Genomic DNA, 144,179 nt, shown 5'->3' on the forward strand with positions numbered 1-144,179 from the left:
TTAAGAACAGTTCCCAAACATCCAAGGCTAGTTAATGTATGCAAAACTGTTAGCTGATTTTATTATACTTGAAACATCGGCCAAAGAAATTGTTGATGATGACAGTGGTCTCGTGAAGAAACAAAAACAAAACCAGCTAGAGAGAGGATAATGAAATCTCTGTGCTTTTGTGAGACAGACGTTGTGGGTACTCAGATCCCGCTGGATCCTGTTACAGCTTCTAGTTGCCCTCCTCAGCTTCTGGGCGCCTGTGACTCTCACAGGAGGCCGCCCTGGAGCTACAGGGGCCACTTGGCCTACTGGTTTACTCTCCCCCTGGGCAGCCCCAGCCCATGGCCAGTGCAGGAAAAGTGTGAAAGCCCAGCTTCCTTGCCATGAGCTGAGACAAACTCCGAGGCAGAACTTCCACTCCAGTGTTCCTGGTGGGATCAGGCAGAAATCACCCTGGGACTTGGCTTCTCTTTCCCTGTCGACTTCCCCTGAGAGCACTTCTGTGATAAACCACTGGCACAGGAATCCCTGATTTGGAATCCGTTTCTATCTCAAATTTCAACTTCTTTAGGGAAAAATATTAGTATAAAATTTTTTTCTGATCCTATCAAGGATGCAGCAGGATTTATTTTTACATACAAGTCAGTTATGACATACATTGGAGTTAAAGACACTTTACATATTTAGCCACTTAATGTTAGTTCACTGAGGAACTACGAGGGACTGGAGGGTTAGTGGGAACTAACAGTATTCAGGTAAGTACACTTTACATCCGTGATATATAAACTGGCAATCTAGATCTGTGGTCTGCAGAAAAAGGGCTATTCCTGGAAGATCGAATTATCGATTAAGTAAAGTGGTGGCTTGGAGAAATGCTGGATGCCAAAGGTCACTGGCTCTGAAGAGGAATTTCACTCAAGCCGTCATGACCGAATAGACCCTTTTGTTCCTCTACAGAAGTATTTATGTCTACAAAGTCTGATCTAGACATCCAGGCTCTTGGAGTACTCCTCTCCCCAGGTGGAACTGGAAAAATACTGACAAACCCTGGGTGTACTGTTTGACCTACTTTACAGATGACAGAATTTACACTTAAAGGCTTGAAGCCACTTTCCCCGAGACAGTTTGTTCAGGAAATGGGAGTGCAGGGGTGTAAACTCAAGCAACCTCTCTCCAGCACCCTCGCCCTCGACTGCTGCCCCAAATGCACAGCATTGTCTCTTGTGTTTATTGTGAGAGGGACAGGCCCAAGACAGACTAAGGAGCTTGCCTAAGGCATCAGAGTGGGTCCCCAAACGTATTTCTTATATTGTAAAACTAGACTATCTGGTCGGCTGTCTGCCTAGTTCTTTCCTTCCTGTTACCCTCTAGATTCAATAAAATCCTCTTTAAATGATTTCTCCTGGTCCCAGCCATACTGCAGAGTATTGAGGGGAGGCCGTGGTGGTGACCTCTAAGAGCCCTACCTAGAAAGTCAAAGGAGTCTTGACCAATCCAGGTACCCAACCCCACTTAAAGCCTGTTCCAAATCTACCAGACCTTGAGATGAACTTCTATTCTACTGAAGAAGGCAGTGGCTTTTCTGACACCTGGTGACATTCATGAAGAGTCATGTGACGAGGACCACCATTGTGAAACAGTGAGAAATCTGTTGCTCAAAGCATTTTCAGAACTTCAGACGTGTTTTAGAAATCACATAAAAATAATCCATGATACTGTGGCATAATTAGACATATTAATTTCTACTGTTACATTGTTCCATCAGGAAAGCTTTTCAGTTGGCAGCTAACAGCTTTCGTGGTGGTTTCTATCTTTGGGGTTGGCCCCTCTTGGTCTTGTCCTCAGCTTTGTTCTTGATCTGACTCTGGGGGCCTCCAGTTCTCCACTGACTGACTATAAGAAGAGAGAAGAAAAAGAACAGAATGGGGCATAGAGGGGCAAAATCTATGAGCAGTCATTATACCAAGAATGAACAAATTAGAGAACTACTAAATTGGGAGGAGGGGCTGAGCATTTAAACATTTTTCATTCTAATCACAATATTATACTAGATGTGTTGACAGCAATGGATTCTAACAGGTCCTCCCCACAGAATCCAACTGGGAGCCAATGGGCTGAATTCTTTAATGTGGATGATCATTTTTTGAATTTTCCTGTCTATCTGATAAGTGAAATTTCCTCGCTTAGTTAATAATCGACCTCTGGAACCTAAATAGTATGTTCATGGTCTCATAGAAAGAAGTTTAGTGATTAGATGACTGATAATTACATTACCCATCAATTACTGTTTCCAAATCAACTAGGACTGCCAGATAATGAACCTCTCTCTAAATGACAATGAGAATTGCAAATAAATGAGTTCAGAGGTTGATAGCATACTAATTAAATTAAATGATTAATCAGTTTCAGAGGGATGGTGAGTTGCCCTTTACCAGGATTTGAGAGCGAGCTGTGAGGTGTGTTTTCTGACTGCTTCATTAAATTTGAGTGCTTTGATGATGAGTTTTAAAGGTACAGGCTTTACTACCTGATACTACCTTTTCAGCAGACTTTTTTTTTTAAGGAAATTGATCAGTGTTTCCTACTAACAGGCTGTATTGTAAGTTTATTTTTCCTATATAAAAATTGTTGAAAACTATATGTATAGGGACTTCTCTGGCGGTGCAGTGGTTAAGAATCCACCTGCCAATGCAGGGGACACGGGTTCAAGCCCTGGTCCGGGAAGATCCCACATGCCACAGAGCAGCTAAGCCTGTGCGCCACAACTACTGAGCCTGCGCTCTAGAGCCCGCGAGCCACAACTACTGACCCCACACACCACAACTACTGGAGCCCGCAGGCCTAGAGCCCATGCTCCGCAACAAGAGAAGCCACCGCAGTGAGAAGCCCGTGCACCGCAATGAAGAGAAGCCACCGCAGTGAGAAGCCCGCGCACCGCAATGAAGAGTAGCCCCCGCTCGCCGCAACTAGAGAAAGCCAGAGCGCAGCAACGGAGACCCAACGCAGCCAAAAATAAATAAATAAATTTATTTATTTTTAAAAACTATATGTATAATGATGATATTCACTGCAGCATGAATAACAAGAGCTAAAATCTATGAACGCTGTAAATGTCCAGCCAACATTCCCAAGGCTGAACTGGAGGCTGGTGGTGGGCTATGGGGAAAGGGTTCCTGGGTAAAAACTTCCACTTTGGTGAGTCTCTGTGGGATCAAGATGTAGCTGGAGGCTGCATGTCACCTCACTCCTGGTGTCAGGCAGCTTGACGCTTCCAGGACAAAAACAAAGAATTGTTTTTTCTCCCAATGATGCGTATTTATAAAACTTGAGTATCCGGCAGTGGAAGCCAGTGGGAAACTAGGTCTTTTTAGACCAAAATCTTTATTGTTAGAAAAGGTGTTGTAGCGGTTCCTTCTTTTTTTATAGTTAGTACTGTTGGGATACAACTCTTGTTAAAAACTTCTAAAAACCCAATACCAACTGGGCAAAGGAAGTGATCATTACACCCTTTAAAAATCTGTAGCAACAAATACTATTCTAATATGAAATCTAAGCTTCAAATACATTGTGTGTGGGAAAACCAGACTTCAGATGCCTCATCTTTATCTACTGAGAAATACCACAAAAAAGGAGAAAAGAATGTCAAGGGTTTACAGTAGCACTGTATAATAGAACTTGCTGTGATCGCCAAAATGTTTTCTGTGCTGTCCAATATGGTAGTCAAAGCAGCCACTGAGCACTTGAAATGCGGCTAGTGTGACCGAAGAACTGACTTCTAAATTATATTTAATTTAGATCTAAATTTAGTCACAGGTGATTAACGGCTACCGTATGGGATAGTGCAATTCTAATGTATTTTTCAGTAAATATGTCTGTGGTTTATAGGAAAGAAGCTGTCACATAACAAAGAGGCAGGTAAATTGGTTGCAGAGTTGTGTGCAGATAATCGAAATCATGGACCATGATAATCGAAATCAAGGACCATGACCAACCATCAATGAACATGTAATTTGTTCAAGAAATAAACCTTTATTATTTTAAGCCACCGAGATTTGGGGGTTGTTTGTTACTGTAGCCTAATCTAGTCTACCTGACTGATGCAGTGTACCTACTAATTTCCCTTAGGAATTTCAGAATTTAGAGATGGAATGAGATCTTAGAATTGAAAGGATAAAATGAAGAGTTGAACTTTCAAGAACTTATTCTACATAAAGTCACCTTTAAGAAGCTTAAGAGAGGGTTTCCCTGGTGGCGCAGTGGTTGGGAGTCCACCTGCCGATGCAGGGCACACAGGTTTGTGCCCCGGTCCGGGAAGATCCCACGTGCCGTGGAGCGGCTGGGCCCGTGAGCCATGGCCGCTGGGCCTGCGCGTCCGGAGCCTGTGCTCCGCAACGGGAGAGGCCACAGCAGTGAGAGGCCCGCGTACCGAAAAAAAAAAGAAGCTTAAGAGCAGGGAAATGATGAAGCATGGCAGCAATAAGGTAGCAGCCACCCTCCAATTCATTTCATATGGCATGGTACTTAAAGGTGCATGGATTTTTGTTTTTATGGGGTTTTTTTATCATTTTAAAAATTTATTTTTATTTTTTGGCTGCATTGGGTCTTTGTTGCGGTGCACGGGCTTCTCACTGCAGTGGCTTCTCTTGCTGTGGAGCACAGGCGCTAGGTGTGCAGGCTCCAGGTGTGCAGGCTCCAGTAGTTGTGGCACATGGGCTCAGTAGTTGTGGCTCGCTGGGCTCTAGAGCGCAGGCTCAGTAGTCATGGCACACGAGCTTAGTTGCTCCGCGGCATGTGGGATCTCCCTGGACCAGGGCTCGAACCTGTGTCCCCTGTATTGGCAAGCGGATTCTTAACCACTCGCTACCAGGGAAGCCCAGATGTATGGATTTTGACAGAAAAATGGACAAAAGATTACAATGGAAGGTCACCGTAAGGCAAACATAAGACTCTTAAATATAAAAAGCATGCTCAAGTTATTGAATTGGTTAGGGTCAAACTAGGCCATGCTACCATAACAACAAATGCACCTAACTCAGTAGCTTAACAAAGTTTTCTCAGTTGTGCAGGCTGATAGGGGTTGAGCAGCTTTTTCTTCCATCTTCTAGCTACGAATCATTAACCTCCATTGGCATACCAACTCTTGATTGCCTTGAAGGAGGTAATGTCACTTCTGCTCCCATTCTGTTAGCAAGAATGTCATTAAGACCCCTACCTAAATGTACGAGGCACCTGGTAAACATAGTTCAGCCGTACGCCTTGGGGGAGAGGGAAGAAGATACAGGGTGTGCGTGTGTGTGTGTGTGTGTGTGGCTTTGCCTCTGCCACACTCAGAAGTGCAAAAATAAAACTAGAGAACAATATTATTCTATCAGGCTGCAGAGCAGAATCTGTCGATACACAACGATTTTTAACTCTGCCATTCTACTTCTAGGAATTTCTCCTACAGATGAACTAAGATATATGTAAAAAACTTTTTGTAAAAGCAAGAGATTGGAAAAAATCTTAAATAATCATCAGCAGGGTCCACATTAAACAAATTTATGGTATAGCCATATGATGGAATACCATGCAGTCATAAAAAAGAATGCGGAAGCTCTTCATGAACTGAGATAGAATAAGCTCTGAGATACATAACCACATGAAAAAAATCAATGTGTATAATATCCTACCATTTGGGTAAAAACGAAAAAAATATGTATGTATTATGTTTGTACATTTATGAAAATCTCTCCTGATGGTCAGGAAGAAACAAACTGATCACATTGCTTGCCTCCAGAAGGGGAACTGGGGGGATAGCGGTGGGCAGGGAGACTTCTATTGTAGTCCCTATTTTATCTTTCGGATTTTTAGCCATGCCTATGTATTACCTAATCAAAATTTTATTTAAAAAAATATATCTGGCTGCACTGGGTCTTAGCTGTGGCATGCATGTGGGATCTAGTTCCCTGACCAGGAACTGAACCCGGGCCCCCTGCATTAGGAGCATGGAGTCTTAACCACCGGACCAGCAGGAAAGCCCCACTAAATTTTAAAATGTTTATATGGAGGATATGAATTCAGACTGCCACTGTGTGACCGTGAGCAAATTGCTTCATCTTTATGTCTGTTCATCGACAAAAGGGGGGTTAGAATCAGTGCCTCCATCTTGTGGGGTTGTAAGAAACCAATTGCTCTACTTCTGAAGAAAATTCTAATAGAATCAATTGGGGTGTGTTTGAACCACCTGCTGATCTAGAAATATTAAAAAGGTACAGCTTGTGAGGCAGTCAGGGAACGCCTAGGGAGTTTTCCCATGATAAAGGCATTAGAGAGTGCTTGGTGCGTCTGAGAAACTGCAAGGAAGGTGGATGAGACGGAATGAGGACAGCACTAGGTACACGAGATCTCAGGGTGGGAGTGGGAAGACCATGGAAGAAGCCATTTGCGGTTTAGTTTCCTGTGATCCCCTAGCTGCTGTGTGTAGACTACCTGTAGGGCAGCAAGCCCTTCTGGGAGATTCGTAAATGCTGACCTTCAGTGTGAATCCTCCCTCCCCTCCCTAAGTCGGCATCCTGCAATAGTTGGGAAAAAACTTCTAAATGAGTTTTTCTAATTCATGCAAGGACCAAAGAACCAAGAGAGAAAAACTCGAGACTAAACATTTTATTTTCCCTGAAATTCTTGACTGTTGCTGCCGTGTTTTGTATCTTTTTGCAGGGTACTGTTTGCTTTAAAGCACATTATTAGTATTAGATCACAAAAGATAACAGGAGGTCCATTTGTTTTAGTTTAATAAGACGTTTATTCTATCATTATATATAGTTGAACCACCTCTACACACAAAGTAATATGGTTTAAGATTTTCTGAGTGGGAAGGAATTTGGGTCTCAGAAGGTTTTGCGAGCCTGCTACATGTTTTCTGGAAATCATTTAAGTGGGCCTTATAAGACCCTTGAAGAAAATACAAGGAAAATTGGTTTGCAAGAAAACCAGCAATTAGATTTCCAAATTAAACTACCTATTAAGATAGCAAACCAAGAACTGGAAAGAACTGGGGCAACTCCTCTTCCATATTTCCTACGCACTCAACTCCACCCTGGGAAACAGAAGCTCAGTCTAGGGGAAGTCATGATGCAAGCAGAATGTGGTGGTACGCCCGACCACAACCGGTGGGTGGCGTGGCACGTTTGTGGAATGTGAGGCTCTTGGGGGTACTTTGAGCAGGGATGAGAAAATAACTGTAGGCCACACATAAAATCGGAAACCAACTGAACTTGTATTGACACCAACTACACGACTCTTCTTAGTAGCCTTATGGGAATGGATAAAGTGGCTTGACCCAAGATAACACTGATTAGACTTAGCAATGTTACTTTTAAATAAAACCAACCCAATTTTCCCCAAGGTGGCTTAGATTTCATAATGGGTCACAAATACTAAAAATAAAACATTTAAAAATTTGATCCAAGCCCCTTCTATCTTCCCACACTTGAAAGGGACCTTATGAACACCAATTTCCCAATCCTAGCATCACTAGCTTACAAACCTTAGGGTTAAAAACTCCCTTCTCATTTACCTAATGTTCAATTTCCATCAGTTTCAATATACACTAGTGTAAATACCATGACTATTTTGCATGAAGTTAAGTGTTCTACAGATCAGAGCCACGGGATTGAACCAGGAGCTCCCACCTTTTATGTGAACTTCAGTGGTACCATGGAGGCCAAGGCAATTTAATTTAGGCTAACCAGGATTTGTTTCAATTTGTAAGAGAAACATCCTGCAACAGGTTTATTAAATTCTCTTAAAAAATGGTGGCAACCCTTTACTTTCTGCCTTTTGGCAGCAGCAGTTACATATATGGAATAGCAGATTAAGTCTAAAAATGTGGGCCCTAGTCAACTTTACTTCTCGGCATAATGAACATGATAAACGATCACGACATCCTTCACATTTCCAAGGAAAACCCAATTTAAAGTTTGTCCTTGCCAAACTCCATAAATTTAAATTGGGAAAACCCAATTTAAAGTTTGTCCTTGCCACTTTAGAGTAAACCAGCAGAGCATTGCCTCACCCCAATAAAGCTGTAGGTTTCATCACATGCACCAACAAATCTACACGGCTAGTTTCTGCGCTCCTCTTTTACAGAATTTTACACCTATTGTTACCAGACAGCATTTTACACATGGACATATCAACTGCCTAATAAAGCAAAAACAAAGGCATTTCCCTTATTAGAAACAAGACACACCATCACTTAAAATCTTCAAACATTATTGCACTTTAACTTTCAGAATTTGACAATGCATTCAATGAAGCAATCTGCAGACAACTAGTTTTAACAGACAGATTAAAAAACACTTTTAAGCAGACGTGGATGTCCTAAACTGTTTATTAGGTAAGAATTTTACAAACATTACTTATATTAGCGGTAGCGGTGGAGCTGGAGAGTATTGCGCCTTCTCCAGGCTGCGCGGCGAGAGCCACCGATCGTGTGGTGGAACTTGTGGCCCTTGCCGAGGCCGCGGCTCTTCCTGCCTGCAGACGTCAGCCCCCGCATCTCCCTGTGCTTGTGGACTGGTTTGGTGATCCACTGGGTGTCAGGGTTTCTTCTGATAGCTTTATGGAAGGGATCAATGAGGATAACCTCAAAAAATTTGTACGTAGAATCTTCACCCACCCAGTAAGAATTCAGGACCCTCAGGGCCCCACAGTGGCGTCCAGCTCTCTCCTAGAACAGGAAACAAAGGTCCAAGGTCAGCATCCCACACATCCTAGTGGCCAATAAGGCAGCAAGAATTCTCCCCAGAGGCAGGGACCATTATGATAAGGTAGATGTACATACTACACAACACACATAAATATCCTTAGACTGATTTGCTCCCCAGAGGCTGGGACCCTAAGTACGATAAGGTAGAGACTTACGATAAAACAAAGCACACAGACATGCTTAGATCTGAAACCCTTCTCTCTTACTTCCTCCTTCCCAAGTAAAACACGAATGCTAGTATCTGGCTAACCAAATCTAGTACTCTGGAACCATGCATTTTTCTAGCACAATAGAAGGGTCAGCAAACTCTTACAGAAAACTGTGAAGGCCACGAGTCTCTTTCGAATGGTCTTCTTTGCCTTTTCTTTGAAACACAAAACCTTTTTAGTTCGTGGAGGGCAACAGGCCCTTGCTGCCAACCTCTACAACAGAGCACAGCTGAACTGACTGGCCAAGAAAGACAGCTTCCTACCGAGCACAGGAAATCAGTGGTGCGAACACACACAGCTTCTCTAACGCCTAGGGAGACGCGCTCTTCAAGACAACGTTCGCTGCCCTTTAAAAGCGCAGGCTCCACGGATGCACGCTGATCATAAAGCACTTTCCTCTACGTCAGCAAAGGCAGGTTCCCAACAAAAAACTGACAAAGTCCGCTACCAACTCCTCGCTGGGATTAGTCAAAAACACACAAAAAATCACCCAACCCCATTTTAAACGCAACAGGGCTCGCCTGGGTCCAAACGAACCACGAGGAAAGGTGCCCAAATCCTCCTCCGGGAGGCGGCCAACGCAAGCGCGACTCGAAACCCACTTACCTCGGCAACAGACTGAAGGCTCCGGGCAAACTTGAGCTGGTTGACGCCATGGTGGACGGGCTTGCCGTAGGTGGCGCCCTTCGGGACCGGGCGTTTGCGGCCACCGCGGCGCACGCGAACGCGATATATCACGTAACCTGTTTAGAGAAAAGGGCCACAGAAGGGCGCGCGGGACTCAGTGCCTTGTCTCTAACGCGCCGACACCGACCGTTATCTCAGGCCAGCAGCCGGGTTCTGCCGAGGCCCTGGGCGAGGGGGACGGCTCCCCGAAGACCGCTTCCCGGCTTTTCCCGGGGGACACCATCTCCTCCCGGCTTGCGCGCAGGGCCCGCTCACCTTGCTTGGCCTTGTAGCCCAGCCTGCGCGCCTTGTCGGGCCGGGTGGGGCGCGGGGCCCGGTGCAGCGCCGAGAGCTGGCGGTACTGCCAGCAGCGCACCCTGAGCAGGAAGCGCATCACGTCCGACTGCTTCTTCCTCCACAGCTCCTGGATGTACTTGTAAGCGCCCATCTCGGCTCACCTTTGACGTAAGCCAGGTATTAGAAACACAACACCCTTTTCACGTGTAACGACAAGCCCTCGTCCGCCCGCCCCAGTCCCTACCGACCACAAGGAAAGCCCCGATGAAGAAGAAACGGCTCTGCACGAACGCGGGGCGCAGCCGGCCCAGCTCGGCGCCCCGCACGCTGCTGCCGGACGAAGGAACCGAGCAGGCCCTGGGCGCCCGGGGGCGGGGGACCGAGGCGGGCGGCGCCCCAGGCCCGGCCTGCAGAGGCCTTGCCGGGACCCCCGAGGGGAAGGTGCCGCCGCCACCGCCAAGGGTTACTCCTCGAAGAAGAGCTCTCCCTCCCCCCAGCCCCCCGGCTGCGCTTTCGGACGCCCCAGGCCCGACCGCCCATCCCTCAGCCCCCACGCCTCCCTCTCCTCCACGCTCTGGCCCCAGCTCGGATTCGCGCCGCCATCACAGCATTCCCCCCAGCCCGCTCGGGGGGCCGCCTCTCCACGCCCGCGCTGCCCCGCATCCCGACCGAACCCGCGCCGCACAGGAGACAGGAGGAGCTCCGAGGTCGCAGGGTCCCCGAGCCTGGATGGCGGAGATGAAGAGAGATCCGCGTCGGATAGAATAGCCAATATCCCACCACAACCTACCTGATGGCTGCCGCCAAACGGAAAGGAACGACCCTTTTTCCCACAATCCCTTCCGCGCTCCTCCCCCTCCTCTGCGAGCCTCCTTCCGGTGGAAAGCGGCGCCCGCGCAGAGCCTCATGGGCCATGTAGTTCCAGCAGAGAGCCCGCTGGGCGGGGTTAGGCCGGCGCAACCTGCCCCCGGGTCCCGTGCCCCGCTCCCCGGGATTCGAGCCTGAGAGGCAGAGGCGAGCCGGCGGCGACCGTCCGCGGCAAGGCCTGGGCTGGAGAGCGTCCCGACATCCCGCCGCCGCGAGGAGGCAAGTTGGGGGCAGGGCTCCCGGGGCCGCAGCCCGCGGTGCTGCTGTGCAGCCCGCGCGCCGCTCCCCTCTGGGCCTGCGGGTCTGTCGGGGCCGTCCGGCGGGGCCGCTTTGCGCTGCGGGCGCCTCACCTGGGGTGGGGGCCGCTGTGGGCTCCCCGCTTTCCCCGGACGCGCGCAGAAACTGGGGGCTCCGGCGGCGCTGCCCCAGCCGGCAGGTGGGGCACTCGAGGTACGGGGGCTTGGCGGTGGGAGCCGCGTCTGTCCCCCCCGGAGCAATTGGGGCTGCAGGCCCCGCTCCGAGGAATTTTGCACCAAAAGGATGGGGGGGATGGGAGGGGTTGTTGCAGGCGGGTCCTCGCCTTCCCAGGTCCGTGCCTTTCCTGCTTGCAGATCTGGTCCCACATTTGCTACGTAAGAACCACGGTCTTTTTAGGAAGGCGAAATATTTATATGCCCAAATCTGGTCGTCAGGTACGAGTGTTTTGGGGAAAAAAGCCGAGAAAATGCAGGCGTTTTTTGTTGCGTTCTTTATTGACAGTTTATTTACTAGCTTTTTTGCATCTCCAGAATATTTTCATTTTAGAAAAGTCATGTGGTTTAATTCTCTTACGAATTCTAAGTTTAAATGTGGCGAAGGTTTAAGAGACTCTTATCTTGTAAATTAGCGGGTTTGGTTATTTTTTTTTTACCCCATTTCCTAATATCCTTTGTTGTTGTTTTTTTAATTGCAGCTTTACCGTTGTAAAAGCCCTCACAGGTGCATTGATTCATTCAACAGATACTTCTGAAGGGCCTCATATGTGCCCAGCTGCTGGGATGGTAGCAGTGGTCGCAGCAATTCTAGCTTCTTGGAAAAGGACAATAGACATAACATGTATATTATGCTCTGTGATAAGTGTTAAGGACAAATATTAAGGGGAGGGGACGGGTAGGGCGTGTTGGGGCAGGGGTGGAAATTTTGGGTGGAATATTCAGGTAAGTGTTGAGAAGTGGCATTTGAGAAAAGACCTTGGAGGTGTGGGGACTGATTTCAGTCAGGGAGAACAGCGCCAGGGCTGGAGCATGCCTGTGTTAATACAGGACCAGCAAGGAGGCAGAGGGGAAACTGGCCCGTGACATCAAAGAGACGAATGTTCTTACGGACTTTGGGTTTTCAAACTTTCTGAGATTGGAAACCATGGGACGATGTTGAGCAGAAGGGTGACTTCATATGACCTACATTTTAAAAGGATCATTTGGGGAATTTCCTGGTGGTCCAGTGGTTAGGACTCAGCTTTCTCTGCCTTGGCCTGGGTTCGATCCCTGGTTGGGGAACTAAGATCCCACAAGCCTGCGCAGCGTGGCCAAAGGAAAAAAAGAAAAAGGATTATTTGAGGCTAAAAGGAAGAAGGGAAAAAGTGTGGACGGTTAGGAGGTTGTATTCATTTTCCTGTTGCTGTTATAACAAATTACAGCAAATTTACTGGCTTAAAAGAGTACAAAGGGACTTCCCTGGCGGTCCAGTGGTTAGGACTCTGCACCTCAAATACAGGGGGCACGGGTTCGATCTCTGGTTGGGGAACTAGGATCCCACATGCCATGTGGCACGGCCAAAAAATTAAACAATAAAAGAATAAAGAGTACACGTTTATCGTCTTATAGGTCTGTAGGTCAGAAATCTCACTAGGCTAATATCGAGTTGTCAGTCGAGCTGTGTTCCTTTTAGGGGTGCTAGGGGAGACTCCATTTTCTTAACTTTTCCAGCTTCTGGAGGCCACCTGCATCCCTTGGTTTCTGGCCTCTTCATCTTCAAAGCCAGCATTATAGCATCTTCAAATCTCTCTCTCTCTCACTTCTGCCACTCTTGTCTCCGCCTTATAAAGACACTTGTGATTACATTGAGTCCACTCAGATAATCCAGGATAATCTCCCCATCTCAAGGTTCTTCATTTAGTCACAACCACAAAGTCTTTTTTTTTTTTACCATGTAAAGTAGAATACTCATGGATTTGGGGGATTATGATGTGGACATCTTTGAGAGATCAGATGAGAGACTATAGTGCCTTGGACTACTTCATGAGTGATGGAGGTGCTAGGTGGTCCAGCCTTGGATGTGTTTGAAAGGTAGAGGGTTTATTGATGGATCAGATGTGGGTTATGAGGAAAATTAGTCAAGAACGATTGACTACAAAGGCGGAATAATCATTTGGAAAGAAGATGCTGGCAATGTGATTAATCACTGCTATTTCTTAATTAGGTTTTGCAGTTTCGTTTGTTGATTTGCAGTTTCTCAATTAGCAATTTTGCAAGATTTGGATTGGTATTTTCAATTGATTTTGAGATTCCTGAGGGCAGGGATCATTTCTGATTTTGCCTCCTAGTTTGTCCCTAATGCCTGGCATTAGGATAATCTCTCAGTAAATATTTAGTGAATGAGTAAAAGAATGGTTACTGGAATCTGTTTATAGTATTTCATTTTGGGCAGTATTGTTTGCAAAACTCTTTTAATATGTGTTTATGTATGTAAAGTGTATTCATCTATGGCTAAGTGAAAGTATTGCACACAATCCATGATGTTTACATAAACAAATACGGAGTGTAGAGGTTTTCTTCCTGTAATGCTTGCATAATAAGATCTATGACATCTCTTTATGACGTTAACAGTGTTGTGGTGATAATATTTTTCAGTTTGCATTAAAAAATTGTGTTTTACTTTAAAACTAGAATGATTTCCTTAGAAGAACAGAGGAAGAACAGAAGTACTGACAATTCTGGGTAGCTCTTTCTGATGGCTTTTCAAAGAGAATACTGACCAAGCTCAGTGTTTTCAGCAGAATGGATCAGATCAATTTTTATTCTCTAGACACATTATTGATTAGCCTGGAAAGCAAAGCAATATGTATTTAGACTGCATTGGATTTTGCCTGTTAAGCACACACTCTTAGTCATTTACATCAGACTGTCAGGGATTAATAGGTCACAGATTGAATTGTATTGTCCAGCAGTTTCTTAGGGTAGGGACTATACAGGTAGCTGTAGCTACCGCTTTTTGTATTAACCTCGTGTTGATGCAGTTTCCGGGTAAGTAGTTTCCGCTCTCATAGCGTTACAGTATTAGAAGTGACCTTAAAGGTCATCCATCTACTCTGGGGCCTTTCAAACTCTGGAAACCTGGGTTTAGTAGGAGGCGTGGCCACTCCCAGGATCTATTCATGTGATTCCCTGCCCTTTCAGGGTGCCGCAGATGACCTCCCTTTATATTTGGAAGGGAATGGTGCCTATTTATTGTGTTTGGGAATTATGAAATATTATAATGCTTATAGAACTAACCTTTTAGTAGGTTTTATTTTGTACATATTAAATATATATGTGTGAGAACAACTTTCTTATATGTAACGTGAGTCCCTGCCATCATGATCATATATGGAAAATAAAGTGTTTTTGTATGTGTATTTAATGTTATTCATGCAAAATCTTACATTAGATATTAATTTTTTTTACAGAACACATACTTTGAAAAAATTAATTTTATGGGGCTTCCCTGGTGGTGCAGTGGTTGAGAGTCCGCCTGCCGATGCAGGGGACACGGGTTCGTGCCCCGGTCCGGGAGGATCCCACATGCCGTGAAACGGCTGGGCCCGTGAGCCATGGCCGCTGAGCCTGCGCATCCGGAGCCTGTGCTCCGCAATGGGAGAGGCCACAGCAGTGAGAGGCCCGCTATACAATGTAGCCTTGTAGCTTATTTATTTTATACACAGTAGTTTATACCTCAAGAATTCTTTTTCTTAAAGATTTTTTGATGTGGACCATTTTTAAAGTCTTTATTGAATTTGTCACAATATTGCTTCTGTTTTTATGTTTTGGTGTTTTGGTTGAGAGACATGTGGGATCTTAGCTCCCTGATCAGGGATTGAACCCTCATCTCCTGCATTATAAGGTGAAGTCTTACCCACTGGACTTCCAGGGAAGTCCCAAGAATTCATATTTTTTAATTGATGGTAAAGCAGGTCACTAATCTTCAGTTTTTACTCTAGTTGCGGCGAGAGCAGGGGCTACTCTTCATTGCAGTGCGTGGGCTTCTCATTACTGTGGCTTCTCGTTGCGGAGCATGAGCTCTAGGCACACGGGCTTCGGTAGTTGTGGTGCGTGGGCTCAGTAGTTGTGGTGCACAGGCTTAGTTGCCCTGCGGCATGTGGCAGCTTCCCGGACCAGGACTCGAACCTGTGTCCCCTGCATTGGCAGGTGGATTCTTAACCACTGCACCACCAGGGAAGTCCTAATCTTCAGGTTTATGTAGTAGTATTGTTTCCCACTTGAAGACAACTAGGAAGCTAGAATGCTTCAGGTGTGCTTTGATTAATCACACTTACCCTCTCATCTTTGTTTCCTTTTTGATGGTATAAAATATTTACCAAGATCTGTTTTATTTCTTTCCTTCTCTCACCATCCTAAAAAACCTTAAAATCGTTACCTAGTGTTTGAGTTACCTCTTTTCAGTTGCTTTTACTGTTTGCCCTTGAAGTCTTCTCTGAAATACTGAAACAAATCCCCCAATTTATCTTATACAAATACAAAATAGTGCATATTTTTAACAGACTTTATCTGCTGATCCTAATATTATTTCAGAGGAAGGGAAATAACAATAGAAAATAACAATAGAAAAATCAGAATTTAGATTCCAACGGCAACCTTTTCTGACAACAGAATTGTTCTGCGTGCCACCATCACTTTCTTATCCTCTTCTCATGTAGTTAGGTGGCAACTTCCTTTAAATTTTAATATTATTAAAAGCCCTTTGGGCCTTTCTCACCTTCTGAGATGACCCACATCCTGTCTGTGTAGTGTGTTTGTCCGAAGGCCTCTCTCGCCTTCTGAGATGGCCCACATTGTCTGTGGAGCATGTTTCTCTCTAAATAAATCCACTTTGAGACTTCCCTCGTGGCGCAGTGGTTAAGAATCCACCTGCCAGTGCAGGGGACACGGGTTTGAGCCCTGGTCCGGGAAGATCCCACATGCCGCGGAGTAACTAAGCCCATATGCCACAACTACTGAGCCTGCGCTCTAGAGCCTGCGCACCACAACTACTGAGCCCCCATGCCGCAACTACGGAAGCTCGCACAGATAGAGCCTGTGCTCCGCAACAAGAGAAGCCGCCGCAATGAGAAGCCCACGCACCACAATGAAGGGCAGCCCCACTGGCTGCAACTGGAGAAAGCCCATGCACAGCAACAAAGACCCAACACAGCCAAAAAAAAAAAAAAATTTTTTTTCATGTCAGGAGATAAGTGTCATGGCTGATCTGGGTCATAAGAAATTATGGACTTTGACAACTAATCTACGACAAAGGAGGCAAGGATATACAATGGAGAAAAGACAGCCTCTTCAGTAAGTTGGTGCTGGGAAAACTGGACAGCTACATGGAAAAGAATGAAATTAGAACCCTCCCTAACACCAAACACAAAAATAAACTCAAAATGGATTAGAGACCTAAAGGTAAGATCAAAAAACATAAAGCTCCCTGAAGAAAACATAGGCAGAACACTCTTTGACATAAATCTTAGAAATACTTTTTTGAATCTGTTTCCTAAGGCAAAGGAAACAGAAGCAAAAATAAACAAATGGTACCTAATTAAACTTAAAAGCTTTTGCACAGCAGAGAAAACCATCAACAAAATGAAGACAACCTACTGAATGGGAGAAAATATTTGCACGTGATATGACTGCTAAGGGCTTAATATCCAAAATACAACTCATACAATTCAATATAAAAAAGACCCCAATTTAAAAATGGGCGGCGGACCTAAATAGACACTTTTTCAAAGACACACTGATGGCCAACAGGCACATGAAAAGATGCTCAGTGTCGTTCATCATTAGAGAAATGCAAATCAAAACCACAATGAGATATCACCTCACACCTGTTAGAGTGGCTATCATCCAAAAGTCTACAAATAACAAACGTAGGCAAGGATGTGGAGGAAAGGGGACCCCCTTGCACTGTTGGTGGCAATGTAAACTGGTGCAGCCACTGTGGAAAACAATATGGAGGTTCTTCAAAAACCTAAACATAGAGCTACCATATGATCGAGCATTTCCACTCCTGGGTATATATCCGAAGAAAACAAACATGCAAATTTGAAAAGATACCTACATCCCAATGTTTGTTGCAGCACTATTTACAGTAGCCAAGATCTGGAAGCAACCTAAGTGTCCATCAACAGAGGAATGGTTAAAGAAGATATCAATATATACAATGGAATACTACTCAGCCATAAAAAAGAGTGAAATTTTGCTATTTGCAACAACGTGGATGGACCTGGAGGGTATTATGCATATTGAAATAAGTCAGAGAAAAGACAAATATTGTATGTTATCATTTATATGTGGAATTAAAAAAATACAACAAACTAGTGGATATAACAAAAAAGAAACAGACTCAGAGATAGAACAAACTAGTGGTTACCAGTGGGGGGAGAGAGGGGAGGGGCAAGTAGGGGTAGGGGATTATACTCCTATGTATAAAATAAATAAGCTACAAGGATATATTGTACAGCACAGAGAAGATAGCCAATATTTTATAATAACTATACATGGAGTATAATCTATAAAATTTTTGACTCTGTTATACACCTGAAACTAACATAACACTGGAAATCAGCTATACCTCGATAAAAAGAATTTACAGACTTTGGGAAAACAGAGTAGAGAAGACTCACAGGAAGTTCATTTGTTAATGTTTTAGGTGTTGATAAAAAAAATAGTGATGTGACACACGTGTGCACACACATACAGAAAGATGCCCACCGTCCCTTTTATTTGAATGCTCATTTGGACCTTCTTGTTGTTTTCTGACTTGAAGGCGTTGTGGCGTGCTTTTTCGTCAGAGCTATTGCATGTTCACACTTCTAGGTAAGAGAACTGGAGGAAAGGAGGCAAAAGACAATGTGGAACTTTAACTTCTCTTCCCAAGTTTTTCTGTTGTATTTAATGAGCCCCCTTTCCCTTTCTGTCTTGTCTGCTGGTACCTTGCCTTCTGGAAAATAAAAACTTTGAGGAAAATTCAAGAAAGTGTTACCCAGTCTTGCTCTTCCATGCGTATGTGAGGAAGCGAGGAGAAATGAGTTTTCCTTTCTTTCAGTTTAAAGTGCCTGAGCAATTTTTCTAGCATGAAGAACTGTGACGCAAAAAGAAGTACGACTAAGACAGCCCCAAATCCAGTTTCTCACTCTCTTGAGAAAAGACTGACGTTTGCATTGATGGTGTTAATACTTCTTTAAAAAATGATGTCTACTCTCTGTCCAAATTTTTATCTTCATGCCTCCTTAAATTTTTACGTAAATGCTTATTTTTCCAGGTAAACATTGACGAGCAGGCAGTCTTTCAAGGATTGCTTCATCTAGGATTCGGTTCGGATTCCTATAGGCTTAATTAGTATTGGACTAGTCTTTGTATAAGATGTGTTTATGCTGTTTGAAAACAAACATATATCTATACATGTATTCTTATGTTTCTCTAGGTCACCTCTGCAGAGATATGTAGGAAACTAGTAACACTGATTAAGGGAGGACGGGAACCAGGAATGGGGTTTGGAACGATGTACCGTATTCTACATTTCTTTTTATACTTGCATTTTCCCCCTGTGTATGTATTACTAATTAAATTTAAACACAGAAAGAAAGAAAAAGGAAAGGTTGATTTTTTTTCTTTTTTTTTTTTAACAGTACACAGTTTTAAAGATCTTCTCTTTTCTTCACAGTGATATCCTCAGGGAAGATGGGAAAGGGCTGTAAGGTTGTGGTTTGTGGCTTGTTATCTGTGGGGAAAACGGCAATTTTGGAGCAGCTCCTTTATGGGAATCATACTATTGGTAAGATTATTTTTCCCTAGTTTCCCTGCAGGTTCTGGGAACTGGTCAGGGTCCTTTGTTGGTCGTGCTAACTTAAAGATGGGCGGTGGTGCACAAAAGTGAGGTGTCATCGAGAGGGGCCAAAAGTGTCATAGAAATCGACAGAGATGAGGAGGGGGGGAAAGTAGGGGCAAGGAGAAAAACATCTTTATGTTGTTGAAATTCCAGAGTGCTTGCACTTAACTCTGTTAGAACAAGAGTTATAACAGGTAAGAAAAATGTTGTCTCTATGTGGTTTCCAGTGTGTTTACATGATGAAGAGTGGTCTTGGAATCACAGACTCACTGACTTCAGAATACATTGAATGATCTCTCATTCTCATTTCAAACATGACTTTCCAGTACTGCTGTATAGGTTTTAAGAATGGAAGAGACAGCTGTTTGCTGCAATATGACCTAATTTTGTGAATCGGATTATCTCATTCATTTATTCATTCATTGAGTTAAATAATTGTTCAGTACTTGCTCTCTGATACAGGCTGTGAGGATTTAGAGGTGGAGAAGCATCTCTAGCTTTAAGGAGGTCACAGTTCGGTAAGGAAGGACAGACATAACACGTTAGAATGAAACAAGGCTTATCTTAGAGATATACGTAGAATCATAGATCTTTGAAGTATTTATCGCTGGCAGGTGGCTTCAAGCACATTTCTGTCTTTTATTAACCATTTTGATGAACTCTGATCCTCTTCCACCTTCCCAGAATAATATTTAACAACTTCAGTTAAATCCATATTTGGTTTTTATTAATAACGACGCCTGTGCCGGAAGGTCTGAAAACCTATCACAGTGCTGCACTGTTGGTTCTGAATTTTTCACCTTCAGATTCTAATTTATGCCAGTGAAAAAGTAAATTATGCCCAAAGGGGGAGAAAAAGAATCCCTTTCCCCTCTTCAAACCCCAACAGATTTTGTTTCTGTAGGCTGTGTCTTAGGATATTTTTATCGTATTAGAGATTAAACCTGAGGAAATTAAAAAAAAACTTATCACGTAAAATAATAACAATAAACTTATTATATGCTAAGGTAACACATTTTAATGAAAAATAGTTATATTTTCAAAAAAATTTAGTGAGAAGATGAGTGTTGATTTACGTTTTTTTTGTGTTTTTTTTTGCGGTATGCGGGCCTCTCACTGCTGTGGCCTCTCCCATTGCGGAGCACAGGCTCCGGACGCGCAGGCTTAGCGGCCACAGCCCACGGGCCCAGCCGCTCCGCGGCATGTGGGATCTTCCCAGACCGGGGCACGAACCCGTGTCCCCTGCATCGGCAGGCAGACTCTCAATCACTGCGGCACCAGGGAAGCCCTGATTTACGTTTTTGAAAATCGAATGTCCAGCCTGATAGAAGGCAGCTGGGTTATCGTATCTGCTTGCCTTTGCATTCAATCTGCTGTTATATGTTTTTTTAGTTGAAATATGTGAAGAAAATATGGCCTCACACAAATATGTGGTCGAAAAAGGTAGGAATATTTTAATAGCTTTGCAGATAATTGTGGACTTTCTTCTTTGGTATTTCACTAAAACTCAATCAGTGACGGTGACTCAAAGGTTATTGCAGTGTGGAGTCTGAAGCCACGTCAGTGAACCTCTCCTGTTCCATTACATTAAAATCTCATTGATTTATCTTGCACTTCAAATGGGTTTTTTACCCATGCATGGCTTCTTAACATTTATGAATTGGTCATTTGGAAAATACTGGTTAACTGAGGTAAGCAGATCTTCCAAATACCATTTATTAATATCATCACCAGTCTCATCGGTATTGGGAAGCTATCAAGTTTCTGCTGATGGATACGATTCTCATTTTTGCTTGAAAGCTCAAATATTATCATTAACAACAGATACTATCAGTTATTTTCCTTGAAATGATAGGCTCTCGTTATTCATCTTTGAGAAAATGTCTGTCAGATACCCTGAATAACCATGGTTTTTTTCTGTTATTCCTTCTTTAAAAAAAAAAAAAAAGAAGTGGGACTTCTCTGGTGGTGCGTTGGTTAAGAATCCTCATGCCAATACAGGGGACACTCGTTCGATCCCTGGTCCGGGAGGATCCCACATGCCGCGGAGCAACTAAGCTCATGTGCCATGACAACTGAACCTGCGCTCTAGAGCCTGCGAGCCACAACTACTGAGCCCACGCGCTGCAACTACTGAAGCCCACGCCTAGAGCCCGTGCTCCGCAACAAGAGAAGCCACTGCAATGAGAAGCCCACACACCGCAACTAGAGAAAGCCTGTGCGCAGCAGGGAAGACCCAACACAGCCAAAAAAAAGAAAAAAAAAAAAGCTATTTCAGCTTGAAACTCAAACGCAAGAGCTTTTCCTCCAGTCAGTTACATTATTCATTAAGCAGAAATACTTCATGTATACTTCTCATTAATCACATAGAATATTAAAGAGATGTAAAGATACATACTCATAGATTAGGATTTAATAAATTTGGTAATTTTTCCTGCTTCATCAAGGACATTCTTAAGTGAAACTGGCTTTTTCTTTTGAAACTGCAAGTATGAGGTGTTGAGGAATTCAACCTCTAATACAGTTGGTGCCACTGCCTTGATTTGTACTAAGGCCTCAGCAGTTATTTTTTTTTAGAGAATTTTTTTTCAATTAATTAATTAATTTTATTTTTGGCTGCGTTGGGTCTTCGTTGCTTCGTGCAGGCTGTCTCTAGTTGTGGCGAGCCGGGGCTACTCTTCTTCACACGGGCTTCTCATTGCAGTGGCTTCTCTTGTTGCGGAGCACGGGCTTCAGTAGTTGTGGCACGTGGGCTCGGTAGTTGTGGCACGTGAGCTCTAGAGCACAGGCTTAGTAGTAGTGGCACACGGGCTTAGTCGCTCCACGGCACGTGGGATCTTCCCAGACGAGGGCTCGAACCCGTGTCCCCTGCATTGGCAGGCAGATTCTTAACCACTGCGCCACCAGGGAAGTCCTGGCACCAGCAGTTTTACCCATCATTACTTTTATATCATCAGCGCAAATGTCAACACAGTGAAAAAGACAAATGTCTTATATTATTATGAAAGTAGTTTTGCCCATATGGGGTCCCTGAAGGAGACCTCAAGGGATCTCTGTAGACCACACTTTGACAACTGCTGGTACAGGTAAATATTCTCAGCTGAGCAGTGTTATGTACTATGACTGTTTCTTTTCTTTCTTTTTCTTCTTATGGAGGCTAATATTTGCTCTATCGCTTCTTTAGTTTTGTTCATACCTTTGGCTGATTCTTCCACATGTCCAGATGGTTCTCAGTTCTCCATGAGGTCAATCATATCAGAGAATCCACCCCGCCCTTTTTTGGGGGGATATTTTTCCAGGAGTTAGCATTCTCTTATCTGGGCCTATTGTGCAACATAGAACTTCCCTTTACTTTTTCTTTCTTCCTGGGTTTGATTTCCTGTTTTCTAGATCTCCTGTCACCTTCTGTTTACGCCCTTCTTTTGGTGGAGCACATCTTGCAGTGCTCTTTTGGGGGTTGAAAAGGTTGCCCAATGGGATGAGGCATCGGGTGATGACAGCCCTCAGAATGCCCTCTATGCCTGGTGCACAGTAGTAATCCTGGGGCTTCTGAATAAAGGTATTTACTATTGTCCCTATGCTTCCCTTTACTCTCATGGGAGGTTTTGTTTTCCGAATCTGGTGTCTTCCTCTTTCTATGATTACATGCTAATTTTGATGGCGGGCCTCCCTCAAAGAGTTTCCTGAGAAAATGTGCATGATACGTATTCTGAGGCTTCACGTGTTTGAAAATGTCTTTACTTTCATTCACAGTTGAGTTATAATTTTGATGGGTATAGAATTCTAGATGGAGAATAAATTCCTTACAAAATTTTGAAAGCATTGGTCCATTATCATCTTTTCTCCTTCTTTTATTATAAAATGCATCATACATATAGAAAAGTGCATAAAACACGCATGTGGTTTAATGAATAATTACAAAACCTTTGCATAACCTCCACACAGGTCAAAAGGTAGAAGACCGCAGGTACTCTCGTCAGCTCCCCGTGTTCCTCTCTTCAATCAGAACTCAGCCCTTCCCTTGACTTTTGGTTAATCCCGTCTTTTCCTTATTGTTTTGCCACCTATGTATGTATCACTGGACGACATCGTTTATTTTTGTCTCTTACTGACTTGATATCAACGGAATCATACCGTATAAATTTTTCAGTGTTTGTTTTTTTTTCACTCAACATTATATTTGTAAGACTCATCCATATTGTTTTAAGTAGGTGTGGTGTAATTTTCACGATAGGTATATTGTCTCAGTATACCTCCATTTATTTACCTCTTGTATCTTTTTTTTTTTTTTCCCCACCCCGTGTGGCATGTGGCATGTGGGATCTTGGTTCCCTGACCAGGGATCAAACCCGTGTCACCTGCATTGGGAGCGTGGCGTCTTATCCACTGGACCGCCGTGGAAGTCCCTATTTACCTCTTGTATCTTGATGAACATTTGGGTTGTTTCCAGTTTGGGGCTATTAGAAATAGTGCTGCTGTGAAGAGTCTTATACACGTATCCCAGCTATGATTTGGACAAGGTCTGGGAGGATATACCTAGGAATGAAATCGCAGGCTCATAGACCATGTGTACCTTCAGTTTACCAGATTCTAATATCTTCTTCCAGTGCTTCTGAGAGGCCAGAAGCCATCGTGATTCTTGTTGCTTCGGATGTGGACGCTTTTGTAGGCTCTCTCCCCAGTGCTCTGAAATTCGCAGTGGTGTATCATAGGATCAGTCTGTGTTCATCCACGGTGCTGGGCACCTGGTGGGCCCTTTCAATATGGAGATGTGTGTTCTTCAGCTCTGAATTATTTCTCTTCTGTGTTCTCTCTTTCTGGAGCTCTCTTTTTGGATGCTGGATCTTCTGGACTCGTCCTCTGATTTTTAAAATTTCTCTTCTGTTTGAAATTTCTCAGCATTTTGTTCCACTCTATGGGAATTTTCCCCATCTTTATTTTTCAGCCCTTCTACTGAGTTGTCATTTCTTAGTATCCTGTTATTTCATGGATGCACTATCTTATCTCTTTGAGTATAATATTTGGTAGTTTTTTTGTCTGTTTTCTTTTCTTTGCACAGTCTTTTTCTTTTCAGGTGCTCTTTCCTGAATTTTGGTCTCTTTCTCAGGTATCTGGTAATCCTTGGTTGTCTGCTTGTAATTAAGAATGGAGAAATGAAAAGCTAATTTAAAGCTCTAAGCATGTGGATAGGGTTCATGACCTTGCTTCATTATAAGGTGACCTGGGTGGGGCATTTGTTGGTTTACCTCAGAGGTTAGCATATTTAGGATTTCTCCGTTTTCACTGGCCAGATTCCCCAGATCCCTCCGCCTAGAGGATAAAGAGTTGGCCGCCAAAGTTTTGGGAGCAGAGGGGGCACGTCACTGAGTTGCCCCTTGTTTTCACTGCGGACTCATACCCTCTGTCCCACATCTCAGCAGCCTCTGTTTTACCCTTTCTAGAAGTGCAGCCTTAGTCTCCTGCTAGGACAGAGGTGGCGTGGAGTGGCAGAGGAGATGCAGAGTCGTAGCTTCACTTGATGTATAGGGTGAGAAAATCTCAAAAGGTCTAAGCTTAATGGGAGAAGGAAGGGAACCAGACTGGCTTTTGGTGGACAGAACATCCACCATGACAAAAGTCTTGGTAGTTTTTGCTTTTAAATTTTTTGTAATCGAAGCCCAATAAGTTTATGTCTCCATAGACTACCTCTTGCACTAGTCATTAACATTCAAAGTGTTCATCTTCTCACCTTAATGCCCTCATCCACAAATGGTTGTTGCATACTTGCTGTGTACACAGAAGTGTTGTTTCTCTTGAGGAAGTTCTAGGTGAGCTGAAGAGACAAAACCCACAGAAATGGAGCAAAGTCAAATGGATTTTATAGGGCTCATCATTCAGGTGAGCAGGGGAATGAAATTGGGGCACCAGTTATGAGCTCACGCATTCATTCATTCATTCAGACGTTTACTAAGGACTTTCTATGTATGTAAGTCAATTCGTTAGTCCTCAGAGCTCCGAAGAGAGATTAGCCACAGTCCTGGCTCTCGAGGAGTTTCCACTGCAGCTCCGGAGGGGACAGATACGAAACGAGTTTAGGGTGAAGTGGTATTACCTGTACAAGGCACAGTAAGAGCAGGATGGAGGGAAGTGGATAATCTGAAGAAAATCTACAGAGCTGACGTTTCAGCAGAGCCTGGAAAGGATGAGGTGTTGACCAGGTGTTTCCTGAGCTGTTGCAGTCATTCAGGTGAAGGGAGCAAGCCGGGGGAGTGGAAGCAGGCAGTGGATCGAACAGATGTCTCAGGTGTAGAGTGGCTGATTTAGGACCACATTCACCCATACTTTCCTTGTTCAAAGAGAACGCTGAAGACTGACCAGGTGGATGGTGATCAAGGGACAAAAGCAAGGAGGAGGGACAGGTGGGGCAGGAAAGATAACAAGTCCTGTTAGTTTGAAGGACTTGGAGGACATTCACACAAAAGTGCACAGTAGGTACTTGGGAATTAAGGCCTGGTGCCTAGACCCAGACTGGACATGTACATTTCTGAGTCCTTGAAACAGACCCTGGAAACAGTGGAAATTGTACAGAGAAAAATCAAACTTACCCAGGTCCTGTCCTTGGCGCTGAGGAAAAAGAAAATGGGGGGCTTCCCTGATGGCGCAATGGTTGAGAGTCCGCCTGCCGATGCAGGGGACACGGGTTCGTGCCCCAGTCCAGGAAGATCCCACATGCCGCGGAGCGGCTGGGCCCGTGAGCCATGGCTGCTGAGCCTGCGCGTCGGGAGCCTGTGCTCCCCAACGGGAGAGGCCACAACAGTGAGAGGCCCGTGTACCGCAAAAAAAAAAAAAAAAAGAAATAAAAAGAAAATGGGGCCACTTAGTTGTTGAAGGTACTTTAAAAATCAGCCCTTAATTCTCCAATTGAGATAGTAAGTTCTTTGACTCTTGTAAGTTACTTCTGAAAAATAAGTAATAGTAAATCTCACTGCCAAATTTTTATTTTTTTATGTCTATATGGAAGAAATAATCTTAAAAAGCACTTTGTTCATTTACTGTAACAATTACCTTTCATTTTAAAGAAGCTAGTAAATGGAAATATGATTATGTGTAGTAAATAAGGAACCTAGAAGGCCACCTTCTAAAGGACGAGAAAGTACTCAACAATTGGTATTGAGTTATCCAGAAAGAGTAAAGGCTTTTTTTTAATTGAGGCATAATTGACATAACATTGTATTAGTTTCAGGTGAATAACATAATAATTCGATATTTGTATATGTAAAAGTAATTCCTTTTTAACCCCAGGAATGGAGGACTGTGAAACAATGGAAGATGTGTATATGGCTTCAGTGGAAACAGATCGGGGAGTCAAGGAACAGTTACATCTTTACGACACCAGAGGCCTACAGGAAGGCGTGGAGCTGCCAAAGCATTATTTTTCATTTGCTGATGGCTTTGTTCTTGTGTACAGTGTGAATAACCTTGAATCCTTTCAAAGAGTGGAGCTTCTGAAGAAAGAAATTGATAAGTTCAAAGACAAAAAAGAGGTAAGTGGGTATGTTAAAAAATGCCAGCTATGAATTATAATGTTGAAATGGTAGCATGGGCTTTTGGGCAATTAAAATATTTTAAAAGCATTAAATTGTATTCACAGTATCTGTAATCTTCATGATTTTTTCCCTAGCCCAGGAAATACAGGACTGAGTTCAACCAGGACCAGCATCTGACTTTCTGCCTTTGCTTCTTCCCATGTACAACTTGAATTTTAATGACTCCATATTGCAAATACTACATAGTTCATTTCACGTTATTTGGGATCATTGTTTCCTAGGGCTTTTTATTGTCTTCTTGGAGAAATAGGATTGTCCTTAGCCTTAAAAAAAAAAAAAAAAAAGAAGTGTAAAAAACTAATAAATAATTAGTGGCTTCTATCCACTTACCATTTGAAAATAAGATTCTTACTATGGTCAGTAAAGTTTTAGATGATCTGGCCCATGGCTGTCCTTTCACCTTTAGCATTCTGTTCCTCTGTCACTGTACTCCAGTGGTCAACTTTCTGTTGTTCCAGCATGATAATTTTGTCCCCCTGTGAAGTCCTTCTCAGTGGCTCGTTCCCCTGCCTGGAACTCTCTCATCGCAGGTCTTTCTCTGGGTCTTGGCATGGCTGACTCCTCAGGGTTTAGGGAACCGTGTCATGAACCCAATTAACAGCACTGGCTAGGTGTTCTTAACCTAATTTTTACTTAACCTAATTTTTATGTATTTTTTATGTCATACTTTTAATTTTGAGGTAATTGTAGATTCACATGCAATTTTAAGAAGTAATAGAGATCCCTAACTCAGTTTCCCCCAATGCTAATAACACTGTGCAAAACTATAGTAAAATAACACAACCGAGGTACTGACATTTATACAGTGAGGGACCCTTTCCAGCACTGCAGGGACCCCTCATGGGACCTTTTACGGCCTCACGTATTCCCCTCCCATCCCCTCTCCCTCCTTAACCGTTATCTGTTCTCCATTTCTGTGACCTTGTCATTTCAAGAGTGTTAACGTAAATGGAATCGCAGTTTGTAACCTTTTGGTATCGGCCTTTTTCACTCAGCATAATTCTCTGGAGAGTCAACCAGGTAATTGCGTGTATGAGTCGTTCATTCCTTTTTCTTGCTGGGTGGTTTTCCATGGTGTGTATGTACCGAAGTTTATTTAACCACTCACCTGTTCAAGGACCTCTGGGTTGTTGATATTTTAATTATTTTTATTATTTTGAATACTAACTTTGTGAATAGATAACAACATTCACAAGGTTCAGTCTTCAAAAGATATAAAAAGGTAAGTAATGAAGGCTCCTCTCCACCTGTTTCCCATCTTTCTCACTGAGACAGATAAGTGCTGTTATTATTTGGGGGAGAGTCCCCCAGATTTCCCTCCCTGCCCCCCCTAAAGTTAAAAGTATAGTTCAGTGAACTCATGTACTTGATACTTGAATCTCAGCTCTGCTTCTCAACTCTTCTGCCTTAGTTTCCTTATCTATAAAATAAGGAGAATAATAGTACCTTTCTCATATGGTTATTATGGGGAGTTAACATTCATTCAGCAAATGCTTATTTTTAAATTTTTTTATTGAAGTAGAGTTGATTTACAATGTTGTGTCAGTTACTGCCATACAGCAAAATGATTCAGTTATACATGCATACACTTTTAAAAATTCTTTTCCATTTTGGTTTATCACAGGATATTGAATATAGTTCCCTGTGCTCTACAGTAGGACCTTGTTGTTTATCCATCCTGTATATAATAGTTTGCATCTGCTAACCCCAAACTCCCACTCCATCCCTCCCCCACCCCCTCCCCCTCGGCAACCACCAGTCTGTTCTCTATGTGAGTCTGTTTCTGTTTCATAGATAAATTCACTTGTGTCATACTTTAGATTCCACATATAAGTGATATGATATTTGTCTTACTCTGTCTGACTTACTTCACTTAGTACGATAATCTCTAGCTGCATGCATGTTGCTGCAGATGGCATTATTTTGTTTCTTTTTACGGCTGAGTAATATTCCATTGTGTATATGTACCATGTCTACTTTATCCATTCATCTGTTGACGGGCATTTAGGTCGTTTCCAGGTTTTGGCTACTGTGCATAGTGCTGCAGTGAACATTGGGGTGCATGTATTTTTTCGAATTAGAGTTTTCTCCGGATATATACCCACGAGTGAGATTGCAGGATCATACCGTAGTTCTATTTGTAGTTTTTTAAGGAACCTCCATACTGTCCTCCATAGTGGCTGTATCAATTTCCATTCCCACCAAGAGTGTAGGAGGGTTCCCTGTTCTCCAGCACTTATTGTTTGTAGATTTTTTTGATGATGGCCATTCTGACCAGTGTGAGGTGCTACCTCATTGTAGTTTTGATAGCAGATGCTTACTGGGCTATGTGCCTGGCACTGTTCTAGGTGAGGCGGAGGGAATACAGTAGAGAATAGAACAGAGTCCCTGTTGCCATAAAGCTTCTGTCTGGGGGGTGGGGGAGAGAGGGACAACGAACAAGTATGTATTGTGAGGAGTGATGCAGTGTAGGAAGAAAAGTCAAGCAGAGTGGGGAGTGAGGGCACTGCTTTCTGTAGGTGATACGGGGAGGCCTGGTGAGGTGACTTGCAGCAGAGATTTGAAGGGTGTGAGGGAAGGGCGCAAGCCGATGTCTAGAGGAGGCTGCTCCAGGCGGAGGCCCCAGCTGAGCAGGGGCGGGGGCGGGAGCATGTTGCGCCAGGAGCAGCATTGAGGCCAGAGCGGGCGGGGCTGGGGGGAGGCAGAGCTGAGGGTGCCTCGGGATGGGAGGCAAGGGGATGGCAGGGTCTAGCTTGGGTGGCACGCACTTGTTTTCATGTCTGTTTTAAAAAATTGATGGGGTAATGGTTGCACATGGTTCAAAAATGAAAATGATCTATAGAGAGGACTCTAGTGAACTTGTTCCCACCCCTGGGTTCAACCGTCTATCTCCTGTACCTCAAGCGTGCTGTTTTAATGTTTTGCCCCTTTCCTAGTCTGGGGGCGTCCTTCCAGAGTTTCTCTGTGTAAATACAAGCAAACAGAAATGTATATAATTTTTTCTTATTTTTCTCTCTGTTGTACCAAAGGTAGCATATTGTTGTACACCTTGTATTTTTCATGTAATATATCTTGGAGTCCTTTCCATAGCAGTACTCAGATTCCTTTTTTTTTTTTTTTTAAACTGATGCCTAGTATTCACTGTGTGGCTGTAGATGTATCACACTTATTTAACCAGTCTCAGATTGATGGAGACTTAGGTTTTCTCTGGTCATTTGCCATCATGAACTATGCTGCAGTGAAGAATCTTAGACATTTGTTATTTTGTACATTTTAACGTAGAGTTGAAAGATCAACCAGCAGAAGTTAGGTTCTTGAGTTAAAGGTAAATATAGTGACAAGTTACTGTCCATAGGAATGGTATGAAAATGCCTGTTTCTTCAGTCCTGACAACAATGTGTGGTTAAATTTTTGGATTTTGTGACTCTTCTGGGTGAAATGGTATTTTCATAGTTTCATTTGTCCTTAATGTGAACGAAGTTGAACCTCTTTTGACTTATTTTTATTATTATTATTATTTTAATATTTATTTGGTTGCACCAAGTCTTAGTTGCTGCAGGCGGGCTCCTTAGTTGCGGCATGCATGTGGGATCTAGTTCCCTGACCAGGGATTGAACCCAGGCCCCCTGCATTGGAGTATAATTGCTTTACAATGGTGTTAGTTTCTGCTTTATAACAAAGTGAATCAGCTCTGTGTATACATATATCCCCATGTCCCCTCTTATATCTCCCTCCCACCCTCCCTATCCCACCCCTCTAGGTGGTCACAAAGCACCGAGCTGATCTCCCTGTGCTATGCGGCTGCTTCCCATTAGCTATCTATTTTACATTTGGTAGTGTATGTATGTCCATGCCACTCTCTCAGGAAGTCTCATCTTTTGTTTTGTTTTAAAATGATCACTCTCGGACTTCCCTGGTGGTCCAGTGGTTAAGACTCCACACTTCCACTATAGGGGGCGTATGTTTGATCCCTGGTTGGGGAACTAAGATCCTGCATGCTGTGCGGCCAAAAAAAAAAAAAAAAAAAATCGCTCTGTTGACTTTCACCTTGAGGGACAAGGTGAGAAGCAGAGTTTAGTTCAGATGCTCTCGCTCTAGAGCACTTTGACATTTACCGGCTGGAGAAGTGAGAAGGCAGCAAAGGAGTCTACAAAGTAGCCTTTGAAGTACAAGGAACACCAGGAGATAAGGGTGACCCAGAAGGCAAGTAAAGTCGGCACTTTAAAAGGTAGGAAGTGACCAAGCTATGTCAGATACTAAAGGCAGATCAAAAGAGCCGAGAGGTGGCCAGCTTTAGTAACTTGGGAGATCTCAACGACGACAGTTTTAGTGAAACGGTGAGACAGAGTCTGATGGACTGGATGTGAGAGAGTTGAGCACAGCAAACATAGCTCTTTGAAAGAGTTTTGAGTCAAAGGGTAAATATATTGTCCCCTAAAAGGGGAACAGAGAGGAGCTGGAGAAGGATGTATCAGAGGGTTTTGTTTTTCAGATGAGAGAGATGGTTGTACGCAGTGGGATGATTCAGCGGAGAGACGCAGGTGAGGGGATAGCCGATGGAGTGACACCTTGTCCAGGTTGAAGAGGGCGGGGACATGGGCTTAGAGGACCGTGGGGCTGGTAGACGTGGCGGTGGAAGCACCTGGCAGTTCCCTTCTAGTTGCTCCTGTCTTCTTGCTGACGTAGTGTGGACATCAGCTGAGGGTGAGACGGGGAAGGCAGAGGGAACGGTGGAGGCCGGAGGAGGACCAAGGTAGGAGATGCCGTCCTTCCAGGGGAAGTGGCGGGAACGTGATGTGTTTGCTGGAGCACAGCAGCGCGCTGGAGGTCGGTGGTTACGAGCCGGGACCGGCCAGCGGGGTTGTGTTTTCTCCCGCCACGTTCGGTAAATGGTGTCGGCAAAAGGTACAGTTAAGAGTTCAACTTAACCGAGGTGGCGGCGGGGGGCGTACGGCGTGATGACGATGGCGAGGGAGCGAACGAGGAGAAGCTCGGCGTGCGGAGCGCCGAGGGCAGCAGTGGGGTTGCAGGACTGAGACAGAGGTGGTAGCGTTGGGGCTCGTGGGTCCCTGCGGTGCTTGCGGGGTTGCTGCAGAGGGGTGCGGGGGATGAACCAGGAAGGCAGCGGGCAGAGCGGGATTCCCGCACTCGAGGTCAGAGAGGAGAGTGGTTGTCCTGGTTCGTGGGAGCGAGTGGCTGAGGTCAGGAAGGCAGTTAGGATCTCTGAAGTCAAGGAGCTGAGGGATGAGGTTACCGGGTCACCCCCAGGGCTGCTGAAATCACCACCAGTATGACGGGAGTAGCGTGTGGGGTGACCACGGGCCAGCGCTGGGATGGGCAGCAACAGCCGGGCCGGGGAGCAGGGGGCAGGGGGCGCAAGGCAGAAGCAGCAGCCCTCGGCCTGAGGGTTTCTAGGGAGGGACCGCGTTGGAGGTGGCCCCGAGCCTAGGACACCTCCCTCACTGTGCCCTGCGGGCGGCCGGGTGAGCACGCGCAGCTAGGCCAGAGGGGAAGGGAACCTTCGCCGCAGAGACGGGGTGGGTGGTGGGGGGCAACGGGAGGGCTGGCTCCTGCTGAGAGACGGAGGAGAGCCCTGCCTGCCGCTCCGTGCCGCTCCATCCCGCTCCGTCCTCCCATTGGAGCGCGCATACGTCTCGAAGGCGGGAGCCCGGCCGTGGCGCAGAGGAGCCCCCCTCCACCTCCCCGGCCTCCTGCTTTAGGTGCCTTTCCAGGCACTCTCTCAGCGTCTGGAGGTCACCACTCGTCTCCCCTCGCGCGGACTGTGACCGCCCTTCTGGTCGCCTGAAACAGTGCCTTAGGGTAGCGAGCGCTCCACTTCGAGAGAAGGATCGATTGCCTTGCATTTAGGGTAAAATGTACCTATTGGGTGGTACGTTCAACACATATTTAGTGCTTGTGTCAGGTGCTTTGCTATGTTCAGGAGTGACGTGAACAGAACAATTCTCGTTCTCAGGGAACTCAGGCCCCAGGGCTGCAGACCTCTCACGGCTCCAGGAGTTCCGTGGTTGTATCTTCAAGTACGTATCGCAGGTTTCCCAGACAGCAGGTAGAGCTAAACTGAAATGTAGACACCCCTCAGTCAAACCGTTACCTGTACCCTCGATAGTGATTTCCCCAAGTCTGTCTTCCAGCCGTACCTGGAGTTGAGTAACTTCAACTGTTGCGTAGTCAGCAGCCTGTAGAGCATCTGCGTTTATCCGAGCGAGGAGGGGTGAGGTAATGCCCTCTACCCTTCAGCCTCACGCCTGAGGATCAGTTTGGACGAAGCACTTTGTTAAATGGGACAGTTTTCTTCCTCCGTTTTGTCTAGCAAAGTGTGATCTTTTTTACCCGTTTTTTTCAGGTGGCCATTGTCGTGTTAGGAAACAAAACTGACCTTTCTGAGCAGAGACAAGTGGACGCCGAAGTGGCACAGCGGTGGGCCAGGAGTGAGAAGGTGCATCTGTGGGAGGTGACGGTCACAGACCGCAAGACCCTGATCGAGCCCTTCACCCTGCTAGCCCGCAAACTCTCCCAGCCCCAGAGCAAACCGAGCTTCCCTCTGGCTGGGAGGAGAAGCAAAGGCAACTCCAGCTCTGAGAACTAAACCCTAGGGTACACAACTGTCCCTTGAATGGTGACTGCCTCGAGGTGTCTGTGAACTTCTGTAAAACAGGCCATTTCTGTCTACCTTTGGTCCTTAGGAAGACCCTAGGGAAGTAATTTAATGCACTTCCAGTTATGATTCAGTTACTGTTCCCTGACATGAAGTAATAATATATTTGCGTTCTCCTTGTTTCAGACTTGTCCCTAAAATTAGCACCTTTGTTATCTGTATTATGTTGCATTTGCCAAAAGAATAAAATAAAATTTGGGTGGTATGCACGTGTACCTGTGAGTAGCTCCCCTCACTTTTAACCCGTCTCAGAAGCTGTCATTCTGTGTAACTTTATGCAGACTTACTCGCTCAAATGTTAATTTTGTTTTTGAAAAGTTCACTCATCATCTAAGGTCTAGGATTATGAAAGGACATTTTCTGTGTGTCCAAATTGGATCACAAACAGTAAACATTTGGGTACTAAGTTAAGCTAAATTTTATCTGGTAGGGATCTTGCTAAACCTGTGATTTAGCTTTGTTCAAATTATGTTTAGCATGAATTGAGTAGGTGGTGTAAATACGTTCCAGCTGGTGCTTCCTTCTGTAGGAAACTGCTGAACACCTACGGACAGTGAAGCTTCCATTTCCCACAAGGCATACCATACCTTCTGGAGTCGTCTTCAAGTTAGTTAGGTATCTGAGTTTGTGCTATGGTTCTCTGAAGATTTTGGCAAGATCTGAGTAGCAGGGCTGACTATGTTGAGCAAGTTGACAATACTGTTAACTAACTGTAAAGTCGGAAGCAAGCTACTTAGTGGTTTTGACCGTGAAAACAGTGCACTATTAGTTTTCAATATAAAGTATGAGATAAGCTGTCCAGCAAAGAAATGTTAAAACGTCTAGTAAATAGCAGTATCTTGACTACTTTTGAGGCGCGGTTCAGTGAATTCAAACTCACTCACTTGGTGGGACTTCCCTGGGGGCGTGGTGGTTAAGAATCCTCCTGCCAATGCAGGGGACACGGGTTCGAGCCCTGGGCCGGGAAGATCCCACATGCCGCGGAGCAACTAGGCCCGTGCGCCACAGCTACCGAGCCTGCACTCTAGAGCCCGTGGGCCACAACTACTGAGCCCACGTTCCACAACTACTGAAGCCCGTGAGCCACAACTACTGAAGGCCGCACGCCTAGAGCCCGTGCTCCGCAACAAGAGAAGCCACCGCAGTGAGAAGCCCGCGCACCACAACGAAGAGTAGAGTAGCCCCCGCTCGGCACAGCTAGAGAAAGCCCACGCGCAGCAATGAAGACCCAGTGCGGCCCCCCTCCCACAAAAAAAAAAAAAAAGTAAACTCAATTGGCTCAGTTCAGTGAGTGCAAGCCAAGAACTACTGTATATAAAGATAGAAAACTAACTTACGTGGCGGCCGCACTAGCCGATTTAGAATTATTTAAAATTTCTCATCATGTTTCTTTGGGTAAAACAATTGTCACTCAGATATGGTCAGGTCATTTCCTGCCTTTTCTCCCGGTGTTGGGCTTCTAGCTTTTTTTTGTTGCTTTTTCTTTCTTTTTTTTTTTTTTTTTACATAGATGGATAAATACTTTTACAGTTTTTTAAAAATAATATAATAGATCCTGCAGTTTGCTCGTCTGCTGAATGCAGCTTAGATCCGTTAGTACATAGAGTGACCACGTTCTTTTTAAATGCGTCATGAGAGTGCAGGTACCTCCGCCCTGGGCCCTGGACGAGCTTCTCTGGAGCAGGTGTGTGCACCTAGGTCCCGCCAGGCTCCCTCCACTGTGGCGGGGGTGTTTCTCCATGAGAGCCCACTTCTCACGCACGCACTTACCACCACAGCGCTTCCAAGTTGGAAAATGCTTTGACGAAGATACAGCGGAACTCTGCCTTTGGAAGATCATGAGTTAGATTATCTAACCTTCCCTAAGGCACCTATCCTGCAAGGCTGTTGGATAAATCCAGAGTAACGTACCAATCCTAACATATGTGCTGGGTAGACAACACCAGCGCGCACAGTCTGCATTACCTCTAGGCTGTTTGAGTAGCAAAGATCTGTCAAGAAGAAAGAAACTACAAAAAAGGCAAAAGGAAGTAAATGAATACAGCAGCGTTAGGCGGTGGTTTTAATATTGTTTATTAGCACAGTAACAAATGCAGACTTAGGCAGTCCACAACATAGAACCAATCCACTGAGCAACTCCTATTCCACGCCTTACAGTTAACAGCTTAAGGTATTTTACTACAGGTTTTCCCGAGTCCTGATTCAACCTCTATCTTTTCACAAGAAAGTAGACTGGCATATAAAATAAAGTACATAACTACTCATATTTCCTATATGGTGTCTTATAGCCATGTGTCCATTGTATATATGAGATGACAGTCTCTAAAAGCTGTTAAATATCACTGTTCCCCTCCAAGAAGGGAAAACAAATTCCAATTTTTTAAAACAAAAGACTGTAGTCTTGGAAGGACTTTACATAAATGGCCAGGTGTGTAACCTGTACAAATTAAGCTGTTTCAGATTTACAGACTACAAGCAACTGAACCCAAACGTCTATTCTTCTCTGTACTGCATTTCAGCTCATACTGCAGAACTAATGACGGTTTTAAAAGTTGCTATTACCAATTCTGTCTACTGTAGCAAGATACCTTAAGTTACAACAAAATCTTAGGAAATAAGACTGAATAATATCTGTTATAGAAATACCCTACTCTTCACCAACGCCCACCCTCCCCCACCCCTTCAAAATCATAAGCAGCTCTCTCTGTGACAGACAAAGAATGTAGAGAATTGTGACAACCCAATTTATGTAGCGTATCTCTTGGTCCACTGTCTGGCCATTCTGTCATGTTCTGCTCTGTTGGTCATATACTGAGTGGCAATACTTCCCACCAAGGGGTCGGCTGGAAGAAAAGAATGTACGTTACTTCGAAGAAGGGAAAGGAACATTGTTAAGTTTCAGCATATAAGCTAGTGACAGCTTGCAAGGAAATGGACAGAGTAGCTGTGATCAAACCACTCCACCATTTGGGATACTTTTCCTCCTGGCCTTTAAAAAACAGCATGGATGCAGGGGGATCCTGATCCAGACAGAGTGGTCTGGCCCCGTCTCCTTAGTTCATTCCGTCTCTCCCCCGACCACCACCCCCGACGGGAAGGGTGTTGCTCCTGCGCGTCGGGGCACGGGACACGCAAGGCCCTAGGCTGCAGTGAACAGCACCCAGCTGTGCCCACAGGACCACCTGCTCGATGGCACCACCTGTGACACTGAGCGCTGTGAAGGCCTCAGGGCTACTGCAGGCGAACGCTATTTACCTCTCTACTCTGTTGACCCGCAAAGACCCAAAGCTGCCAGGTCAGAACCTGTACTTCCGATTAAGTACAGTGTTCCTCTGAAACCTAAATAAAATCTTTAGTAATTAAATTTATATTTCTTTATCTAGGAAAAAAGTCTTTAATAAGAGGAAATTAAGGCCCAGACGAAACCACAGTCTGGTAATCACTAAGTGTGCAGCAGAGAAACAACGCCACGTCAGTAAGCAGTTGTGGGCAGGTGCTGAGCAGACCCGCAGGCAGAGGGTGGGTGACAACATTCCCAAGTGTGCGTGCCGTTTCTGCATGGGAAACACGCAAAAAGGGAAAAAAAGTAAAGGGCAGAGAATGAAGATGCAAAAACCTAAGGCAATCTTTTTAAGTCTTCAGTTTATAACACCTTGTTGCTAGAACACGTCAAGTAATGGTGAAGTCCGCTGCATTTTTCACCCAGTAGATTGAACTCTTGATAAGAACTTGCTTTGAAAAGCAATGAGTTTTTGTCCCTTGAAAGCCCATTCAAAAATAAAATCTGAACTTTATCTTTAGAAAATCTTAGTTTACGTGGAAAATAACCATTTTCCAGGTGAGGAGGAATAAAACAAGGTAAAGAATTATTAACCTTACCAGGATTACAGTCTGTAAGAAGTGAGCAGATAGAAAGAAGGACTTTAGAAATGGTTAGTGCTGGACTCCAGTTATCTTTCAATATGTCCAAGCAAATAACTCCTTGACTGTTAATATTACAGTGATAGATTCTTGTCCGAAATGTAACCTAAAAAACAAGACAGTGTTAAATGAAATCTGAACAGCAAACAAACTTTTTACTAAATTGCCTCTTCAATTAAATGGTCCTAATTAAAACTTTTAAAGAAAGAGACATTTGGTCTTTTTAAAAAGTGAACTGTTTTTAAAACAGTTTAACTAAGGCTGCTGATAAGAGATAGGGTAAGAGACTATTTCATGAAATTGAGATTAGAAAGTGTTCACCGATACAATCTCAGGGATTTTCAATTTCATTTAAAAAGTAATATCCATCAACAAAAAGCAAGGTAACCTCAGTATTTTTTTTTAAGTTGAAGTATAGTTGATTTACAATGCTGTGCTAATCTCTGCACAGCAAAGTGACTCAGTTATACATTTTTTTTTTTGCGGTACGCGCGCCTCTCACTGTTGTGGCCTCTCCGGTTGCGGAGCACAGGCTCCGGACGCGCAGGCTCAGCGGCCGTGGCTCACGGGCCCAGCTGCTCCGCGGCATGTGGGATCTTCCCGGACCGGGGCATGAACCCGTGCCCTCTGCATCGGCGGGCGGACTCTCAACCACTGGCGCCACCAGGGAAGCCCCACGTTCTTTTTTTAATAGTCTTTTCCATTATGGTTTATCCCAGGAGATCGGATATAGTTCCCTGTATAGTTCTTGAATTCGTCTTTAGCAGTTTTAATGTATTAAGTATTTTCCAAACGTTTCCAAGTTTGAACAGCTAATTGTTTGCTGACCTCTTGTGTTAGCTGGTAGTACTACATGGCCTCAAAGCAAGCTTTAGAATCTAATTCAAACACACACAGTGGGTACATAAAGACAAAGTGCTTAGCAAACAATGATCACACACCTAAAAGGCTGAAAAATATATTGGAAGATGAGGTTTGTTTCTGCTTTTTCTGACCTTTATATATCAGATCTTGCAAGATCATCGTGCCTACCTAAATCAGAGAATTCACTTAAACAGAATCTCCACAGGTAAGGAGCTACAAGTGGGTAAGGACCACAGCAGCAGACGAATCAACAGCCCCACGAACTTGGGTTACTTTGTCTGGTCTCCTGCTTTTTATTTGTGAAATACACTGACTCATTCAAAAGTGAAAAAACCCTATCACTTTACCACTTTTTTTTTTTTTTTTTTTAAGTGACAGACTTGCGGTCACCTCTTGGGCTGCAATTGTACCTTTTTCCTTAGCAGTCCACCCCATCCCCAAGAGGTTTTCCTTCCGACTGGGCGAATGAGAATCAGTGTTGAGTGTTACAGGAGACAGTGACTGAGCTACCCCTGCCCATCCTGAACGAGAAAGCGCAAGCTTGGGGCAGGATCTGAACAAGACCAGAAGATGACAAGGAGTGGAATCCAAGGCTTGTTTGGTAGGAGATTCTCTAACTGCTTTAGTGCGTGGATATTCTGACACCATTTTTATCTGTTCAGAAACTTTTTCTGTTGAGTGGGAAATAGAGGATTATTTATAGGTTGCTGACTGTGTTACTATGAATATTAGCAGGATTTTAAGCCCCACCAAAACAAAGCACGTACTCTTAGAAATGGTCTTTGCCAAAAGAGGCAAAGTCAACCCAAAGAAGTGTTTTGTGTATGTTCAAGTGTACTTAGAGATTTGTCAAGATATAACAGAAATCTATTTCTTTGCGATTAACAACTCAATTTTAAAAGCCTGAATAACCTTTCATGGGAGTATGTAAATTTTAGCATAAATCAGGGGGAGTTTCTTACCTTTGGAGGCTTGAAGGGATATTCTGGTGTGAAAGTGATATCAAGGAAGAATACACCACCCTCATACACGGACCCTGGAGGCCCTAGGATGGTTGATCTCCATTCATAGATGTTATCGCCTTTGGGACCAGCGCTGTGAAATAATACACCAGAAGGTGAGTAGATGGCGGGGCATCCCCATGTTTACAGTGTGTCCCCAAAGGGGGAAAGGTCGCCTCTCCTTCCTTTTTGTTTGGTGTGTGGATTCTCTCCACAAAACACAGGTATTTTTCAGACAGGCCTCTGATGCAGGCCTCCAACAAGCCCTAGGTCAAGTATATGGTAAAAAAGGACGCTGAAACCAGTCTATGCCCGCTTAACTGTGAAGAAGCAATAAACCCCTCACTTCTCAAACCCTCTCCTTGATACATCATAAGAAAATGTAAACGTAAACGATACTTTACAAAAAGAGAAACGCCTCTCAGCACACCAGAACTCATTAAATTAGTGACAAAGTTTTGCTCACGGCTACATCATCTTTGAGGACCATTTTAAGCACCAAAGCTTCCTTTCTGACCCTCTGCCTGGGGCTCTTCCTCCTTGTCCTTGTTTCTCCATAATCTTACCCTGAAAGGAGTCCAATAGATTGCAGTTCTCTTTACAGCAGAAACCATGCTGGGTGGGGCAGGAGGGGGACAAAGGATCCAGTTACCAGTCATTCAGTTTTCACTTCTGCACACATTAGATTCCACAATCAGGTTCTCTCTCTACACGTTAAGCTACCCTCACCCGTGAGATCAGCGCTTTTCACGCGTAGCCACAGCACTGTGTCGGCTCACAGAGTGCTCTGTAGTCAAGCATATTAATAAACAAAAATACAAGCAAGACCTCCGAGGGCTAGCTAACACATCTGTCCACACAAGTAAGCGTAAAGCTCCGCTACCGAGAGAGAAGACGCAAGTCTGGGCGACGGTCTCGGTGCCGATGCAGACAGACCTGCCCACAGCGCAGGGTAACGGGTAACGGCGTGGATGGCTTCGCTGACACGGCTTCACTTGAGACGCTCAAGCCTAACTATTAACAGCCGCTTCGAGGACAGCAGTGTGTTTTGGCCAAACAACAAAAGGTCTTCGCTTGGAGAGGCTTGTAGATCCCAGTGGATACACAGCATAATTTCTACAGAGCAGGCAAGGCTCTTTTCAACTAACGTATGGTGTGAACTGGATCCACTCCCCACACACTCACGGACGGCCCATGCCCGACAGAGACGCTAGATGCCAAGGTTCCCTAACGCACAAGACAAGAACTGCTTGCCTTCAACATGCCTGCTGCTAACTGGTTAGAGATGGGGTTCAAGTCCTTCTAAGAGAAAGAGGAGATGAACAGGAAGGGAGAGGGGGGGAAAAAAAGATAAAGAGAAAACCTACCTGTGGCCCTATACTTTCCTCAAACCCACCAGAGATTTTTTTCTTTCAACCTGAAATTTGGAGTGGGAGAAACAACAGCAACATAGGTTAGGGGAATGAGCTTGTAAAAGAGAACCCGAAGAAAACAGGTTCGGGGGGAAAACATGCTGTGGCAAAAAAGGAGGGAGAAGATACAGACAAAGGATAGGGGCCAATGAGGAGGGTTAGGGCCCAAACTGGTCAAGAGGTAGAAATCGTTCAGACACTCACTGAGCACTTGCTGGCTGTGTGACCTCGAGCAAGTTACTCAGCTTAGAGCACCCACCTCACAGGAATGTTCTTAGAACTAAAATACTGATAATATGGGGGGGGGGCATGACTATCTCTGCAGAACAACAGGCCCACAGTAATCTCCCATTAAATGGCAGCTGTCACCTCCGTTTCCAGTTATCTGATTATTCCCACTGGCTCAAATACTATGGTCCCTGAATATATCCTTGTGATTGATGGGTATTCCCAACAACTATTAAAAACCTGTTTTACACTGGACAGATATGGGAAGAGAGCTCGTTTAATTAACACTGTCTCTAATATTAAGTCACACGTATATGCAGACACCAATCTTCGAGTTTAAAAAAAAAAGACGACTCCCCGACTTCCGATTCTGCATGACATCTGACCACAGTTCTCAGAAGGTGCAAGGTAGGGAGCGCTCTTAACCCACCCTCTCCCTCTAAAAACATGCAGTAACCCCTCCAAGTGAAAGGATGCAACTCTGATTGCTGCTGCTTCACAGCCTGAGATGAGAACTGGTCCTTGGCCATCTGAAGTTTGCTGACCTGCTTATATGTCTGCATCCAGCATATGTACTTGAACAGAAAGTCCACAAGCCATGGCTGATGCAGCTATGATACCTGATTACCAGACTGGAGTTAACTGAAAAGTGGACTGAGCAGATGAAGATGACACTGACACAGAGGCTGCGGATAAAAAGACAAACTATTCTCTCTTATCCAACTAGATAAGAACTCACGGCATCTAAGACTTAAAGGCAAGAGGCTATCGTTTACTGTGTACCCCTCTTCTTACAGACAGGAACCAAGGCCAAGAGCAGAAGCTAGGCCACCCAGAACACTAGCGCATCAGCAGCCATGCTGTTTTCCCCGTCAGCCTGGTGACGCTGAGAGACCCAGAAAAAAGTAACAGTAAAGTCAGTCCAACCCTGGCAGGGACATGTTCGCAGAGGCCCAATTCCGCCGGCCCCTTAGTACAGAAAAAACGATAAAAGAAGAACAAAGGTCTAACAACATGCCACTACAAGCAGATTTTATGACTGTACAGCAATTTCATCATCAAAATAATCTATGGAACTTTAAAAATTACAGATTCCTGACCTTTAAGCCCAGGCCTCCTGAGCTTAAACCCGAGAATCTACATATTTAAAAAGCTCCTCTGGGGACCTCTGAGCAGGTGGTCTGCATTTGGGACCCCCTTGTACAGGTTACTGGGAGTAGGACGACAGGCTGAGAACGCGAGCTTTAACATTTCACGCTTGTCACCTGTGATACAGCTAGAAATCCAAATCAGGATCGCTACTTGTCTGTAATCAGCTTTCAGTTCGGCTGTGAACCTTCCGGAAAGTTCAGAAAAAAGTATGGAGAAAGAGAGTTCAAGAATCAAGCACACAACATAAGCTTCAAAAAAGTGGAGAATGAAGGTGGGTTATAGTAAGAAAAGTCATGAGTGAAGTAATACCCAATGTAGTTGAAATGCTAAAGCTCTGCAAGAGATTCCACAGCACAGATCCCTAACCTGTGGGTCCTCAACCAGGAGGCTTGGAAGTTACCGTGAGGGGTCTGAGAACCCACTGAAAAGACCAAGCAACGCTGCCTGAATAAAAGCTTCAGCTATTCAGAGGCTGTTATTGGATGAATCCACGTAGCTTTTTGTCTTATGCATTTTCTTAATCACAGAATAAAACAAAAATTATGATATGGGGCCTGCAAAACTTTTGCTTTTTTTTTCTTCCTTCCAATTCTCACTGGAAAAGTTGTGCTCTACTTGTCCAGAAGGTGAGTAGACAGACCCATGGCAGGGGGCGGGGGGCACGGGAGGGGGCGAGGGCACAAGTCCCTGGCTCTCAGAAGGCCACTGTCAGGGAGAAGCTACGTGAGGCTGTTCCGGGGGCAGTGTGTCCAAGCACCCCACCCCTTCCTCCATAAAGTGACCGGCTGGACCCCTCAGGTCAGCACATGCCTCCCCCTGCCTTCCAACCCCCTCCCTGTAACAGAAGATACTTCTGGTTTCACAACAAGAAACGTAACTCCAATTTTAAATACCAGTTGAAGTATTCTAATCAGTCTAAGTGATGAGAAGGGATGGAAACTTCTGAATTGGGAGATGTGGGGACTGAATTTAAGGCATTAAGGGAAAGATGGGAACAACAACAAAAAATACACATCCCTGTTTGGAGACAGTGAAACCCAACTGTGATTGGAATCTCTGCAGGCAGCTGAGACTGAGAAGGGAAAACGAGCCCATGCCTTTGCCTTCCAGATTCTGTTAAACAGGGACATAACGTTTATCTGCAACACAAACATTTTTCAAAAGAATTCCCTGGCGGTCCAGAGGTTAGGACTCCGCGCTTTCACTGCCGAGGGTCGGGGTTCAATCCCTGGTCGCGGAACAGCCAAGGGAAAAAAAAAAAAGTGTAACACACAGAACTCTTATACAAGGCAAAAAGAAAGAACTGTGCCCTTAATTCTGTTTTTTCCCTTCTGGTCAAAATAAATACAGCCGCAGTAAACATTTTAAGAAAAATGATAGTAACTTCTACTTTTGACACAGTATTTTCTTATTTCTGTAGTGGTTTCTGATGCCCTACGGACCCATCAACAGTGGGAGCGGGGGTCGTATGAAGCCCGCCGGCTGGCAGGCACTCACCGTGGTCCAGGCCTCCCACCTTCGAGGGCCTCCCGGCAGTGAGCGCTGGGAAGGGCCGCTAAACGCTGCAGCTCTCCTGTCTCCCAGATACTCTCTGGGGAGCTACAGGAAGCACAGAGCTGCTGACGGGTGTAACTAACGCTTAGCACATATGGTCCTAAATAGAATCTGAACAGTATAAAAAGTAATTAACAAGTCATTTAAGGTATCATCCAAAGAAATTAATAAAACCAACTCTTAAAAACTGTCATTAGAGCAGTCTAACTACTGGCATCTAAATGTGCCCTCTGGACCGACTTCTCCAAGAAAACTGCACAAGCCAACGTTTAAGCTTCATTGTGTTTTGTCTTAAAATCATGCTTTTCTCCATCCTCCCCCATTCCCATCCTCAGTATTAGTTTATTAAAGACTTAGCTTCCATTTCAACCGTTAGAAACCAAAGTTGCACTTCAGTTTTCAAAAGGTATCACCGATTTCTTATAAAGAATATCCTGAAAGCAAGGCAAAAATTATAATCGATTTTAAGAAATGGTATTTCTACCTGATCAATTTTTTAATTGTTATTGGGAGAGATGACCCTTGCTTACAAACATAGAAAACCCTAACTCAGATGTTCTTTTAGGCATAATCCTGAAAGACGACTTAGTTATCTAGTCTCACACCCCAGAAAAAAGTGAGGGATGAGAGGTCCGGAGACAGAAAGATAAGAAACACGCCGCACGCGAGCGTGTGGACCGCAGCAGCAGGCCGGGAGCGTGTGCCGGCGCCCCGAGAAAGGGGAGGGGCTCAGGACCAGCTGGTTAGCAGCTCGGCTCTTCCCACCTAAACATCCCAAGGAATCCCTGCTATTATCCCGCAGTACAATGAGTAACGTTTCATGAAAATAAAGAACTGGCACTTGGAGTACCCGACGATAGTCCCCGGGAAACGGGATGCGGCAGAGACTGTGGACTGGCTATCCATGTGTCTTTCCTCCTCTTCTCTGTAGGAGCGACATGATAAAGCAAAACTAGTTGCTTATGTAAAGTGCATCACGCACGTCACAAAATCCCCCAATTGCCCCATTTCAACAGCAGCCTTAGAGCAGTGGTTCCCCACGGCGGGGGGGGGGGGGGGTGATGCTGCCTCCGAGGCAGTTTTGGATGTCCCAACAGGACGGGGCGCGGGGGGGCGCTACTGGCGCCTTGTGGGTACATGCTAGGTGCTGCTCAACATACTACGATGCCCTGGAGAGCCCCCGCAATAGAGAATTCTCTTGGCCAAAAGGTCAACAGCGCCAAGGCTGAGAGTCCTGCCTTAGAGAAAATGTGCCCAAAATCAGACAGGAAAGAGAAGAGCTTCAGCTCGAACCCCTACTGCCAGACTCCAGCGCCCACCCTCTGGTCTCTGTCCCACTGCTCAGTGCCCGGTACAGAAAAAACATTCAACATATACGGCTGTCATTATTATAAGTTAGGTTTGCGGGACTTCCCTGGTGGTTAGGATTCGGCGCTTTCATTGCCGTGGCCCAGGTTCCATCCCTGGTCGGGGGGAACTGAGATCCCCAAAGGCAAAGGCAGGCGCAGCTCGGCCAAAACAAAACAAAACCAAAAACGTTAGATTTGCACGTGTTCTAGTGTTCTACAGACCCTTGCTACTCAAAATGTGGTCCCTGAATAAAGCAACACCAGCATCCCCTGGGTGTTTGTTAGAAATGCAGACTCCACCCCAGACCTAAGGCATCAGAATTTGCATTTTAACAAAGACTCCAAATGATGCCTAACCGCATTAAAGCTTGAGAAGCCAGCTATGGAGAAACTAAGTGGCAATGGACAGCAGCTCTCCTTTCCAATCTTCTAGACTCAGATGACCATTTATTTGTATTATCTAGCTCTCTCCTTGTCTGTCTGTAATTCTCTGCAGTAAGAAACAAGTATTAACCCTGGTGATGCCTTGCTCTGTTAAGACTGTAAAATCAATACCGTACACACAGAACTCAGAAAATGCTTATAGGAAGAGATCCACAATCACATCTACGCTCCCTACAACAAAGCATACTACTCAAAATCCATTCTTAATTTACTCTCCTTTTCCTGAGAAATTCAAGAAGAATACGATAAAATAGCATGAATCTATTTTATCAGTTTACCAGAGGGAATCCTCATCTCCCACAACCACCTCTCAACAGACAGATGCTCTAGGGAATGAAAGCCGCCTTCTCCGTGAGATCTGCTTAACACACCCAGAGGAATTTTATAAAAACAAAACCAAAAACTGTGTTGTCCTGGGCATATCTTCGTAAAACAGTAACCACATAACCTAGAAGCGAGTGGCAGAAGGAACGTGAAAGATCAGCAGATCTCACTCAAGCGATCAGCAGGCTAGTGACGCGGCCTGGGCAGCGCTGTGAAGAACTGGGGCACTCCCCTGTGCATCCTTCCTGGTAGCTCTGAGAGGCCTCCTCACACGAGCACAAGGCAGGGCTGCGTCGCACACACCGTTCTGGCTACTGTCCCTCATAAAGAACTTCTAGGCCAAGGGCCAACCTAAAGTACTCCCCAGAAAAGCTGGTGCCCACGTGGGTAAGAACTCACATCAGTGGTATCCTGTGTGTCTAGGCAGTTACTCTGGAAGAGAGTGGGTCCAAATAGGGGGTGCATTTTCCTACGTATGGGAGGGAAACGAACTCAAGCTCAGGATCGAAAACAACACGATCCACGTCCCCCAGGAAGCCTTCCCACAAGGCCCCCCGAAGTCCTGTTCTCACGAGAACAGATTTGTCTGTGGGTGATTTACAGAGCGCCACAGCTATGTGGGTGCACGACCTCTCTTATGTCAGATGATAAGTCTCTAGAGATTAGTCATTTCCCACACAGACTACAGGTCTGTAGGCCTGATAGTGATTAACAGTGTTTAATTAGCTGGTCAAAATACGTACCACTGTCTAGGGTTATATGACAACGTTTCCAAATTAGGTGAAATATCAAAACACCACGAAAGCTCAATCCTGCCCAGCTAGCCGTTCAATTATAGTTTTATCTTACACAACTGCTTTAGAAAAAAGCCACAGGGCCTTCTGTAAATTCACATTCCAATATTGAAAAAAAATCAGATGCACATAAAGACACAATTTTTAAAAGAAAATTAGTTAAAACTAGTTTCAAGATAATTTGAAAGACACCCCCTTAGGGATAGTGAAAGAATTGCAGACCTAAAAAACCATGGCCCTCAGGGGTTCCTTACTCCCAAAGAGGGACGGCTGAGTAATGAGAGTTTTTAGTTAACTGAGCCAAGAATCGTGCTTTAACTTCTGAACTATTGGGTATAGAGTGCGGGGTAGGTAGCGAGCAAGTGAAATGATAAACTAGTCCCAAGTCAAGGGACTAGAACATCAGACTGGGGAGGCGGGGAGAACGACACAGGAGAGAGTGCAGAGAACTGAAGGATCAGCACGCCCCGTGCCTCACAAGCCACGCTCCCACGCCACGTTAAACAGGTGCCATTCAGGATTCAAGTGCATCAGCCCAGAGCTCTTTTCCGCAGGAGCCACACAAGCCTGACTTAGAACAATGCTAATTTGGTGTTTTTCCCCGGAGAGGTAAGAGAAATGGTCAGAGCAGGTCAAGTTCTAAGGCTCTTACTCCTCTATCGCCTCTAAAAGAAGCCTTAGAGTCACGTGGCTGAGTCCTGAGTTTTCAGGTGCAGTGCTTCCATCAGCATATACTGATGTAAAACGGCTGAGTACCGCTGACCCCTGAACAACACGAGCTTTAACTGTGAGGGTCCACTTATGTGTGTATTTGTTTCAATCAATATATTAAAAAATCTGGGGGGATTTGCGACAATTTGAAAAAACTCGCAGCCGAACTGCATAGCCTAGAAATATCGAAAAAATTAAGGACAAATTAGGTATGTCACAAAGGCATAAAATAAATGTATATACACATACAACATACAAAATATGTGTTGCTCGACGTCGATGTTATTGGTAAGGCTTCCCAGTCACCAGCAGGCCATTAGTAGTTGAGTTCTGGGGGGAGTCGAACGTTATACTTGGGACCCCCCAACCACTGCGTTGTTCAAGGGGCAACTGTAAACAGAAATCAGTTATTAGTCTGGCTCTTACACTCATCAGTCCACAGGGTCTACTAAGCACAACCAGCTCACCTGTCGGGATGGTGACTGTATTGTGGGTAAATGAGAGGCAGCTGGGGGGAAAGAGAGCCTCTCATTTAGACTTCTGGGGAGATAAGGCACACTTGTTAACACCTGTACCCTCCACACCTTAGCGCTGATGCTCAAAAGCAATAGTGCCACAAGGAAGAGCTATTTAAAGGACACCAAAATTCTCAGCAAAGAACTTACCAGGTTCCACTCAATTCCAAGAAAAGATTCTGGAACACATCTTTGGCTACAGAGCTCTCTCATAAAGGTTTCCTATCCACTCACACTCGTCACTTTCTGTGCAGGCTCCACTCTGCAGCTGCTGGCCACCTCCGATGCAGGTGGGCAAGCAGGGGATGGCCTCACAGTGGGAAACATGGGCAGTGGCATTAAGTGGAAGTGCTCACGCAACGAGGTTCACCATCCGCCAGAGACAGGCCTGCCTGAACGACCCTGCTGCAGGGGATTTTGGGGGGTCGCTTATTACGTGGTGTGAATTATGTAATTATTTTATTGTCTGATACAGCTTTTATTTAATAATAATTTTAAAATTTTACTGTCCTTTAAAGTGTTCCACTTTGGAGGTGACATGGTTAATCAACGTATGAGGGGATCTCAGACCACATTCCTGCACTGGCCCATCAGCTTGGAGCAGACTCCCCCGCGGTCTCCTACTTCTAGCAATCTTGCCGCTGGGTCTCCATCCTCAACCTGCACCCTTTTTCCGGGACTTTGAGTACAACACCCCAAGCAGGTGTTCCCCATCCTAGGTCCAGGCCCTACCTCTTCCCTCAGCACAGAACCCAGGTGGGTTTGGAGGGTAAAACGCCTTCAGCTCAAGCTGGCGTTGACATCATCAGGCAAAATGACTAGATCGGCAGTTTCCCCGAGACCCCTTCAACAGGCCCACAGGGCACGACTACTTTCCTAATTCTAACACGATTGGCCTTTTTTCCCTCTCTATCTCTCCCATTTGCACCGTGAAGTTTTCCTGAGAGTACACGGAGGGGTGATATGGGGACAGTCTGAATGCAGAAGCAGATAGGGTAATCCAGCTGTTTTCTCAAGTCAGACATTAAAGCAATTTGCAAATATATAAAACACTGTCACTCTTCTAGGTTTTTTTAGATTTGGAAAATAGAGTTATATGTGAACCTGTCTTTTATGATTTTTAAATGAACTATTAATATTTTTAATGTTTCAGCTATAATTTTGAATGCAGTAAAAATCCATAATTATTAACCACATCAACAAGAGCTTTGTTGCTGTTCGTAATAATTTTTTAAGAACGTAACGGGGTCCTGAAACTTTTTAAAAAGTTTGAGAACTGTTGGGTAGATTATTTTAAAATAATATTAGCACAATTGGCTAACCACTAAAATAAGTGTTTGACTCTTACTCCCATCAGATATTTAAAAAACAAAACAAAACAGAAAACACCCGAAGAGCTTTCAACAGGAACTAGAAAGCAATGTGAGCGAGGAGTCTGCTATTGGGGCTGGGGACCTCTCAACCTGCCGCCCTGCACAGAGGCCGCCAGCGTCTCACGCACAGCCTCCTGCCTCGCCGTTCCGGCTCCGGTCCACTCCCAGCTGCCCGTCTGCGACTTGGTGCCTAAAAGCTGCTCGGTCGGGGCCAGCAGGCAGGAAGTGCAGCTAAGTGGCACTTGTACAACACAATCCCCCCATCCTCTGACACCGCTCCCAGCGGCGGAGTCCAATTCCCCTCCCTCTGAATAGGGCCGGTCAGAGTGACAGCTAAGTGGCACAGCGAGACTCCCCAGGCTGGGTCCTTTCTTTCGGTGGTGAGACCCCCCCTCCGCCGCAGCTGTCTGGCACTCTCTCTGTGCACCTAGGAAAACCTGAACTACCGGGCACCTGAACACTGGGGACGCTGTGGACAAAGTGCAGCAAGCGCGGGAGGCCTGGGCAGGCTCGGCGTCCCAGCCCTCAGGCCCGAGCCTCCGCAGCCCGGCCGACAGCCGTCAGGAAGCCTGCAGACGCCTGCGAGCTGCAGCTACACATGCTGGTAGCTGTTTCACAGGGTTTAGTTTGCGATGTTCTCGTAAGGCAGGAATAAACTACTGAACACTTCTCAAGAGCAGCCTCAGCCATCGGCGGAGTGCTGGCAAGTAGGCGTTCGTCCTTCCGTCTCACTCCCCACCTCTACCTTTGTTCCTTACACTACAAAAACGACTTGTGCTCGAATTCTCATCTCAAGAGTCTCCTTCGGCGGGAACCAAGGCTGAGACACCAATGAAGTTACACACACACACAGGGAAAGATGAACATATGTGACTACACAAAAACCGAAGACCCTTAAGAGAAAGATGTCATCAACAGTTTATCAAAGGCTGGGGTACGTGATCGAGGGTTAATATCCTGACTTTGGGAAAACGTTGAACATACTAACAGCAATGGATGAAAGTACACAGGCATTTCTCAAAAGAAACCCATATGGCCAATAAACAAACTGTCAATCTTGCTTAGACTCAAAGAAATGCAAATTAAACATGAGACACATTTTACCTCTAAGGACTGGCAAAAATTTAACACTGAAAACCTTCTGTGTTAACTGTATGAGGAAACAGGCGCTCACTTCCACTGTTTGTGGGACAGTAAATTAGCAGCTCTTTTAGACTGTGATTAGGTATAAGATATTCAAATATAAATCCAGTACACCCTTTGACACAGAGATTCTGCTTCTCAGAACTTAACCTAAGGAAATAACTGGACACGTGCACATAGCTATAGTATTAGGATATTTATAAGAACCTTATGTATGATAAAAAAAAATTTGGAACGAGCTGATTATCACTAGAAGATAGGTTAAATAAATCGTGGTAAAGCATATAATGGTACACTCTACAGCTCTTAAATGAGATGAAGTATGCATCCTGAACAGGGTTTAAAGAAATCCATAATGTACATAACTGAAAAAGCAGGTTCCATAACAGTATGTAAAGCAATCTCATTTTTTATAAGACATACCACACAACCAAACTGTTAACAGTGATTCCACCTGCAGGATGAGAGACGGGGGGTTTATTTTCTCCTTTAAACAGATCTAAATTACTGGGATTTTTAAAAACGATCATCTTTAACTTTCATGATTACAGTGTTACTGTTCTACGAAGGGTAGAAGAAGAAATGGAATCTAACCCACCTAGTAACAGAGAAGGCAAGTTAACTGTGGTTACCCTGGGGTAAACAGGGCTTCTGAGGAGAAAGCGAGACCTTTAAGGGTTTTGGGGATGGGGGTCCTCCATCTGGGCTACTGAGGCCCAGTTTTCAAAGCCTGTGGTTTAGAACAGAGTCGTGGAGAGGAGACTTCAGACGAATTCACTCCTGCTCTTCAGAGCCCAAGGACATTTTCCACAGGGACCCACACTGACTTACTGCACCTTCGGGTGAATATGTAAAATAGTCTTTCACAGGAAATGACTGTGAGCGCTCCTGCCTCCAACTTACAGCCCTATGACAGAGGCTTCCCCTGACCTTTAGCTTGGAGACCGACGGGCGCCGCCAGCCTGTCCTCCTCCCTCCTCCCTTCAACTCAGGGGCTCCCTCCTAGCCTCTCCTCTGCACCGCGCCCCCAACCAGGAGCTGAGAGACTAGTTCAGCGAGAGATTACAACCCCCCCAGCAGTGTAAACCAAAGCAGCTCACATACACACCAACAGCAGGAAGCAAACACTTTTCAGATCAAGGCAGGGGGATCTGATAGACCACTCTGCATACACATTACCACATACCAAATGTTAGCTAAGATGATCTGTTCAATTTACCTAAATATCTATCTAAGTACTCAGTTTACCTGAAGAGTCAAAACATGAAAGACTCTGAAGTGGGTGGATTTAACTGTATGCAAAGTACTCCTCAATAAAGTAGACAGAAATTTATCCAAGTATAATAAGCAAAATAATGTTTGAATTCAATTCTCCAGAATTTATTAGGTATCGGTTTGTTCTAACCTAATATATGCACATTTAAAATTCCACTCCAAGAACCAACATAAATCAAAAGCAGAAAAACACCCAACATTTGCAGAGAAACATTATCATTTCCACAATTCTTTCATAAACTTTGACGTTTTCAATCTTTACCCAAACCTTCTGCATCAGGAAAGGTAGCATTATCCCCATTTTAAAGATGGGGAAACAGATTCAGGAGGTTAAGCGATGTACGTGCCTGTACAAAGTCCTAAAGCTAGAAAGTCACAGTTCTGGCCAATGCAATCCAGGCTTTCCTACATTGATATTCTTTCCACTACACCCATGGAGCTTCTGATAAAATTATCTGTCTTCAGACTCACCACCAATTTCATTTAATCACATTTACTAGTCTGCCTCTCCTACCTTATTATTTTATTTCTCTTTCTCATTTGGATGGAGGCTGGAATTAAACAGGAACAAGAAAATCCTGTGATCTGCTAAGAGGTGTTATTAAAATTTCTTAAAGCAAAAATTGATTCACTTCATTTGTAGAAATGAATTAACTGGAAATACATACACACCACACAGTACCTACTTAGTGTGGAGAGAGGGGATTTTGCTGATGACGTGACAACTCCAAAAATGATGAGAATCCCCCGCTTAATGAAAACCAAAGATGGTTTTGGGAAACAAGAAACAGTTCAATTGAATAACAGTCCAAAGGTTATGCTCCTAAATTGCAAAGAGCAAAAAGAAATAAATGCAATTCTTCAGGCGAAGACAAAAGCTAAAAAGCAGGTATAGAACATGACACCTACTTCCGCAGCTGAGAAGTTCGTTTGGTCCCAGACACAGCGCCGGAGCTCCGATCCACTCCACTCCAGCTCACACAGCACCAGGAGGGCCGGCCATCACCGAACTGACTTGCACTGAGAGGCAGGTCAACCCCCGCCTGAGGATACACCACCACCCACCACCCCTGCTCAGTGCTCTGTGAAGCCGGGGCCCCTGCAGCCTCCTTGTTCCCTCCGTCTCCATTGCAACTCAGAACCACCAGGAAATCACAGGGTCAGGATGTGAGCACAGCTATGTACTGCATTTGGAGAGTCACTGGCTTCTTGCTCGGCCCCAGCTGGCCAGAACAGAAGGGGAAGAAGGCTGTTTATATTTGCAAAGGGCTGAGAGACTGAATGAGCGAGGCTATGCCCTGTATCTCAAAAATACAAGGCTGGACTTGGAGGGGAGGGTCTGGTTTCTTTCCCGCTGCGAAATGTCACAGCCAAATCTCTGTGCTGCTAGCTACGCACACCTTCTGGTTGAGCAGTAGAGATAAAAGCTTTCATCGAGTCAGGTACTGCAGCAGCTGCTAAAGACGCCCAGGTGTAGCGTTCACATGTGACATTTCACGGCTGCCCAAGTCTCACACATCCAGTACTGGGACTGGTAAGCAGATGCACAGGACTTTCACCAGGGGCCACTGACCAGCCAACACTCTGGCCCGTAAATGAACACACGTAGCGCACATATGCGCTTCCTCATGTTAGGATCAGTTGCCTCCTAAAATGATTCTAATCATTTAATACCAAAGGGCATTCTCCCCAAACAGAAAAGGGTCCTACCAAAAATGTCAGCTAGTGATTTCCAATTTTATATGAGATATACTCTCAGAGAACTAATTGCTGAAGGATATGCCTATCTATTCAGGATAAGTTTTACAGAAAAGGCCAAAAGGCAAGACAAATTCTGATTAAGAGAAGAGGCGGCAATTGCTCCAAGCCCAAGGTGAGGAGTTTCGCTCAGGGGCACATAACGCGTGCTAAGAGCCCACATACATGACTGGAAAATAAGATTAAAGAATAAACAAGGGCTTCCCTGGTGGCGCAGTGGTTGAGAGTCCGCCTGCCGATGCAGGGGACGCGGGTTCGTGCCCCGGTCCGGGAGGATCCCACATGCCGCAGAGTGGCTGGGCCCGTGAGCCATGGCCGCTGAGCCTACGCGTCCGGAGCCTGTGCTCCACAACGGGAGAGGCCGCAACAGTGAGAGGCCCGCGTACCGCAAAAAAAAAAAAAAAAAAAAAAAGAATAAACAAATATGAAATATGAAGTGGGGAATTTTGTTTGTTTGTTTGTTTTTTCTGTACGCGGGCCTCTCACTGCTGTGGCCTCTCCCGTTGTGGAGCACAGGCTCCGGACGCGCAGGCTCAGCGGCCATGGCTCACGGGCCTAGCCGCTCCGCGGCACGTGGGATCTTCCCGGACCAGGGCACGAACCCATGTCCCCTGCATCGGCAGGCGGACTCTCAACTACTGTGCCACCAGGGAAGCCCCTGAAGTGGGAAATTTTTAATTTCTCATTTTCCCCTTCTTTTATGGAAGAGAAAAAAAAAAACAACCCGAACCTAATTGAAGTGCCGGACCAGAGGAGGGAAAAGGCTGTCTCAGAACATGTGCATCAAGATGGCAGACTGCACACATGTACCAACACTTATTCCTTCTTCAAGCACCACCCACAGAACCGGAAAGGGGTTTCCTAAAAAGGCAAAAACCTACAAGGATGGGGCCAACAGAAGTCTGGAAGCAAGAAGGCAAATAAACAGACAAGTGGTCAAAGATTTGGCATCCAAGACTGAATCCTACAGCAGCTGTCGGGAGGCTAAGATCAAGCCAAGCCCACTGTCCCACGTAAAGTCCCCAGAAGACTAGGCGCTGTGGCGCCTGTGCAAGTGCAGGGCGGGGCAGGGACAGGCTGTACAGTGAGGACGGGTAAAAGTGCACACAAGCAGCAGCTGCGTCCCCAGACCGGCTGTGAGGCCACTCCCGAGCCGGGCAGCACCGTCCCTCCCCGCAGAGTAAGGCCACGCTGGTGGGCACCACCGCCCGGGTCAGGCCGTGTCTCCATCCGGCTCCCCTAAGACTGAGGCTCCCCCGCTGGCCTGGAAGGAGCGGTGGCTTTGGTGCCACGGCGGCAGGAGCTGACCTCTCTCCCGGCCACGTGAGCTGGAAGAGGACCCCGGGCACCCTCGACCACGGCCTCTAGAGACCCTGAACCCAGGAGCGCGGTGCCCCAACTCCACACCCACACTCACCACAGTACTGAATGTGTGCGCTGTTCTGAGCTGCTCAAGTCGCAGTCATTGCTACACAGAGACAGAAATCCCGCCGGACTGCAGTTTACTTTCTGGAGAGGCCAAAACTGAGGGTCTCTGAAGCAGGGTACCTACCCTGGCCGAGGGCAGAGGGAGATGCTGAGCTGAAGGGAGCTTCCGCACCCGCCGCGGGCCAGACAGCGGGACCCCAGCCCTCCTCCTGGGCGCCAGGGCAGCAGGGATGGCCGGGGGAGGACCTCGGACAGGAACAGAACCGAGGGGCGCGGCTCCTCTCACATGGCAAACAAAGATCAAGACAGACTGCAAGGTGGCCAGTCAGAGACGAGAGAAATGACAAAAGAAATTTCAAAATAAACTTATCGTTCATATCCAGAGAGACAGAAGATACTGCATCAATGAAAGAAGAACATGGCTAAAACGAAACAACGTTCGGAAAAGACAAAGGGGTGGGATTAATGGGTGAGGTGGTCAAACAGCACAAACTTCCAATAACAGAATAAATAAGTCACGAGGACCACAGTCAACAATACTGTACGTTCGAGAGCTGCTAAGAGAGTGGATCCTAAAAGTTCTCGTCACAAGAAAAAGTCTGTCACTGTGTGTGGTGATGGATGTTAACTGAACTCTTCGTAGTAAACATTATGCAATATACACATATATCACATCATCACGCTGTACACCTTAAACTAACACAGTGTTTTATGTCAATTATAGCTCAATAAAACAGGGCGGGGGGGAGAAGAAAAGGAGCTTTTGGAAATTAAAAATAAGCAAACAAAAGATTTCAAAACTGTAATGAAGGGTAAAGTTGAAATCTTTCAAGAAAGTAGAAAAAAGACAGGTAAAAATTAGGAGAGAAAACATAAAAATTAACGGATCATAAGAGGGTCCAAGATTTGGATAGATTTAACAGTGATCCAAAAGGAGTAAACAGAGAGGAGCATGAAAGGTAATTTCAGAAAACTTCCCAGGACATAAGTTTTCAGATTGAAAGGGCACAGTACACTGGGGGAAAACAGACACATCAAGTACTCAGCGAGGAAAAAAGATAAGGTACAATGAATCAATCCGCTTGACTTTGGATTTCAACAGCAACACTGGGAGTGAGTGAAGAAGAAAGAGAAAGGAAACAAGATTCAATGGAGAGTAGAGAGTAGAGAGAATCCCCCAAAAGACCATGTGAAGAGCCCGGCGCGACAGCTGTGCGTAGACTTAGTGGCGTCTGTCTAGCCTGGAGCAGGTCAGGAGGCTCCAGGAGAGACTTCTTCCAAAATTATGAAATTCATAAACTACCCAATGCATCTGCCTGTCTTTTCAGATGTAGAAGATCATGAAAGCATGTGAAGTGATAAGTATGGAAAGCTCTGGGGTGGAGAGGGAAAGAGAAGACAAGAGAGAGAAAAACTAACTCCAGAGGAGGGAAAAGGTTATGCAGGTGAAAAAAGTAATCGCAGTTTGCTACCGTGGTCCATAGTACCACGTACAGCTGTGAATAATGTTCACGTAATATACACAGGGATATTTTGATATACAGCGTATATCAAAATATAAACAAAAGATATAAACAGAAAGAGTATGGGGGGTAGCTGGGGAGGAAATAACTAAATCATCACCATTCATTGTTGTGAATGAGTTACTGCCAAAAATTGAAACAGCGAGTCAACTTGGACATACTACCTAAAAATGGGGAGGTGAACAGCAAAATAACCAGCTCGAAGAGGCGCAAGTAGTTGCCTCTGGAAAGCCAAACATGGGGAAAGCTGCTGGGAACAGTCGTTCCTTTGAAACATACCTTAAAGAAATATTAAACTATGTTGTTAAAAACCAAGAAAAGATGGAAAGGAAAACCAAAAACTTTAAAACCATGTGGCACAGCTCCTTTTTACCGATTCAAGGCCCTCCAAGTACAACAGTGTGTGTGTGAGCTATTTCGCCAAAGGATCATCCACTTAACTACAAGAAATTAAGCATAAAATACTGGCTTAACATCACGGATTCACTACATACAGTTTAACGCACCCTGTACCACATAGAGTAAAACGCAAACTAAAATGGTAACAAAAATATGAAACAGGAACAGAGATAAGTTCCTTCTAGGGAGATCTGGGAAGGTCTCATAGTGTAGTGGTATCTAAGTTATGCTTAGAGAGCCCAATTAGGCTTTTTTTCCAGGGGAGGGGTAACCGAAATGGAGAACTTTGGGTACAGACGTGTGTGTGATGTGCGTCTCCGGCAGGAATGCAGTTGAAAATGGAGCTGGAGAGACTACATGAGAAGAACCAGTCACAGAGGACCTTAAATACCTACCAAGCAATTTAGATTTTTCTTTTTTGCAGTACACAGGCCTCTCACTGTTGTGGCCTCTCCTGTTGCACAACACAGGCTCCGGACGCGCAGGCCCAGCGGCCATGGCTCACAGGCCCAGCCACTCCGTGGCATGTGGGATCTTCCCGGACCGGGGCACGTACCCGTGTCCCCTGCATCGGCAGGCGGACTCTCAACCACTGCGCCACCAGGGAAGCCCCAGCAATTTAGATTTTAATAGCTTTGCATTGCCTACAGGAGTGTAGTGAAAAAAGTCACTGTTTTAAGAAGTAGAAAACCCCAAACACTGAAAACATCAACCTATTCAGAAATCGGAAGCTACACATTCAACCTTCAATGAACAAAGCAGAGCGCCTAACTAAGAGGCTATGGGAACCTAAGAACCTGGATTAGAGCAGCGACAGTGAGAACAGAATTGTCTCTGGGGAAATCGGAAGTACTTCACGGTAACAATCCTGAAGGGTTATCAATAAAGCACAGATCCTCTGATCAACACGCGCGCACACACACACACACACACACACAAATACAGAATCCAAACTGTCTCTCCCCAGCATTCCCAGCCTCTTTCTCCGCAGTATTGTTGACTACAAATCCCAAGTACCTTTCCCAGCACTACCATGTACTTAGTTAACTAACTACATGGTAGTGCTGGTAGTTAGGTAGTAACTACCACTTGGTTAAGTCATTTTATTTGCTAAAAAACAAAATGTTGAGTTTATGTATATAACTTTGTACATTTAATACCTTAACATTTCAGAAAACTACACACCCTGATTTTAGCTCCGAAAATTATTAGCTATATGCTTGTTTGATTTGTTTGCAATAGTTAAAAAATATAGTGAACATGCTACTTTGGGCACTGTCTATGTTTATTTCAAGAAGTTAAAAAATATCAGGTTTAACATTCCTTTAAAAACACTATTTAAATGTGTTTGTGGTTTTATTTAAATGGGTTTGTGCCTTACAGCAAATAAACCAGATACTGGAAGGAAACACATTTAAGCAAAATGAATGAACTTTTAATCAGTTTATCTGACAGCTCGATAGGGTTGTGCTCCGATTAAGAACCAGGGCTCACAAGTTTAAAGACTCACAAACAGGCACGGTCCACACGGCATCAGCATGAGATAAAAGAACACCCACATCAACTCGGGATGTTTAGCCAGCTTTGTCAGTGGGCGCCGAGGGGACAGTGCACCCGCACAGGCACGGCTGCAAAGACGAAACAAGACCAGGGCCGTCGGCTGGTCACCAGCCCGGGGGCGCAGTCCCGACGCCCCGGAAACCCGACCTGGGGGAGGAACGTGCGTGCACTCAGGCAGGGTGACGGCACCCGGGAGCCGCGGGGACAGCTGCCGGAGCCACCCTCCTCTTCAGGAGACCCGGGCACGTGTGCTCTGAGCACACAGATGTGACACAGAGGACGCGGCTCTGGGGGAGAGGCGGCTCTGGGGGAGAGGCGGCTCCTCAGCAGGAAGCGGAGGAAGATTTCAGCGGCTCTGGCAGTCAGGGCCTCCGGGCGTGGGGCGGTGAGGGCAGAACGTAAACAATCCACCGTCTTACGTACAGCCCGTTTAAACACCTGTTTAGACACGAACAGCTGTTCAATATTACGCAGGATACAAATCCTTACAAGAGTCACGAGAGTGTGAGAGCTGGTGCCTACTCCCGTGGAAGTTACAGTGCCAGGTGAGCCGTCAGAGGAGATGGGCGAAAGCAAAGTGGGCCCCGCACACAGTTCACGCGGCGACCCTCTCTCCCCCTCCCCACGCACACACGCCAGACTCGCGATGTGCAGAGTGGAGAAAGGGGACAAGTCCTGAGAACAAGTTTCCCAAAATGAGCAGCCTCCCTGATACAGGTCAGGGCTCCTTACACGCAAGTCCCAGACTAAGTTTTCGCCAAAGGGTAACGAAGAGAGGGAAAGGGATCAAGTATCATGTTTTTCATAAATTTTAATTTATTCACTAAAAGGGCTGTCCTTCGTTCTGATGTCAAGTTCTCCCTCTTTTGTGATTTTGTGTTCAACGTCCTTGCAAGGCGAGCTAAAATCCGCAGCCCTGCATCAGCCCTCTGTGTGCTGAAGCTCCAAGTTCACTACTGCAGTGACAGCTCCTGCAGCAGTTTCCGCGGAGGAGAGGCCTGGCCCCAGGCCTGCGGCTCCACTGGCCAGTGCCTCTCACTTGAGACCCAGGCAAGGCCTGTCTCCCCGCACGGTCACTGGCACCTCCATCACCCAGACCTGGTCCTCAAAGGGACCCACACCAGAAGCAGGTTCCGTGCACGAGGGGCTTCCAAACCACCAGCCAGCTGACAGGGAGGCGGAGCCTCTGTGGCCAGACTCCGTCCTAAACAGTCAGAGTAACTTGGTCTTGGCTGGTGCACATCTCCAGTCTGATGGGCAACCAAAAGGTATGGGTTTGGGGAAAAACATCTTTTTTTTTTTTTTTTTTGCGGTACGCAGGCCTCTCACCGCTGTGGCCTCTCCGGTTGCGGAGCACAGGCTCCGGACGCGCAGGCTCAGCGGCCATGGCTCACGGGCCCAGCCGCTCCGCAGCACGTGGGATCTTCCCGGACCTGGGCACGAACCCGTGTCCCCTGCATCGGCAGGCGGACGGACTCTCAACCACTGCACCACCAGGGAAGCCCGGGGAAAAACATCTTACAGTGTTGAATGCGTTACTTATAAGGACTTCTCACTTATCTTGGTGTCTCTTGCTCCCTCAGACTTCAATTCTTCCACGTGAAAATTTCTTTTCTTTTTTTGGCCGCACCCCATGGCTTGTGGGATTTTAGTTCCCTGACCAGGGATTGAACCCAGGCCCTGGGCAGTGAGAGCGTGGAGTTCTAACCACTGGACCGCCGGGGAAGTCCTCGAACGTGAGAATTTCTATCTTCACTCCTCTTTCTTCTTTTCCCCTTTCATTTCAGAGTGTGTGCTTCTTTCAAAGACAAATGTGTGGTCTATCAAATTTCTCCTTCATACTATATCAATGAATCTAACACCTGGTTACAAAAAGTTCAAACTTTCCAATGCAAAAAGAAAACACAGGGTCTAGAGCGGCTTTAATGGGCATCAATGGAAGGAGAAAGGGAGAAGGCAAGTCAGAACCTGATACAAATTTAGTGAGAAATCTTAGCGTGCTGTCTTATTAGCAAGTTCGTGGGCCTTGGTAACACACTAGAAATACCTACTAAAAAGCAACGATGTTCAAAAACTGTACTCCAAATGGAGAGAAGGCTTTATGTTTTAAATGCTTCACTTCCCTGAATCTGTTTTAAGGAAGGGTTACGCTGCTTTCAAGAAGCTTGAAAAATACACTTAATAGCATGATATAACTAAACACACAGGAAACGTGAAAATCAGAATCGTGTGCAAATCCCAGTTCAAGCCTCATCTGGAGAGTGTGGCTCATGGGAGCGTACACACCACGGCACTGCTGGACCCTGAGAAGTAAAGGAAGGACGACATAAAGGGGCTCTGAGCCCTAAAGCACTATTAAACGCACACGATTATTTTAAAAACAGTAAGTGATAAAATTTTCATAGAAATAGTGGCTGCTTACTTGAGTATCAGTAACAGCTGTCACAGAAATCTAAAGCTACATTTGGCTTTCCAATAATCAAGTGAATCTTCTCACTTCAAATTTCAAAATTATAGTGAAATTCCACGTAATTAATGAAGTCATTATACTGAAATCAAATAATACAAAAATTAACTTATATTACATGGATTATTAAGATATGTACTAATTCAATAAAATTTTAAATAAAAAACATAAACTAGTAAGAATGTGGAAGTGACTGCTATAGAAGGCTGCATATTCACACCCCTTAGTTGCCCAAATACGGGAAAGGCGATGTTTTAGACATATACCTTTCTAAGCCCGAAGACTGCTCTAAGCATGCTTTGATTTCACCACCACACAGTGAACTCTCTATTCTTACATTAGCTACATATCCCAAAATAACTGCTCTGTGATTCTGTAAGTTGAAAAATAGTCCTCATTGTAATTTCAAGCTATAGTCTCACAAAATAATTACTCTAAAGTAATAAAAATTACACTCAAAAGTCCTAACCTGTTCAGGGAAGAATCTGCCTTCATAAATGCCAAGCCTCTATTATGCATCCAGTTCTCCCGTAAAATACCATCAAGAAGTTGGTCAAATGAATAATTAATCCATATACTCATTAAAAGCAGAAACTTAAAGATGTACTTCTCAGTTAATTCTCATTTAACCTTAGGACTTAAATTCAGTCTTCTGCAAAAGCAGTATCACGATCCTAGGTATTTAACAGGCTCTCCTAGCTTTTGTAAAAACCACCAGGCGCTGCTTCGGCCCACAGCACACACAGAGAAGTTACTGTTCCTCTACCATCTCTCTATCAATAAAATGAATCCTCACTTACTTGAAATCCCTACACATGAGACACTTATTTGAGAAGATTTATCAGGACTTTTTCAGTTACAAGTGCAGGTACCTGACTTCAATGAGCCTGAGCCAAAAGAAGAATGCGTTGGGCCCCATAATTGAAAAGGTCAGGCAAGGGCGGACCCACGTGGACCACCAGGGTCATTAGGAGCATCTCACCGTGACTCTGGGTGACTTCCTTTTGAGACAGGCTCTCCACACATGATGCCTTGGAACAGACAGATAACAGAAGCTTAAGATTCACATCCAACTGACAGCGACCTCAGGAAAAGGGACGACCTTTGAAAACAGCCCTCCCCAGTACCTCTGCCACAGCTCCAACCAGTTCAGACTGGCTCCAACACCCCGCTCTGAGGCCATCACTGCAGCTCTGGAGGGCTGGGCTTGAGTCACACACCAACCACTACTAGGGGAAGGGGAGACTCTTGACGGAACAGGAAAGGTTGTTATAAAATGAGAGGTACTGGTACCCCAAGGGGATGTTAGGTGTACAAATGACATACGGCCATCAGAGACAGTCATGGGTAGTATTCCTCAACGAACACCACCAGGGTTTTTTGAGGCGCACCAGCAGACTATCAAATGCAAAAATTATACCAAGCAGGCCTACAGGTTTACATGTAGTTAGCTGTTCTCACCAATTTACTCATTACTAAAAAAACAAGTCATCAGTGACAGGTACTTCCCTTCCCCTGCCAACTCTCCTATATGCATTTTATCTTAAAGACTGATTCATGAACAGAAATGAAAAGACCAAAATTTAAGAGTTACAACTACAAAACTTCTAGAGGAAAGCATATGAGGAATCTTTATAATCCTGGGGTAGGTAAAGAATTCCTAGAATACAAAAAACATGAGCCGCATAAGAAAAAACTAACAAACTGGACTTCATCAAAATTTTAAAATTTGGCTCTTAAAAAGACACTATTGACTTTACGTGAAGAACTATAAAACACTCGTAAAGGAAACTGAAGATGATTCCAAGAAATGGAAAGATACCCCATGCTCCTGGATTGGAAGAATTAATATAGTTTAAATGGCCAGATATTATCAATGTGATCCCTATCAAATTACCCATGACACTTTTCACAGAACTAGAACAAATAATCCTAAAATTTATATGTAACCATCAAAGATCCCAAATTACCAAAGCAGTCCTGAGGAAAAAGAACAAAGCTGGAGGCATAACCCTCCCAGACTTCAGACAATACTACAAAGCCAAAGTAATCAAAACAGCATGGTATTAGCACAAAAACAGACATATGGATCAATGGAACAGAATAGAGAGCCCAAAAATAACCCCAAATACCTATGGTCAATTAATCTTTAACAAAGGAGGCACGAATATACAATGGAGAAAAAGTCTCTTCTATAAGTGGTGCTCGGAAAAATAGACAGCTATATGTAAAAGAATGAAATCAGAACATTCTCTAACACTATATACAAAAATAAACTCAAAATGGACTAAAGATCTAAACGTAAGACCGGATACTATGAAACTCCTAGAGGAAGACATAGGCAGAACATTATGCAATATTTTTTTGGATCCATCTCCTAGAATAATGGAAATAAAAGCAAAAATAAACACATGGGACCTAGTTAAACTTAAAAGCTTTTGCACAGCAACGAAGACCATAAACAAAATGAAAAGGCAACCTAGGGAATAAGAGAAAACATTTGCAAATGATGCAACCGCCAAGGGGTTAATTTCTAAAATATACAAACAGCTCATAGAGTTCAATATCAAAAAATCAAACAACCCAATCAAAAAATGGGCAAAAGACCTAAATCGACATTTCTCCAAAGACATACAAATGGCCAAAAAGCACATGGGAAGATGCTCAACATCATTAGCTATTAGGAAAATACCGATCAATTATCTGTAGAATTACTGAATCACTATGCTGTACACCTCATTTTAATATTGTAAATCAGCTATACTTCAATTAAAAAAACTCAAATCAAAGCCACACTGAATGTATACCACTTCACACCCACTAGGTTGGCTATAATGAAACACAGATAACAAGTATTGCCTAGATGAGAATGTCAAATAGTGCAGCCACTTTGGAAAATAATTTTGCAATTCCTCAAAATGTTAAGCAGAGTTACCATTTGACCCACCAACTCCACTCCTAGATATATACCCAAGAGAAATCAAGCATGAACACACAAAAACTTGCACATGAATGTTCACAGTAACATTATTCATAATAACCACGGGTAGAAATAACCTAAACATCCATGAAATGACGAATGGATAAAATGTGATATAACCTACAGGGGGAAGAGTATTCACCCATAAAAAGGAATAAAGAACTGCTACCTGCTAAAACATTGGTGAACTCTGACAGCCTTGTGCTAAGGGAAGGGCCAGTCACAAGTGACCACACGGCATTGAAGGCACCCCACTGCTTACCAGCACCTCCCACTCTGGCTCCCGTTAGGGCCTTCTTGCTAACGCTACTCTCTCTTCCTTTCTTATGTGTCCTCCGCTTTGGCCTTCTGTGTAAATCCTTCCCCCATCTCACTACTTTCATCTAAAGATTTTCCCTGACTATACTCTGATGTCTCCCATGTCTGATCTGCCAGGCCAGTGTCTGATTATATCACATATTTGGGCATTTAACTAGTAGTCTTATTGTTTTTCATCAAGTTATACTGTGATTTATCTTCCTCCCAGCTCCTCAAGTATAAGGACATACTTGGGCAAAGGAACATGATGGGACCAAACATTCACTAAATACCTGCTTAATATTTAATATTAAAGGCGGCGGAGTCAAGATGGCAGACTAGGATGATGCAGAATTCGTGTCTCCGCACAACCAGGGCACCTACCAGGCACCGGTGGGGGGCCGCTGACACCTAAGGGGACGGGAGGAACCCCCAGCGACTGGGTAGGACGTGGGGCATGGGAGCAGTGAATGGGGAGGAGGAATGGAGGTGGGACGGAACCAGCGCCCGAGGGGAGGCTGGGGGAGGGGAAAGGATCCCCAACGGGGGACCGTTGGGAGGGCAGAGGATCAAAAGGGAGCGCACCCAGATTTCCCCTGCCTGCTTGGGCCCCTGGGAACCTGCTGAGATCCCAGGCCTGATCCTCTGCCCAACGAGGCCCCCTCCAGCCGCGCGGGTCCTGAGGGAGCAGGAGGGAGGGAAGGGGGAGCAAAAGTAAAGGCAGGACCTCCGGGACCTGCACCGCTGAGGGGCGGCTGGGGGAGGGGAGGAGTTCCTACACCCAGCGGGACCCACCCAGGGTTAGGGGTCCAGCGGCAACGGGAGAAACCCTCAGGAGAGTGGAGGAAAGGAGGGGAGGGTGGCCAGCGCTTTCCCTGCCCATCTAGGCACCAGGGAGCATGTCAGGCTCCCAGGCCTAATCCGCTGCCCTTGGAGCCTCTCTCCCGCCATGCAGAGCCCAAGCCCTGCCCCTACACCACCCCCCGGGCCCCACCTCTGCACTCGGAGACCCCCTCCCTCCAACTGCGCTGGGCCTAAGCCCACACACACACACCCTCACCCAGGCCTTACCTCCAAAGTCCGGAACTCCACACTCAGGACCCCTCTGGACATGCTGCCTCTCCCCTGCCTCGCAGGTCCTAAGCCTAGGCCCCGCCCCACGCTTGAACATCGCCCCACCTAGGCCCCACCCCACCCTAGGCCCCACTCCACCCTAAACCCCACCTCTGCCTAAGATCCACCCCCTGCCTAAGCTCTGCCCCCCACAGCCAAAGCCTTTTCCTTATTTTATTTTTCTATTTTTTTTCCTCTTCTAGGCTGTAGTTATGTTTTACCTTGTTGTTGATTCATTTATATTTTTATTTTTTCTAATAAATCTTTTACTTTTCTAATTTTATTCTTTATACTTTGCTATCGTTCTGCTCCTTTTCGCTTGTTTCCTTTTTTTCTTTCCTTTCCTTTTTCTGTTGTGGTTTTGTTTTATCTTGTTGCAGATGTTTCAATTATTTTTTATTTTTCCTAATATATTTCTTACCTTTCTAATTTTATTTTATTTTTTATTCTTTGTTATTGTACTGCTCCTTTTTTTCTTTTTCTTCTGCCACGTCATGCGGCTTGTGGGATCTTGGTTCCTAGGCCAGGAGTCAGGCCTGAGCTCCGGTGGTGGGAGCGCTGAGTCCAAACCACTGGAACGAGAACCTCAGACTCCAGGGAATAATTATCAGAGTGAGGCCTACTGGAGGTCCTCATCTCAGCACCAAGACCCAGCTCTACCCAACTGCCTGCCAACTCCAGTGTGGGACGCCTCACGCCAAACAACCAGTAAGACAAGAATACAGCCCCACCCATCAAAAAAAAAAAAAACGACAAAAAAAGGTTACAGACGAAGGATCAAGGTAAAAACCTACAAGACCAAATAAATGAAGATGAAATTGGCAAACTACCTGAAAAAGAATTCAGAGTAATGATAATAAGGATGATGCAAAATCTTGGAAACAGAATGAAGAAAACATGAGAAATGTTTACCAAGGACCTAGAAGAACTAAAGAGCAAACAAACAATGATGAACAACACAATAAATGAAATTAAAAATTCTCTACAGTTATTCTCAACAGAATAACTGAGGCAGAAGAATGGATAAGTGACCTGGAAGAAAAAATGATGGAAATAACTGCAGCAGAGCAGAATAAAGAAAAAAGAATTCAAGACAATTTCAGAGACCTCTGGGACAACATTAAACACACCAACATTTGAATTACAGGGGTCCCAGAAGACGACGAGAAAGAGAAATGGTATGAGTAAATATCTAAAGAGATTATAGTTGAAAACTTCCCTAACATGGGAAAGGAAGTAGTCAATCAAGTCCAGGAAGCACAGAGAGTCCCATACAGGATAAATCCAAGGAGAAATACATCAAGACACCTATTAATCAAACTAACAAAAATTAAATTCAAGGAAAAAATATTAAAAGCAGCAAAAGGAAAAGCAAAAATAACATACAAGGGAATCCCCATAAGGTTATCAGCTGACTTCTCAGCAGAAACTCTACAGGCCAGAAGGGAGTGGCAGGATATATTCAAAGTGATGAAAGGGAAAAGCCTACAACCAAGATTACTCTACCCAACAAGGATCTCATTCAGATTCGACGGAGAAATCAAGAAACAAGAAAAATCTCAAATAAAAAGTCTAACCTTACACTAAAGCAACTAGAAAATTTACAGACAAGCAAAAGCTACAAGAATTCAGCACCACCAAACCAGCTTTACAACAAACGTTAAAGGAACTTGTCTAAGCGGGAAACATAAGAGAAGAAAAAGACCCACAGGACTTCCTTGGTAGCACAGTGGTTAAGAATCCACCTGCCAATGCAGGGGACATGGGTTCAAGCCCTGGTCCGGGAAGATCCCACATGCCATGGAGCAACTAAGCCCACGCACCACAACTACTAAGCCTGTGCTCTAGAGCCCACGAGCCACAACTACTGTGCTCACGTGCCTAGAGCCCGTGCTATGCAACAAGAGAAGCCACCGCAATGAGAAGCCCCTGCTTGCCGCAACTAGAGAAAGCCCGTGCACAGCAAAGAAGACTCAACGCAGCCATTAATAAATTTATATATAAAAAAGAAGACCCAAAAAAAAAAAAAAAAAGAAGACCCAACCCAGCCATAAATAAATAAATTTATATAAAAAAAGAAGACCCACAAAAACAAACCCAAATCAATTAAGCAAATGGTAATAGGAGGTAATAGGAATATACATAGTGATAATCACCTTGAATATAAATGGTTAAATGCTCCAAACGAAAGACACAGACTGGCTGAATGGATACGAAAACAAGACCTTTATGTATGCTGTCTGCAAGAAGCCCACTTCAGACCTAGGGACACATACTAAAATGAGACTAAAAATGAGAGGATGGAAAAAGATATTCCATGCAAACGGAAATCACAAGAAAGCTGGAGTAGCAAATACTCGTATCAGATAAAATAGACTTTAAAATAAAGACTGTTACAAGAGATAAGAAAGGACACTACGTAATGATCAAGGGATCAACCGAAGAAGAAAACTTAACAATTATGAACATTTATGCACCCAACATAGGAGCACCTCAATATATAAGACAAATGCTAACAGCCATAAAAGGGGAAATGGACAGTAACACAGTAACAGTGAGGGACTTTAACACCCCATTTACACCTATAGGTCACCCAGACAGAAAATAAATAAGGAAACACAAGCTTTAAGTGACACAATAGACCAGGGAGACTTAATTACTATTTTTAGGACATTCCATCCAAAAGCAAAAGAATACATTTTCTTCTCAAGTGCATACAGAACATTCTCCAGGATAGATCACATCTTGGGTCACAAATCAAGCCTTGGAAAATTTAAGAAAACTGAAATCATATCAAGCATCTTTTCTGACCACAACACTATGAGATCAGAAATCAATTACAGGAAGAAAACTGTAGAAAACACAAACACACTGAGGCTAAACAGTGCACTGCTAAATAACCAAGAGATCACTGAAGAAATCAAAGAAGAAATTTTAAAAATACCTAGAAACAAAAAAGACAATGAAAACACGATGATCCAAAACCTATGGGACGCAGCAAAAGCCATTCTAAGAGGGAAGTTTATAGCAATTCAAGCTCACCTCAAGAAACAAGAAAAATCTCAAATAAAAAGTCTAACCTTACACTAAAGCAACTAGAAAAAGAAGAACAAAGAAAACCCAAAGCTAGTAGAGGAAAGAAATCATAAAGATCAGAGCAGAAATAAATGAAACACAAACGAAGAAAACAATAGCAAAGATCAATAAAACTAAAAGCTGGTTCTTTGAGAAGATAAACAAAATTGATAAACCTTTAGCCAGACTCATCAAGAAAAAAAAAGGGAGAGGACTCAAATCAATAAAATTAGAAATGAAAAAGGAGAGATTATAACTGACATCACAGAAACACAAAGGATCATAAGAGACCACTAGAAACAACTATATGCCAGTAAAATGGACAACTTGGAAGAAATGCACAAATTCTTGGAAAGATAAATCTTTCCAAGACTGAACCAGGAAGAATTGGAAAATATAAAAACAGACCAATCACAGGTAATGAAATTGAAACTGTAATTTAAAATCTTCAAACAAACAAAAGTCCAGGACCAGATGGCTTCACAGGCGAATTCTATTAAACATTTAGAGAAGAGTTGACACCTATCCTTCTCAAACTATTCCAAAAAACTGCAGAGGGAGGAACACTCCCAAACTCAATTTATGTGGCCACCATCACCCTGATACCAAAACCAGACAAAGATATCACAAGAAAAGAAAATTGCAGACCAGGATCACTGATAAAAACAGATGCAAAAATCCTCAACAAAATACCAGCAAACAGAATCCAACAACACATTAAAAAGATCATACACCATGATCAAGTGGGATTTATCCCAGGGATGCAAGGATTCTTCAGTATACGCAAAGCAGTCAATGTGATACACCATATTAACAAATTAAAGAATAAAAACTATATGATCATCTCAACAGATGCAGAAAAAGCTTTTGACAAAATTCAACACCATTTGTGATAAAAACTCTCCAGATGGGCTTCCCTGGTGGCGCAGTGGTTGAGAGTCCGACTGCCGATGCAGAGGACACGGGTTCGTGCCCCGGTCTGGGAAGATCCCACATGCCGCGGAGCAGCTGGGCCCGTGAGCCATGGCCGCTGAGCCTGCGTGTCCGGAGCCTGTGTTCCGCAACGGGAGAGGCCACAACAGTGAGAGGCCCGCATACAACAACAACAACAACAACAAAACTCTCCAGAAAGTGGGCACAGAAGGAACCTACCTCAACATAATAAAGGCCATACACGACAAACCCACACAGAAAACATTATTCCCAATGGTGAAAAACTGAAAGCATTTCCTCTAAGGTCAGGAACAAGACAAGGAGGTTCACTCTCACCACTCTTATTCAACAGTTTTGAAAGTCGTAGCCATGGCAACCAGAAAGAAATAAAAGGAATACAAATTGGAAAAGAGGAAGTAAAACTGTCACTGTTTGCAGATGACACAATACTATACATAGAAAATCCTAAAGATGCCACCAGAAAACTACCAGAGCGAATCAATGAATTTGGTAAAGTTGTAGGATACAAAATTAATGCACGGAAATCTCTTGCATTCCTATACACTTACAACAAACGATCAGAAAGAGTAATTAAGGAAACAATCCCATTTACCATCGCAACAAAAAGAATAAAGCGCCTAGGAATAAACCTACCTAAGGAGGCAAAAGACCTGTACTCAGAAAACTATAAGATACTGATGAAAGGAATCAAAGATGACACAAACAGATGGAGAGATATACCATGTTCTTGGACTGGAAGAATTAACAGTGTGAAAATGACTATACTACCCAAAGCAATCTACAGGTTTAATGCAATCCCTATCAAATTACCAGTGGCATTTTTGACAGAATTAGAACAAAAAATTATACAATTTGTATAGAAACACAAAAGACCTCGAATAGCCAAAGCAACCCTGAAAGAAAAATGGAGCTGGAGGAATCAGGCTCCCTGACTTCTGACTATACTACAAAGCTACAGTAATTAAGATATTAGATCAGTGGTACAGGACAGAAAGCCCAGAGATAAACCCACACACCTATGGTCAACTAATCTATGACAAACAAAGCAAGAACATACAATGGAGACAATATAGCCTCTTCAATAAATGGTGCTGGGAAAACTGGACACCTACATGTAAAAGAATAAAATTAGAACACTCCCTAACACCATAGAGAAAAATAAACTCAAAATGGATTAAAGACCTAAATGTTAAGACCACACACTATAGAACTCTTAAAGGAAAACACAGGAAAAACATTTTTTGACAAAAATCACAGCAAGATCTTTTATGACCCATAACCCAGAGTAATGAAAATAAAAATAAAAGTAAGCAAATGAACCTAATTAAACTTAAAAGCTTTTGCACAGCAGAGGAAACCATAACCAATACGAAAAGACAACCCACAGAATGGGAGAAAATATCTGCAAACGAAGCAACTGACAAAGGATTAATCGCCAAAATATACAAGCAGCTCACGCAGCTCAATATCAAAAAAACAAACACAATCAAAAAATGGGTGGAAGACCTAAACAGACATTTCAGCAAAGAAGACATATAGATGGCTAAGAGGCACATGAAAAGATGCTCAACATCACCAATCATTAGAGAAATGCAAATAAAAAAAAAAATGTCATGAAGAACCTAGGGGGGTAAGACAGGAATAAAGACACAGACCTACTAGAGAATGGACCTGAGGACATGGGGACGTGGAAGGGTAAGCTGGGACGAAGTGAGAGAGTAGCATGGACATATATACACTACCAAATGTAAAACCGATAGCTAGTGGGAAGCAGCCGCATAGCACAGGGAGATCTGCTCGGTGCTTTGTGACCGCCTGGAGGGGTGGGATAGGGAGGTTGGGAGGGAGGGAGACGCAAGAGGGAAGAGATATGGGAACATATGTATATGTATAACTGATTCACTTTGTTATAAAGCAGAAACTAAGACACCATTGTAAAGCAATTATACTCCAATAAAGATGTAAAAAAAAAAAAACTACAATGAGGTATCACCTCACAACAGTCAGAATGGTCACCATCAAAAAATCTAGAAACAATAAATGCTGGAGAGGGTGCAGAGAAAAGGGAACCTCTTGCACTGTTAGTGGGAATGTATATTGATACAGCCACTGTGGAGAACAGTATGGAGGTTCCTCAAAAAAACTAAAAATAGAACTACATATGACCCAGAAATCTCACTACTGGGCATATACCCTGAGAAAACCATAATTCAAATGGACACATGTACCCCAATGTTCATTGCAGCACTATTTACAATAGCCAGGACATGGAAGCAACCTACGTGTCCATCGACAGATGAATGGATAAAGAAGATGTGGCACATATATACAATGGAATATTACTCGCCATAAAAAGAAACAAAGTTGAGTTATTTGTAGTGAGGTGGATGGACCTGGAGTCTGTCATACAGAGTGAAGTAAGTCAGAAAGAGAAAAACAAATATCGTATATTAACGCATATATGTGAAATCTAGAAAACTGGTACAGATGAACCTATCTGCAGGGCAGGAAGAGAAAGGCAGACGTAGAGAACAGAGGTGTGGACACAGTTGGGTAAGGGGATGGTGGGATGAACTGGGAGGTTAGGATCGACATAAATACACTACCATGTGGAAAACAGATAGCTCGTGGGAACCTGCTGTATAGCACAGGGAGCTCAGCTCGGTGCTCTGCGATGGCCTAGTTGGGTGGGATGCGCGGGGAGGGAGGTCCAAGAGGGAGGGTGTGTGTGTATGCGTATGGCTGATTCACTTCACTGTGCGGCAGAAACTAACAGCATCGTAAAGCAATTATACTCAAAACAAAAACAAAATATGATACTTCCCCCTCAGAGGTCCTGGAAGTTCTTGTTATAATGAAATAAGACATTTCCCCCAACAATAACAATTATATCAGGTAATTTACAGCACCAGTTTTCAAACTTCAGTTGCCTATGGACCACTGTGGAGCAGGGCTGACAAACTATGACACACACACACACACACACACACACACACACACACGCACACACTCGGGGCAAATCGGGCCTACTGCCTGTTTTTGTTCCATCTGCAAGCTAAGAATGGAGAATTTTACAATTTTTAAATAATCGAAAAAAATTTTTAAAGAACATTTTGTGACACTAATATTTTATCAGTGTCTATAAATAAATTTTTATTGGAACACCACCATGATCTTTCATTTATGTATTATTTTCTATGGCTGCTTTTATACTATGGTTAGAGTTGAATAGTTTTAATAGAGACCACACGGCCTGCAAAGCCTAAAATATTTACCATTTGGACCTTTACTTTGCAAGTTTGCCATCCCCTGCTCTAGAGGCTTTCAGGAAAAGGCAGATCCTCTCCACTCCACTTACTGAAACAACAGGGGAGGGAGAGATGGAGAAAAGAGGCCTTTTCATCTTAAACAGCCACCGTGGGTAATTCTGTTGTAGACCTTGTATTATTCAGAAAACACTGCTCTGCACACTATTCCTCTACAGATGCCCAGGTGAAGGGGGACGTGTCACGTGGAGACTTCTAATTTCATAGTTGAGCAAGACGGGAGAGCTTAGTGCAGAGGCTTCCTGCCCCTTGCCAACAGTACATACACGCACAGCCAAGCCGGCCCCTCCCCAAAAGAACACGCCATGCACGTGCCAGGCACTTATAGGGTCTGAGGGAGAGAGAAGTCCACTAAGCGGGACGTTTTAATTTCATGTGATAAATTAATTTCATTTCACCTTAAGGTCTGTGCTTAAAAGGTCCTTCCTAGCCCGTGGGTCCCATTTTCTTCTTTAACTTTATAGTTTACATCTCCAAGGTAGGCATTTAATCCATCTTGCTCTCTCCCCATATATGGTATTAGGTAGGAATCCAGTTTTATTTGCCTCCATAGGGTGAGTTAGTTTCCCCTGCACCATCTATTAAGCAATCCATCCTTTCCCCCACTGGTTTTCGAGTGTCACTGTAATCACATATGAAAATCCTACATGTACATGTGTCTATCTCTAAGCACTCTAAATCTACCACAGTGCTCTACCTAACCACAAGGCCAGGGGTGAAACAGTGTAGTACTGGGGCACGTCTTCACATCTGGTAAAGCAACAATTCCTGCCCTCCACCCAACTGCTGCTTTTTTTTTTTTTCTAAGATTGACCTAGTTGTCTGGATATGTTCTCCATATATAAGTTTAGAGTAAGTTTATAGAGTTGCCTCAAAAAAAAAAAAAAATTCCAACTGGAATTTAAATTGGGATTGAATTAAATTTATAAGGGGGAGAAATAACATCTCTATATTATAAAGTTAACAGTGGTCAGAGAGAAGACATTTACAAAATGTGGAACAAAGCTTTAATATCTGAGGCATCAGACAGCACTTCAATAGAAAAGTGGACAAATGGTGACTAGGCAATATACAGACTAGGATACCTAAGAACGTGACGAGTATCGGACAAGAGGCTAACAGGTGGCATAATCCAAGAAATACATATCCAACTACAAGATACCACCTTACACTTGCAGACTGGCAAAAATTAGAAAATCAGAGCGCTCCAAGGAGATACGGGGCTGCAAGAACTGCCATGCCCTGCTACTGCTGGGCATGGAGATGGGGACAGCCATTCTGCAGAGCTACCTGGCACAACTTAAATTAAATTTAAGCCAACCCTATGATCCCCTGCAGCCTGGCTGAACTCTTACGGAGGCCCATGAAAGGATGCATACTGAACGCTTGCTGTGGCCCTGCCGGTGGGGACGGAGCTGCCCAGGCAAGCTGGGCTTGTGGGGACAGAATGGATACACCCTACAGAGTGCCACGCAGCGGACCAAAGCAATGACTCAGACCTGTGCACAGCAACAGCGAGAGAGCCTAAAGCATTGTCCTTACATAAATGACATCGTCATTTACGTAAGTTAAAAACACAAACTCACTGAATACACTGGCAAGAGCACTTACCCATGATATATTGAAACACATCAGAATGGGTGCTCTGGGGGTTAACACGGGTGGAAAATGAGGATAAAATGGAATAAAACAAGCAAGAAGAGACGAGGAGAAAAAGGAACCTAGCTTATACGAACCCTCGACTCTGGGGTGGGAGAGCGCTAACACCCACCAAGCTAGCTGCTGTAGCCTGCACCTTGCAGACGCCACCCAACCACAGCACCGCAGGTACACACCACAGCTCTACCGCTGGGTGTTTCTACCTACTCCAGTTTCACGTCTAACAGACCTTTATTAAAGGAGCCCTAAGTGTAAGAAATTATAAATGGTAAAAAGAAATATCAAAAAGACATCCTGAACTGGTCCTGGTATAACCAGAATGCAGGATAAAGACGGCAATATCTGTTAACATGGGTAAACAATATGATACTGGTTAAGAGATAAAGGAACAACAGAATGGTATTTGGGTGAAAGAAGAATTAGATAATTTTAGACATGTTTTGCTTTTAAGTTCCAATGTTTGCTTGAAAGCACCGACCCCAGAGGACAGTCAAGGATGGCTGGACATGCATCTGAGAGTCATCCAGATTGCCCGTTGTTCTACCTGCCAGAGAGTTATTAAAGATGACAGTGGTGTGGAAGACGTACAGGATGCTAATGATACGGATGCTCGGGGAGGTTTTCAAACAAAACAAACCACTAGGAGGCAGAGCAGGAAATGACTGTGGAACGTGAGAGTGAAGGCAGGGAGTAAATTATTGCAGCTCTCATTTACTCAAAGTTGACCATGTGTAATAAAGACTAAATACATAACTCTGTGTTCACATGCCATTATATTCTACTTTAACAGCAGTAGGCGCCAAAGATTTAAGACAGATTTCTGCAAGCAAGCAAAGAACTGAGAAAATCTAGAGTGTTACTATGTGAATGGTGCTCCAGAGTTGTGCGATGCAGTGGCCCTGACTCACTCTTATTGACAGCAAATACTGTGCACAGTTCAGAATGTCAGTCAATAAATATTTAACATCTACTATGTGCTAGACAATATGTTAGGCATTGCACAGCCTGTGGTTAACAAGACTGGCATGAACCTCACAATTATACAGACTAAGTCAAGGTGTTATGGACACCCCTCTGCCCCTCTATCCACCCCCAACGAAACCTACTCTGGGGAGACAGAAAGTCAATTGTAATCTTAGAAATCTGAAGGAAGCTGTCCTCAAACTGTGCTCTTGCCAGAAAAACAGCTTTATACCATACTTTATATTGCTATAATACATACTTTTAAATATATATTTACATATAATATATATACTATGGTGTATTACAATAATAATTAGTATTGTATATGATAGTGTATAGTATTATATTTATATATTTACACATATTTATATATATAGAATATATACTATGTTATAACAGCACGGTATACTTTATGGTAGTTTTACCATAACTATAGTATGATAAGGTTCTTTACGTAAGTAAAATAAGCCACTGCTTTCCTCAGAGGTCGTAAATCAAGTAAAGAAAAATAAAGCTTTTGAGCAGCTGTTCCAGGAAAGTCTAAGTTGTAAGCATCTATTCCATTTAGTCCTCTGCAATAAGGAATTTTCCCTTCCTCAAAAAGTATAAAATCTTATGTATGACTTTAACAATCAAATTTTAATAATCTAAAAATATACTTAAACTTTTGCGACATCATGCCATAAAAACTGCTATTCCCCCAAAATCAAAAAAATCCCCAATGAGCTACGAAATAGTTCAAATCTACCTTCTTGCCTAATCCCAACATAAAGCCTATTAAATCTGAGATTTACCACCCATTACAGTCACACTAAAAGTTATATAACCATATTTACTTTTATCTGGTTACAATAAACGTTCTAGGGTAAATTAACTGTCTGGTCCAGTGTAACAGTTGCTAGAATAATCACAGTAGTAAACCGTGTGCCTCAAGTCTTCTTTGCCCCCCAACAGCAGTCCCCCAGAATGCCCTCAGCCCTCTCCCACCGGAACCGCAAACCACCACCACCACCCAAACACACTTCCACAAAACAAGAAGATGTAGGACAAAGATATAAAACTGGGACTCTAAGCTGCATGTGGCTCTTTCACTCACCAACCAACAGGATTTCAAATTTGTGTCAGAACAGTACAGTACAACACTGTGACTACAAACGTAGCTCCACAATCCCACCACTGAATGGCACTGGTTTAGAAAAGGCAATGTTTAAAAATGAAAGAAGTGCAAGAGATGAATATATGGCCTTTACATTTTCTCCCTATCAGATTCAGAATATTTCATCTGCAAATCCAACAGAAATTTGTGGAAAACAGAAGTGTAATCTGTAACAATGTAGCCATTTAAGTCCTATTATAATCAACACATAATATTTTTCTGATGTGGCCTGACCTATAATCATGTTAGAATTAGTATGTACTCAAAGCACACTTAACCCTAAGTCAATAAGAGTAGAGGAGTATAAATAAACCAACAGTCTGAAACAACTAAAAACTCTAATTGCAAAGTGCAGTTGATATGGCTAGAAATAGTACCAGTCTCCAAATGTCAAGACAAATTTTAAATAAAATCTCATATTCATTTATAGCAGATAAACCTTGAAACACAAGCCATTTAAGATGAACTTAATTTCCACCTCCCCCAATCATTATGACAAGAATCCAGTAACTTTATATCTTTCCAATCTTCAAACAGTTCACCCACATTTCTAAAAGTATTACTATAATAAATGTATAAAAACTGGAATAACATAATGTACTGCTTTCTAATGACTAACTTTTATTTACAAAAAAATGTCCTGGCCTTGTTAAGTCACTTCAGCTTCTGGCCAAGATGGGTAACAAGGGACCAAATTTACCCTACCGCTTTAAACAACTCGGAAAGAGAAAAAAAAAAAAAAAACAATACATGAAACAACAATAGTTTCTAAACAGTGGATGTCAGGCATCTCAGGGCAGCTGATTCCTGAGAAAGAAACACACACACACACACACACACACACACACACACACACACACACACACACACACACACACACACACACACACACACACACACACACACACACACACACACACACACACACACACACGGAGAGCTACAGTTGTCCCTGTGATACAGAGACAGAACCCAGGTGGCCAGAGCACACAACTGCTGGAAAAGAAGAGGTGTCCAGGAAGAGAGCTCCAGAGGTCCGAATGAGTACTTATCGGCACACGCAATTGCAGGGAAAGAACACCCACAAGGGAAAGAGGGGACAGCCCCGGGGCTCCCTCAGGGTTAATAGTCTGCATTCCCACTTGCTAGAGAAGACGGGGCACTGGGTAAAATACTCAGAATGGTACTGCCTCAGCAAAGGGGAAAAGTAAGCTTCACAGCTGTTCTGATCACTCTAAACAAAACTTAAAAAGCAAGTCTCAAAAGGATCAGACTAATTCCAAGTAACTTAGCATCTCAATCATGAAGCTCAAGAATATATTATTTAAGAACACAAAAATACCCAGCACCCAAAAAGGTAAAATTCACAACGTCTGGTATTCAATAAGAAATTACCAGATATGGAAAAGTTTGAAAATGCGAGGAGAAAAACTAATCAACAGAAACAAACCCAGAAATGACGTAGATAATAAAATTAATTGACAAAGACAATATACATTGTTATGACTATTCTCTAAGTTCTAAATGACTGACAAATAACTGAGTGTTAGGTAATATATAATTATAAATTATAATATTATTATAAATATACATATTATAAATATATAATTATAATTTAGGAAATTATAAAAAGACCCAAGTCAAACTTCTAGACATAAAAATACAGTATCTGAGACAAAAATTACACTGGATGGGATTAACAGCATGTTAAACACTGCAAAAGAAAAGATGAATACACTTGAAAACACATCAATAGAAATTATTCAAAATGAAACAGACAAAAATAAAAAAATTAAAGACTTTGAAGAGAGCATCAGTGAGCTGCAGAACAACTTCAAATAGCCTAATATACAAAGGGGAAAAGGGCAGAAAAAATATTTGAAAGAAATTAAGAGCTAAAAAAATTTCCAAATTTGATGAAAACTATGAACACATAGATACAAAAAGCTCAACAACCCATAAGCACAAGAAACATGAAGACAACTACAGAAGGCAGATCGTAATTAAACTGCATAAAACCAGTAATAAAGAGTAAATCCTAAAAGCAGTCACAGGGAAAAAAGACAATACATGGGGGGGAAAAAGACAATACATGGAAGAACAAGGATAAGTCTTTCCTATAAGACTTCTCGTAGGAAACAACGCAAGCCAGAAGACAGATGAGCAAGATCCTTAATACGTGAAGAAAAAAACTGTTACCACAGAATTCTATACTCAGCAAAAATGTTTCAAAAACAAAGGCAAAATATTTTCTTTTCCAGATATTCAAAAACTGAAAGAATTCATCAGCAATCTCTCAGGTGGAAGGAAATGATAATAGGTGTGTATCTGGCATTACACAAGGGAATAAAGAACACCAGGAATATTAACATATTTGGAAAATATAAATTTTTATTTCTTAAATCGCTTTAAAAGATAATTAAGTATTTAAAGCAAAAATAGTAACAAAGTATTATGGGGTTTATAATCTGTATAAATAAAATTTATGATACCAACAGCACATCTGCTAGGAGGAATAAATGATGAAGGATCCTGTACTATAAGGAAGGGGCATAACATCACTTGAAGGCAGACTATAGTATGCTCAAGACATATTTTATAAACTCTAAAGCAACCACTAAAAAAAAAAAAGAGTTACAGCCAGTAACCCAATAAAGCATATGTGATCATTAAAAGATAAACTCAACCCAAAAGAAAGCATGAAGAAAACAAACAGGGAATAAAGAACAGATGGGATAAACTGAAAACCAATAGTAAGACAGAAGATTTCAACCCAATCACATCAACAATAACATTAAGTGTAAATGGTCTGAACATTCCGATTTAAATACAAAGAGTGTCAAATTGGAAAAGAAGTCCCTACATGATGCTTAAAAGAAATTTTAAATATTAAAAACTCATGTACCAGCTATCACTTATTAGACACGTACTAATCAATATGAAAAACTTCTCCTGCAGGGACTTAAAAGTATCAACGTGTAGTATAAAGCAACACAGATTAATGGGCGGGTGGAAAGAAAGGGAAATTTATAAGAGAATGATAAAGATTTATAATATTCAATTCTCCATATTACCAGAGTCTGTCTTCTACTGAAAGTACATACTACTACATACTATCTAATCCTCTTTATGTCAAAAGTTCCTCCAAAAAAAAAAAAGCTATTTTAAACCATTCTCACTCAAATCAGATGTAGGCCACTACTATTAAAAAACAAAACAAAAGCCAAAACCAAAACCAACCAACCAAGTACTATGTCCAATGCTTTAGAAAATCCAACAAGACACGATTTTTAACACACTAGAAATCCTCTGAATTTCAAGTTGGGATAAACCAACAGCAAAAATAAAATACATGGCAAGTTGGACTTGGGTGAAGCAGGCAATATTCCCCAAATATAGTCCCTCCTCTCTTCAGAAGAAAGCAAATGTATCACTAAACACTTCACAGTTAACACATTACTATCTTTTTGTGACACCAATATCCTGGATGCTTAGAATTTTGAGAGCTTATCTAGTATCGGTAGTAAGTTTAGAACACACTCTGGCTCAGCCCCCTAAATCTACCCAGAGCACGTGGTTAGACCTCCGGTTTTTAAATCCTGGCTCCCAAAATTTATAGCCGTGTGATCACGGGCAAGTTACCTAACTTTATGCTTTCAACCTCCTCTTCTGTAAAACGGAGGACAACCGGAAGAGTGTAACTTTTTAAAGAGAATGCTTTTATTAGTTATCTATTTAAGGACCTACTGTATAGCACAGGGAATTCTACTCAATACTCTGTAATGACCTATATGGGGAAAGAATCTAAAAAAGAGTGGACAGATGTATATGTATAACTGATTCACTTTGCTGTACACCTGAAACTAATGCAACATTATAAATCAACTATACTCCAATAAAAATTTTAAAAAAACAGATAATAGCTATTGCATATTGAGTGCTCACCATGAGCACAGCACTGTTCCAAGTGTTTTGCATACAATTATGTATTTAAATACTAAAAACCTATGACGTATTGGGTTGGCCAAAAAGTGCCTTCAGTTTTTAAGGAAAAAATAAAAGACACATTTTTCATTTTCACCAAGAACTTCATTGAACAGTGTATTCACCCTTCTGTTCCACTACCTTCTGCCATTTTTCAGGCAACTTCATAATTCCATCCTCCCAAAACATTTTATCTTTTCGAGCAAAGAACTGTTCCAGGTGCCTTTTATAGTCTTCCAGGGAACTGAAATTTTTTCCATTAAGAGAATTTTCTAAAGACCGAAATAAAGGGAAATCCGAAGGTGCCATATCTGGTGAATACGGCGGATGAATCAGAACTTCCCAGCCAAGCTGTAACAGTTTTTGCCTGGTCATCAAAGAAACATGTGGTCTTGCATTATCCTGATGGAAGATAATGCGTTTTCTGTTGACTAATTCTGGATGCTTTTCGCTGAGTGCTGCTTTCAGTTGGTCTAACTGGGAGCAGTACTTGTTGGAATTAATCGTTTGGTTTTCTGCAAGGAGCTCATAATAGAGGACTCTCTTCCAATCCCACCATATACTCAACATCACCTTCTTTGGATGAAGACCAGCCTTTGGTGTAGTTGGTGGTGGTTCATTTCGCTTGCCCCACAATCCCTTCCATTCCACATTATTGTACGGTATCCATCGCCCGTCACAATTTGCTCTAAAAACGGAACATTTTCATTACGTTTAAGTAGAGAATCTCATGCAAAAATACAGTCAAGAAGGTTTTTTTCCCTTAACTTACGTGGAACCCAAACATCAAGGCGATTCAGCATAACCAAGCTGGTGCAAATGATTTTCAGTGCTTGACTTGGATATTTTGAGTATGTCGGCTCTCTCCCGCGTGGTATGACATTGATTCTTCTCAATTAATGTCTCGATTTGATCGCTAGAAACTTCAACTGGTCTACCTGACCATGGAGCATCGTCCAGCAAGAAATCTCCAGCAAGAAACTTCGCAAACCACTTTTGACACGTTTGATCAGTCACAGCACCTTCTCTATATACTGCACAAATCTTTTTTTGTGTTTCAGTTGAATTTTTACCTTTCTTGAAATAATAAAGCATAATATGCCGAAAATGTTGCTTTTCTTCCATCTTCTATATTAAAATGACTACACAAAAATTCACCAATTGTGGTCTTTTTTTAAATGCACGCTGATATGACAGCTGTCACGTGCAATCTAACAAATCTATTTCGAATAAAGTTAAAGACAACTAAGTGCTACTAGAACCATCTTATGGAAAAAACTGAACGAACCTTTTGGTGAACCCAGTAATAAGCTTTTTTTTTTTTTTGGCGGTACTCGGGCCTCTCACTATTGTGGCCACTCCCATTGCGGAGCACAGGCTCCGGATGCGCAGGCTTAGCGGCCATGGCTCACGGGCCCAGCCGCTCCGCGGCATGTGGGATCTTCCCGGGCCGGGGCACGAACCTGTGTCCCCTGCATCGGCAGGCGGACTCTCAACCACTGCACCACCAGGGAAGCCCCCAGTAATAAGCATTTTTATCTCCAATTTACAGATAAGGAAACTGAGGTGCAGAGATTTATGTTTCTCCCAAATTTACATATCTAATAAGGGGGGAGCTACCATTTTAACTCAGTCTAATTTCAGAACCTGTCATCTTAATCCATATGCTAAACGAGTAACTCCTTTATAAACGTTTTTTCAAAGCTGCCTGTCTTTCACTCTAGACTGTGAACTATTTAGCGACAAGAGCTCTGTCCCCTTCATTGTGAGTAATCCCAGCAGCCAGCACAAAGAGAGTATAAAACAGGTCCACGGAAGGTGCTGGATGCACTCCGGGTGTGCGTGGTCCTGCTCCACACATCGCTTACTTGTGCTCCGGCAGGAATCAGAAGGCTGGTGCTCTCTCCCAACCACACCAGTCCTCAGCTCTTCTGCTGTAGGAAGGTCACATCGCCTCCCTAGACCTGAGTGTTCCCATCTGTAAAATGAAGAACTGCACTAGGTCTAAGTTTCCTTTCAGCTCTAAAAGCCAATATCGCTCTTCAGAAAAAAGAACTAAAGAGTTGCCTCTGACCAGGAGAATCGAAGCACCTTGTAGTTTTCAGAGCAGCATTTAGAGCCCTTTTATGTCTTGTTTAAAATCCCTTGCTCCCTCAGAATAAGAGCTCCTACTGGGCCTGGGCCTAGCCTGTCTTGTTTACATTGCTCCCCCAACCATGTACCTGACTTGTGGAAGATATCTGATGTTTAATGAGTGAATGCACTGCAGGTGAAAACTTGTGAGCAGTAAGTGAAACGAGGAAATATTTTTATGTAGCACTCTAAATCAGCTGTTTCCTAAATCCTATGAATGGATGGCTAATTTTATTAGCTGGATGTTCATTTTAGATATATCTATTTACTTTAGTTACAAAAACTGTGCTTTAAAGACTCGTTCACAAGACTTAAAAATGCTTTAGTTCTTGCTGTTTCAATATTTTTCACCTACATCTAAGCAGCTTTTGTTCCAGAAGACCCATGGAGCATAAAAAGTCATCATAACATCAACAGTAAACACTCAAAACTTTTTTCTGAAATACATATACCTTGTCTATGCTACAACTAGATCATAAAAGCAGCAGCTGAAAAGTCATCAGACACAGCTTAAAACTCAGAGGAACAGGTACTGAACCCGGCCCCCAGCCCGCCAACCTTCTTCCTAATGCCTTTAAGTATAAAGCTATTACAATGTTGAAATAAACCATTTACTTTGAGGTTTATTTCCGCAGATTATGCACAGAACCACACACTCAAATTTAACGCAGTCTCAATTAACCAGGGTTCTTGAAACAATTATTTATGAATTGATAAAGCTATACATCTTTACGCCCTGAGGTTTTCCTTGTAAAAGCCTGAAAAATGAAATAAGTTTCTAAAATTGAATGACTACCTTTTTACTTTGTTTTAATAACTTATGATTACATTAGAAAAACAGAAATTAGGGCCAGAAGTATACTCTATGCAAAATACATACTACATGCCTTCTTACCCTGGCTTGTGCATTCTGTCTTAATGCAGACGTCTGGGCCTCCCCCTGGAGATGGATGATACTTCACTGGGGTGGGCTCTGGCCTCTGAATGTTTTTTAAAATGCTACATGTAACTGAGACAGCAACGAAGTTGAGAACCACTGCACTAAACTACAACACTTAATGCTAGACTGCTTTAAGCAATTACTTCCGGCAAGTAATTAACTCAGTGTCTTTTTCTAAACTTAAGTACTATCAACTGGAGTAGTGACTCCTCACACTGATTTGTATGCATTCCAGGGAATACCACAAGCCTTAAAACAAAATTCAGTACAAATTTAATTTTAAAAAGAAATTCCTTAATTTAAAAGAAGAGAAAGGGAATACCCACTAAAACTGAGTTTCTGAAACATGTCCTCCTCGTCCATTACAAAGTCAGAAAAGCAAGAGGTTCGAGCCCTGGCCTGTCTTTCTGCTTACGTATTAGGTAAAGGCACAGTGACTCAACTGAAAAGCTGTGAGCGTTGCATGCAGTCAGCACCCAGAGAGTGTCCTACTTGAAGAACTGTCCCCGAAGGGCACTCTCCCATCATAAAAACAGTTTAAGTTAAAACATGTAAAACATAAAAGTGTAAGAAAAAAAATTATCCAATTCCTCATCTCAAAGGGAACAGAAGACTAGAGGAAGGGACGTCAGCAGTGACCTCAGAAGAGCTGCGGGGTGGAGAACTGCTCCAGGTTCCTGAAGGGGAGAGGAAGGACCTTAAGTGCGAAAGTAAAACAACTTGACAGGTTTTAGAAAAACCACCCTAAATGGTGACAAAGATTTGCCCTCCGAAGGAGAATTTGATAGGGGTTATTATCTCCAATTTATGCATGAGAAAATAAAGTTGTGAGGGGTTAAGTGATCTGCCCCAGGTTACAGTGCTACCAAGAAGCAGAGTTAAGACCTGAATGAACATTTTGTGAGACTCAAAACCAAGCTCTTATTACAGCAAAGGTAACTGCACAGCTCTGTAACAATGAAGCAGTGTGGGCCTTGCCCAAAGATCTTTCAAAAAACGTCCGCACACGGACCAGGAGTCAAGCTGTTAAGTCATAAATACCAAAAGTTGACATTTCCTGATATAAAACTTTTGATATCTTGAATCAGCCTCTTTCTTCACAGTCACGCCTGTAATTTTCTTTACATCGGCAACAAAATTTGCTGTTAACTGCAGAAGCTCACCCTCCCTCCAGTTCTGCTAACACTGCCACTGCTTTCCAGCATCCTTTTCTACCCCATGACTTTTAATACTTTAACAACAGCTCCAGGACGGCGTTCAGACCACATGGCATGCGGTTTTCTGAATCACTACCAATAATCTCAAAATGGGGAAAAGAAATGATTGTCAAAAAGAATAAACCATCATAAATTAAATTAATTTACGTATTACATGTAAATTAATTAACTAATGTAGCTGCTTCCAAAGGTGTCTAGGAAACAAATCCTCCTTGCTGGGATAGTCTATTACATTCTTACTTTTTAGTGTCTGACTATCAAATGGTTCATTTTCAAGGGAGGCACACCCACTACTCTTTTTTTAGGTTAGAAACAGGCAGCACAAAACTTCTATTTAAGAAATACAAAATGAAAACCAAATATCTCCACTGTATACTAAGGCAGTGCTGAGAGGTGAACATGCGGAGACTGAGCAAAAAGCAGAGGAAGAGGAAAGAAACGGGAGCTGTGGTGCTACGGAGTTAAAAGACTGGGCATATACCCTGAGAAAACCATAATTCAAAAAGAGTCATGTAGCACAATGTTCACTGCAGCTCTATTTACAATAGCCAGGACATGGAAGCAACCTAAGTGTCCATCGACAGATGAATGGATAAAGAAGATGTGGCACATATATACAATGGAATATTACTCAGCCATAAAAAGAAACGAAACTGAGTTATTTGTAGTGAGGTGGATGGACCTAGAGTCTGTCATATAAGTGAAGTAAGTCAGAAAGAGAAAGACAAATACCATATGCTAACACATATATATGGAATTTAAGAAAAAAAATGTCATGAAGAACCTAGGGGTAAGACAGGAATAAAGACACAGAGCTACTAGAGAACGGACTTGAGGATATGGGGAGGGGGAAGGGTGAGCTGTGACACAGAGAGAGAGGCATGGACATATATACACTACCAAACGTAAGGTAGATAGCTAGTGGGAAGCAGCCGCATAGCACAGGGAGATCAGCTCAGTGCTCTGTGAACACCTAGAGGGGTGAGATAAGGAGGGTGGGAGGGAGGGAGGGAGACGCAAGAGAGAAGAGATGTGGGAACATATGTATATGTATAACTGAGTCACTTTGTTATAAAGCAGAAACTAACACACCATTGTAAAGCAATTATACTCCAATAAAGACGTAAAAAAAAAAAAAAGACACCTTAACACTTCACAGCCGGGAAAAACAGCCCCTTCCCCCGTTTGGAAAGTCTTCCAAACAGACTATCTGCATCTATGCCACGCCGTGGGCAACCACCAGAAAGCCAAATGCTGTCTTTAGAAGTGTTCCTTTTTCAGGACAACCACTCACTTCTTCCTTCCTTCATTCAGTAAACACTTGGGCAGCTACCATTTCCCAAGCGCTCCGCGGCTAGGGGGCTGGCACGGAGCGCTCAGTACTGAGGAACCTCCACGGCCAGTTATGAAGAGCCAAGGGAACAGGGTTCTTCCATCTTGTTAAATTAACCATCAGCGCTGGTGTCCTCTGCACCAGTCACCAAACTAGCTGCTTGGCCCAGAAGTCAATCAAACTGCACTAACCGGCCCCCCATCCAGAAGTTTCAGAATTGGCCAAAAAAAAAAAAGTCAGCTTCTCTGAGTGCCTGTGGTCCTGTTCCTCCAGGCCTGTGACAAAGAACAAGGCGCACGTGCAGAGAGCAGCAGAGGTGAGAAGCCGAAAGAATCCCTGCTTCTGCTGTTTGTGACCCAGAACAGCTCAGGCCTTGAGTTATCTGATAGAGTCACACACTTGCATGTCCTTACAATAATCTCCTCTTTTTATTTAAACCAGCTGAAACTGGACTTTGTTACCTGCAACATAAAGAGTCTTAACCAATGACAAAAGTGGAATCAGACGGGACTCCCTGACTCCCCCCCACCAGAGTAGAGGGGCTGAGAACACGGCCCCTGAGCCAGACTGCCTGGGCACCTCTCCTGGCCCCTCCACACACTAGCTACACAGAGCCTGGGCCCTGACTTCAACATCTGTAAAATGGGCCCAACAGTACCCACCACTAGGAATGGTTTAAATTTTTTAAATGAGTTTCCACAATCAAAGCAAACAAAGCTTGCGCCATAGTAACTGCTGACAGGAGTTACTGCTTTTGTTGTTCCATTAGCACAACTCCACGGAGGAGCTAATGCTCCAACTGAGACCCCTCACCTGGCTCCACACGTTCCCTACAGCATGGGGGCGGGTGGCAGGGCCACTCTCACGCAGGGGCTGGGGCAGGTTCCACGACTGCTGAGTGGGGAAGAGCAGTACAGGAGACAGAAAAGCAGTACTGGGTGACCCACAGCCCCAGGCACCACCCAGCCAGACCCCACCACAGCCCTCCCTTCTGTTCCGCTCATCTTCTAAACCTAAAGGCTTCTGCATGCTTTCAGATTCAGCAGATGATTTCAGCTTGCCAAAACAATCACCCCGACCGGTATAAACTTTACGATTCTTCATTATTTGTGATTTTTACTTTCACATGTAATGGGGATCGGGCAATCAGGCTACCAACATCTGTGAAACTTAAATCTATTTATAATAGGTAACAACTGAGATACTAAACCCATCCGTGGTCCTGTCAAGGGGATATTAGAAGACTCGATGTAAAGAGTTTGGAATAAATTTGAACACCATCCCGAAGGGCTCACTGAACTAGGACTAAGCATGGCCCAAGCGCAGCCCAGAGATCAAGCACCTGCCTTTAAGAAATAGAGGGTTCTGGGCTTCCCTGGTGGCGCAGTGGTTGAGAGTCCGCCTGCCGATGCAGGGGACACGGGTTCGTGCCCCGGTCCGGGAAGATCCCACATGCCGCGGAGCGGCTGGGCCTGCGCGTCTGGAGCCTGTGCTCTGCAACGGGAGAGGCCACAGCAGTGAGAGGCCTGCGTACTGCAAAAAACAAACAAAACAAAAAAACGGGCAGAAGACCCGAACAGATATCTTTCCAAAGACAAACTTATGGCCAACAGGTACATGAAAAGATGCTCAACATCACTAATCATCCGAGAAATGCAAATCAAAACCACAATGAGATATCACCTCACACCTGTCAGAATGGCCATCACCAGAAAGTCCACAAATAACAAATGCTGGAGAGGGTGTGGAGGAAAGGGAACCCTCCTGCACCGTTGGTGGGAATGTAAATGGGTGCAGCCACTATGGAGAACAGTCTGGAGGTTCCTTAAAAAACTAAAAATAGAACTACCCTGTGATCCAGCATTTCCACTCCTGGGTATTCATCCAAAGAAAACAAAAACACCAATTCAAAAATATACATGCACCCCAGTGTTCACTGCAGCAGTATTTACAATAGCCAAGATATGGAAGCAACCGAAGTGTCCATCAACAGATGAAAAAATAAAGAAGATATGGTATATATATATATATATATATATATATATACACACACATACATATATATACACACACACATGGAATATGACTCAGCCATAAAAAAGAATGAAATTCTGCCATTTGCAACAACGTGGATGGACCAGAGGGTATTACGCTAAATGAAGTAAGTCAGACAGGGAAAGACAAATATTCTACGTTACCACTTATATGTGGAATCTAAAAAATACAACAAACTAATTAACAAAACAGGAACAGACACAGAGAACAAACTAGTGGTTACCAGAGGGGAGGGGGGATGGGGGAGAGCAAGTTAGGGTGTGGGGTTAAGAGATACAAACTACTATGTATAAAACAGATAAGCAACAGGATATATTGGACAGCACAGGGAACATAACATTATTTTGTAATAACTTTAAATGAAGTATAATTTATAAAAATATTGAATTATTATGTTGTATACGAAACTAATACAATATCGTGAATCAACTATACTTCAATTTTTTTTTTTTGCGGTATGTGGGCCTCTCACTGCTGTGGCCTCTCCCGTTGCGGAGCACAGGCTCTGGATGCACAGGCTCAGCGGCCATGGCTCACGGGCCCAGCCGCTCCGTGGCATGTGGGATCTTCCCGGACCGGGGTACGAACCCATGTCCCCTGCACCGGCAGGCGGACCCCCAACCACTGCGCCACCAGGGAAGCCCTATACTTCAATTTTTAAAAAAAGAAAGAAATCAAGGGTTCCACCTTGTGCACTGTTGGTGGCAATGAAAACATTTGGTGAGGATGGTGGTTCCTCCAAAAACTAAAAACAGAACTATCATACGATCTGGGAATTCCACTTCTGGGTATTATCCAAAGAAAATGAAAACACTAATTTGAAAAGATATCTACACCTCCACATCCACTGCAGCATTATTCACAACAGCCAAGATACAGAGACAACCCAAGTGCCCACTGACAGATGAATTAATAAAGATGTGGGATGTGTGTGTGTACACACACACACACACACACACACAAATAGTGGAATATTACTCTGCCATAAGAAAGAATGAAATCTTCCATTTGCAATCATGGGAATGGACCCTGAGGGCAGTATGCTGAGTGAAATAAGTCAGACAGAGAAAGACAAATACCATATGATTTCACTTTTATGTGGAATCAAAAACCCCAAAACCAAGCTCATAGCTGCAAAGAACAGATTGGTGATTGGGGGATAGGGGGAGATGGGTGAAGGTGGTCAGAAAGCACAAACTTTCAATAATAAATAAGTCACAGGGATGCAATACACAGCATGGCGACTACAGTTAACACTACTGCATGCTGCAAGCTGCTAATAGAGTATATCTCAAAAGTTCTCATTACAAGAAAAAAATCCCGTAAGTATGTACGGTGACAAATGTTAACTGGGCTTATTGTGGTGATCATTTCAAAACATATACAAATATCCAATCATCACACTGTATGCCTGAAACTAATATAACGTTTTGTTTTTTGTGGGTTTTTTTGGCCGTGTGGCATGCAGGATCTTAGTTCCCCGACCAGGGATCGAACCTGTGCCCCCTGCATTGGGAGCTTGGAGTCCTAACCACTGGATCACCAGGGAAGTCCCATGAAACTAATATAATGTTGTATGTCAGTTATACCTCAGAAAGACATACGGGAGGGGGAGGAGAGAGAGAAAGAAAGGAAGGAAGGAATGAAGGAGGGAGGGAGGGAGGGAGGGAGGAAGAAAGGCAAAGGGGAAAAAACAAAGAGTTCTGAAGGGCCAGGAAGTAGTTTAAAAAAAAAAATCATACATACATGATTTTTTCCAAAGATATTTTCTTGGCAAAAATGTTTTTAAAATTATTCTAGAGCCAAAATTCCAGGTGTGCAGCCATCGAGGTAGTAAAAAGGAGAGGGGAGACGGGAAGCGTGTAGCATGTCCACAATCTTACAGCGCTGGGGCTTCTCTAGGAATTCTGAAATAATGGCAAACTCTGGGGCTCCTCTTCCCAGGAACCCAGGTCCAGCAGGGCCAATCAATCCACGGTTTCTCCTTTGCTTTTTTCTGCTTCTCTTTCAGATGTATCTTATTTGTACAAAATAGCAAATGTGGGGATGTAAATGTAGCCTGTGGGGAAAAACAAGCGAGACCCCATTTCTGACCTCGAGAGAAATAGGTCACCTCTCTTTAGACCCCTTTCCCTTCTCGGTTCAGAGCCTCCCAAGGACCACCTTTCCCTTCGACTCCCTTGGTCTGTAAACCCTCCAGTTCATACTGCCTTCCCCTGGTTCACCCTGAGAGGAGAAGAGAAGAGGGAGCAGCTGCCTCTCAGGCCCCCCCCCTCCCTCTCCAAGGCCCCTCAGAACCGCTGCAGGGCTTTTACCTCCCAGCCCCCAGCTAACTGCTCCTCTCCCTTCCCCTCCACTCAGTACTGAAAGCAAGGCCGGTATAGGCAGGCTAGTCCCTCTCCCGCAGGTGTGCTGCAACAGGGACTCAACTGGCAATCACTGCGGATCACCGGACAGAAGGTTTAGATGAAAGGGAACTATGGTTAGAAAAAAATCAAACAGTTATATCTTAGGTCACTAACGAACCTTAATATATACAGTGTCTTGTTCACTACCTGTTTCATGTCGTTTTATGTTGAGAGCATCTATCGGCACACAATCTAATTTAGTGCTATACACACAGAGAGAGACACATAAATAAATGCTCAGCTTATCGTTTTAGTCAAATAAAACTTTTCAGAGGCCCCCGCACCGCGATGAAGAGTGGCCCCCCGGCTTGCCACAACTGGAGAAAGCCCTCGCACAGAAATGAAGACCCAACACAGCAAAAATAAATAAATTAATAAACTCCTACCCCCAACATCTTTAAAAAACTTTTCAAATCTTTTTTTTCTGATGGTGACCGTTACTCTAATATTTTACTGCAGAAGTAACTTTACATCTATCTGTAATGCAGCAACTTCAATGCCTTTACCAGCAGGTGCGTCACCTAACACTGGTAAATATCCAAAGCATGATCCCATCTTCTCATTTTGATCTAAATTTTAAATCACTAGGTATAGTGCGTATTTTCTTTAATTTTCTTAAAAATTACACCTATATTTAAAATCTTAAGGACAAACATTACATTTACACGAAGTAGCAGAAATAACTTTGTTTTGTTTCTACCAATGAAAGATTAAAACTGACTGGTTTCATCACTTCAACTTGACTATAATTTCTTAGTGACTGATGTTAACATCTGAAGAAACATTTATACAACTACTGCTAGTCAAATAATTTGTTTCAGTAATCATTCAAACTTTTTAGGCATCTCCTGGTGTTAGGCTCAAGAAATAAAACAGTTGCATTTTAAAGAAAACACAAATAATGGTAAGTGAGTGTGATAAATGCTGTAAAGAGGTAAGTATAAAGTGCCAATGGGGGACAGATGAGAGAGCTGTGTGGGGTGAAGCCCCTTCGTCTGTGCTTTGAAAAATAATAAGGATAGAAATTGGGAGAGAGAACGCTCCAGGGAGTAGGCTGAATGTAGTTAAGTTACGGGCGGGGTGAGGGTGCAGAAGTAACAAGATGAGGATCAAGTGGACTGGAATCAGGCTGTAAAGGATTTCTACATCACATAAAGAACTGGGGTACTTAACTCTAAGGGCAGTTGGAGTCCTTCGATTTTTAAAAGAGGAATGCCATGATGATGAAACCTACATTGGAGAACATACAGAGGGGTAAGTGGCCAGCCTGATGCAACAATGTCAGTGGCTAAGTTGTGAAATAAGCTGTGTTTTAATCTAAACACAGTTCTGTGGAGTAAAAACTGAACAGGCGATATCGTGACGTAAGGTTCAATTCAGGGCTACTGTATGAGCAGGACGGTTAGGCATGCAGGCTTTGAAAGGCTGGGGCCTAAACACAGCTCCCCCAGTTAAGTGACCTTGGGCAAGCTGGGTAACCACTTTAAGCCTCTCCTTCCTCATCCGTAAAAGGGGAGTAACAATAATAATGACATAAGTGTTAGCTGCTATAATCGCTATTTAAGTTTTATTCTATTTTTGAAGTCTGCACAGCATAGAATATTCTATGTATTACATATTCTATGTATTACATCTAGATGTAATAGGTATGATAGATCTATTACATCCAGATGAAACAGAACTGCTATATAAAGAAATGTCAATGAATCTGTTCATAAGGCCGAAAAAACCCAAACAAACAGAAAAAACAAAAACCAAGGATATTTACAAAGAGTAAGCTCTCTTTTTATGAGCTGGAAATTTTGTCTGAATACAGGCCAAGCACGGTGGTAGATCACTCCTCTACTTAAAACTTTCAATGGCCTTCTACCGGAATCAGTAAGATCGGACCCCTGCCTACCTCATCTTCTACTACTCTTCACCCTCACTCATAACGTCCAGTCTTCTATTTGTTGTCTTTGGGCCTAAAAATGCCATTCTCATGGCTGGGTCCTTGTCATCACTCAGGGCCATCTCCCCCAAGTGGCATCACCAAGGCTCCCACCTGCCCTGTCATTCACTAATGCCATTTCTCTGTTTTAATTTCTTAGTATTGTTACCTGAAATTACTTTTTGGTACATTTTTCCTTCCAGTTTCTTTGATATATAATTGGCATACAGCACTGTATAAGTTTAAGGTGTACAGTATAATGATCTGACTTACACACATCATGAAATACTATCACACAAGTTGAGTGAACATCCACCATCTCATACAGACATAAAATCAAGGAAACAGAAAAAAGTTTTTTTCTTGTGATGAGAACTGTTCTGTACATTTTTAAAACTGTCCCTCCCTCCATATGAATGTAACCTCCACGAGAGCTCTTCCACTGCTCTATCTTGTGTACCTGGCACGACAGGAAATGCCCACTATATGTTAGGATGAGCGACTGAATATGGTTGAGGAGCAGCTGATCACAGCTGTGTCTTAAGTCAGAGGGCCATGCATGGAACACGCCAGGGCAGACACAGACCAAGGCGCCGGCAGTGTTGTCAATGAGCTGTATTGCTCAGCCTGGGTCACAGGGAGACAGGCAGGCGGGGAACACAGGTGGGGCAAGCAGGAGACGCCTTGCCCACCCAAGCTGAGTCACTGATAACTAAGCCAGGCCTCATGTACTTGCAAAACTAGTAATAAGACTGAACTGGAACAAACAAAAATCTGTTATTATTACAGACAATTCTCATGATGCAAATCATGTGCTTTCAGTATGTTACATTATTTTAAAAACTCATTCAAGAAACACAATTACTAATCTACTGGGCCTGGTAAATACCTGTTGGGGAATGAATCATACTTTCAAAGTTTAGGCCAACAGCAATTCACATATATAGTCTGGATACACACAATCGTATCTCTTCCTCAAAAAGTCAAGTGTCACAAACTATGTGTTTTCTGGCTCGAGTGAGTATGTTCAGAATAGACCGAGAAAACTTCACCCAACTGGCTAACTGTTTTGTTCTGAAGGGACCGGGAGAGGAGGCAGCACAGCGGGCTATGAGGGGCCAGAGATGCCAGAGTGAACCGACAAAGACTGCAACCAGAAAGGGAATCGCAAATTAAGCCTGCGGCAATGTCATTAGTATCGGAGACTTGAGTTAGCCCTTTCAACAAGACAGCATTTCTTCTCCTGCACTTCCAGGTCAAATGACAAGGAGTAAATGTTACCATCAGCAAACCTTACACTTCTCTAGGGGCTTGTGGGATCTCAGAGAAGCTTCAGAACTGGAGGGCCTCACTACCAGGCTGGGAAGTTTAATAAACCTTTGGAAAGCAATGAGAGTTGGACTGTAACAAACCTCTAAATGTAGAAAGGTTTCAAGAATGGCCCTGGAAAAAGACAAACACACCACCAGTCATCTGTGGATGAAAATTCACTCATCTCATAGTAAACAAGACACAGAAACAGAGAGAGGGAGCATCCAATCCTCCAAGCTACAAAATTTCCATCATAACAATTAATTTGGACTCCAAGACCTTAATAGCTTTTTAGGGTTTTTTTCACAGTCATGTGTTTTAACTTGCAGGTACTACAGGTACAGAATTTCCTCCCAATATACCTAAATGCAAATAGTTACAGTAAAATACAGTAGAAGAAATCCTTACATCTACACGGAATCCAGCAGTGTGGCCAGACAGAGTGAAAACCAATTTCAATTTTTGGTTCTAACAAGAATTGCGTCCTTAACATGTGGTTTATTTTAGGACTGGTCCATATCACTCGGCAATGTCTACTATGTAATAAATACATTTGGGATGTGGAAACATCTCCGTATTCTGAGCTACAAAGAAGCAGCACTTTCTGGGGGGGCTGTCAATCTGAAGAATAAAGCTATGCATTGAGGACTTTCCTAAAGTGATTCAGAAAAAGGACCAAGGCCAAAGCAGTATCATATACTATTAAGTAACAGAAGGCATTGCTATCTTTACTCCCAGTCTCTGCTCACACATTACTATAAATACTTAACACACATTTACTGAACTATTTACTTAGGTTAGAGGAAAGTTATCTTTCATGTTTATATAAAAAATCCTCCTGGGTGCTTGTTGTAAAACAAATGTTTTCTTTCAGAGTCTTTGATGTACACCAATTTCAACGATCTCCTTTTCTTTAGGATAAATGTGTTCTAGCAAAGTCTGCTAAGAAATAAAATTTTACAAAGCCAATTCCAATAAATTTCCTTAAAAAACTGAGATGTATTCCCATAAAGGAGGAAGGTTATGAGTGGTGGTAGGAGAAATTTAAGTTATTTGGGGAGCAAAGCGCCATGTGGCCAAAACACCTGCAGCTCCACAAGGGACCATTTGCTTTTCTCTGGCAGTACCTAATGCTTTTGTGATTCCAACGAATACTCTGAACTAGCAGAATGTCTCCCAATCCTGAAAATTTCTAAATTCTACGGTCAACACTCCCAGACCTCTGCTCTCACTTCTCCAGACAGCCTGAGTCACCGACTCACCCAAAGGACACCATTTACTGGCTACCCGCATCTCACCAGGTGGACCCAGCAACAGGACTGAAGTCTGAAGCTTCACGTCATACAAATAAAAACGGGTTCCTCTGCGTCGTCGATTTTAACTCATAAATTTGTCAAAGTTATTTGAATAGGAGAGATCATGAAAAATTTCTCCTCCAAATACTTATCTGCTATAAGGGCATATGAGAAAATAACCTCTAATTGTCTTAAGATGTGAAAGGTATCATTCATAACCCAAAGGACCCACCTTTTAACACAGCTAATGTCAATGAAGTGTAACGTATTTGTGACGCTAAAAGGTAGTGCTTCGACTGACAACTTCTGTGATGTGACTACAAAGACAGCAAGCAGGTCACTCAGGGTGCTTGTGCAGCGCTTCCCCCAACCTCACCCCCAAACCTGAACGGGAATCTGGCGTCGGGACTGCTCTACACAGCTGCTATTTAACCGCACTGCGCTGATGGGAAGAACTAAGATAAACATTTGCACTGTGGGACATTCTCTCATATGAAACTATTAACCACATTCAGCAATCACTCTAGGTGTCTTGACGTCCCCTGACCGACTGTGTGTAATTTACAATTACGTGCCTTGAGAACCAATCTCTGAAAAGGGGATGTTAATTATCAAGTTACACAGGACCCAGAGTGCCTGGGATAATCTGAAACAAATTAATAAAACGTGATGGGTAGATGACTGGAAAGATGATGCTTAAGTAATGCTTTAAGAGTTCTAGGTACATTCAATGTACCTGGAATTATCCAATTTTAGCTAATGTACCAAAACATTAACATAACAATCAATCTGAAAAGGATGAAAAAATACTATGATGAGTAACTTATGCAGTGTTAAAAGTAAATATGTAGGGCTTCCCTGGTGGCACAGTGGTTAAGAATCCGCGTGCCAATGCAGGGGACACAGGTTCGAACCCTGGTCTGGGAAGATCCCACAGGCCGCGGAGCAACTAAGCCCCTGTACCACAACTACTGAGCCTGTGCTCTAGAGCCCGTGAGCCACAACTGCTGAGCCCATGTGCCACAATTACTGAGGCCAAGCGCCTAGAGCCCAGCTCCACAGCAAGAGAAGCCACCGGAATGAGAAGCCCACGCACCACAAGGAAGAGTAGCCCCCGCTCGCCGCAGCTAGAGAAAGTCCACGCACAGCAACAAAGACCCAATGCAGCCAAAAATAAATACATAATTAATTTTTTTAAAAAGTAAACACGTATAACCCCCTCATTCTAGTGCATTCACAAGTGTGAAGAGCACAAAATATTGATGCAAATCAAAGCATGTAAAAATGCTTAAGGATGGCAGCAGCAATGCACTGATTTTCCAATTTATCCACTGCCTAGTATTTTCAAATTAGGTCCAGCAAAAGGGATTCATCAAGATATATGAATCCTGCACTATTTACATATGGTATCCATACCACAATGTTAGCAGTAAAGATCACAAAAGCCTTGAATCCAGTAAAGCAGAACTTTTTCTGGTGGGGGAGAGAAAAGGAACCTGCCCCAATCCTTTGAGAATTCACTGAAAATGACAGACCCCCGCCTCCAAGAGAAATAATATACGTTAAGAAATTCTACACTAGTGTAAAAAATCTGGTAATACTGAATCACTTCCCTGATAAACACAACGAAATCTTCTAGTTGGGAACAGTAACACAAACATCTTTTCCTTCTCAAAAATCAGCCCCTCTGTTGGATCTGTCTTGTGAAGGTCACCAACCAATGTGAAGTCATAAAATCCAACGGGTACTTGCTGGTCTTCACGTTCTTCCACCTCAAGCAGGATTACTTCAGAGCTGATCATCACTCTACCGCAAAACCCTGTCCACTCGCTGCTTTCTGACCCCATGTTCTCCTGATTTTCCTCCTTTCTCTCAGCCTTCTTTGCTGGCTTCTCCTTCAGATTCTACAACCTCTAACTAAAGATGTCCAAGTCTTTATCCTGAGCCCTCTTCTCACTATACCTTTCCTCTCCAGGTGAGCTAGAGGTGTTCCCCAAACATTCAAGAGCCTCTATATACTGACGTCCCCCGAGTGTATACCCAACTCAAGTTTTAATGTGTCTGGAGTTCACGATATTCCTCTGAACTCCAATTACTTACAGCTAACATCTACTTGACACCTTCATTTGGATGTGTCACTGGCATCTATCTCAAACCTAACACATCCAAAAAACCTGATTTTCCTTTCCTGCTTCATCCCCACACACGCGCGCGCGCTTTATTCCAGTAAAACATCACCATCATCTACCTAGTTTCTAAAACTACAGAAACCTTGGAGCCATTCTCAGTCCTCTCTCACCTGCCAAATGCAACCCATCAACAGGTCCAGGGGTTCTAAGCCCACCTCCACTGCCACTACCCAAGTCCCAACTACCAGCTGCCTGGAATAAAGCCACACCTTCCTTCCTGGTCACCTTTTATCCAACTCGTGCCTTCCTCCCAGCTATTTCCCACATAGCAAGGAGGGTGGGGAAAGACTTTTAAATGGTTACTTAAATAATGTCACTTCCCTGCTTCCAAACCTTGAATGGCTTCCCACTGTTCCCGCATCATGTGATTCCCGCAGCCCACAGCCTGTGTGTGCGCTTCCCTCTGGGCTGCTCTTCCCAAGGATGTGTTCTGATTTTCACAAGGACATCTCCTTTCTTCTCATCTTTCAGGTCTTTGCCTAAATGTCTTTCTAAGCCTTCTCTAAGTAACCCCCTCCGCGATTTTTCTCTACGCGATTTTTCTCTACCACCGCACTGTTAATTTCTCTCCTACGAGTCAATACAACCTGTACTTACTAATCCTCTAACTTGGTTAATGTCTGTACTGCCTACTAAAACTCAAGCTGCACAAGCCAGAGGCCAGGTCTGTGGAGTCACCCACAGAGCCTAGCACACAGAAGACACGCCTTGGAGATACTGCGGGTTCAGATCCAGACCACTGCCATAAAGCAATTATCGCAACACAGAGAGTCACACACACTGTCTGGCTTCCCAGAGCATACATAAGTTACGTTTACACTACAATGTAGTCTAAGTGTGTAACAGCATCGTGTCTAAAAAAGCCACGTAAACACCCTAAACAGTACTTAATTGCTAAAAAATGCTGATCATCACTTGACAACGCGAGGTTGTCACAATCTTCAATCTGTAAAAGCCGTGGTATCCGTGAAGCGCAATGAAAGGTCTGCCTGCATTGGAAATGAATCCGATCTCATTCACTCACACTGCTGTCACTCTTCCACAGCACTGCTTCCTGACTACAATTCTGACTCCTTGAGCTGTACCCTCTCTAAAATTTTTCTTTGAGTCATTCCAAGCTGCTCCATCTATTGCTATTTGAAAATGTGTTTCAATGTCTTTTTCTATAGAACTTATTTTGGGTCCATCCCACATCAATTTTCCATCTATCAAGTTAAATAGATACAAACACCCAATTTCCTGGTCTTACACATAACGGTCATCATTTCAACGGTGGTCGACCCTACTGGGACCTCTCATTGACTATTACTATTTAAAACTTAGTACTGACACAGGTCACTATAGACAATCAGAGGTGACACCTGCAACAAATGCAATGCTGATGCTATGTAAGAGCTGGATAACACAGTCTCTCTATTCTGGCCTGGTCACGTTCTGGTTCACTTTCTCACGTTCAGGTTCTTCAGAAAGCAGACAGAGGTCAGTTTTTGACTACTTTGTTAATTCAAGTATTAGGGAACAGTATGCTGCTTCAAGTAGCAAAACCCGGTGATAGCTTTCAGTTATGTCTGACATATGAAAACTGTTGGCTCTGTAGGACTTTCCTGACTGAGTGAGACATCACTCTGGCCTACAAGTCTGTCATCTATGCAGTGTGGCATGGACTCTACAAGCAATTCACTGTCACTCGCATGTATGTTTCAAGAAAGGAACCATTAGCACACAGCAGTTCCTGGATTACAGTTCTCCAGCAAGGAGCTCTGATGAGCTTCTTAGCCTTCAGAGTAGGAAGTTTCCCAGAGGATTAGAAGCGTATTCTGACACCAGTTACTAGGCCCTTTGTTTCACATTAGAGCATGACTGCATAAGAGAGGCTGGATTAAAAAAAAAAAAAAAAAAAAGAGGCTGGATAAGAATGGGCCCATTATGAAGCCCTGTCTCACTCCACTGATGATGGGGAATGTGTCAGATGTCTCAGGCGATGCCAGCATCTCCGACATAACCCACTCTGGAACAGCCCTGGGATGTGAGGAACGTCTCCGGAAAGCCCAATTTACTTAGCACTCCTAAACCCATACTCATTTGTTGGCAAACAATAATCCTAAAAAGTCAAAGCATGCAAATCAGAGGTACTGGCATTTTCTGTATACATCTTCCCAATGTAGCCCACAGCACCATCTTTTGTATCACACTGCAGTCCAGAGCTCCTCTGTGATTCCGGGAAGGTGAAAATTGCCAAAAGCGCTTGGGTGCCAACTTGGAAAGACTGCCAGCGACGGACAGCAGTAAAATGCAACAGCAATTTCCCCAGCTCTTGCAATTATTTTCTGAAGAGGGTAATGAGGACGTTCCATTAAATCATCAGACCCAAATTAGGTTTTTGTGTTTGTATTTTAATTTAACAAATATGTATTATTGTTTATCCACTCTCTCAGACAATGTCGGGATGCAAAGACATAACCCCTGCTCTCAAGGAACTTGAAGTCTCCCGGGAAAGAACAAACCAAAGAACACTGGGGACAGATGTTGCTTTTCAAGTAGCTGGACTGTTAGTCAAGGACCACGAAGGCTTCCAGTCCTCTAGAAACCGTCCCTCCATCATCAAGTTCAGGCCACCGGCCTTCCAAAATACACGCTCTCCACTTACAGCCTCAATTCTATATTCTACTACCTTCTCTACAATCGTGTTCAAAAAACACTGCATCTCCCTCTCTCGCCTTTTCACTTTTTTCCTCTCACTCTGCAAAGCATAACTTTAACCTTAACCTCCCCTAGGGCTCGCAGCTCTCCTCCTACCTTGCGTCTTTTTTCTCCAGGTCCTCTCTGCTTTCCCATCCCTCGTCTGCGGCATCCTTCAGAGCACAAGTCTCAATTCTCCTCTTCCCTGGGTGACAGGGTGTATGTACTTTATCACCCACTTTCAAATCTAATGTAGACCCTCAAGGCCGGTTCCAGCCTCAGCCCCCAGCCAGCCCACCTCAGATTCAACGCATGGAAACCTAAACACACGAGCGTCACGATGCCTGTGCCTCACTTTCAAATGGTTCCGCAAAAGTAAATATATGGAGATGGGACCGAGGCAAAGCAAACAAGGTGAAACGTGCACGGCTGACGTATCAGGGTGAAGGCTGCTGTTCCCTGCAGTATTCTTTCAACTCTTCTGTGGTTTGGAATTTTTCAAATTTAAAAAGTTGGGGGAAAAAACAGGTAGGATCAGAATCAAAGACAGAAATCATGGCTCATGCCTTTTAGGGAGTTTATAATCTATTTAATTTGTCTAGTCTAAAAGTAGGCTAGGTAGATCTGCGAGTTCAATGACGGATTCGTAATAAGCTCAAACGTATAATCGAAACGCAAGTATTTCCCGAGCGCCTACTGCGCAGCAGCAACATGCTAAGCATTGTGCGTGGCCAACAAAGCACATTGTTACACCTCGTCTACGGCTGCTACTGGCGCCACCACCTTCCCCGACGCCCAAAGACCCCTGACTCCTTTCAAGTCCTTCACATGTAAATCAGTGGCCAAGTTCTCTGATTCTACTGCTGTCCACCTCTCTCCCCTCTCCACTTTGCTGGCCACCACCAGTCCCCAACCCAGGCCCACCTGGCCTCCCACCTGGACTACTGCAGCAGCAGCTCCACGCAGCCCTTGCTCTGTCTCTGTCCAGATGCTCAGCTCTAACTGGGTTACACTTCCAGCTCAAAAGGGTGTCAGCTGTTCTCCGGTATCAGTAAAACACGTTGAAGGCCCCCCGGTGACACTGAGGACGCACGTTTTATCCGTTGGTTCCCCCGCTCTTTCCCGTCCTTGGCTGCAGGTTGATTCCCTGCCGCCCAGCAGCACCCTCGTGCCTTTCCTCTGCGATGCCTTTGCTTGCGCTGGACTCCCCCCACAGGTGTCCCTCACTCTTCCCACCCACTTCTCATCTCCTCCCCTGCTCCAGACACACCCCCCGCACCCGGGTCAGAGTAATATGTCACTCCTCTGAACCTTTAAAATATGTTATCTGCATTTACTAGTTACTTTCCAAGTAACTTTCCAAGTAACTTTCGCGTTTCCAAGTACGATCCCAAATCTGTACGGGCATTTCTCACCATGCTTACTAGACAATGAACTCCTTGAAGGCAGTGACTTTTCACACGTGACAGGCACTCATGGTCTGTGACAGGAACCTAACGTTAGCATCCTGTACATGAATCCCAAAAAACTGAAGTGTTGCCTCCTAAACTATAAGCAATTTTCCCTCAAAATACCGATAACATTTTAACAGCAGTATAGTCTTTTTTTTTTTTTTTACTTTTTTGGAGTGGTAAAGTATGTAACATTTGCCATTTTTAACCATTGGAGAGTGTACAATTCAGTGCCATTAATCACACTGACAACGTTGTGCAACGATCACCACTATCTGTTTGCAAAATTTTCATCACCCCAAACAGAAACCCTGTCCCCATTAAGAAATAACTACCCATTCTCCCCTCCCCCGCCCCCGGAAACCTCTCATCTTTCTGTCACTATGAATTTGCCTATTCTAGGTATTTCATGTAAGTGGAGTCATACAATATTTGTCCTTTTGTCTAGCTTATTTTCCCCAGTGTAGTATTTTCAAGTTCATTCATGGTATATAGCATGTATCAGAACTTCATTCCGTGGGACTTCCCCTGGTGGTCCCGTGGTTAAGACTCTGCGCTTCCACTGCAGGAGGTGTGGGTCCAATACCTGGTCAGGGAACCAAGATCCTGCCTGCCATGCTGTGCGGCCAAAAAAAAAAAAAAAAAATCATTCTTTTTAATGGCTGAATAATGTCGCATCATGTGTATAGACCACATTTTGTTTATCCACTCATCTGTAGACGGACACTTGGTTGTTTCCACTTTTTGGCTACTATGAGAAGCTAGGAACACTGACTCAATATTTGTTTGAGTCCCCGTTTTCAATCCTTTTGGGACTACACCTAGGAGTAGAATGCCGGGTCATACAGTAATTTTTTTTTTTTTGGCCGCGCCTCTTGGCACGCGGGACCTTAGTTCCCCGACCAGGGATGGAACCCAGTCCCCTGCAGTGGAAGCACGGAGTCCGAACCACTGGACTGCCAAGGAAGTCCCCCTACGGTAATTCTTTTTCACTTTATGAGAAACAGCAGCAGTACAGTTTTACAATCCACACACGTGGTCATTCGGTAAAGCACAACAGCCACAAGAGTTCCTACTCACTTAGGAAACAATTCACTTTTAGACAGATTTCCTTCCTCCCTACCCACTCGGGCCCCAGGTGATGATCTAATTTCAGGAACCTGACCCTGCTCTGGGTGCCACTTTGATCTGTTGCCACGCCAGTCTCCCAGTTCTATTTTTCCACACTACCTTTTGCACACACAGGGAAGCACACTGTAGTAGTAACTCTCCAAATGACAATTATGATAATACTGAACATCATTCAGATGCTGGAAGTCACACTGATATCCTTAAGGCATTAGCAGATGAATGAAAGATACATAAAAGGAAGGACATTTTTTAGCAGGTAAGATGATACAGGGTTTTGTACAGGATGACTTCTGCTGAACCCAATTCTTAAACCCAAACAAGTATACAAAACATGCTAAACTTGGACGAGATGTATAAGCCTTTACTGTTGTGAGAAAAGGATCATCTCTTTTCACTCCAAGGTTAGCAGCCTGGGATTTCTAAACTGACATCTCATGATTATTACCACCAATGCCAGGAGATTTTATAAAACCACAAAATACGACAATGTAAATTCACAGAAACGATCTGTGCTAACTTGGAGCATCTCTGTGCAAGGGGCAGGATCAGAAGAGGTCATGAGGGGGATCCTTCCACTTTTTACTCCACAACTTCTGCATTTCAAAAACACACATTCTTATATCATAATTGTGTAATGGCCTAAAATTGTATTTAAAATACAAGCAATAAAAGGCAATGTTAGGAAAAAAGATGAGCTATTAAAGAGCTAAATGGGCAGTTCCAACAATGTCACCATCTAACACAGTCAGAAAACTCTAATCTCATTTGAACTTTACAATGCTATGAGGTAGGCCAGCCAGGTATTCAGCCCTTTTAATAAATGAGGAAAAGATGGTTGAGAAAAAGCTTCTTAGACAACTACTTGACATTTTTTTTAATGCTCTTCATGTGAGCCTTTACATCATCTTTAAAAATGGGCGATTTAGCTGTAAAATTTTAAAACTAACTATATCTGATTACATTCTAGTTCTCCCCCCAAAATAAAAAGCATTGACTTAGTTAGGTTTATATATTTAGGAAACAGAAAAATAATGGTCAAAATGTAATAAAGTAATATAAAAGGAAATCTTACTTTTATTATTCTCCACCATGCTTGAAATGTTTAATGACTTCTTGAAGACACTTTGTCCTAAACAGAACCCCCTCCCAATCTTAATTTTTAGGTTTCGTGGCACTAAGTGAGCATTTACTCATAATTCCAATATATCTATTAAGTGAAATCTGAAGTTTAAAGGACTTGGGCAAAATGTGTCATTTATTATGTGCAGACATACTGCCTACAGACATTTATGGCTACAGGTTAGTTACATAGCTATAACTAGTCAATTAAGCAAAGCGTGAGCCCCAGGCTATAAATAATAGCTACAAAACCGACTGTAGTGGCCCAGAGTTCACCAGCTATCTAAAAGGCATAATTTTACAATCCAATGCTGTAGGAAATCATTACAGTAATTAAGACAGCATTTTTTTCCTAAATGATTAAGAGTCAAAATGCAGGGAAAAAAGCCTAACAACCAAAAGCATGGTACATGAGTTGAGAGACTATTACATCTGTACATATAAATATAACCAAACAGTCCAGAGATACCAAGGAATGTGACTTAAATGGCAATATACAGCAACTTTTAAAATTCACTTAAAATACTTCTGACCTCGTCATTGAATATATTCCACATTTTGTTCTAAAAAAATCTACTCGACATAAAACACTGAGGATTTAACTTGACGTGCTCACACATTATAACTTTTTTAGAAATTGCATTTCACACAAGTTTTGAAGTTCAATAACTTCGAATTCAAATATTTTTGCCAAGTGCTAAAATTACCGAACACATCCAGTACACCTTCAGGAGAAGGCACTCTCCCATTGATTTGCAACAACCAATGGTTTACTGAGAGGTTCCTATATGTCCACTGCTGTATTTTAATAAAGTAATGTGTTTAAATTTAAAACCACACACTGAATACTGACTGAAGAAAGGCAGTTCTACAAAAGCTCAGGGTATAAAACACGTTAATTGAAAGCTAATTATTTAACTCATTCAAAATATAATTTACAATTGGTGAAATTACAACTTCATAAGAACCAAGCTTTCATGTAGAATAACATTAAGTACAAAAAAATGCACACATTCAACAGATCACTTAATTCACATTTTAATTGGAAGCTAATTTCAAAAAGTATCTGCAAATTATCCATTTCCATCTGAAACAATGTACATTAAAACAGTAAATAACTCCATCCTATAAGGTACCAATACAAAACATAAAACCAAACTCACCTAAGTTAGCTGAATATCGGGGTTACTACATAACATTCTGTGAGTAACGCTAGTAAGCCAACCAAAAGTAGAAACTGCAGTTCATATTACTTAAACAGCCCTACTGAAGAACGTCTTCAGAAAATAAAGCAGTTTTTACTTTTAAAAGTCTACATAACACACGCTTCTCTCGCAAAATAAAAATGCCTGGTGTTCTCTCTGAAATCAGAGATATTTTTTCAAAATGTTTTAAGTATGTCGAAGTTTGTCTCCTCCCCCCCCACCCAATATCCATCCAGTTTGGTGCTTCGCCTGACCCACAGGTGATGGTCAGAGGTTTCACCTTGAAGGGGTAATTAGGAGGGTTTTCCAAGGATAAGAAGTTCTACATGTTCAGCAGCACATATCTCTCACATGGGAACTCGGCTAAAATGGTATGAAATAAAAGTATACTTATCTGATTTTTTTAAAGTGATTAATTCCATGAAAACCTTCAAATTGCTCACAATTTTAAATTTCATTGCACTTATAAGAAAGCCATTTATGCCTTGATACATGTTATAAGTTTTGAAACCATGCTTTAAAAACTTGGTAACTTGACCAGCTAAAGCTGTCTGAACTCACAAGAGACACATGGAAGAGACGTCATACCAGACAGGGGCAATAAGTACACAGCACAGATCTACCACGGGGAAAGCCCATGGGTTCAACACAACCAACCAAGGGAAGCTCCAGGCCTCCATCAGAACAACGATGCCACTAAAATGAAAAACGAAACCACCCCAGCCCTAAGCCTGACCCATTTCTCCACTGTTCAGGACAACAGTCTGAAAAGATTCTTAACAGCCATAAGAGAAATCCTCCAGAACGATTAACTGGTTACAAACTATAGTTTAAGAGCATTTCAAACTGAAAATGACTTACTTTCCTTACAAAACAGGGACAAAATTTTACTAAAGAACATCGCACATCTGACCAACATTAAGAACATGTTACCAAAATGGCAGTATTAAAGCTTCCATTTACTCCATTAATCATAGTTTAGAAAGTTCAGTGTTCATAAGCAAAATATTTCATTTCGCTTTTCCATATTCCTGAATATTTCCACAGGCTCCCTTTAAATTCTGTGTAAAGCCACTGAATATTTTCTTGTGGGTAACAAATTCTTCCTCTACCTCTACAAGTTTAGGACACTTCTGAAACCTCACATCCCATTCCAATAACAATCCTGAGAACTGAGAATGAGATTAACTGTTATACTTAATTTTTAAACTATGGGAGTAATAGAATGGAACAATTAATCTCTCTCAAATGGCTCTGTTGTAATTTAAGTCCCTCCTCACTTCACTGCTGATTTAGTAAAATCATCAAGTCTTCCACCTTGACTCAACAGTGACCAAATGGCTATTCTAAATAAAATCATCACCAAATCCTTCAAAAGCTGGTATCAAATTGTTTTGAAACTGAAACACACATTATGTATACAGTCTAAATAAAGCTATTTCTAGGAAAAATATCCCCATGGAAGAGTTTAAATCTATACAATAATTTAAGGCAAAACCTTTTTATCAAAGCCACAAATTATGTCCTGAATAGGTCTGCCCAAAGTCCAACAAAATTTATAGAAGTTTGAGGATCCAGTGCTTAATTTAACTCTATGCTCTATCAGCTTAGTAGAGAGCATGAATAACAGATTAAGACAGCAAAGCAATTTTCTAAACTAAAATGTACCTAAGCATCTAAAAGGTTTTACATCATCCTTAATGACCTATCAAAGATCCCTGACCAAGCGATCATACATCTTTGAATTCACTTTACACATACGTACAAGGGTCCACTCCAAATAAATCCACCACTTCTCTTCGACATGAGACTGCATGGTCAGACGCTCATCAAAACGTTATATTCAGGTTATTCAATTTCAGCTGTTAACTTTATGTCAGCACCCAAACAAGCATTAACCAAAGAACAGAAGCAAAACTTTATAATGACGAGAAAAAAAACCTGAAAGTTTAAACAGAAAAAAAGGAAAAAAATGTAAAAGGAGCTCACCTGCAGTTGGGTGGAGGGTCTAAAGTGATGTCCGCCAGCTCCTTCTGAATCCTGGAGACAGGAAGCGAAGGGGGGAGAGAGAATCAGGGTGGGCGGCCGCCCCGCAGGGCAGACAACCCCCCCCACCCCGCCGCCGCGGACCGAGCTGCCGGGGAACAGGACCTGCACCCCGCGAGGAAAGAACCGGCCCTCCACCGCCCTGGGTTCGAATCCCGCCTCACGCACTACGGCAGGGCTATTTCTCACCAATTTCCACTTAGGAAATCGTTTTGAAGCTCCTCACTCGCAGCTAGTTTCCGGAATTGTATCACAATGTGGGGGGGGGGGCGAGAGAGCACGTCCCCACCACCACCCCGGAGCCCGCGGTCGCCCCCCCACCCAGCACCTCAGGTTCCCTCCCCCCACAGAGCGCCCTCCATCCCGGGCCGCCGGGCACCTCGGGTGCTCCCACCCCACAGAGCGCCCCCCCCGGCAACCGGGCACGGGCACCTCGGGTGCTCCCCCACCGTAGAGCGCCCCCCCCAGGCCGTCCGGCACCTCGGGTGCTTCCCCCTTCCCCCCCAGAGCGCCCCCCCAGGCCACCCGCGTCCCCGGGGACGAAGCCAACATGGCCGCTCCCGGCGAGGCCCGCGGGCGCTGGCTGACCAGCCGCCGCCGTCGGGCTGGGGGCGGCGCGAGCCGCACGGCGGACCCCGGTGGGCCGCCCCGCCCCCGCCGGCGACCCCGCCCCCCTGCCCGCGCGCACGCCGGCCGCGGACGAAGCCTCGGGCCAGGTTGGGGACCCCACAGCTCGCCCGCCGCCTGCCTCCCGGACACCCCGGCCCGCGGCCCGCACAGGTGCACCGGCCGCCCTCTCGGCTCACCTGCCCGGCCCTGCTCTAGCCCGGACACCCTCTCACTTCTCTTGGGCCTGCACCCCACACCGGCTCAGAACCCGGGACCCCCACCCAGTTTCCCATCTCCGCAACGGCCCACGACGCTACAAAGAGCCCATCCCCCACCCCTAGGCCGACGCCACCCGGCAGTTCACACCGAGCCATGGCCTTTGTCTTCAGCTTACCTAGGCGCTTTGAGCATCAATTCCTACGACAAAGTTTGAGGACTTTAAGCCTCCTCCACCTTCTAAATAGAGCCTTCTATTTTTATAACCTTTCCTGCTCCTATCATATAAAGCCCTAAAGGGCTACGTTACAACTTAAAAATCTCACCGAGGCAGCACAGTAGTAAAAAACTAACACACACACACACATACATACATAAAATCGCAATGGATGCTTTTCTCTTCCCAGAGGTTTTCTGAAGGTAGAAAGACAGGCTGGCTAGATGCAATGAGGAATATAGGTTTCAGAAGACACTGTTCTTTCCATTTATAAGTAAAGAGAAATTTAATTCTGATTGGGGTGCTGATTAGGGAAGTTCTTTCAACTTTCCTATTGAAGGACATTTCCTGTCCCCTACAAATTCTGGTGAACTTTGGAAAGGGCTTTGCTCACTACTATCTCTGATACCTACTTAGCTGTGTCCTGCTCAATTCTATTGCTATCAATTATTATTTCAGTTCGGAGTCCTTGGCATCCCTGCTGTTTGACTCATTATTGCATGTCAGACTAAAAGTTTGGAACCCTGGCTTCCTGATCTACTAGAATAACTGTATATGTTAAGACCTATGTACACGGGCCAAAATAACCTCCCCCTGAGCAGAACTGTTATAAAAACACACATTGACTTCACTTCTCCTTGTCAACCCAACCTCTCCCTATAAAACATTCACTGAAAAGGTAGCTGCTTCTTTAATACCTAAAAAGTATAATGCCAGACAGCTTTGTCCACTTCATCTCTACAACCAACACCCGCACCGTTTCTAGAGTACTGGTAAAAGATTCGTAAGAGTAACCCACACATACATTCCAGAGTCATTCTTGTCCACACCACCCTTGATGGGGGCTTTTCCTTTACGCGTGGACTCAAAACCAACATGCCGTTTCCAACATGCAGTTAAGTAACCTTCCGTCTGCCAATTCAGGTTTCTCTTTCATTCTATCTCCTGGTGTAATGTGCCTTTTCCAATTCTATGGGCAACACCCACCTTCCAAATCAACCCATTTCCCAGAGCAGCATCTATAGGGTCCCACTACCATGACTTTTCCCCTTATTCTTTCCTGGATACACTGTCCCTCTCCACTTCTTTACCTTTACCATTAACCATAGCTCTGCTTTGCACTAACAGCCACTCTCTCAGCAAGATTCCCAGGGAGCTAAAGCTGATGTTAACTTTATACATAAAAGTACCGTTGGTAGCTTCCCACCTTTCATTTGTTTTACACCTACCATCTCTTTCTCAAGCATTTCCAAATGAGTTTTTAACCTCCTTAGCATATATGGACAAATTGTGTCTAATGAAAAAAATCCCCTCTAATTTGCTGACACAAAGTAGACTATTTTATATTTGATGCCTGTGCCTTTAATCCCCAAATATATTCATGTACACCAGGGATATGCAGCAAAATATGAAAATACTAATGACCTAAAGCACATATTCTACCTTTAGGTCAGGCCAAAAGCTGCCCCAGCTTGGACGGGGAGCCCAGAAGCTGGGATGGGGGGGGGCGGTGACTAAGGAAAGCCCCATCCAAAGTGGGCAGGGTAGAAGCCAAAATTCTGGGGGAGAACCAGCACAGGGCTAATCAAGGAGAGCCAGTCAGGACTCCTGGGAAGCTGAGACGCAATCAAACTAACCCTCTGAAAATGAGAACAATCTTGCCAAGACATCTTGCCACTTAACTCTACACCTCTACGCTGTTTGCAATAAGCTGAAGTCATTCCTTCAACCTCCTATGGTCAGGTCACCAAAGCACTTTACCAACTTTCCAAATTTCAAGTCAGGGAGAATGACAGGACAAACTTTCAAACTGAGAGTTTTGGCTCACTACTCAGTGGAGAGATCTAAAGCCTCATGTTCCATTTTATTTTACATTCTTTAAGACAGATATCTCTCTCTAACCTACCATTTGGATTCCTTACTATCTTTCTGGTTTGCCACTTTAAAGTTTAATGACTGTACACCTGACAGCAGAAGGATTTATGAAAAGGTATGAGGGTTCCCAGGAATCTGCTAGAGATTACTTTAAGGGTCATGGGATCAGAGGATACTGCTACTGAAAAAAGATTAAGGTAAAAGGTAGCTTCTTCCAGAGACGTAAGAGGAAGAGAGAAAAGAAAAAGAGCCACTGCTTGACTTCAGCTTGAAAACAAAAACCAAAAAACAACTGTACAGCCTAAGAGAAAATAGCATGAAAAAAATGTGAGTTCCCCTGAAATTTGGCAAACTGAAGTTCTGAAAGAGAACAACAAAGAATCCCCCAAATAGCCTAAATAACCATTTTACATCGTTTACTGATTCATCCACCTGCCTCAACTCTCTAAAGCAGAAACATCTCTTTAAATTCCATCCGAAAACATCTATCTCCACCTATTACATGTTTTACTCTGCTAATGTGAGTTAGTTATTCCTCATGCAATTTGTGAAACAGATCATATGTGCAACAGGTGAGAAGGAAGTAAAATGGTAATAGAATTCGCTGTGATAGAGCTGTCCGGGCAGGTATTAGTAATAAAGTGGGATGCCAGCCTTGGGGAGGGTCACAGATTAGTGATTATAATAGGACAAGTCATCTGAAATCAGATTTGGGGGTCGCTAATAATACTAACAAGGATTCTTACAAACTGCAGCAAGATATGGGAAAGGCAAGCCACAACAGCTGCATATGGACCATGATTAAAAGAGAAAACAGAAGCAGCAACAGAGAAAAACCATTAGGGCTTCCAAGGCCCTCTTTTTCCTTTTTAAAAACACATAACCCGTGGGGAGCGTTTAAGCTACCCTCCTTGGAGGCAGACCAAATGCAGCAAGAGGCAGTCCGTTCGGGAAATAGGAAGCCTGCTGGCGTTGGGGGGTGGGGTACGGTACCTCTTGGCGCTGGTGGAGAGGAGTTTGGAGTTTTTGCTCATGCTGACTTTACTCTCCTTCTTCTTGGGGGTGTTTGTTTCTTTCTCGGTTTGCTGGTTGGAGGACGAAGATGAGGAGGAGCTGGTGCTGGCCCTCGAATCGTCATCCGACATAGCGAACCCCCCACCCCACCCCGCAAACAGCCCCTGCAGGGGGAGGGAAACAAAACAGAAACACAAAAACCATGCAGCCAGTGTACAGAAGGAACTCGGGCGCTGTCAGGAGGGCTTTGGCCCGGGGTGCACCCGGCCGCCCACCGCCCTCCACTCGCTTTCCAAAGTCTTCAGGCCCATCACGGCTTTTGCAAATCGGACGTTGCTTGTTTATCTCTGGCCCCAACTGGGGGACGCGGTGGGAAAACGGTCGGGGGCGTAGCGAGCAGCCCCTCCCTCGCCCCCCGGGGCTCCCCTCGGGGCAGGGAGGGGAGCAGCCGGCCGGGCGGGGGCGCGGGGCGCCCGGCCGGAGCGGGCAGGGAAGGTCCCGGCGACCGGCCGGCCTCGGGCTGTTTTTTCGGCGGCTTTCCGGGGGTCGCGGGGGACCGGGGGGCCGGGAGCGGAGTTTGGCGAGGTCGGGAAGAGAGGAGGGCCGAGAGGAAGCCGAAAGGGGGTGGGGGGACGGAGACGGGGAGCGGGTGCCCGGGTGGGGGAAGGGAGAGACCAGTGGGGGGGCCGAGGCGGCGAGGCCCGAAGCCCCCGCCGCGCCCCGACGCCCCTCCGCGCCGCCCGCCCCTCGGCCGTCCGGCTCGGGGCTGCGCGGCCGGGGCGGGGGTCCCGAGCACACGCCCGATCGGCACCCCCGGTGGGGGGGGGGACTCGGCCTCCTCGGCGGAGGAATAACAATGAGTCCGTCAGCCCCGGAGGGGTTAATCCCCGCGGGCCCCCGCCCCGGGGGAAAACGGGGCTCCCCCGCCTCCCCTCCCCCGCTCCCGGCCCCCTCGCCGGCCAGCGGGGGGCTCCCGGGGCAGCGCTGACAGTTCGAGCCTCGGCGCCCCCCCGCCCCCGACGCGGGCTGCCCCCGCACCCCATGCGGCCCGGGGTTCCCTGCCCATCCCCCGCGGGCGGGCCCGGCCCCTCTCCGACCCTCCGGCCCTGTACCCGGCGGCGAGGAGTGTCCCCGAGGCCCGGCGGCGCGGCCGGGGGGCGGCTGGCGGCGGGGGGGATCCCCGTACCTCTCTTTGTGTCTGGCTGCTCCGTGCCGCCGCGGCGGCTGCTGCTGCGGCTGCGGCTGGGCCTGGCCACTCGTGTCTCTCTCTCGCTGGGAGAGAAGCGGAAGTGCAGCAACAGCAACTATTAAACAGGCAATGGCTTCCCCCAGCCACACACGCTCGCACACACTCCTCCTCCTCCCCGCCCCTCCCCCACCGGCCCGGTCCCACCCACCCGCGCTCCCCGCCCCCTGGACACCTCCGGCGGGTCGCGAGCAGCGCTCGGGGGACCCCGGGAAGCCCAGCGCCCTCACCACCCGGGACGCCGAGCCAGGGGGCGAGGGCTGTGAATTTCCTCTCAAGTGGTCTGGGGACCCCCGGCTCCTGGGCTGGAGCGGGGAAGCCGTTTCGAGACGGGGGGGGCGGGGGGGGCGCCGGGAACTGTATGGAATAGGGCAGTCACGAGAGTCAGTTCTTCCCAAAAGGGCTTCTGGAAGGGGCGGGGATGGCAAATTGGTTAAAAAAAAAAAAAAAAAAAATGATGGTAACCTGGTGGCCAGGACTTTGGACTAGAGAATGCCCGGGAACTCCTAAAAAAGTGATCAGCTTAAGGGGGAAATTAGAAATCCTGCAACAGGGTTTCCTGTGGGCTGACCCTGGCTTCTCCCTCTGGCAACTTACCTTCCAGGAGCAGAGGTCGGTTTAGGCACGCCTGTGAGAAAATCCCAAGATAGGAGTTTTCTGCTCAGGCACGTGCAATTTTACGATTGTGGATTCTTCCAGTCACTTTTTATAGAAAGAGGTGGTGTTTTATAAAAGGGATACAAAGGATTTCGTGACAGGTAAAACCAACCGACTGTGACAGCCTCACAAATGCGAGAGATCAATGGGAATTAACCCTATACTACTGAAGGAGACTGGATTTAGACTTTTTGGTGTCGGAAATTGGATTAAAGTTTGGGGGCCTGCTGTACCTTCTGCAGCGGCGATATAAATGCTATTCAAGTAATCATAATATTTCTATAATAGTCCTAATTCTTCTGAATTGTTCCTTATTTAGTATTTTTACGAAGATTGATTTTTTTAAGATTAAGCCATCAAATTACAATTTAGTTTCTCACTTATTGGTCATTTCAGTTGAAGGGAATTGAAGAGATAGGTGCGGTGTCACACATACTAGGTCTGGTGCTTTGAGCAGCTGTCCAGTCAGATTTCCATGGGCCACTCTAAATTGTCTCATTCAAATTACCATCCTTTTCCATGGCAACAGTGTGGCTTCAGTTACCACAGGACAACACAAGCTATAAAGCCCGTGGCATATCCACTTCTTACTACCACCCACCTCAACCCCTTCTAGCACTCAACAGGAAACTCCAACTTTATTAAGACTCAAAGTAATTGTGCAGACTTCTTGTTCAATCCTTACCAGGAAAGCTGTATCTACCAAGAACTGTCATAGAATCAAGGGGTCCAAAAGCTGAGAAAAACCCGTCATCGTTTCAGCCTCCTACCTCGGAGCAGTCCCTCAGTCACTCAAATGCCTAGAAATTTTGAAAAGATGCCAGGCATGTGTTTGCTTTCAGGAGTCTTGGTAGAGGATATAAAAATAATAACATTTCCTGTTGTATGTTATTTGAAAACGACGCCCCCAAATCTCCTTAAAACCAGGTTGTATACTTTTTGTACTTCTGATGAAAAAAAAAACATAAGTTCGAGATAAAACAATGAGCAAACATGAAAAAAATAATCTGAAGACAGTTATTAAAATTGAGACTTCCTCTTACGGAAATTTTGGGTTCCTGATACTTTAAAATACATGTCCACACTGTGAGTACAACCAGTAAAAACTCATATATGTATCAAGACGAGAGCTGGCAGAGAATACAGGAGAAGAAGAGGTTTGATTTGCTGATGTGACTGGGACGGTGGATGAATTTTTTCTTTAACTTTGGTTGGCATAAATCATATATGTGGATACTAACTATAATAATACTTTTAAAAAAACTGAACGTAGTATTTTGTGTTGCATTGTTGATGCTTGGATGAGACTGGTCCCTGGGGAAATAAATCATGTAATGGGAGGGCCCCTCCTCTATAGGGAAGCGCTTTCCCAAGCTAGTCTGGAGGGACACTAGCTCTCTTTTGTGTACTAGTCTTTCTTATCTCTAACCCTGGTTAGTGCTTTATGGTTCGGGAATGACCTGCCGAGGGGGAATGATAACCTCAAAATGTTTAGAAAAGAATCCGCTGCTCTCGAAAGACTATTCTTTTATATTCAGATTATTTTACATGTACAGTTGTCTCCGTCATAAAAAAATAATAATTCATTTGTAATCTTCTAGCTCTCTACTTATTAGCTGCAAGGCCTAAGGAGATAAATTGACCCCTCTAAGCCTCCCTTTCCTCAGCTTAAGAAGGGCAATACCTGCGCTGTACTCACTGGTCGGTTGTAAGAAGGATCAAATGTGTATCTATAGTAAAAAGTGGTTTATTAACTGTTACTCAGAGTATTAATAATCCCACCCTTATTTTACTTCTCAGGAATTTTGTTAGGACACGGGGTCTTTATGACTTAGAATTGATGACAATATAGGAAACCTTTTAAGAGAAAGATCGGGTTGAGGAATCACAGGATTTTATTTCCAAGAAGGGGCCTAAGATAGCTTTGAGTTCAGACTCCTTATGTTGCAGATGAAGAAATTAAGGCAAAGGAAGCCACCGTGTCTTGTCCAAGGTCAAGCAGTAAGTCAGTGGCGGAATTGTGACTGTGGCCCATGATGACTTCGCCAGTCCTGGCAATGCTGGGGGACGGGGGTGGTGATGGAAAGAGTCTCAATTACACTGAAGAACAATATATTAAATATAAAAGAATTCTGACAATATTTTAAAGAACATATTAACAATCAAGACAGGTGGGAAAGTGGAAAAAAATGGAAGCGAGTGAAGGGAATCACTGAATTTATAACATTGACTTGAATCAATTAATGACCCCTATTGAAGTTCCCTACTCCCCATTCTGAGAATAATCCTTATTATTTCTTTATTTCATATTGACGGGTATATTTTAAGTAGGTAATACATTCTCATGTTATGTTCAATACATTCTCATATTATCCTAAAGAAACCAAAGGGTATACCACGACAATATCCCTCGGCCCCTGCCCCCAACGCTGGGGAAGTCAAGTGCGGGCTAATGTGCCCATATACAGTGGCTGCTTTGATAGGAAGGCTCAATCTACATTTAAAAGACGCATTCAGCCACAGAGGCCATGTGGTGCAACACTGTGACGTCCCTGGGCTTTGAAAAAGTGGGCTCCAGTTTTTATTACTGCCTATTCCGGATTCTCAGAATGATCCAATCCTCTTCTTCAAGCCATCTTTAGAGTATCAAGTACGTTTAAGTAGAAGCCCTTGAAGATGAAGGTATTGACTGATCCCTAGGAGGTGAAATGACACGGTTGATTCAAAAGAAAGAGACCCCGTCTGACTTTCTAGCACACCTATTTCTGGCTTGTTGCTTACACGGAACTTCAAATATTTCATAAGGGTGACCGTGCTCTTTGGCCAGTTGCACATCCAAAGAATTGCCAAGCAAATTTGTTAATAATAACATTTGTTAATATACATATATGTATTTTTAAGTTACCCTATGGCTGGATAGAAAGGATTTCCTTTTTTGTTTGTTTTTTGTCAAAAGAAAAAAACCTTATGTTTGGCATGTAAAAAGAATTTCTGTAAAGCTTTTCTGAAAAGGTGGGTTCACTGTGGATTTCAGTCCACTTGTTTTATTTTATGACGCTCCTTTGCTGAAAAAGCCATTCCTTATACAGAAGGATAAGGAAGGTTTGCAAAGAAGGGTCAATTCATGAAGCCTAATGAGATCTGGGGCTTTTATTTTCAATTCGGGTCGTTCTTCCACAGGCCTTTTTATCAAAAAGCACTGATCCCTTTGAAGGACCCTAAGCATTGTGCGACTGTATTGGTCCTGAACCTTGCTATCACAGGAAGCTAGGACAGAGCTAAATTATTTTTTCTACCACATGGAGGCATTGAACAGCCATGTGATTTTCACAGTTTACCAAGACTTGATAATTCTAAAGCTTTCTTGGGCAAGGGCAAAAATGTTGGTTTGATGTCGACAAACCGATAGTGCTTAGTATGAAAGCCTTCTTCTCAGTTTATAATTTAGCATCTCCTCTGAGGGGCCTATCCTCTGAACACACTAGCCTTCAACCTCCTATACGTTTTTGATAACGTAAGGACAGACTGTATTCGAATATACTGTTTGGTTCATTAGTCTCCGAAACCTTTTCTTGAACTGAACACTATTTCAGTTTCCTGAAATTTGGAGGAATAAAATAGTATGGAAAGTTACTTTTATTTCACGCTCTTAAATGTCTATTGTGAAACTTTCTAAAAAAGGATCAACTTCCCCACAGTTCCATGGTGTGGCAAATCTACAATCAAGGATCCAGTTTTGAATCCAAAAGTTACCTCAATAATTACAAGGCCCAGAAGCAATTGGCAGCAAAGATACCCATCTTGACTTGCTAAGCCTGCTTGATGCGTTCTGTCTTTGCAGCAGACGGTACCCATGTCTCAGCCCCAAATCAATTAATCAACAAATATGTATTAACAGCCCTGTGTATGCTAAGCACAGTGCCGGTGCGTGGCAGACATAAAGTCTATGGGGTATCCTCTGGCCTCCAGCAAAGGCCAGGGAAGAAGGGATTATAACTGAACCTAGAACAAGTAGGATTTGAAAAGATGGAGAGGTATCACCAGGGACTGAAATGACATTTAAAAAGATATGGAAAACATCAGGAAGAGTCAAAACATTTTACTTTTAAAATATAAATATACACAAATGATCAAATACAAAATATTTTATTATCAGAAATTAAAAGAGAGAAATTGGCCCTTATTCTTCAAAAGTGTCGCTGGCATGAAAGACAAACACAAGTTGAGGTTCCAGATGAAAGGAGACTAAAGAAACATGAGAACTAAATGTAATATATGATCCTGGAACAGATCCTGTACTGGATGGAAAATGGAAAAGACAATTATAAAGGACATAATTGGGTCCACTGAAAAAATTGGAGTATGGAAGTTAGATTTGATAAAGGTATTGTATCAATGTGAAATTTCCTGAGGTTGACAACTATACTGAGGATATTCTTGTTTTTAGGAGATACCCAGTGAAACATCAAGGGGTAAAGAGGCAGGATGTCTGAAAACTATTGTAATAGCTCAGAAAAACAGATGACAATATGTGTGTTAGAAAGAGAGAGAGAGGAAGAAAACAAATGTGCCAAAATGTTACAAATCGGTGAATCTGGGTAAAGGATATGTGGAAGAATGTTCTCTGTATCAATTATTCTTGTGACTTTCCTGTAAATTTGGAGGGAAAAACTGTGGTTACCTCAGAGGGATGAAATGGGGGAAAATGGAGGTGAGACTGCCAACTCATTACATATCCCTGTACTGTTTCACTTCTTAACAGAAGTGTGCCTTCTTTTACTACGTTTTAAAAATCGAACAACTAGGGACTTCCCTGGTGGTCTAGTGGTTAAGACTTCGCCTTCCAGTGCAGGGGGTGCAGGTTCGATCCCTGGTCAGGGAGTTGAGATCCCACATGGCTGGAGGCCAAAAAACTGAAACATAAAACAGAAGCAGCATTGTAACAAATTCAATAAAGACTTTAAAAATGGTCCACATCAAAAAAAAAAAGCAAAAACATAAATCTTTAAAGAAGAAAAATATATGGAAGCAGAAAAACTCAGGAAGTGATTGGGGAGGCCGTGAGTAGACAAATTTGTTTGAAGGACTTAGAAAAGTGAGCGGTGGCTGGAAGGGTGAAACGTAGTCACCTCGAATTTGCAGAGGGCTCCAAGGTGAGCTGAGAAGCCTGGATTTCATTACAGGATAAAAGTAAAGAAAAAGACATTAGAGGTATTTTAGCCTAAGGGCTGCTTTAAGAAGATTAGTTCGATAGAAAAGCCGGGAAGGAGGGGAAGAAGTCAGGAAACCAGGAAGAAGCCCTCAGAGGAGTCTGGGCTCAGGGAAGCAGCTCCTAATTCCTAATTCTCTGTGCTCATTAATCACTGTTTAATGCTGAAGCTCGGGGAGTTTAAATCCCGTGATAGCGGAGAACATGTCTGCTTAGAACTATTCTAGAACAGTGCCTGGCACTTGGTAGGCATGCAATACACAACCAAAGAAGGCAGGAAATGGGCTTCCCTGGTGGCGCAGTGCTTGAGAGTCCGCCTGCCGATGCAGGGGACACGGGTTCGTGCCCCGGTCCGGGAAGATCCCACATGCCGCGGAGCGGCTGGGCCCGTGAGCCATGGCCGCTGAGCCTGCGCGACCGGAGCCTGTGCTGTGCAACGGGAGAGGCCACAACAGTGAGAGGCCCGCGTACCGCAAAAAAAAAAAAAAAAAAAAAAAAGAACGCAGGAAATGACCACCATCCATGGTTTTAATAGTGTTGTTCTCCCCTATCCCACCTTCTCCAATGTTCCATCATTCACAGGTGTGTGATTACACCAGCAAGCCCTCGATAAGGGACGTGTGGGGTCTGTGTTGCTGATGCCGGGGAAGCACGAGTGGCCCCAAGATGAGGCCTGAAGCGACTCCTAGCCCCCCAGCATGGAAAGGAATCCCAGCCTTGACATCAGGGTTACAGAATGCCAACCTGGAAGAGCTCTGGAGAGCAACACCCAGTGTGCCCTGTTGTATTAACAGGGAAGGAAGCTGAGGTCCAGAAATGCTAGGTGAGCTTCCTAAGGTCAGGCAACTAGTTAGCAGCAGAACCAAGACCTCTCCCTTGGAGGAATGCAAGTGGACTTTGGGGTCTTGTAGAAGCCAAATCCACATCTCAAACATGGGGCGCCCGCGGGGACCCCAGCAACCAGAGGTAAACTCCAAGGAGGCGAGCGCGCTCTCGTTCTGTCCACCCGGCACTGCTCTCCGTGGACCTGGTCTGCGTCATTGTCTGCCACATCCCCTCAGCCGTGGACATCAGGCCAGGCACAGAATCATTAATCCAGCACATGTGTGCGGGCACACACACACACACACACACACACACACACATACACACACCTTGCTTCCTGAATTACACTCACTGAACTGAAGGCCATCCTTAATCTTACAGTGAAGTGGGGACAGACATTTGCCCCACATGACTGTGAGGCTGGAAGCAAAGATTCCTACATGCCCTTCCTCATTTCTGACTTTAAGATGTCTCTTTAGGAACAGACTGGTGGTAGTCAAGGGGGAGGGCGTTGGGGGAGGGATGGAGTGGGAGGTTGGGATTAGCAGATGTATATATAGGATGGATAAACAACAGGGTCCTACTGTATAGCACGGGGAACTATAGTCAATATCCTCTGATAAACCCTCATGGAAAAGAATGCATGTATATGAATAACTGAGTCACTTTGCTGTACAGCAGAGATGAACACAGCACTGTAACTCAGCTTCGCTCAGTTTCCTCCCCTGCCTCACCCTTCCCCACTCCACCACCTCAGGGAGGAGCGCAGGGCTGGGCAGTTAGGGAAGGAGCAGACCTCTTTCCAGATCCACACTCCCTCTGACTAGCAGTGAACTCTGGAAAGTTCTCCAACCTGCCGAACAAACTGGGATAATAAAACCCATTTCATAAGATTCTTTTTTTCATTTTTTAAATTGAAGTATATTTGATTTACAGTGTTGTGTTAATTTCTGCTATACAGCAAAGTGACTCAGTTATACACATATATACATTCTCTTTTTTCATATTTCTTTCCATTATGGCTTATCATAGGCTATTGAATATAGTTCTCTGTGCTATACAGTAGGACCTTGTTGTTTATCCACATAAGATTTTTCGGGGAACTTCCCTGACGGTCCAGTGGTTAAGAGTCTGCCCTTCCAATGCAGGGGGCATGGGTTAGATCCCCGGCTGGGGAACTAAGATCCCACATGCCGCGTGGCATGGCCAAAAGGAAAAAAAAAAAAAAACGATTTTTCAGAAGGTTAAATGAGAAATGTCTGTAAACTGCTTAGTCCAGGGCCTGGCATGGCCTAAGCTATCATCGGTCGAATCTAACACGTTGTCCTGGTCTAATCAGTATTTTTCAGGACTTAATCCAGCGAGCTCAGACTTTCTTTGGCTGTTCCAGAGTTAATAAATTGGAAGTACACGCAGCCAACCTGTATACTATTTTGGGTTGTTTCCTGTCGCTTGGGAAATTGCAAGGGGGGACCCCTGCCCTATTCCAGCTCCAGCCCAAGGCCACGCCCTGGGAGCTGTGTGGCCACCTGCTGATTGGTGGTCAGGGTGGCACAAGCCTCTAAAAGCCCGAACAAACAGGTAAGTCAGAAAACATCTGGGTTTGACCAGAAAGGTTCTTCTTTCCATGAGTGAGTCAGAATGGCCCAAGTACCTGATGCTCCCACTTAAATTGTTTGGAGAACTGTCAGGTGAAGGATCATTCCAGAGGATTTGTGTCTGTTACACGGAATTCGTTCTCTTTCTCTTTAGATGGCAGGTTAGTCCGGCCTCTTCAAAGTGTTAAATCAAGAGTCCTGAAAGGAAACCGATGGTGTGCAAGCTGGGATTTTCAAAGAAGTTTAAAGCGCAAGGGACTTCTCTAGGAAGCTTGTCAATCACAGTATGGACAAGTATGGACAATGTTGGTGCAAATGTTTAGTCTCCTTACGTGTTTCTTCCCTCCTGTAAGAGTCACACATTGGATTCCCAGAAGTAATAACACCATCATAATCGGCAGTTTTGGTTTGAAAAGGTCATTTTTTTTTGCAACATCTATGAGCTATTCAGGTTCTGTCCAACCTAGGAGAGAGATTTAGAACTCGGTAATTGGGGTAATATTTGTCCTCTTCTTAGAGTTCTAAATTTTTACTATATTCAGGGGTTGAAAGCTATACCTTTTCTTTGAAAACAGATTTTTTTCATATAATTACATAAAGTAGAGATTTATATTCAGAAACCCTCCAACAGTGGAAAAGCTAGTTACTCACAACTCTGGGTCACTCCTTGGCACTGCTGTGTCCTTGAGTGATAGAGGCGGAAAAATTAGAAGGATCCTTTCGAAGACTGAGATTTACGCTCCGATAATTAGAATTTATTTAGTTCCGGTTTTGCCTTCGCTTAAAATAAATCCTTGGGATGGTGGGTTGGTCTAAGAGGTATGTATCTAAGATGTTATTTTTGGAAACTGCTAGAGAATGAAATGAAAACTTGTGATTTTCCTTGAACTTGGCTTGAGAGTAAAATCAAGATTTTATGCACCTGGAGGTGAATACATTTACTTTGCTCAAACTTTCTCACTTGTAAATGAGTGGCTTAGAGCAGAGCGCAGAATCGGGAGTTCAAATTCTATAGATTTTTCTTAGTTCTGTCCCCACTTATGGATCCATCTTTACCAAAATCATCAACCACCCTCTTAATTAAAAAAAAAAAAATTGCTTGGTGCTCCAATGCGTTTACATAAAACACACGTATTATTATTGATACCATCCCACTGTTTATTTATTGCACATCTAAATACTACACAGACAGTTTAGGTTTGGCCCTTTATAGGAATGGCTAGAGAGGCTTTCCTTAGGAGTATAGGGTGTTTTAGTTTAGTTCTGTTTTTTAAATGGGACTTTCGTGTCCTTGCCTTATGAAATATACATGATGTGTAAGATGTGGCAGGCAGAGCTGTCCTGTGTGTCACCATCACTGCGTGGACATCTGGACGTGTGCTGTGCTAGGCCATCTCTGCAACAACTTTTAACACACAGCTTCTGCTTTCTAAAAAGCTCCACTTTTGTCTATTTCGTTTGTTTCCTTTTTATTATGAATATTTCAAACATTCATAAAAGTAGAAAGAATAGTACAAGTATCCCCGTACACTCACCTCACTACCTACATTCAAGAATTGATCATATTTTTCATATCTGTGTTTTGTTTGTTTGTTTGGCTGTGCTGCACTGCTTGTGGGATCTTAGTTCCCCGGCCAGGGATTGAACCCAGGCTCTTGGCAGTGAAAGAGTGGAGTCCTAACCACTGGACCTCCAGGGAATTCCCCTGTTATGTATTTTTATTTACTAAAACATTTTAAAGTAAACTGATATCAGGACAATTTACCCCTAAATTCTTCAACCTGCTTCTTCAAAAAATAACCACATAACCATTATCACACCTGACAAAACTAGCAATAACTCTGTAGTATTGTCTAAATATTCTGTACACATGCAAGTCCCTGATTTCCCTTTAGGTTCGAATCAGAATCCTATCCAACACCATGCACATTGGGTTTGTTTTGTCTCTTTTAACCCAGAAACATCCTCAGCTGTTCCACCTCTCCTGCCTTTCTTTAATTGAAGCATTGGCTTGTTGAAAAGACACAACGGGTTTGTATTGCAGAATGTTCCCACGTCCAGGATTTGCTTGTTTTTTCTTGTGGTACCGTTTACGTGACCCCTTGATCCCTTTTGTGTCCTGTAAATTCGAGGTTTCGTAGAAAGGTGTGATTCATTCCAGTTAAACATTTGGGGCAAGACAGTCCAGTCATAGGTGACCCTGCATACTTCCCGTTGCATCACATCAAGAGGCAATGACTTCTCCCTTAAAAGGCATCTCTTGAGCAGCAGAAACATGTACCATTTCTCATGTGTCTTTTTTAAAATAATTTTATTTATTTTATTTTTGGCTGCATTGGGTCTTTGTTGCTGTGCGTGGGCTTTTCTCTAGTTGCGGTGAGTGGGCCCTACTCTCCGTTGCAGCGCGCGGGCTTCTCATTGCGGTGGCTTCTCTTGTTGCGGAGCACGGGCTCAGCTCTAGGCGCATGGGCTTCACTAGTTGTGGCTCGCAGGCTCTAGAAACGCAGGCTCAGTAGTTGTGGTGCACGCGCTTAGTTGCTCCGCGGCATGTGGGATCTTTCCGGACCAGGGCTCGAACCCGTGTCCCGTGCACTGGCAGGCAGATTCTTAACCACTGCGCCACCAGGGAAGTCCTCTCATGTGTCTTAAAAAATACCACTGGCCCTGAATTCAGAACCTGTGAAGGTCATTTAGCCTCACTGCGCTTCAAATTTCTTGCTAGAGACAAAACCCATACAGTCGGTAGGAATTGGTTCCAGGATCCCTACAGATACCAAAATCAAGGATGCTCAACTCCTTTATGTAAAATGGTGTAGTATAAGCATACAACCTACTCACCCTCCCGTATACTTGAAATCATCTCTAGGTTACTTATAATGCCTAATACCATGTAAATTACTATGGAAATAGTTGTAAATGCAATGTAAATGCTATGTAGATAATTGCCAGGATGCAGCAAATTCAAGTTTTGCTTTTTGGAATTTTCTGGAATTTTTTCCCCCAAATATTTCTGTTCTGCGATTGGTTGGATCCCTGGATTCGAAACCTGGGAGGTACTATTCCTATCATCTCCATTGCACAGGTGAGAAACTGAGGCACAACACGTTGAAGCAATTTGTCTGAGGTCAAAGAGCCGGTGAGAAGAGGAGGTGAGATGCAAACGCAACCAGCCTGACCGCAGAGCCCACGTGGGAAATGGGAAATCACGTAAGTACCGTATAAAAAGCGAAGTATTGTCACAGTAATACCAGGTGTTGCATTAGCGAATGGAGAGGATGTTCTTCTGTTTTCTTTCAGACTCTCACTGATGTTATCCTATTACTTGAATAGCCACAACATGAACAGGTATTTACAGAGGAAGACATACAGTATGGATATAAAATAACAATCAGAATCAGTTATTACTTACCTGCGCTCGCTGGTGGTTCTGACAACAGAATTTTAAAAGGTATCACATCAACAATAGTAAAAACTTTGCCTAGAGGAAAGACATATTAAGGATGCCATATACAGATACTCTGTATTTGCTTCTTCGTGGCTCTGCTCCTTTTGTCCTGTTTCATTTGACATACGGCTCACTTCATAAAAATGTTTAAATATCGATTTCCAAATGGCTTCACTTGGTCCTAAAACAATATTAACAGACCCTGTGGTTTCTGGAAGGATCTGTTCTGCTGTTTCTGTAAAAGATCTGTTTTGGGGGTTTTTTTCCCCAGGATGTTTGAATCAAGAGAATTAGTTGGTCAATCATACCCAAACATGATGACCACGTGATTTCTTTTTTAAAGGCTGTGCGTAAGGCAATCTAAAAAAGACATGGCCATCAGTGGGTCCTCTGGGTTCAACCTCTCAGATGACCATCTGTCCTCTCCAAGGTGTGAAATCATACTTGGCAAGTGGCATCTAAACCCCCAGAACCCTCAGCCAGAGCCATCACGTTTTATGTCCACACACAGTAAAGATAGCTGTGAAAACTGTGTGCATTCTTCAAACGATTTTTGCCACTGAAGTCACTAGGAGGTTCCCCCCCCAGCCTTTTCATTCTACTTCAAATATCAGAATTACAATATGTTTAATTTGGTAAGTGTAATAATCCCAACCCTGGAACTATTTACAATAACATATAAAAGCCAATAAGATCTTTGAAATAGATTTAAAATATATATACATCAGTCTAATATGGGAGAGAGACACGAAGATCACCAGTGAAGATCTCAGCAAGCTGTGGTAAGGTAACTGCATCACAAAGTTGAAAAACTATCATTTATCATGCCCGGATGGTTATAAAAAGAAACACATGGTTTCTTGAAAATTTCACATAGCCTATTTCCACTCTAAAGCTACTAAAAATGATCTTTTGGGGGACTGTACAGTGTTATAAATACCAGCTGGGATGTATTGATTACTTACTATGTCCTAAGCACTTCATCTACATTATTTCACTTAGCCTTTACAACAGCCCTTTAAGGCAGATGCATTTATTACCCCCAGTTTACAGATGAGACCACTGAGGCTTAGGGAGATTAAGTAACTCAAACAGAGTCACCCAGCTGTTGGGAGGCAGAGTCGGAATTCAAACTCAGGGCTGACTCCAGGGCCCAACTTCCCTGGCCACCCATGGATGAGAATAGTGACTCCCGCTTCCATCAACCGAATTTTAACCCCTAGGAACATGCAAAGTCCTAACGCAGCAGAGTGCCTCGTGCTGAACCTAGAACAACTCCACGCAAGGAATTGAGTTGCAAAATGGAGCTTCTAGAAGCTGGACTTAGATTCACATTTCCTGTGAAGAGGATTCTCAGCACTGCCGAGGGGCCCCCTGCGCCCCGCCCTCCGGAGCCCCTGTGGGCATCCTCCCTGAGGACTCAGCACTACCCGGGTGTCCGCAGCTGCTGGGCATCCCTCCCTTTTCCTCTCCCCCCCTCCAAGCTCTGGCAGGCAGTGCGTCTTCCTTTCCCATCCTCTCGCGTTTCACCCGGCAGCCAATCAGTAACTATTTGTTCAATGAATAAACGAATGAATGAATGAGTGAATGGACAAACAACTATCAAACCAGTCACAAATGGAAAAGTACACAGAGGTCCATAAATAGTAAGCTGTCGGCCTAAAACAGCCTCAGCCTGACCAGAGTATAAATTTCACCAAACTTCATATGAAATTGGGGAATGTTTATTTTTTTTTCTGTATTAGATATCATATGATTTATTCACATTTCATACTTGGAGGCCTCAATATTATTCCACACTTTACTTTCTGTGTGATTGGGTCCAGACACAACATCTCATCCTTGCTCTCTGTTATAAGACGATGCTATTAAGTTATTCCTCCCTCCCGCAAACACCGCCCCCCCGCAAAAAAAAAAAAAAACAACCTACATTATAACGTTAAAAATATCTGGAACTAGGAATTCCCTGGAAGTCCAGTGGTTGGGACTCGGCACTTTCACTGCCAAGGGCCCTGGTTTGATCCCTGGTCGGGGAACTAAGCTCCCGCAAGCCAAGTGGCCAAAAAAAAAAAAAAAATCTGGAATCATAAATACCAAAATAATGACAGCTATTGCCTTTGACTAACAATGATTTATTTATTTTCTATGTCTCCAACACTTCCATAATAATATAAAAAAGCAAATAAACCATTTATGATAGAAAAAAGTTATCCTTCCCAGGTTGTCCTAAGGATCAAATAAGGTCACGTGGGGCAGTGCTCTGATGCTGTCATCATCTTGCATTTACTGACCCCTGCTCTTTGCCCCAGAAACCTTAGGAGTCCCCTTGCTCTTCCTGGTCTCCATTTCAGCCGTCACTACCGTGGTTGTCTAGACGGATGGCCAACAACCTGATTGTGTAATCAAGCCAAGCAATCACCCTGGAGACAGCAATCGCTAAGAGAAATGCTGGGCTTGAGCACAGCACCTGCCCAGGTGGCTGGTCCAGGAACCAAGAGAGGCAGCGCCCCACCTTCCCCTCCTCATCCACCCTTATAGGGCAAAACGAGGGAAAACAAAACTCAGGTGACTTGTCCTCGGCCCATCCTAACTTGTTTTCCTCCTTGCTGGGATTTACCTGAGCACGCGTGACCATTAGCCTTCGCTCAGGAGGCCCTGTTGTGCCGACAGGCAGACCTTAGAGAAAGGACAGCACGGTGAGCTGGGGAGCTTGTGAATAAACCATGCTTCTCCCTTGGGTCTTCTATAGCCCTCTTCTGTTTGTCACCACCCCCTGCTTCCATCTGTGTAAGAGGAAACCCCTTGAAGCATCTGTGAAACAAACCAACAAACCACAACGCTGTCTTCTTTTCTTCCTCCAAGGTTCTTGGCACTTATTTTTAAAACTGGAATTTTCACAGCAAATGATTTTGGTGGGTTCAGGAACATACATTTTAATTCTCAGCCCCGAAGCAAACATTTCAACCAAAGATCCCTTACCTTTTTAAAAAAGTGCAAAATAAGTTTCTCCAGCAAAGAAAGACCTAGTATTTTCCCAGGCCTTCTTGCAAACAGAGGCCCCTTAGACAATATTTACATCTACATGTGGGTGAGTTGAGACTGTGCTTGGGGCACTTGGAATAAGAGAGGCATTGATAGATTCCAGTAAGGCTGGCGGGTATTGAGGAGTGAGTATGGTGTAACCTGGGGACCGTGCACTGTGTGAAATGCCCTGCGGACACCACCTTCCTGTTTTATATTCATAACCACCCCACGAGGTAGAAATGAATCTTCCTGATCTACAGATGAGGAAACCGAGACCCAGAGAAGCAAGGGATCTAGACTGATTCTCCCACTAATCAGTCTTAGAGCCGGGGTCCTAACACAGGCCTCTGACCCCAGGCCCTGCTTCTCCTGTGGGGTCCTGGACCTGCAGCGTTTGCAATCTGCATTTTCACCCACCCTCTCCCCCTGGGCGATCTGCCTACACCTTCCCCTGCTGTCCTGGGTCCACGGTCTTATTCTGACCCTCACGGGCCCTGCTTTTTACCTTTCGGAGGCTCAGTTGCTCATTTCTACAATGAAGATGGTCACAAGATTGGAGAATTCAGTGGCACTTAGCAGCCGCTTTCTAAAGGTCTCTGTGGAGCTTTTTGGAAGTTTCTGTAAACGGCGCTACGTAAATGGCATAATTAAAAGCTGACTTTCAAAAAGTTAAAACCTGACTTTCAAAAAGTTACTTTGGAATGATAATAGAAGTAATACACACTCAGTATAGGAGATTTGGAAAATAAAGAAAAGATACAGAAAACATAGAATTCTCCCATAAATCCACTATCCTGAGATAACCGTGGAAACATTTAGTTGCATTTTTTCCCCCAGTATTTTCTCTCTGTATATGTGTTTGTGATTAAATATATTATTTCTACAAATAGGGATCATTCTGTATGTATACATTTGCACCCTGAATTTTTTTCTCTTCTCATTGAAAAAATTCTTTAAGCTCGTGAATACTCAGGCTGCCTTCCTGGGCTCAGACTCTGAGTCAGAAAGTTCTTCCATCTAGTTATTTTTGTTTTTTGCTTTTTTTTTTGTAAATTTTATTGAAGTATAGTTGATTTACAATGTTGTGTTAATTTCTTCTGTATAACAAAGTGACTCAGTTATGCATATATATATATATTCTTTTTCATATTCTTTTCCATTATAGTTTGTCACAGGATATTGAATATAGTTCCCTGTGCTATACAGTAGGACCTTGTTGTTTATCCATTCTGTATAAAATCGTTTACATCTGCTAATCCCAAACTCCCACTCCAGCCCTCCCCTACCTCCCCCCAGCCCTCAACTACGAGTCTGTTCTCTATGTCTGTGAGTCTGTTTGTTTCCTAGATATGTTGATTTGTATCACATTTTAGATTCCACATACACATAGTATGATAATCTCTAGGTCCATCCATGTTGCTACAAATGGCATCATTTCATTCTTTTTTATGGCTGAGTAATATTCCACTGTATATAGGTACCACATCTTTATCCATTCCTCTGTCGATGGACATTTAGGTTGCTTCCATGTCCTGGATATTGTACATAGTGCTGCTATGAACATTGGGGTGCCTGTATCTCTTCAAATTAGAGTTTTGTCTGGCTATATGCCCCAGAGTGGGATTGCTGTATCATATCTTTCCATCTAGTTTTATTTCCTTCTACTTCGATTTAAGAATTAAGATCGGGACTGCCCTGCGCTTGAGGGTTTCAGAGATAAACCCATGTGTTTCAAGCGAGTAGCTCACGGGGGGGTGGTGAGCTCTTCTGCAGGCAGGCCCAGGAGACTGCAGAGCTCTGCAGGGGACCCACGTTTGTTCTGGGCATCTCAGGGACTCCGCCTATGGGACGAGGAATGAAAGCTGGGCTTCCAGCTGTGCACATTCCTTCCAAGTAGGAGTTGTCTGCTTTTCGTTTTTGTTTTCAAGTCTCTGTGCCCCAGCGCTCAGCACTGTGCTGGTACAGAGTAGGGATGCAGTAAATTTGATCGATGAATGAATGGGTCAGTAAATGAGTTGGTGAATGAAAGAAGGAAGGAAGCGGAGAAGGTGGGCAGCCGCCTAAGGCTACAACTGAGGCATCTCCTGCCACTCTCCCTTGGTCTCACCTACACCTCAAGTTCCACCATGCGATTACTTCCTTGCAGCAGTCTTTGAAGGCCTGTTCTCACAAACGAGCGTCCCTGGGAGGGCTACCTGTGTCATTTATTAGCCTTTTGCAAATATGTTGATGTTGGGATTTTAAGAAAGCGTTTTCCTATGGTTTACCATGGTCAATAATATTCTAGGTAAGCCAGCTTCCTAAACTAAGTTTTATGTCCATTTGAATATTCATAAATTATCTGCCCATTAAGGGTGTTGTCCCCAGGAGCAAGGAGACTTTACCTTAAAAAGCTCCAGGAATGGCGGGAGCAGAGAGATCTGTAGAATCTTCTCAGTGAATGGTCTTTGGGGGTGACACTGTTACCCCTGGCAAGGCTGGAATAATCTGGATGGGGCAGTGTGACCCATACAACCTGGTGGCAAAAGCAGACCTGGGTAGACGGCACACCTGAATAGAGAAGGGGTTCGGTGAACTTGGACTTGTTCTGTGCCGTGTCTTTATAGGGAAATCTTTGGTTTGGTTTATTTTTTTAAATTTTTTTGGCTGTGCGCATGACGTGTGGGATCTTAGTTCCCCAACCAGGGATCAAACCCGGGCCCCCTGCATGGGAAGCTCGGAGTCTTAACCACTGGACCGCCAGGGAAGTCCCCTTTATAGGGAATCTAAATGCTCTGAGTCAGCTCTTCAGCTGACAGCCAACAGCAAGCAAGTGAGGAGTGCAACACGCACTGCCTTCACGCCACCCCACTACAGCCGTCATCACCGTGCGCCCCGATTCCTGCAGTGGCCCCTTCGTTAACCTTCCTGCCACCACTGTAGCCCCCAAACATTCTGCATCTGCATCTGCAAATCCCAAGTCAGATCAGGTCGCTGCTCTGTCCAAAACCCTCCAGTGGCTGTCCAGCTCTGAGCAAAATCTGAATCTAAATCGACATGGTCCTGTGTGATCTGGCCTTCCCAGCCACCTTTCTGATTCCATCTCCTGTTTCGTTCCCCCTTGATCACTGTACTTGAGCTGCCTGAACAGATCTGCCCTGTTCCCACCCCAGGTTCCACCCTGCCTCACTCCCTCGCTTCCCTCAGGGCTCTGCTCAAATGCCCTGCCTGGCCCGCCTAAAAATAATAACACTCTCCCTCCCTCTCCCCGCCAAAAAATCCCCTGCCCCACTCTCTACCCCCAGCCCTGCTTTATTTTTCTTCATAGCATCTCTCATCACATGACATTTAATGTATTTGTTTATGTATCTCCTTCTCAACTAGAATAGAAGTTCCATTAGAACAAGGATGCTTGTTTAGTTTCCTCTACTGCTGTGGTCCAGTGCCTAGAACCTTGCCTGGAACTTAATTGTTTGTTTGGGTTTTTTTTCGTGAATATTGAATAACTGAAAGAACAACGGTATGATTTTATTTTTTTATAGTTCCATCACCATTCTTCCAGTTCAGTGTTCCTCTCTATTATTCTTTATTACAGTGCTTTTTATTTCAAAAGAAAATCCAGACTCAGACAGGGCTAAAGTTTAAATGCCAGGGTTCAAAACACTCAGGAGTTTGGGAGCTGACTTTTCTTAACTTGATTAAAACATTTTTTTTTGAAAATCCATAGCTTCATGCAAAAGTCAACGTGACAGGCTGCGTTTCAGTTTCGCTTACTTACCGAAAATTGTCTAAGTTCATCAATGATGCACCAGCCTAACAGTTTCCTTTCCGTCTTTATATTTATTAAGTGTATCGTTGAATTTCAGGAATGGCACCTGTCAAGCTACAAGCCCAAGAAGGAGGCAGGGTATTTATTTCATGAACTGATGTCATGCCTCTGAAATTACCTTTCAAAACTTTAGTCAATATTTCTCAAACTTTATGGTGCAGAAGAAATCACCAAGGGAATCTTGTTAAAAGTGTGTAGATTCCTGGGTCCCACCCCCCAAGATCTGGATCCCTTACATTGGGGGGCAGGTTGGGGGTCAGGGTGGCCTTGCAAAGCCAGCGCCCTGGGAGTGTGAGATGCAAGCTCCTCCCAAGCGGCCCGAAACCACAAACTCCACCCAGAGGCTTCTTAGAGATTCTGGCGCTGAGACAGTTCTTCTGGAATGTTCTCCTGGGAACCAACAAAGGAATCTCTCCAGAAAGGAGGGCAGATAGGGAACTGTAGAGAAGCAAACACCCCCCAATACTGCACTTTAATAGACCCTCTCGGAAGCATCCAACATTTTGCAGACTCTCTTTGGAGATGATGGAAAGATAATGCTTGTTAATCTTGTCAAGATAAGCTTTAAGATGATAGATTGATAAGGACACCTCCTTTTAAAATTTGAGACTATCATGAACTACCCAGTCGATTATAGTGGCCCCTCTGGACCCTTTCTGGTTCCTTACTGCTCATTTCTGGTACGAAAACAGTGACCTGGAGACGAGCCCAGCTCCTCCGTCAGAGAAGTCTAGTGGCTGATTTTCCAGGGTCTGGGGAACCTGTCCTGCCTACCGTCTACCCTGAGACCCATTGATTGCCTGTGAATATTCTGCTGTTAATTGTTGTGATGGGGGTGGTGTAGTGTTTATGTTGGCTTTTCCCCCCATGAATCCTATCTTTTGTTTTCATTGTTTTAAAAATGCACACGTGGTGCATAGACATTCCTTGTTCGAAACAAACAAAACACAACTATGTGAGTCAAAAGAGACAATCCCCACAACTCCTTCCCTGGTCTAGGGCCACACAGAGAGCCCCTCCCTTCTAGGTGGATGCTGTCAATCCAGACCATCTTCGAGGTGTTAAAAAAATGTGCATTAGGCCAGGGAGGGGAATAGATGTCCATTTCGCTCCCCAGAGCTATGGCCGAACCATCCCACCTCCTTTCTCTCTCAAAGACCTAAATGACTTAGGAAGGTCTTGTCAGTTTCCCTCTGTTCCTGGCATCGCCCCACGCAGCCATCAACCAGCTGCCTTCCTGCCGTACTTTATTCACTGAAGGTTTACTTTCTCAGCGTACTGTCTTCCTCTCCATTTGACTCCTGTCCCCATTCTTGGTCATTTCGACACCCACATCAGGGTCTCTCAGTACCCCCGACTGTCAGTAATTTGTTCCCCCTCCCCGGCATCCATCCCCCCTCGCAGCTTTGACTTGGCAACACCAGTCATGGTACCAAAGGTCAACTTCAAACACTCTGCTCTCAGACCAACACCTCCCACCTGCTCCAGCTGCCTTTCACTCTGCTGCTTCTTTCTCTTGCTTGGACGTGCTAAGCGCCCTTTCCTCTTCCAGGAGTTTGCGCTTACTTTCTGTCAACCCAAGAGGGAGTCTTACAGCTCCCCACTTTGCTGGATTCTTCTCTGGTTCAGTGTCTCTTAAAAATGTCACCTCTCCCGGGAAGCCTTCCCTTTCCCAGTCACTCTCTTTCAACACCTGCTTTATTCCTTCACAGAACTCATCACGATCTCTAGTTGTCCTGTTATGTATGACTTCACGTGGGATGAGAGCTCCTAGGGTTTCCTCTCTCAACAGCGCAGCGAAGTTTTCTTAAGTTAAAAAAAAATTCCAGCAATACAAATGAACTTATTTACAAAACAGAAATAGACTCACAGACATAGAAAACAAACTTAGGTTTACCAAAGGGGAAGAGGGCGGGGAGGGAAAAATTAGGAATTTGAGATTAACATATGCACAGTGCTGTATATAAAATAGATAAACGACAAGGACCCACTGTGCAGCACAGGGAACACTACTCGATTTTTTTTTTTTAAACCTTAAGTCCTGCTTAAAATCTTTTTTTTTTTAAATAAATTTATTTATTTATTTACTTTTGGCTGTGATGGGTCTTTGTTTCTGCACACGGGCTTTCTCTAGTTGCGGCGAGCGGGGTCTACTCTCCGTTGGAGTGCGCAGGCTTCTCATGGCAGTGGCTTCTCTTGTTTCGGAGCACAGGGTCTAGAGCGTGTGGGTTTCAGTAGTTGTGGTGCATGGGCTCAGTAGTTGTGGCTCGCGGGTTCTAAAGAGCAGGCTCAGTAGTTGTGGTGCACAGGCTTAGTTGCTCCATGGTATGTGGGACCTTCCCGGACGTGGGCTCGAACCCGTGTCCCCTGCATTGGCAGGCGGAGTCTTAACCACTGTGCCACCAGGGAAGCCCTCTACTCAATATCTTATAATAACCTATAATGGAAGAGAATTTATAAAAAGAATATATATATTTAATATACATGTATAAATGAATCACTTTGCTGTACATCTGAAACTAACACAGCATTGTAAATCAACTATATTTCAACAAAAATTAAAAAAAAAAACACTGAGAAAAAGAAATTTCAGCTTCAGGATTCCAATGAAATTACTTAGTGAGACTTGCTGTTGGTACATTTCTGAAACGGAGGTCCCACCCAAACCCTCTCCACACTTCAGTGCTTCCTGCCTTGCCATGGGCTTGCAGGTCCCTAGAAGTGCAGACACAGCTGCTACCTGGATTAAAACCCCACCCCACAAAGGGACCCGGAATTTCTGAGGTGTGTCCTCGCTGAGGAGTAGAACACCTGCCAGAGGGGGAGTGGGCAGGCACCCCTGGGGGAGGACTCGTTTCCATGTCCACAACTTCAGGGTGCCTGGCACTGAATAGGCACACAAAACTCCTCTCAAATTTTGTAGCTGAGTTTATGCTCAAGTTGCAGATTTGTGAGCGAAATAAAGGTCATTTTAAGCCACTAAGTTTTATGGTCATTTTTATGCAGTCATACACAACTAGACCAGACATACTGAGGCTCCTGGGCTTAACGGTCACCCAGTGGAAAGCGAGTCTCACAGGGAAAAAGACAGGGATGGGGGGGATTCCTGCGTCCCAGGAGAGGCATGGGAGCTGCCAGGGGGACAGGTACCAGTAGGTGGGGCAGCCTGGGTCTGCACGAGGGTGCCGAGGCCGCAGAGGACAGATCGACAAAGGGGGAGGTGCCCATTTAGGCTCACAGACCTAGGGAAGCAGTCAGTCACTTACCCCGAGAGGAGATATTCTGCTCGGTCCTTACTACCAGAATAGACAACATTCCTTCAACTTCTTAAAAATGTGCCACCCACATACATGACCTCTAATCCCTGCAAACTAAGAGTCAGTGTTATTTCTTCTCTTTTACTTCAGTTATGGGGAAATTGAGGCTGGGAGGCTTGCAACAGCCTGCTGGAGGTCACGGAAATCAGAAGTGGCAAAACCACGATTCATACGGGACCCAGTTTAATGATCAAACCACTGTTCATTGCTGATCACTTTGACAGGTTACTAAACAGCCCTCAGCCTCAGTTTCCTCGTTTGTAAAACGGGAGTGGTAATTGTTCTCAACTCGAAGAGAGGAGAAATAAAATAACACGTTAGACCAAAGCTGTCCGGTATGACAGCCACTATCCACGTGTGGTTGGTCTGAACTGGGACATGCTCTCAGTGTAACATACATACCAGGTTTCAGAGGCTTCGTATGCAAAAAAGATGGTAAACAATCTCAAGAATTTTTTATATTGATTACATGTTGAGATGATAATACTGGGTTAAAAAATATGCTATTAAGATGGATTTTACCTGTTCCTTTTTACTTTTGGAAATGTGGTTGCTAGACATTTTATTATATATGTGGTTTGCATTATATTTCTTGTGGATGGCTCTGATTTGGCCCTCTAGACTGGGAACATGAAGAGGTGGCCATTAGTGGGACTTCCCTGGCGGTCCAGCAGTTAAGACTCCGCACTTCCACCGCCGGGGGCACAGGTTCGATCCCTGGTTGGGGAACTAAGATCCCGCATGCTGTACGGTGCGGCCTTAAAAAAAAAAAAAAAAAAGAGGGCTTCCCTGGTGGCACAGTGGTTGAGAGTCCGCCTGCCGATGCAGGGGACACGGGTTCGTGCCCCGGTCCGGGAAGATCCCACATGCCGCAGGAGCGACTGGGCCTGTGAGCCATGGCCGCTGAGCCTGCGCATCCGGAGCCTGTGCTCCGCAATGGGAGAGGCCACAACAGTGAGAGGCCCGCGTACCGCAAAAAAAAAAAAAAAAGAAAAAAAATAAGAGATGGTCGTTAGTACTGAGACAGCTCAGCTTGGCATGGCCCATATCAGAACCTTGCAATTCTACCATTTATTTTACTTAACTTGCATTGAATAGTCTTTCTCTATAACCTCGCTTAATCCTCACAAGAGCCATTCTGTAATTCGATGATGGTTTAAAAAATATATATCTTTCCCGTGTTTGTTGGTCTTCTTTCTGCTAGTGCATCTCCCTGCAATTCGTGATGAGAGCATCCTGTGAAAAGGGCCCGTGGGCTTTTCCAAAGGGCAAGAAGCAAAGGGAAGCTGGGAGGACAGTGTTAGGCTTGAGAGGCAGGGATGCTGCTACGAGCCAGAGAGGACGGTGCTGGGGGATTGCGGGAGAGAGGAAAGGATCTGACTGCTGGGACCTGCCCGGGGAGGTGGTCTCTCCCAGGAGCAAGGCCTGGCTGCCTGCAGCTGAAGCTTATCCTGAAGTGGGGTGGTGCCCAGGCAGCGGGTGGCAGGCTGGCCTCTGAGTGGAGGGCCACCTACTGCTCCACGCAGACCTGGGTCCTTCCTGCAAATTCAGATGGGCCACTGGGTGCTCCCGTCAGGGCTGCCACGATAGATTTCAGGTAATAACCTGTGCTAAAGCAGATTTTAATGTACGGAAGAGACTTTTGCCTAAAATGGTTCTTCCCACAATCTGAGATAGTAACAGGGTTCAGAAAACCCTGAACCCCATTATCCCTCCTCCCTCCAAGAGTCCTACCGAATCGGATGCTTTCTGTTATGTGACAACAGGGGACATTGCTCCGGTTTCTACGTTCAAGACACTGATTCTGATTCCCCATCACTCGGAGAACAAAGTGGACTTTTCTGGAATGAATCATGCCTTCAAGAAAGGAATCACATGCTTTCCTTGGGAAACTTGCAACCTCACTCCCTGTCCCAGAGGGACAGAGGGTAATGATTTCATGTTGTCGGCTGCGTACTCCCTAGAGGTTCTGAAACACGGGCTTTCCTTTGAAAGGAAAGATGCCTCATTTTTTTCTAAAGGCATTGCACGGCTCTCCGTGGCACGGCTCAGCCCTGGCATCAACCACAAAGACATTTGTGTGTCCTTTTAGGCTGTGGGCCAGGCACGCAGACTGCCCAGACTTTCTGCCCATCTGCCAGACGGAGGGCAAAGCCCTGGATCCTGCCAGCCCCAGGCCACGGGGACGCTGTTCGGGGACAAAGACAGCCCTGCTCCTGCCCCAGCAGTGGGCCCAGGGCCCAGGTGTGAGCCTCGGGTCCCCACACGCCCTCTGGCTGCTCGACTCCAGACATAGGCGTGGACCGCGGAGTGAGGTTAGAAAGGCCGGGACAGGCAGCTTCGTTTGACAGACCAGAGGACCATGCGTGGCCTGCCAGGTGTGTCGCAAGGACTGCCCAGGGATGTCTCCTTCTCTGGGGGAGCCTTGAAGTAGTGGTGTCTGCGGGCTGAGCAGCAGGGCCTCTGAACAGAGCCTGAGAAAGCCACTTCCTCCCGCCTAGCTCTTTGATCCCTGCCAGCCCCGTGGGGTTCCCCAAGTTGGGGAAGCAACTCATCTTTGAAGTTATGGGAGCTGGCTCTGGAGAGACCTCACAATTGCAACCTTGGCGCTGTGACCACCGGTGCCTTTGGCAGGCCGTCCCCCCTTTTCTGTAGCCGAGTCTCTGCAGAGGCCAACCTCAGATGAGTGGTCGGGGCAGTAGCGACTTGGTCGGTGCAGGAACAGGCCAGGGAAAGGGGGAAATGCAGCTGTCTCAGTGCATTTGGGCTGCCCTAATGGGTACCATTTCCCGGGTGACCTATGAACAACAGAATCTTGTTTCTCACAGTTCTGGAAGCTGGAAGTCCAAGATCAAGGCGCCTGCAGCTTCAGTGTCTGACGAGAGCCTGCTCCTGTGTCACAGACTGTGTCCTCACGTGGCAGAAGGAGCAATGGAGCTCTCTAGGGCCTTTTTTTATTTTTATTTTTTATTTTTTTGCGGTACGTGGGCCTCTCACTGTTGTGGCCTCTCCCGTTGCAGAGCACAGGCTCCGGACGCGCAAGCTCAGCGGCCATGGCTCACGGGCCCAGCCACTCCGCGGCATGTGGGACCCTCCCGGACCGGGTCACGAACCCGTGTCCCCTGCATCGGCAGGCGGACTCTCAACCACTGCGCCACCAGGGAAGCCCCTCTCTAGGGCCTTTTAAAAATTTTCTGAGATATAATTGACATATAACATTGTATTGGGGGTATACAACATAATGATTTGATATATGTATGCACTGTGAAATGATTTCCACAGTAAGTTCAGTTAACAGCCATCACCACACATAGTGACAATTTCTTTTTCTTCTGATGAGCACTTTTAAGATCCAATCTCTTAGCAGTTCTCAAATATCCAATACAGTATTATTAACTATATTCACCGTGCTGTACATGACGCTCCCATGACTTATTTACCTCATAACTGGAAGTTTGCAACTAATGTCTCTCTCTTTTTTTTTTGGCCATGCCACGCGGCTTGCGGGATCTCAGTTCCCTGACCAGGGACTGAACCTGGGCCATGACAGTGAAAGCCTGGAATCCTAACCATTAGGCCACCAGGGAACTCCCAAGGGTCTCTTTTATAAGGGCATTAATCCCACTCATGAAGGCTCCACCCTCATGACCTAATCACCTCCCCAAGACCCCACCTCCAAATATCATCCCATTGGGGGTTAGGTTTCAACATATACATTTTGGGGAGGACACAAACATTGAGTCTATGGAAGCAGCCAACAGGGTGCATTATTAAGCCAGCTACCGCAGTGGGCAACGGAAGCTTCAACCTGCAGGGAAACTCCAGGAAGCAGTATGGAACACCAAACTCACAATCATGCCAGCCAAGGGGTGAAGGGGCTGGGGTACGTATACCCCATACATGTTGGATACCCGTTAAGGGCCTCCCAAGGGGGTAGTCAACTCCCAGGCAGTTCTGGCCTGTCATGTTCACGGGCAAAGTGGATTTTTGCAGCCTAAAGGCGGTTCTCACAAAGATACAGGGGCAGGCCACTGGGAGCCAGGCTGAGTTGCTCCCAAATGGTAAGGAGATATGGGTGGAGTGACTGGAGTGTCTGCTATACCCTCTAAGCCTCCTGTACTATGGAAAACTGAGAGTACTCACAGCTTTTATCTTGTAGGAAGGATGGAATAAAAAGTTAGGTCCTGGGGCTTCCCTGGTGGCGCAGTGGTTGAGAGTCCGCCTGCCGATGCAGGGGACGCGGGTTCGTGCCCCGGTCCAGGAAGATTCCACATGCTGCAGAGTGGCTGGGCCCGTGAGCCATGGCCGCTGAGCCTGTGCGTCCGGAGCCTGTGCTCCGCAGCGGGAGAGACCACAACAGTGAGAGGCCACAACAGTGAGAGGCCCGCGAACTGCAAAAAAAAAAAAAATGTTAGGTCCTTAGCACAACGAGTGGCCTACAGCAGTGCTTGTTAAATGTTGGCCATTTTTACTGGGACCATCCAGTTTTTGCCCTAGAATTGTGTTTGCTGTTCCACCATTTCTTTCATTTCCTTGAGATCCCTGAGCCTTTGTGCCTCAGCACCAAAACACGCGGGTCTAAAGAGAGGGACCCAGGCCTTGCTTTTGGTCGCCCCCAGTTTTGAAGATATCACTATTACCTTGTTGAGTTGAGATGCAGTAAGTGACCAGCCAGGGTGGCTTCTGCCTGGCGCCCCTGCTGCCTGCCCGGTGGTGGAGTTGGGGAGGTCAGCAGGCACAGCCCCTATGTATATACTGGCAATCAAAGAGTAGAAAAAGCTGTCTTTGCTCTCTGGTTGGGCCTCAGAGGACCTGCACAAGGTTTGGCGGGGGTTTGGCGGGGGAGAGATGGTGGGTTTTCATTTTTCCTGGGTGTTGCACACACACATGTATTTCACCGATGAAAGGGAATGCAGCATGCCTTAAAAGTTTCATATATCCAATCATTTCTACATGATTATTTCTGTTTGTGTGGTTTTTTGGCTGTAGGGCGTGGCTTGTGGGATCTTAGTTCCCTGACCAGGGATGGAACCCATGCCCGCTGCAGTGGAAGCGCAGAGTCCTAACCACTGGACCACCAGTGAAGTTCCTATGTGATTATTTCTGGATAGGAATTATGAGTGATTTTTTTCTTTTCCTGGGCTGTATTCTACCTTTTCTGTGGTGAGTATAAAGGACTTAAACAGTACAAAGTAAGAGCTGCTTTTAAAACTATATCACAGCTGACAGATTTAGAAATGTAAGCAGACCTACAAGAAGGCAAGTTGAGAGCAAATAAGCTTTTTGTAAATTTGAAAGGCAGTGACTTAAAGATGCCCATTGACCCCCTCCTTGGGCTGCTTACTTGTGTGTTTTGTCAGGTACACTGTGGCCATAGTGCCTGTCTTTTCTAGAAAAAGTCACGGAAAATGTGACTGGATCAGTACATTTATTCCAAGCTGCTGTGAAATTGTTAGAATCTGAGCCTATATTCTGTTAGGTGATTTAAAATAAATAAATAAATAAATATATATATATATATATATTTGCAGTAAAATAGGTAATTTTAATAGTAAAATCAATCTGAAATTATGCAAATCGAGCAAATAATAGAGTGGGGACTATCTTTTAAAATATCTGAGCCATATGTAAAACGTTTTTTTAATTCCACATAGTATTTTTATCACTTTTCTAGCACTCAGAATGAATAAAGTGACAGTTTCATAAATACTTGGAAGTTGCACAAAAAAATATATTTTTGTCAGTATGCTTTTTTCCCCTCCTTTTGACGATTCACGGTGGAGACAATAAAGATTAATCACATAAGGGAAAGTGAATAGGTGAAAACACACCCATTTGCAGACACACGGCGGCCCTTTAACCACACCCCCAGGTGGGACTTACTTCTGACTACGCTCTCAGTTCCTTTTAATTCAGGTTTTATCCCAACAATTCAAAGAATCAGCCCACTAAAACTATTAAGCTGAAAGGAGAAGCAATGATCATTTTAAAAGCACACAATATTGAAACAGGTTTTACAACAAAACTCTGGGCATTAGCCTGTGTACTATGATTTCAGTTCTTTGCTCAATCCAGGGGAATATTCTAGACTCATTAGTCCTACTGTTGGCAAAAGGCTTAATAAGTGCTCGGTTTTCGTGGCCAGCGTGACTATATCTGTCTTTGATTTTCATACAGGTCTCTCTTGCCATCAGCTTAACAAAATTGAGAAAAGAAGTAGCTAAGGGCTTCCCTGGTGGTGCAGTGTTTGAGAGTCTGCCTGCCGATGCAGGGGACAGGGGTTCGTGCCCCAGTCCGGGAGGATCCCACATGCCGCGGAGCGGCTGGGCCCGTGAGCCATGGCCGCTGAGCCTGTGCGACCGGAGCCTGTGCTCCACAACAGGAGAGGCCACAACAGTGAGAGGCCCGCGTACCACAAAAAAAAAAAAAAAAAGTAGCTAATATAATGGGCAGAATCAGTACTCCAGAATTTGGGGACTTTGGAACCTATCACCCCAACAAAGCAATGAGCTCTTTGAAGGCAGGGGCTATCTTAAATTATATATATATATATATATATATATATATATATATATATATATATAGCTTCATATTCTCCACACACTATTATTAAATACAAAGAGACAAAGGGCAGCTTTACAGTGGAGAGAGCCAGCAGACACTGCCTGAACCAAGTGATTAAAGTGGATGTCGTCAGTAAGAGGACAAACTGACGTGATGCATTGAGAAGGACAGCATCACTTCTGGGGTATTCCTGCCAAAGGTGTACAACCTGAATCAAAGCACGAGGAAATATGAGACAGACCCATGTCAAGGAACAGCCTACAAAACAGCAGGCCTAGACTCTTCAGAAATGGCAATGTCAGGAAAGACGCCACCCCCCATAAAAAAGACCTAGAGAACATCATACTAAGTGAAGTAAATCAGACAGAGTAAGACAAATACCATATGATATCACTTATATGTGGAATCTAAAAAAATGATACAAGTGAACTTATTTACAAAATAGAAACAGACCCACAGACATAGAAAACAAATTTATGGTTACCAAAGAGGGAAGTGGGGGGAGGGATAAATTAGGAGTTTGGGATTAACAGATACACACTATATATAAAAAAGATAAACAACAAGGTCCTACTGCATAGATAGCATAGGGAACTAGATTCAATATCTTGCAATAACCTATAATGGAAAAGAATCTGAAAAATAATATATATATTATAACTGAATCACTTTGCTGTACACCTAAAGCTAACACAAAATCGTAAATCTGTACTTCAATAAAAAGTAAATGCATACTTTAAAAAAATAAACAAATAATAAATAAGATTTTTTAAAAAGAACAATTTTAAAGGCTGAGAGACTGTTCCAGATTAAAGGAGAGTGAAGCAACTTGACAACTCATGCGTTATATAATCCTGGATCCTGCGTTGGGAGGAAATTGCCATAAATGACATCGTTGGGAAATTGGCAAAATTTGATCGTGGACTGTAGCTTAGGTAATAGTATTGCATTATGTTAAATTTCCTGAATTTGATAATTTTCCTGGAGTTATGTAAGCGGTCTTTGTTCTGAGGGGATACATGCTGAACTATTTGGTTGGCATAAACGGTTCAGAGAGAGAAAAAAATTAGAGTCCCATAAATCTTAGCACAGTTTTTTTTTTTTTTAAATAAATTTATTTATTTATTTGTTTGTTTTTATTTTTGGCTGTGTTGGGTTTTCGTTGCTGCGCGTGGGCTTTCTCTAGTTGCAGCGAGTGGGGGCTACTCTTCGTTGCGGTGCGCGGGCTTCTCATTGCGGTGGCTCCTCTTGTTGCAGAGCACGGGCTCTAGGCGTGTGGGCTACAGTAGTTGTGGTGCGCGGGTTCAGTAGTTGTGGCGCACGGGCTTAGTTGCTCCGCGGCATGTGGGATCTTCCCGGACCAGGGCTCGAACCCGTGTCCCCTGCATTGACAGGCAGATTCTTAACCACTGCGCCACCAGAGAAGCCCCTTAGCACAGTTTTAAGAAATGGAGGTGAAATTCACATAACATAAAATTACCCATGTAAAAGTGTACACTTCAATGACATTTAATGTAGTCACAGTGCTGTGCCACCACCATCTCTATCTAGTTGCAAATCATTTTCATCGTCTCAGAAGAAAACCTCATACCCATTAGGCACTCACTGTCCATTTCCATCCTCTCCGAGTCCCTGGAATATATACTTTCTGTATCTATGGGTTTACCTATTCTGGCTATTTCATATAAAAGGAATCATACACTATGTGCTCTTATACGTCTGGTTTCTCTTACTTACCGTAGTGTTTTTGAGGTTCATCCCCGTTGTAGCATATATCAGGACTTCATTCCTTTTTATGGCTGACTAATATTCCACTCTATGTAGAGGCCACATTTTGTTTATTCATTTATCCACTGATGGATACTTGGGTTGTTTCCCCCCTTTTGTCTACTGTGAATAATGCTGCTACCTGTTCCAGTCCCTTTTGTCACTTCTTCTGGGGATATACCTAGGAGTGAAATTGCTAGATCATATGGTAAATGGATGCTTAACTTGTCAAAGGAGCTGCCAAACTGTGTTTTCAAAGTGGCTGCATCACTTTGTTATGTGTACTGTTCTTACAACTCGTCTCAAAGTTTGAAATTATTTTAATGTAAAAAGTTAGGGAAAAAAAATGAGTGTGTGCATCCAGGCCGAAGGGAAAGGAAGTCTAAATTCAGGAAAGTGGGGAAGTGACGAGAGCTTCACCCCGCTGAGCAGACAGGCGTGGGAACTGGGACAGTTAGAGTGACAGGTGGGGTGGCTCAAGGGGAGATTCCAGAGTGGAAACTTCTGTAAGGGATGACACAGCTTGAAAGTGCTACCAAAGCACTTCCAGGACCAGAAAGTCAGCCCGACAGGCGGAGAGAGCACAGAGAGCCCCACTCTCCTCGGGGGGGGGGCGACGTTTCTGCCCTGGGGGTGCACACAGGCACGAGGGAGCGTGTGCCGGGAACTCGGACTTTGATAAATGCACATCCGTGGAAAACTACGATTTTCCCTACGGAAAGCTGCCTGACTGCCCTGCTGCTGGGACCCTCATATGTAGAAAGGGGATACTGGTCACCCCTACGATTGTTCTGATGGTTGAAGGAGACCAGTGTGGGTCCTGCGAAGACTAAAGCACTGATAGACCTTGAGGATTGTAACTAAAGCTTGTAAATTCCATTCACATCCTGCTAGTTCGTTACTTCTGCAGCTCAGCGTGTGGTTCCCCAACTAGCCACACGGGGATCCCCTCGGAGCTTGTGAGAAATGCAGACTCCCAGGCCCACCCAGCTGGCGGAACCAGAACCTGCATTTCAGCAATATCCCCTGGTATTTGGCATGCCCACTGAAGTTTAAGAAGCGCTGTTTTGCATACGACTATATGTAAAATAGATAACCGACAACGACTTACAGGGACCTCTGCTCAGTACTCTGTAATAATCTGTATAGGAAAAGAATCTGAAAAGAATGGATACGTGTATATGTATAACTGAATCACTTTGCTGTACGCCTGAAACTAACACAAAATTGTGAATCAACTATACTCCAATACAAAATAAAAAATTAAATTAAAAAAATAAAAGTGCTGCTTTAGTGTAGACATTCCTAAACTTTTCTGATTTGAACAAACATCTGGGACTGCTTATGAAAGAATTCAGATTCCCAGGCTTCCCCATAGTAGAGATTCATTCAATGCACCCAGGCTGATGCCCTGGAAACGGAATTTTTTTTTTTTTTTTCCTGTACGCGGGCCTCTCACTGTTGTGGCCTCTCCCGTTGCACAGCACAGGCTCCAGACGTGCAGGCTCAGCAGCCATGGCTCACGGGCCCAGCCGCTCCACGGCATGTGGGATCTTCCCGGACCGGGGCACGAACCCGTGTCCCCTGCATCGGCAGGCGGACTCTCAACCACTGTGCCACCAGGGAAGCCCTGGAAAGGGAACTTTTACCAAGCCTCCAGGTGAGTCTTCTGCTCAGAGAATTTTGGTAAGCAATACTTGAAATGCATAGGGTTTTGGTTTTTTTTAATGTATTTATTTATTTTTGTCTGTGTTGGGTCTTAGCTGCGGCACATGGGATCTTTTGTTGCGGTGTGCAGCCTCTGTAGTTGTGGTGCACAGGCTCAGCAGTTACAGCGTGCGGGTTTAGTTGTCCCTGGCATGTGGGATCTTAGTTCCCCGACCAGGGATCGATCCCTGTGTCCCCTGCACTGGAAGGAGGATTCCTAACCACTGGATCACCAGGGAAGTCCCGAAATACATAGTTTTAAAGACAAAAGGGGGAAATCGGCTTTCTGGAGAGAGACTGTAAACACCTGTCTGACCAGCCTGGGATCTGATGCTTTCTCCCTGCTCAGACAAGCTTTGCTGAACTTCTGAGCCCTACTGAGCACAACGTTCTATTTTTATCCTAACGCTAGACAAGGAGTATTCTAATCTCTTTTGCCCAGGAGAGGAAACAAGGCTCAGAGAGCGTAAGTAGTGGCCCAAGGTCCCTCAGCCAGGAAGCAGCGTCGGGACCGGGATTCAGACCAACTTCTTTCCACCTGCCACGATGCCAACCAAGTAACCTGGACCCGACACATGGACCTGATCTAACGTGTCACCGTGAGCCTGCCGAGACCTCTCCCACCTGGCTTCCTGCTACCTTCCTTCCCTTCTGCCTCTGCCCCTGGGGATGTGGAAGCAGAGAACATGTCCACCCTTCTGGGCTGGAGGGCTTCCTCTGGCTTCTAGCCCTGGGTACCTCACTTCTGTAAACCTCCATGTCCTTAACTATAAAA

General features: G+C 44.2%; 3 protein-coding genes across 7 annotated transcripts; 1 reads left to right on the forward strand and 2 right to left on the reverse strand.

The window, feature by feature from the left end:
* Window positions 1–8,344: 8,344 nt before the first annotated feature.
* Window positions 8,345–10,849, reverse strand: RPL15 (ribosomal protein L15). Its single transcript, XM_060149513.1, has 4 exons — window positions 10,703–10,849; window positions 9,892–10,073; window positions 9,556–9,692; window positions 8,345–8,701 (listed from the first exon to the last, which is right to left on the reverse strand). The coding sequence occupies exons 2-4, from the start codon at window positions 10,061–10,063 to the stop codon at window positions 8,396–8,398; spliced, it is 615 nt and encodes a 204-aa protein (XP_060005496.1). The 5' UTR covers window positions 10,064–10,073; window positions 10,703–10,849; the 3' UTR covers window positions 8,345–8,395.
* NKIRAS1 (NFKB inhibitor interacting Ras like 1) lies at window positions 10,825–33,367 on the forward strand. Of its 5 annotated transcripts, none has more exons than XM_060149518.1 (4): window positions 10,825–10,998; window positions 18,736–18,846; window positions 26,182–26,423; window positions 26,561–29,539. In XM_060149518.1, the coding sequence occupies exons 2-4, from the start codon at window positions 18,753–18,755 to the stop codon at window positions 26,636–26,638; spliced, it is 414 nt and encodes a 137-aa protein (XP_060005501.1). In that variant the 5' UTR covers window positions 10,825–10,998; window positions 18,736–18,752; the 3' UTR covers window positions 26,639–29,539. The 5 variants fall into 5 exon arrangements, with proteins under 5 accessions (XP_060005501.1, XP_060005497.1, XP_060005500.1 ...); XM_060149514.1 differs by lacking the exon at window positions 26,561–29,539 and adding an exon at window positions 32,851–33,367 and having other exon boundaries at window positions 10,830–10,998; XM_060149515.1 differs by lacking the exon at window positions 26,561–29,539 and adding an exon at window positions 32,851–33,367 and having other exon boundaries at window positions 10,895–10,950.
* Window positions 33,368–35,218: 1,851 nt separating this feature from the next.
* On the reverse strand, window positions 35,219–111,568 carry UBE2E1 (ubiquitin conjugating enzyme E2 E1). The gene is made up of 6 exons (XM_060149519.1): window positions 111,424–111,568; window positions 110,217–110,401; window positions 106,250–106,300; window positions 38,910–39,042; window positions 37,042–37,189; window positions 35,219–36,005 (listed from the first exon to the last, which is right to left on the reverse strand). The coding sequence occupies exons 2-6, from the start codon at window positions 110,366–110,368 to the stop codon at window positions 35,908–35,910; spliced, it is 582 nt and encodes a 193-aa protein (XP_060005502.1). The 5' UTR covers window positions 110,369–110,401; window positions 111,424–111,568; the 3' UTR covers window positions 35,219–35,907.
* Window positions 111,569–144,179: the final 32,611 nt, after the last annotated feature.

Source organism: Lagenorhynchus albirostris, chromosome 5 (genome assembly GCF_949774975.1).
Source record: "Lagenorhynchus albirostris chromosome 5, mLagAlb1.1, whole genome shotgun sequence".
Classification (NCBI taxonomy): Eukaryota; Metazoa; Chordata; class Mammalia; order Artiodactyla; family Delphinidae; genus Lagenorhynchus; species Lagenorhynchus albirostris.

Bases quoted from the DNA above. Each gene is read 5' to 3' on its own strand.
- RPL15 (XM_060149513.1), bottom strand. From the start codon at position 10,063: ATGGGCGCTTACAAGTACATCCAGGAGCTGTGGAGGAAGAAGCAGTCG. The intron at 9,693-9,891 runs GTGAGCGGGCCC...TTCTCTAAACAG, and splicing joins GGGCTACAAGGCCAAGCAAG to GTTACGTGATATATCGCGTT. The intron at 8,702-9,555 runs GTAAGTGGGTTT...TTCCTGTTCTAG, and splicing joins GCCTTCAGTCTGTTGCCGAG to GAGAGAGCTGGACGCCACTG.
- NKIRAS1 (XM_060149514.1), top strand. From the start codon at position 18,753: ATGGGAAAGGGCTGTAAGGTTGTGGTTTGTGGCTTGTTATCTGTGGGG. The intron at 18,847-26,181 runs GTAAGATTATTT...TTTTAACCCCAG, and splicing joins TTATGGGAATCATACTATTG to GAATGGAGGACTGTGAAACA. The intron at 26,424-32,850 runs GTAAGTGGGTAT...CGTTTTTTTCAG, and splicing joins AGTTCAAAGACAAAAAAGAG to GTGGCCATTGTCGTGTTAGG.
- UBE2E1 (XM_060149519.1), bottom strand. From the start codon at position 110,368: ATGTCGGATGACGATTCGAGGGCCAGCACCAGCTCCTCCTCATCTTCG. The intron at 106,301-110,216 runs GTACCGTACCCC...TCCTGTCTCCAG, and splicing joins CTCTCCACCAGCGCCAAGAG to GATTCAGAAGGAGCTGGCGG. The intron at 39,043-106,249 runs GTGAGCTCCTTT...ATTATTTCACAG, and splicing joins GACCCTCCACCCAACTGCAG to CGCTGGTCCCAAAGGCGATA.